Source organism: Lactuca saligna, chromosome 1 (assembly GCF_052625555.1).
Source record: "Lactuca saligna cultivar CGN05327 chromosome 1, ASM5262555v1, whole genome shotgun sequence".
NCBI lineage: Eukaryota > Viridiplantae > Streptophyta > Magnoliopsida > Asterales > Asteraceae > Lactuca > Lactuca saligna.
In genome coordinates this window covers 73,792,094-73,929,448 of record NC_136417.1, presented here as the reverse complement: position 1 = coordinate 73,929,448, position 137,355 = coordinate 73,792,094, and the positions used below count along the sequence as shown (strand labels likewise).

The following is a 137,355-nucleotide window of genomic DNA, read 5'->3' as shown; positions in this document are numbered from 1 at the left end:
TGAAGAGAAGTTTCAACAACTATGCAAATGCTCAACAATCACTCCATGCAACCAAACACCAGCCAAGCCAATTCTTCCATTTGTGAAAAATCAATGAATCCTGATGGCAATTCTTTTCATTTAAGAATTTTGTTGTCAAAGTCTATGAATCCTCTTCTAAACTTCAACTATATCACTTATTCGATTGGCATGCCTAATGGTCATCACATTTCAGTTTCATTCTTTGGTGATGTCAAATTACATGATTCTCTCATTTTACATGGAGTTCTATATGTTGAAGATTTGAAAGTATAATTTGATTTCAGTTTCCAAATTATCATCTCATTTGCAAACCTTCACTCTTTTCACTGATGACACATGTCTTTTGCAGGACCCTTCGCAAAAGCATAATCTTGCTTTTGGAATGATTGGCAAAAGAATAAATGATCTTTATGCCCTTGATCCTATTGAGTTTAGTAGTAATTTGTTATATAGTGTATTTGTATTCAAGTCTTTTAATGACTCTCATTCTTTTCTAACAAGTTCTAATCTCACTTCCAATGCCATTTTGTGGCATAATCGTTTTGGTCAAATACATTAGGTAATTTTACTTTTAGGATAAAATTATCATAATTAATAATCTGATTATTCCTACTTCTGAATCAAAATCAGTTAATCACACAATAATTTGATGATACTTGGAGATGGTTAGGTGATTTCGGTTTTAGAAATAGTTTTGCGAAACACCATCAAACGAATTATTGCAATAGGGCCCGGATCAGTAATTTGTCTATATGTGCATTTGTTGCTAGGATTTTACATTATTCTAATTAATTAGAATGATACATGAATCTAAGCAGCCTCGTTTTTTTTGCTTATTATTGCTAGTTTTTTAATTCAAGTTGAAAGTATGTTGCTATTAATCTAATGGTATTGTTTGATGTTTAATTAGGTTAAACCTTGGTCATTGTTAGTTGAAAGTAGATTGTTAGTAATGAATGATATGTGGCTTGATGTTTAATTATATGTAAACTTATTATTGTTACTTTGTATGTTATTGTTCACGAGGAGATGAAAAAAGACCTTAATTGTTGATGCTTTGACTTTGGAGTATAAAATTTGATTTACATTTAAGTTTGTCAAATCAGTTTATTTAAATTTCATTTTTTACAACAACCTGTAGATGTTAAAAAACAAACAGGCTGCAATCGTTTGGTCCACATCATCTGTTGCTGAGGGTTGTAGATATGGTCCACATACTTCAAGAATTTTTGCTTCGATTAAACAAATAGCACCTAATACACAAACGCTTAATGATCCGACCTAACACAAACCGAACTAAACAACCCCATATAAACCTATGCAAACTTTAACAAAAAAACCCTTACAATTGAACATAATCATAATAGACACTAAACTGATATAGCTTCAATACACACCAAGATTGCACATTTGCACCACATAGAATCTCCAAACTTATAAAAATACCCTATCCAATATATCTGTTCAAACCAAACCCTGTTAGACAATGAAAATCTTTCATTGATAGATTGTCCAAGATATGAGATTATTCGCTACAAAATAAGGACGCTCAAACCATTTTCCAAACCAATTTACTTTATTCATTGCAAGCATATTCAAAATTTATTTTCATGCAATGCATAAAAAAATATCGTCTTTTATTACTTTGTGTTTTTTTTTGGACTTGGTTTTGTTTTATTAACAATGATATTTAAACAATAATTCATTTATCCAAAAATAAATTACAAAAATCCTCCCTTAAGTTGAATACCTTTATGAATAATCCAACAATTTTAACTTTTTGTCTCCATTCCTAAAACAATTTTAATCGCGTTTTAATCCCTCCACTTCTGCAACTCCTACCACTGGTCCACTGTTTCACTCCTCGTTGACCACCGCAAGCCCCAGCGCCCTCCTCCTCCGTTGCTTTCCAACATGACTTCTCCACCATCGCCCTCCTTTGTTTTGCTACTAGGTTACTATCCTCTCCATCTGACTGTCGTTGTCCCAAAACAGTAAAACAAACATTCTTTATTAATTATTAACAAAAAACAAGTATCAGAGCTTTGATTTGTCATGGAAGAGACAATGCAATCGGTTTCCAGTGACATAGAGATAGAGGGCTTCGTACCAGAACTAGATGGGTTGACACCATAATCGCTTTCGGTTTGTTTCTTGTCTTCCCATCCAATTTCACAATCGGATTCTGAATTTCTTTTTAGCGATTAGGTTTTTGGTATGTTATGTTGCGATTCAAAAAAACTCAGAGTAAATATTTTATAATCGCTTTGGGTTTGTTTCTTCGCTCTTTCCCAATTGAATTTCACGATCCAAATCCCATAAGCTTCATAACAGGACCCTTACTTTTCATATCATTTTACTTATGAAATATTTATTCAGAGTTTTTTTGTATGTTGTTCAAACTTCAATCTTCTCCTTTCTTTGAGCTTTAATATCCATTGATGAGTTGTTAAAGAAAATATGAATGATATCAAGCACATCAGTTTTGATTGTTATAGGTACTAAACAAACTGAAACTATGTTTTAGGGATGATAATGCTAAAAATGAAACTAGTGCACCTTATCCATAAAAAGTGACATCCACACTCCCGATTTTTGTAGTTTTATACTTATTAAAGTACTTGATCGAAATCTGTGGACAGGAATAAAGATTCAAGCATTATCTTTTTACATATTCGGGTCTGAAAAAAATAGTTATTATAATTAGAAGAAAAGTCCACAATGTATGACTCTTTTGTTTACAAGAAAAGTCAGCAAAGATATGACTTTTATCAAAAGTAGTTGACTTTGGATTCCTATATATAAGCGACTACTTACTTAACGTGATTGTAGTCTCGTCTCAAGTTGCTCATCCCTTCCCATCACCCATAATGGTTGTTCTTTCTGAATATATCGAACTATCATCTTCTTCATCTTCTAAAGATCATAAATATGATGTATTCTTAAGTTTTCGGGGTGTTGATACTCGATATGGTTTCACTGATCATCTCCATAAGGCCCTCCTTGATGCCAATATCTCCACCTTTTTAGATGATGAAGAGATTGAAACCGGAGGAGATCTGAAACCGGAATTGGAGAGTGCAATTAAAGCATCTAGGGCTTCTATTATTGTGTTGTCCCAGAATTATGCTAATTCTTCATGGTGCCTTGATGAATTGGTGCTCATCCTTGAGCAACGAATGACATCCAACCAAATTGTTATCCCTATCTTCTATCATGTGGAGCCCACCCATATTAGAAAACAAGAAAGTACCTTTGGACTTTCAATGGCTGAACACAAAGTGAAGATGGAGGCAGAGATAAATGAAAATAAAAGAAGTCATTTGGCTCAAAAGATTGACGATGGATTAAAGCACTTACTGAAGTTTCTAATTTAAAAGGGGAGAATGCAAATGGCAGGTAACCACTTTCTTGCCTATATTTCCATACTCCAATTTTGTTTGATTAGCATAATGAAAAATCAATATTATCTTTTCTTTGTGTATTTCAATAAGCTTCTTTAGAATCATCAAAAAAACATAAACTAAATATGTTTAAGTTGGATAAAGAAGACGCCTAAATTTAGATCGAACTTTACAATAATGTGATCCAATTAATCCGTATACATAAGATTATACATCCTGATAACTTTTTGCAGTTATATTGGGCAAATTTTGGGATATAGCAACATACTTTTCCTGTTTTTACCAATATGGGGGATTTACTGGCAATGTACTTCAGTGTTTACCCACAGTAGCAATGTACTTACTATTTTCTACATTGTTTGCTCTGGTCTTATTATACATACAAATTATGACCTCATTCATTAGATGGTTACATGGTTAGAACTGAAAATATAATATACTTTTGATGCGAAAAAAATTAGTTAAACATAATAGCTTAATATAATATAATTTTTACGTGGGTCTTTGGGTAAATTGAATCTCTGAATCCGGTTTGTTAGTTTTGTAGTTCTTATTAAAATAATGTTTCAGGCCAGAGACTGAGTTCATTGAAGAAATTGTTAAAGACATCTACCGTAGATTATGTATATCCTCAAGGATTCCTTTGCAACAACTTTTTGGGATGGACACTTCCATCAAATTCGTCACTTCATGGTTGAAAGATGCATCCTTACATACGACATACGTTCTCACTATTTTAGGTATGGGTGGGATCGGGAAGACGTCTTTAGCCAAATATGTTTATGCGTTACATTCTCATGAATTCGACACAAGTAGCTTTATTGAAGATATCAGTAGGAGGTGTGGTGAAAAATTTAATGGATTGCTTGATTTACAAAAACAACTCTATGATGGCATTTCAAAGAAAAGTTCGATTCAAGTTCATGATGTTCCTATATACACCTTAAAGATAGAGAATGCAGTCGCTCGTAAAAAGGTTTTTTATAGTACTTGATGATATTGATAGTCTCGACCAGTTGGACGCATTACTTGGAAGCAAACCTTTTCATCCAGGAAGCAAAATCATAATAACAACCAAAGACGCTTGGGTAACAGAGAGTTGTGCACTATTCAAAACAGTTGGTAAGCCCATGCATGCAAAGCACTTGCTTGAAGGCTTATGTGAGAATGAATCACAAAATCTTTTGTGTTTTCATGCATTCATGTGCAACGATCCCAAGGTTGGTTATGAAGAGGTGTTAGAAAAGCTTGTGAAGTATTGTGAAGGACATCCGTTGGCTCTTGAAGTTTTGGGTAAGTTACTACATAATTGGGATGTAGCTTATTGGGAAGGGTGCATAGAAGGGCTAAAGAAAGAAATCAGTTCTCGTATAAGAAATGTATTGAGAATGAGCTTTGACTCTTTGCCATCCAAAAATGATCGGGATTTGTTTAAGCATATTGCATGTTTTTTTGTTGGGATGGATAGAGATATTACTGAAACAATATTAACGGCATGTCGTATGAACACAAGATCTGGGATCCCGAATCTCATTGATAGATGCCTTCTTAGTATCGGATGGAATAATGAATTCAAGATGCATCAGTTGCTTCAAGAGACAGGAAGATTCATAGTACATCAAGAATCGCCTGACAAGCCATGGAAGCGAAGTCGATTGTGGTGTCATGAGGAGTCATTCAAAGTGTTGAAACAAAAAAAGGTAAGAGGCCCTGTATGCATGTTTAAAGTATTTTTTATTTTTTAAAGTATTTTTAAGACGCCTTGTCTAGCATTTTAATTTTTCTTTTGACATTTTTTTTATCTTAGGATAAGGGAAATCTTCTAGGCCTTGCACTTGACATGAGAATGCTTGAGAAAGAGACGTTGCGTGCATCGTTTGTGCTGAAAACAGATGCATTGAGTAACATGGATAACTTGAGGCTACTCCAACTCAATTATCTGAATATCAGTGGGTCTTACGAGAATTTTCCAGAAGAACTGAGATGGTTGTGCATGCATGGGTTCCCTTTAAATTCTTTGCCTTTAGACTACCCGATGGAAAATCTGGTTGTTCTCGACATGTCATATAGCAATATTGAATCATTTGGCATTTATGATAGTAATCCACAAAGAGCCGAGAAGAGGCAAAAGGTAACTTATCAGCATCTATTATTTTTCAATGCCAAGTTGATAAATGTACTAATACTCTAACTTATTCCCATTTCAGCAGTTGACTGAATCATGCTTAAAAGACAAAAGGTTGCTTGGATCATTAAAGATTCTTAATTTAAGTTTTTGTGAAGAGCTTCGTAGTTTGGGAGGCTTTGAGGAACTCCCGGCACTTGAGAGGTTAATAGTTACAAATTGCATTGGTTTGCTTGAGGTTTGTGAATCAATCGAAGCATGTGTTGAACTCTTCCTCATTGATCTCAGCTACTGCAACAACCTTGAAAAACTTCCAAAAACGATAAATATGCTAAAGAAGGTTACAACACTATTGCTATAGGGTTGTAATCTCGGTGAATCTCAAATGGAGATTATGGATATGGATTCACGAGAAATAGTCAAGGCTAAATCCTCTTCCTCCTCCGTTGTGGAAGCTATACCAAGTGATTTGAAGTTCTTTGCGGTTTCTCTACCGAGCTCTTTAGTAAGGTTGTCACTTGCAAATAATAATTTTTCCACTGAATCCTTTCCCCTGGACTTCAGTTGGCTATTTATGTTGAAGGATTTAAATTTAGATGGCAATCCTATAGTTTCCCTTCCTAATTGTGTGAGAAGTCTTCCTAGACTTGAGATGCTTAGTATGAGTGAGTGCAAATTGTTAACATCAGTGGAGCATCCTCCATATACAATAAAAGAGTTGGACCTCGGTTTTAGCTCTAAAACTTTGCTAAGAAAAGTTGTTTTTGATTTAAAAATGTTACCACTCAAGTTGTCGATGCTTTCAGATCATTTAGCACTTTCGTCAATTGAAATTCAAGGCATGGTTAAAATCCAACCAATGGTTGGTGTTGAAGAAAAGGTATTATGTAGTTTGGGCTGGACTAATCTAGATTTCCTTAACATAATGCGTGTAGGAACTTATTTTCGGGGTAGAGGATCAGAGGAATCTGAAATCCAGGTTTGGATCTTGTTAGCTATGTGTGTGTGTGTGTGTGTGTGCTTTTGTATATATATTATAGTGACTAATTAAGGTGGTTGTGTTTTGCAGATGTATTATGAATTTGGAATATTCAGCACCATTTATGGGGGAAAAGAGATGCCGAATTGGATTAGTTGTAGAAGCAAGGGGCCATCACTGTCATTTACTATCCCATCATCTCCTAACAATCTTAGAGGATTGAACTTCTGCTACGTGTACACGTTTCCATTTCCATATGACCAGTTCATACTTTTGCCAATGATCACAATTAGTAATCTAACGAAGAACTGCACCTGGATATACAATCATTATGCTTACAGAGTCAATGTAGGTGAAGGGTGTGTGATATTGTTAAGCCACTGGATGTTTGGGATGAATGAAATGGAAGGTGGAGATCAGGTTACTATTACTACTGTAACAGAAGAAGTAGAACAACTTACAGAGGAGTGTGGGGTGAGTTTTGTGTTTGATGATGGAAATAAGGATGAAGAAGAAGAAGAAGATGTGTTGGGTTATTATAAGTCATGGAATCACATCATTGGTGGAGATCTCTCTTCTTTTCAAGCAACAACAGGAGAATACTACCTAAGCAGCAGGCGACATCTGTGGCATGGTGGCACTGGAATGGTTCCATTTTATCGTGATGTTGTAAAAAAAGACAGCCCCAGATATAAAGGTAAATATTATATATTCTTATTAGATAGTATTTTGTTGTCTCTTATGTATTACTTATTATCTAGTATAGTAGTATTTGTAACCAAGAACATTATACAACCAACATTGTTTACTAATATCAGACCTGGATTTTATTCAAGGAGGAATACTTTTCTCCTTACATAACAGCAATATCCACTACCAATATATATATGCTACGAATAGGTTGTCCATGAATTCGGTTGAACTGGATCTAGTACCAAAATGATCTGAACTATTAAATAGATTGATCATTAACCTAATTATTTTTAATATATTGATCATGACCAAAGTCTACCTGTTTATTATTAGTTTATTGAATTCCAAAAAAAAAAAGTTTCTTTTTGTAGGATATGAAAAATAAAATTCAAAGTTTATGTTCAACGAATCGACCGGACGGATCTGTCTAAATGGATCGATTGGTTGGTTCCCTTAATCAAGTTTTATGATATACCGAATCACATAAATATACCTGATCGGATCTAGAACAAGACCCAATACAACTGCTTTGTCTAAGTGGATTTATGTGAATAGTAGTTAATGTATTAATTCTTATCTGTTTTCATCAATCATCAGAAAAGAAAGGTTGCTTTAGAGCTTTATCCCAAAGATAGTCCGACATATGTGATCACACATGTGAGGTATACTTTTTCACACCTAGAACTTTCTATATACTTGGTCACACACTTTAATCATTAAAGTTGAAAACTCTTGATATTTGTTACAGGAACCTGCAAAAAGTTTGGAAGAGCCAAAAGGTGAACTTTAAAGCTAATTATACTTCAGTCTTTTTTCTTCTTCTATATTGCGTTAAGGCAACTCGCTGAAATATTTGTACTGCTTGTATGTAACATGTTTTGTTTTGATTATCTATATTTCAACAGCTGAATTGGTCATGGTCATGGTCATGGTCAAGAAACATATGGTTGCTTGGATCGTTGAAGATTTTAATCTCAACTGTTCTGAAGCTGATAATCATATTGTTGAAAAGGAGGTGTGGGATCACCACATCTATCCAACCCAGAAATAGATGGGATGATCAAGTTCCGAAAGAGGTATTGGTGGAGAATTATGGAGTTTGAAAAAAATCAAGAGGTGTAAGATGATGAAAAAATGGGAGAAGATGCCTTGAGTTAATTACAAATCATGGAAGTCACTAGTGGAGATGTCTCTGGTTTAAAGCTAATAATATAATAAAATGCTCCCTATACAGCGATTTCTTTTGGGAAGATAACATCTTCAATCTAAATGACAAAGATGCTCGCTATAAAGTTATATGCCTCTTTCGATAAATATTTTATATGATGCTTTTTGTACCCAACAGATATCATCACAACCAATTTGCAGTTTAAGAGTAACTAAACTGATATGCTAAAATCCCCATACACTGCATCCATAACTTGTTTTGATAGTGTTATTATGATAAATAATTCATGTTTTGATTATGTGAAATCATTGTCAAATATTTAGTTTTTTTTTCTCTCATGAGATGACCAAGTTCACTTTAGAGCATTATCTCATAGACTATCTGGTGTACCTGAAGGCCCCTAAGATATTTTTGTATCATTGAGATCATGTCCTTTTCTCATCACATAAATAAATAACAGCAAAACTTAATTGTTTCAAGCTTGTCTGCAAAATGTTTTCATCGATGGAATGAAATACAAAGAGTTACAATATTTCAGAACCACCTTGGGGCCAATTTAAAAGAATGTATCATATCCAAATTAGAAGAAATTGAAGCATTAGCACACTTAAGAAATCTTAGCTATCAATAATTAATGTGAGCGTAAGGGACAATATAAGTTCTGACAACTCCTAGCATTTCTGAGGAGGATGATTATGCTAGCGAGATATATGAATGAGACTGAGTTTTTAAAAAGAAAAAAGACATATAAAGGTATGCCCTTTTGATTGTTACTGTTCTTGTGTCTTCTACTTAAGATAAAAAGAGATTATCTGGAATTTGCATATTTGAGAATAAACTAATTTTCAGTCATAATTCATAAAAACATATGTTCGTCTCAAGTTGTCTCCAAAGTCAGGTTAAAATCATTATAGTAAATTAGTAGGAAGTACCATTGTGGCTCATCCGGCCTTTGGTCATCTCTACAGCTCTGTGATTCTAAGCAGTCTTGTTTTCAGTTGCTTTTTATGTTTTCTAATGGAAATGAAGGTGCCTTTTGTCTTCGTGTTTTGTTGACCTGAAAAGTTATTCGAAACATTTGTGTTTGAAATTTATCCAATAGTGGGTTGGATCTATTTTTACCAAGACATATTGATCTCTTTTGCCAAAAACACAGCATATTACACATGAGATGATACTGTGACATGTTTTTGTGCTAATAATCTCGTCTTATGCTTAAAATTTAAGGATAATGTCACTGATGCCCAACAAACTTTCTCGAAATGGTTAAATGGTCACTCATGTTTTTGTTTTTTTTTTGTTTTTGTTTTTGTTTTTTTGCTTTATAGGAGTATAAAGTTATGTCGACATGTTTATTTGTTCCTCTTAACTTGAAATAATCGGTTCTATGTGCCAAACAATCAATTGAAGATGATGTGGCTCACAATGTTATTTACAATAGTCAAAATTGAAGAACTCAAACTGTAGAAGGGGACACATAAACACACATCCACATATACACCGACTTACCCCAACCATGTTTCATGCTCCGATCATCACCAACTCTTTCCCAATGTTGTTATGCGAGAGCACAACCCCCTAACAAAGATCGGCTAGAGATCATGGTTGGAAACCGAAATCCCATCTTTTACAAGCTTGATTCAACATATGTAAACGCAAACTAAGACTTCCAAAAGTTGCTTATGAAAATTGTTCAAAATTCATTATCATAACCGAAGACATTGGTTGTTTTACAAATCTAATAACTCATTAAAAAAAAGTAAAAGGAGTGGGGGGCGGAGCAACAACAGTTCATTTGACGAAGGTTTTGATATGAGAATCGGCCCCGGAGCTATAGGAGGTCCTGACATTGCTTAAAAGCGGAAAAATGGATATGCGCTTCTTCATGAGCTACTATTCATTCCCGTCGGTGAAGATATGTTAGAACCGGATTATTGGGATAATTATGATGTGGATTTTCGTTTTGATGTCATGGGCATTTTGCTCCTTTTGATGATATTTAGATCTGTGAAATACTTTTGATATGTTCTATGCATTTGCCTTGTGTTTTGAAGTTATAAGAATGTCTTATATTGGTTTAAGAATGGAACAGAACTGAAAGATATGAGTTTGGGTTTGAAAGGAATTGAAAAAGGAATGAAAATGTTGTTTCCAGCCTCATCACAGTGCGGTGAGACGCTTACACGACGAGGTGAGAGAGGCTGTGATTTGGGACTTTCTTTGTCGTAAGTCGTAGGCAACGTACTTTGGCTATGCGGTGTAGTATATGGGTGGCACAACGTGGGGGGAAAAATAGGTTGCTATGAAGAATAGTCGCCACAACGTAGCAAAAGGAATACCATGGTATCATTTAACCCACTGTGGCGCGATGAGGTATTCGTTACGACGCGGTTTCGAGTAGTGATAAATTCCGAGTTAGAGCTCATTTGTTGAAAATTCCTCACCAAACCCTTGAGAGATGAGGTCCGAATCTCTTGAGTTCTAAAAGACATCAAAGGTCGACTTAACTTTATTTGGACTAGGAAAGTTCATCTCAAACTCTTATGGAAGTTGTTTTCTCCATTTTTAAGCTTTTTGTAGCTTTAATGGTAGATTTCGAGTTTGTGGTTATTATGCTAGATTTCATCATGATAACTTGGTATTAATGCTTGATTTAGTGTTTTAGAGCTTAACCATTGGTTTATATGAAGTTTTAATGGTTGTATTCCATGATTTAATTTAGGGTTTGAAACCCTAGGAATGGAGATGATGAAGAAGGTGTTTATATGTTATAATCTAATTAGGTTAAGTGTTTAGTTGTTTGATTGGAGTAGTTTGAAAAGCATTTTGACAAAAGATAGTCAAGTTAGGGGTTTTATCCAAAATATGTTTTTGTCTAAAATCACTTGTAATGTCTTAATGGATTAAGACATATGTAAGAGGCTTAATGTATGCGAATGTTATAGGTCGTATCAAGGAAGGATTTGGAACCTCTCAAGAGAAGCTTTCGAGAAGTTGGAAGTAGTTTTCTATTCCATAACAATAGGTGGGTTATACTTTCCCTTTAGAGTATAAATATGTGATATACAGCATGTGCAAGCATGTGAATGTATAGATGTAATTGTTGATTACATCATTGTTAGATTTCGTTATGATAAATAACTTGTGGTATGTTTTATTATGTGTATGCACATGCATGCAAAGAGTTAGAGTAAGGGATCCTTAGGAAAAATTATGACTAGAGTTTTGCATTGAAACAAAGATGATGATGACTGGTTGTTTATCACTTGGTATATGTGTAGATGCTTGGTTAGTTATGTGACAAGCCAGATAAGTTTTGTATGATTATGTTGCATTTATGTTATGTTATAACTCACCAGACTTATAGTCGGACAAATATTGTTTCCATGTGTTTATAGATTTTGGTAGCAAGACATAGAGTGTGAGGACTTAGTAGCAACAAAGACACAGGACTGGGCTTTTTTTTCAATGTTTATCCTTGTTTTCTTCACTTATGATTAAGATATGAATTGGTAAAACTAGTTGTTGTATTTGGGATTACTTTTAAAAGATTTTTTTTTAAACTATGGACTTTGGTATGATGCATGTAAACTCTGATATTTTCCCATAAATGTAATGGAAAATGTTTATGAAAATTATGGGTCATTACAATTGGTATAAGAGCCATCGTTTAAGCGAATTAGGTTGGCTTGTCCTTACCTAGCCTTAAACTATGCGAGAAAAAAGGAAGAATCAGAGTGTTTTAGTGTCTTTTCCTTGAATACTTTTATGAATTTTAATTGTTAAATAGAATAAATCAGCATATTCTTATTAAGTGGTTTAAGTGGTTTATGATTACAGAATGGTTCTACTAGAAACGGAGTAGATGCACAATGGGACAAAAATACTTCCATGCCTAGGGGGATCCCCTGCCAGTTACCGTGGAAGTTATTAAGAAGCTTCTTAATTGTAACATCTTGTTTCGAGAAATTTCTTATTTCGGGATCGTGGACAATAAATGGATCAAGTAAAGGACTTGGGCTTCAAGGGAATATGGTTTAGACCATATTGTGTGTTGATAATATTGATTATGAGATCCAAACCCTTGGTTGTGTTTTGGAGTCAAAGGGTAAAATTGGAAAAGTGATATTTCAGGCTACTTTCATGGAATAAGGATTTTAGTTCAGTATGTTTTAGCTAAAAAGTAATTAGATATGATTGTGAGTCTCTTCAATACCTTTTTGTACATATAAAGAACATCGAAAATGGAGTTGAAACGAAGAAGTTATGGCTGTTTAAAGTTGAAGGAAAAATTGGGAGCTTTTAGGTTACATTGGACGTAACTAAAAGCTACGCCGGGCGTAACGGGTTTTAATGAATTACGTTGGCCATAATTTAAGTTATGTTGGGCATAATCTAGGCAGATCAAAACCCTAAATCTTCGGTTTCGATCCCTATTTAAGGGCTCTAACTTTTGGGAAACCCTCTCATTACCAGCCTCCATCACCTAAGTGAGAAACCCTAGCCTCCTCTCACTTGTTTTTTTAGCCTTGGCATCATTTATGATCTTATTTCTCCATTGGAAGGTTGAATCTTGAATAGCAAGGTGGTGGCAAAGAGTATTGAAGAAGAGTTCAAGTATAGCTCCAGCAAGATTACATCATTCTTGGACCATTGTGAGTAAAAAGCTTCTAACTTACTTATTGGTTTCTTAGATCTAGTCATTTGTCACATTTGCCACTTTTTTGTCATTTTAGTGTATAAAGTTTGGATCTTGAAAGTGTGTGACTTTGTTATGGATAAAGTTGAGAACTTTATCCATCTAGACATCATACCGATTCAAATCTAAAGGTTGGAGACTTATAGTTAATGGATTAAGTTGAGAAAACGCATTTATGGTCCCTTTGAGACTTAAAGACTAGATCTTGGTTGTTTGGACCATCCTAATGGATAAAGTTGGAAACTTTATCCATTATGGAGCTAGTAGGAATTATATTTGAGCTTTGAGTAAAAGGTCTTAATGTATTAAGTGATTAAAATGAAGTGTTGGATCAAGAGGTGTATGTAGGGCATACTAAAGGTTACGCAACACGTAGCCTAGTTGGACCCCGTATTCCGAAATAAGACTTTATGCCATGCGTAGAGGTGGAGTATACAACACGTAGGTCAACGAAAATTGTCCTTGACTTTTTTACCCATTGACTTTTGGTCAACTGTTAGGGTTGGTCTCGGGAAGGTAAAATTGTATTTCGCTCTTAGAAGAGTTAGTCTTAGTCTAAGGACTGGTCGGGTGAACTTTGTACCTTGGTTTTAACTTATGGATTTTGTGCTGAATTGATAGTGTAAGGAGTTCGAGAGTCAGCCGGTCTAGCTTGTGTTTTCACTTTGATAGCCGATCAAGGTGAGTCTCTTCACTATATTCGTGGGTTGAAGGCACCAATACCGGCCGACTGGATTTTGTTTGTAGGATTAGGGATGTCAACGGGGCCAAACGGGAGCAGAAATAGCTACCCGCGACCCCACCCCCGAAATTAGTTATTGCCTCTCCCCGACCTCAAATACCCAGTTTACATAGCCACCGATCCCACCCCCGAATACCTTTATCACCCCCGATCCTGCCCTCGTTCCCCCGTTTTATAGGCTTAAAATTCATTTTTTTGCTAAATAAAATTGTTACATTTTGGGCTAAAAAACTATTTTTCATAACTTTAAAAAGCCTAAAATCTAGTTTTTAACAACTAAAAAAATTAAATATCCAACATTACAAAACGACAAATTCAACAAACTTACAAATATAAAATACGACAAAACCAACATTACAAAAAAAAAATACGACATATCCAAAAATATATGACCAATTCACTATCGTATCATCGTATGTTGTGAAGTGGAATGAAAATCAAGAACCCTTAAAATTAGATAATGCATTGTTTTAGTGATTGGAGGGATTGTAGTCCGTCCCTAAAGCTATCATTCCAGATACATTGTCTTCTTAGGCGCTTTTGGCATAAAGGTACCAACTTTATGACCTTAGGGACTCCATGCATGCATTAAGTGCATTTTATGGCTCCTTTTGTACATTTGAGTCCCCTCCAAGCATATTTGAGAGTAAAGTTGGAAACTTTACGTGTGCTTGCAACCTCTTAGGTTCAGATCTGCATTGAGGGGCTTCATTTTGGTGAATAAGTGCTTATTGGTTAAGTCATAACCTTTTGAGCTTAGGGTTTGGGTTCTTTATCCAGGAAGATGGTACTTAAGGGTAAAGTTGGAAACTTTACCCTTCTAGTCGATATTTTAGACCAGATCTGAGTGTTGGACCTTGTAATTTAATAAATGGTGGCTTAATGGACTAAGAGGTGTGTTTCCTAAAGAACTCAGCGAATTCATAGGTGAACTCGGTGAGCTGGATCGATTTTTCCCAATTCTGTTGAAAAGGAAGAACTCGACGAGTTGATTCGAAATATCACAATCCTAAGGTTTATGGAAAATCGGTGGGTTGAAGGATAGCTCGACGAGTTGAGTCAAATCCGAGCGATGAATTTGACTTTGACTTTGATGTTGAGTTTGACCTTGACTCAGACATTAAAAAAAATTGACCCTTATGGGTTTATGGGTATGAAATGGTATCAAGGGCTGTTCTGTTCAGGGGTTTGACTAGATCCGGTCGCGGAGCAGAGACATTTCATCTATTCACCCGACACTTGAGGTGAGTTCCCTCCTGGATTGAATGGGTCGAAGGCACCATTGTCGGCCCGTGTATATTGTATATGCTTGATTAGTAGCTAAGTGTAGGAAGGGACCGTATCTTAGCATTACTTGAGTATGGATATGAAATGGATTGTTAGGTTTGGTTATACTTCTTTTCTGTGTGATACTTGCATGTGTTTCTTAGTTAGTTGAGTGTGGGTGGGGTCCGTATCTCACTATTAGTTGAGTGTAGGCAAGGCCTATATCTCTTAGTTAGCTGAGTGTGGGCATGGCCCATATCTCACTGAGTGTGGACGGGGCCCGTACCTCATAGGATGGGGGCCGTTATCCAAGTGTGGGTGGGGCCCGTATCTGATAGGGCGGGGGCCGTTATCAAAGTGTGGGTGGGCCCGGTAACTCCTTGAGTGTGGGCGGGGTCCGTATCTCCTATTTGCATGATATGTCTGGTATGTGGTAGTTTGGGGGAAATTCACTAAGCTTCGTGCTTACAGTTTTCAGTTTTGGTTTCAGGTACTTCTGGTAGCAAAGGGAAGAGCTCGGGATGACTGCGTTGCACACACCATGATGTTTAGGCTATGATGTTTACTCTGATTGTATTGTTTTGGATGCTTGACTTATGTTTTGACAGGATGTTTTGATAACTACAATTTTTTTTAATAATTAAAAATGAAATTTTTGGCACCATATTTTGTGGATGTTACAAGTTGCTATCAGAGCCTTGGTTTGAGGGATACAGGTACACTCTTGGGTGTGTCTGAACTCAAACTGAGGACTTGGTATGAAATTTTTTTATAAAAAAACTATCTTTATAATAAGGATTTTAAAAGTGAAAAGGGTGTGGTGCATGCAGTCAGCCAAGCTCAAGTAAGTTCTCCCAAATTACCCATACATGTTATGTTGTGATATGAATTATAAATATGTGAAGTTCATGCCAGATTTGGGCTAAGGATCTAGGAAGGATGCCTTGTATGCCTACTGAATGAACTTATTGAACTGCATGCTAGTACTGATTAGTCAGTGATATGATGGCCTGATTAGGATATGCCTGCCTTGGTTACTCAATGCTTGAATATTGCTTGCTTTGTGCTTTTAGGAGTTCTAGTTATCTTTAACTAACTAGTACATGAATACACTAAGTTACATATTACGAGGACTAAATAATTTCAGAAGGTTAGGTTTAACCCTATTGCACAGCTCTTGTTTGAGTCCAACCGTTGTAGGGTAGGACCTCTCATTCCAAGAATGATTTGGTCTTAGTAATATGTAATGGTATCCGCGAGCTAGTTAGGGGGGAGCTAGCAGGGACTTCTTATGCAGCTGATGGCAGAGAGTGGGTTGGAGATTTCCCTAGGGTAAGCCTAGGATGAGACTAGTGTAGAGAGAAGTAGTAGAGAAAGGGACTTTGTGAAGTCAAGGAAATCCTTGAGGAAAGTACAAATAGATGTGGAAGGTAGTGGTACTACTGAAAGCAGAGGATTCGTACTTAAGTCAAGGAGAGCTGATATAAAACTAAGGAACTTGTAGTGTGTGCGATCCCTCGATATATGACGAGTATTTTGACAATTTTTATGGTGTATTTTCAGTATAGTAACGCTACGTGGTAGACCAGTTCGCAGTTCTAGTGTCGGTGAGGGATAAGGCTCGGGCTCTGGAGGTGAGCAGCTTCACGACCAGATGAGAGAGTTCATTTAATCTGAGCTCACGCGCAATATCATTTACCAGACCCCTGTGATCTCCGGTACAGTCAAGGAGGACATTTTGGAAATTCTTGATTAGAGGCTAGGCGCATTTCATACTGAGATGGCGACCATGATAGGGGCGTGCACGTTGACATTCCGAGAGTTCTGAGCCTGCGGAGCTCCAGACTATCTAGGGGCTAGGGACCCCATTGATAGCAGTAGGTGGTTGGCCGATGTCGCCAACCCCTTCCGTACTATTCATTGTCCCGAGGGGGACAAGGTTTGACTTGCTTCCTGTATCCTGAAGGGCAGGGCACGTTATTGGTGGGAGGAGATTAGGCATGCGGTTGGTGATGAGGCCTTTGATACTGTGACCTGGAGTGATTTCATGACTAGGTTTAGGGGTGAGTTTGCACCTGTGATTGAGGTGCAACAGCTTGTGCAGAGGATCTCCAGCAGATGACTGAGACGGTGACGGAGATCACCGCCATGTTTAGGAAGAGGGCCCTTCTCATTCCGCAGTATGTGGCAGACGAGGAGATGAAAAAGGCCCGGTACCATGAGATGCTGAGGAACGACATTCGCCAGTTTGGGAACTGATCCAGCTGCAAGATGCTGGAGGACATGATAGTGATGGCTCAGGATAGGGAGATTGATTTAGAGATGGAGAGGAAGGGGAAGCCAGATGCAGCGTCTAGTGTTGAGGGTTCGGGCAAGAGGCCCAAGGTGGATTCCCAAGGGAAGGGCCAGCAGGGGCGAGGCCAATGTAGCAAGTGTGATAGGATGCGTGAGGGAGCGTGCAGGGTGGGTGGTTTTGGATGCTTCAAGTTTGGTCAGACTGGTCATGTCACTAGGGATTGTACTGCTACCACAACCATCACCTCGGTATCTCATCTGATTTGCTTTCAGTGCAATCAGAGGGGCCATAAAAGGGCCCAATGTTTGATTTTGGCTACAGTGGGACAAGTGTCCACACCTGCTCTTGCGACCTTGAGGATTACAGACGACTGTCAGGACCGGGCCGACATGCCATTGGCAAAGAGCTGGGCCTTTCATCTAACAGCAGATGAGGCGCGTACAGTTCCCGATGTGGTGACGAGATCGTTCCTTATGAACGGTATATCTGCCATGGTATTATTTGATTCGAGGGCTACCCGTCCTTCGTATTGCTCGCGCTTAGCAAGTGATTTGGTGGAGCTCCAGGGGAGCTGGACTGTCATCTTAATGTAGAGATTGTGGATGATAGGGCTATTAGGGTTGCGATGGTTTACCGGGGATGTACGTTGCAGCTGTTCGATGAGCAGTACTCCATAAAATTGGTCCTTATTCCCCTGCGGGGGAATAAGGTTATCGTGGGCATGGACTGGTTGAGCCCCAATGGGGCAGTGATCAAATGCGAGTGGCAGCTAGTGCAGGTTTGGACCCCAAGTTGGGGAGGGTTGGTGATTTAGGGAGATAGACCGCAGTGTGGGGCGACTTTATGTTCAGCAGCGAGGGCTAGGCGCTATCTTTATCAAGGTTGCACAGCTTATGTTATGGATACCCGAGATAAGGTAAGGTGACCGTGCATGATGTACCAATTGTACGGGAGTATCCGGATGTGTTCCTAGGGGATTTTCCTGGGGTACCTCCCCAGAGGCAAGTAGAGTTCAGGATTGACATCGTTCCGGGTGCGGCTCCGATAGCCAGGGCACCGTATCGGTTTCCTCCTCCAGAGATGCACGAGTTTTCTATGTAGCTGCAGGAGCTGTTAGACAAGGGATTTATCAGGCCGAGCAGTTCGCCATGGGGAGCCCCGATTATGTTTGTGAAGAAGAAGGACAGATCGCATCAGATGTGTTTAGATTACCAGGAGTTGAAAAAGTTAACGATGAAGAACCGTTATCCCCTCCCAAGGATTGACGACCTATTTGACCAGCTTCAGGGTGCATCTTGGTTCTCCAAGATTGATCTGCGATCGGTTTATCACCAAATCCGAGCCAGGGACGACGATGTGCTGAAGACAGCCTTTCAAACTCGTTATGGTAATTACGAGTTCGTGTTGATGCCATTTGGGCTCACCAATGCTCCTGTCGTGTTCATGGATCTCATGAACCGCGTGTGCAGATCGATACTAGACCAGTCTATAATAGTCGTCATCGATGATATATTGGCTTATTCCATGACTCAGGAGCAGCATGAGGAGCACCTGAGAGAGGTGCTGGAGACATTTAGGAGGGAGAGACTTTTTGCAAATTTCTCAAAGTGCGAGTTCTAGTTGCGCAAGGTGTAGTTTCTAGGGCACCTTGTCAACCAGAAGGGTATTCTGGTCGATCCAGCCAATGTAGAAGTCGTGATGTAGTGGGAGGTTCTGAGGTTTCCATATGAGATTCGGAGTTTTCTTGGTTTGGCGGGTTATTATCGGAGATTCATCCAAGATTTCTCCAAGATTTTTGTTCGATTGACCCAACTAACCAAGAAGTCGGCGACATTCTGTTGGGGGCATGAGCAATAGTCACCCTTCGAGACTCTCAGACAGCCGTTGTGCGAGGTGCCGATTCTGAACTTTCCGGAGGGTATCGATGATTTCACGGTTTACTATGACACTTGGATCATAGGTATAGGTGCAATTCTGATGCAGCGGGGTCGTGTGATTGCGTACTCTTCGAGGCAGCTAAATCCTCATGAGGCAAATTATCTGACGCATGATCTGGAGTTGGGGACCGTTGTTTTCTCCCTCAAGATTTGGCGACACTACCTCTATGAGGCTCGTTGTACCATTTACATGGACCACAAGAGCTTGAGGTATCTGATGGACCAGTTAAATCTAAACAAGAGGCAGCGTCGTTTGTTGGATGTGGTGAAGGATTACGACTGTGAGATACTTAATCACCCAGGGAAGGCCAATGTGGTGGCCGATGCTCTCATCCGCAAGGCGGTCACGAATCTGATTAGGGATATATGCTTGAGGATGAGAGTGATTACTCTGTTGCTGGAATGGATTCGGGAGGCTCTGGTCGAGGGTATGAAGGAAGAGCGTTGGAAGTGTGAGCGAATTACAAGTCAGGTGGCTTCCTTCGAGTACGATAGTCGTGGATTGTTGACCCCACATCGTAGGGTCTGGGTTCCTTACTGGGGCAGTTTACGCCAGGTGCTAATGGAGGAGGCCCACAAATTTAGGTTCTCCATCCATCCCGGGGCGATAAATATGTATCGGGATCTTTGCCCTGATTATTGGTTTCCCTGCATGAAGAGGGATATAGCATGGTATGTGGAGTGGTTCTTGACTTGCAGGAAAGTCAAGGCCGAGCACCAGCGACCTCACGGAAAGATGCAGCTCTTGGAGATTCCCATGTGGAAATGGGAAGACATCACCATGGTTTCATCACAAAACTTCCCAAGACTGCACGTGGAGTGAATTCGATTTGGGTCATCGTGAATCGGTTGACCAAGAGTGTGCATTTCATCCCGATCCCGAAGAGTATATCGGCTGAGAAGCTAGCCGAGATCTATGTACGTGAGGTGGTGGCACGTCACAGAGTGTCAGTTTTGGTTGTGTCAGACCTAGATGTTCGCTTCACTTCCAGATTTTGGAAACGGTTTCATGATGAGATGGGCACTCGTCTCGTAACGCTCATTTCAGGTATCTAATCTTTTTCTGAATTTTAGGGTTCTAGACTAGAACTCAATGAGTTGGGGAGCTCTAACTCGTCGAGTAGAGATCATACTAGGATGCGGGATTTAGGACCTAGTCGACGAGTTGGAAGGCCCAACTCGACGAGTAGGCGTTGTGAAGGAAAATCCTAAATTTTAGGGTTTGCATCCTATATAATCTCCTTAAAGACCTTGAGGTTGGCCTTCCATCAGCCTATAAACCCTAAGAACGTCAGTGCTAAACCCTAATCTCCATTTTCTCTCATATTGTGAGCTAGAGTGACTTTTGGAGCTTAAGAAGAAGAGAATAGTGAGAAGAAGGAGGAGATCCAGCAAACAAAACCCTTACTCTTGAGCTTGACCATCTTGTGGACTATTTTAAGCATTCAAGATTAGATTTTTATCTTAGAATATGACTATATCTTGAGTTTACTCTTCATTTCCCATCATTCTTGTCGATTGCATGCGTGGGGTTCATAAAGTTTGCAACTTTATGAATCTCCAGGGCAAAATGGTCCCATGGTGAGCTAGATCTAGCTTTTGGTCAAGCAAGGATGCCATACATGGATTTTAGAGTATATTTTCCCTTTTTGGCCATTTTGACTTCAAGACATGCATTGGACATACATGTCCATAAAGCCTCCATATTTGAACATTTTGAGGAACAGAAACTCTTATGGAAAGGAGGGATTCTAGATCCCTAGAGTCTTGAACCATATGGCTAAGCTTTTGAGCTTTCCAACCTTTTCTAAGGGCTTTAGAGCATTCAGAATGGTTCTAGACGATAAAGTTGGAAAATTTATCCTTCTAGACACCTTTAGGTTTCAGATCTAAGCCCTAGAGTCCCTGCAATTGAAATATCATCGGAATAAGCAAACAAGGGGGGAAATCGACTGTCTTACGACTTGGTACATTGTCAACCAAGTTCCAAACGTGATTGTCATACATGGACTGTATCTTGCGGTCTATTGCCTATTTCCATTTAGCAGACTCGTGGCATGCCATGGCGTCCGTGTAGCTGTTAGGTTCATCCAAAATTAGAAGTGTATTATCACTAATAAGTGTATCACCTTCCGCAGTAATATGGAAACCATAGTAATGCTTAGGTGTATTCCTAACTCGCATGGAGCGCCTCAGAGGTACAGACCGTCAGTTGGATCAACAGGAGTTTCCTCCTTAGGTTGATTGCTAGGGTTTGAGGTTCCTTCGTCACTTGACTCTTGAATTTCTTCAGGGTCAATTTGCCTCCCAATGTCTCCTTGGCTTATGAACTCTCTCTCACAAAAGAGTCCTCTCCTTTCCACAAAGACCACATTATCACTGGGTCTCTAAAAGAGGTAACCAAAGGATTTATGCGGGTAGCTGATGAAAATACACCGCTCACTCCGAGGTTCGAGCTTATCGTAAGTCTCGCGCCTCACGAAAGCCTCGCAGCCCCAAATCTTGATGTGGTCCAATTGGGAACTTTCCCATGCCACATCTCGTGAACTAGATTAAGAATATGGGCGGCAGTCTTTAAGGCGTACCCCAAAATGAGATTGGTAGCAAAGCTCGACTCATCATGGAACGAACCATGTCCAACAAGGTTCGATTACGCCTCTCAGCCACACCATTAAGTTGTGGTGTTCTGGGAGGTGTCAATTGAGAGACAGTCCCACATTCCTTAAGATAGTCAAGGAACTCTGTACTAAGATACTCACCACCTCGATCGGATTGAAGCATCTTAATGTTCCTGCCCAGTTGAATCTCCACTTCCTGTTTAAACTCTTTGAAATTTTCAAAGGTTACTGAGTTATGCTTGATTAAGTAGACATGACCATATCTACTGTAATCATCATCAAAAGTCACATAGGAGCGGTTAGCATCCCTTGTGGCGGTTTAGAAGGGTTAACACACATTTGTGTAAATGATATCCAAAAAACCTTCACCCCTAGCACAGGTACCAGTGAAGGGTGACTTTGTTATTTTTCCAAGTAAACAAGATTCACAACTATCATCTGACTTTAACTCAAGTGACTCCAAGACTCCATCCTTTTGGAGTTGGCCTATGCGTTTCTTGCTAACATGTCCAAGACGACAATGCCATAATGATGCTTTATCCAAACTAGTGGAAGAATCAATACACAACACATTATATCCTAGGTTATCTACAACCGACACAGTTTCATATACACCATCAAAAGGTAATGCTTTAAAATAAAGAACATTATCATAAAAAGCATTAATACCACCAAATTCGTTATCAAATGAAAAAGTAAATCCTTGTTTGTAAAAACCGTGAAAGGAAATAATATTTCTCGCTATTTTAGACGAGTAACAACATTTATTCAAATCTAACACTAACCCACTAATTAGAAACAAAGAATAAACTCCAATCTTGGTGACAGGTGTAACTTTCCTATTCCCTATGATCAAGTTTATCTTCCCATGCTCCACATTCTCACTTCTTCTTAGTCCCTGCAAATCAGAACATATGTGAATACCACAACCTGTATCAAGGACCCAAGAATTAGAATATGGTGAGTTATTAGACAATATAGTGTAAATACTTGTATGGTTGGGTTTCACTTTCCCATCCTCAACATATTGCAAGTACTTTGGGCAGTTTCGCTTCCAGTGCGCCTTTTCATGGCAATGGAAGCATTCAACCTCTTTAAGGTTAGCAGAAGGAGTGACAGAACCACTTTTGGGTTTACTTGAAGAGGAGCCATCAAGAGACTTTCCCTTGGTGCCCTTCGAAGGGCTCTTCCTCTTCTTCCCTTTACCTTACCCGATAGCCAGAACAGGGGCGGTGGTAGGAGTAGAAGTAGTAACAACCGATTTACCTTTAACACCACTTTCGGTGGTCTTCAGAAGTCCTTGAATTTTGCTAAGTGTGACCTCCTCCTTATTCATATGATAGGTCATTCAGAATTGATCATAACAAGGAGGTAAGGAGTGCAATATGATGTCAATTCCCAACTCCTCAAGGGAAGTTCACATTCAACTTCATCAGGCAGTCCATAAACCTTTGCATTTTCTGCATGTGGCCCGTGATGGGTTCACCATCCTTCATTCGGGTTGTTATCATGGAGAAGATTATTTCATATTACTCTTGATGAGCACTCTGATGGTATCTTTCCATCAGATCCTGGTGCATCTTAAAAGGATAAAATTCCTCATAGGACTTTTGGAGCTCGGCTGTCATCGTGGTCAGCATGATACATGCCACTTTAGTGGCATCTCTCTCATGAGTCCTAAAGTCAGCGATCTCCTCTGGAGTAGCAGAAGACTCATCAAGTTCCTTCGGCTCCTTGTCGAGGACATATTCCTTGTCCTCATAGCGAGTGACCATCCTTATGTTCCTAATCCAATCATTAATCAAAGATGACTTTCCCACAAAGGTTCATGAGAGAGAAGGAGTCGGTAGGGTTTGAGCCAGAAGCAGCATTGTTGGAAGACATTTGAAAAGGAAGAAAGACAAGTTTAGATTAGATATTAAAATAGTCCTTAATAAGACACCCAAATATAATATTAAGGTTAGGACCCAACACAATATTTTATAACTTAGAAGAGGGATGTCATAATCCAAGCTATAAGGTATTTGAAGGTATGTGAATGATGATTCACTAATTTCCACCATGAAAAACAAAATGTATTATTAGGTTTTAATTGGTTTTTGAAACTCCTAGATTCTTTTGAGATTCATTGAACTTTTCAATGGCGTGTTTCAATCTCGATTGTGTCCTTCAAGTTTTGTGACTGGGATGTCGAGGATCACAAAACAATGTGTGAATAACCATGCAAATTTACTTGGTACTCTTAATGTTTATCAACTAATCGATGTGCTGGTTAACCATACGCGCTCCACCGATCTATGATAAACCTTAAACCACCCTTTTCCAACCTTTTTAAATCCAAGTTAATGTGTCGGTTAACCACACACGCTCCACTAACGACTTAAGCAAGGTTCAAAGTGTAATTTCATGGGTTAGCACCAAATTCACATTTTCCTAAAGTAACTAAGATTGGAAATTTATAAAACATTTAGTTACTTTATAATCATTATACTTGTAATGAGAATTAAAGCCATTGTCCTACCCGTTTGGCTAATGACCCTCCACCAGTCAAGGAAGCGGTGGGTGAGAGTGGACACCCATTAAGCTGCCATTTTATAGGCAACAACCTTATACCCCCCTTATAGACCGGCTTCATGAATGAGGCCTACTAACGGTAAAACGACTTGTTCTTATACATACATACATATATATATATATATATATATATATATATATATATATATATAATTAACTTATAATATTATAAAGTATAAGGGTTGAATTTTAACTTTTAAAATTCTAGGGGTTGGAACTAAAGTTTTCTAAAGTGACTTTACATGTTCCAAAACTTGAGGGAAATTTTTGTAACAATTCAAAACTTTTCAACTTCATAACTTATGAGTTAACAGTTTATTAAAATGAAGACTCTTCATTTTATGTAACCTATGTGTTCTTTAATGGACTTTAAAAGAAAGACTTTTGGTAATCCAAAACTTGACGACAAATTATGGATTCTATTAAAAACATTTAGATCAAGAATTAAACTAACAAACAATTTTGCAAATAATTCTTATGATCTACGAAACTCATAAGTGTATGAACATTCATATCAATAATTTCAAGAATCATATAAACACATATAAAACTTGAAACTTTGATAATAACCATTGTAAATGGATTAGCTTAATCATTACCACATCAAAAACAGGTTTTATAAGTCCAAAACAGTTTAGGGTAATGATTTTAGTCCATTTCCAGCAGCAAAACTCGAAAAATTGCACTCTGGGCCTCCTACTCATCGAGTGCATGAACCTACTCGACGAGTAGGATGAATATATGCATGGACTCGGTGAGTTCACTCTGCAGAATGCAGAAATTTCGACTTTCTTCAACAATTTGCATCAAGTATCAAGAAAATAAGAATAGGCTCTGATACCACTGAAGGGTTTTGAGCATTCTAACACTCCTAAAGTGTACATGCAACCCTATAAACCTTGGATCTATGTTTTACTAAGATACATGCAAATTTGATTTTTCCAAGGTTCTTAACCTAACTAGCATGGGGAGTTTGAAACATAAATACTAGTAGAAGAACTTACCTTTCTTGTTGCTTGGATTCCTTAAGAACTTTGTGAGCCTAGCACCCCAAATGTGATGCCTCAAGTGTTTCACACAACACCACAACTCTTGGAATAACTTTGAGAGAAGTACACAAACACTCAAAATTGGCTAGCCCTCTTGTTCTTCACTTAGTGCCGATTTTGGTAGTCCATGGGGTCTTTATATAGTGTGTCACAAGTAGGATTACACCATGTAAACCCTAATTGACATGGCTTTTCATTTCCTCCATGATGCATGGGTTTTAGCCTCCATGGAGCACCCTATGGATTTAGCCCAATCCAATAAACCATGGATCATTAGCCCACTATATAAGAATGGATGATTTACACAATCAACCCCATATATTTAATTAGTCTCTTTTTGATCACCAAATTAATTCTTGATCAATACTAATTAAATAATATTATTAATATATTTGAACTTATAATATATTAATAAACCATAAGTGTCCTTTTCTCATTTTGTCTATCCAAGTGTCATGATGCCATGCAACTGAAATGGACCATGCCAACCAGGTCAAGTACATACCATAAATAGTTATGAACTTAGACACCTAATCCAACAGTTTGAGCAGCTCACTTCCATATTGATCAATGTATTATCACTGACCGACGTGCTTTGCCTTTTGTAGTCAAATGAGAACCATAACACTCATAAGCATTTCCAATTCAACTGGAAGATGCACAGAAACAATAATTTATCAACTTAACACGATAGGTTATCAACCTCAGGTCGTGTGCTAGTGATAACTAAAAAGTTTATTCTTGATTGACTCCTGAAAATTTTCAAGATTAATAAGACTTCCACTAACTTCTTGACATATACGTTTTTCTATTAAGAAACATTCCTCAACAACCAAAAACAAATATTCAAAAGTTCACTACTAGAAAAACAGCATTTTACGACGCTCATTGCGCATCGTAAAACGCTCAGACGACGCGCAAATGCACGTCAAGGAAGGCCCTGTAATAACGAGAGACGACACACTTTTGCGCGTCGTCTAGAGACGACGCGCATTTACGATGCGCATTTATGACACGCAATGCGTATCATTAAAGCCGCTGTCAAGAAAGGTCATGTCATAAATGAAGATGACACACATTTTTGCGTATCGTAACTTTTATTTTTTTAAAAAAAAAAAAATTATTTATAGATTTACATAAATTTACTAATTTTCAAATTACATGACACATTTAATGTCTCATAATATAAAATAAAATCTCATACAAAAAAAAATAATAAATTGCATAAATTATAATATGTCATACAAACGATCATTCAAATGTTAAACAAAAATAATACATTTCTAACATGGGTTATGCATTCCTATAAAACTAACAACCCACGGTGACCTTAATGTAGATCGAGGTCGACTTGGATCATTGGTGACGATTGAACTGCAAGAAATATATAGATCAAATTGCTTAGCAAGTGATAAGTAAACAAATCCATTAGGATTTAATCAATTTTACTTACTTTGATCTTAAAACTTCGGGAACTAGAAGACCAAATTGCTTAACAAAATCAACAAAAGCCTTGTTGGTAGCGTACCCTGTACAGCTTATACGAATTGCTTCTAGAACCCCCTTCATGAAGAGTAAACAAAAGAAACTTCAAATATGATTTAGGAATCTTTATAAAAGTTCGAACATCATTATATGCAGTCTACTCACCCCACAACATAATTGATGAATGATGTTGACATTATCAAAGAGTAACATACCATTTCCTTTTGAAGATTCCCAGAGATCCCATCTCTCTAATATTAATGCCATCTCTCCAGCACCTGAGTCAAGGGGCATGTTGACTCTCCCCTGAAAATTAAAAAAAAATATCAAAATTTTTAATACTCTTCACTCTAAATAATGTTAAACTGTTACCTTGTTTGATCTTTTGGATCGATTGCTTTCATGGGTGTGTCCAACAGCATCTGATATAACCTCTTCACTGTATGAGAAGGTGAAGAAGTGTCCATGTCATCTGACATACCAGATGAAGCTCTTGATAAGTAAACTTTACCACTCATATCCAAAAAACTTCTCAGGTCCACAAATATTACCTGATATGAACTGACTGCTACTTTGAGGCTCGAAGGTTTGAATCTTCTGGTGCAAGTAGCTTAAACAATGCCAAAGCTTCCTCAAATTTTCCGGATGCTGTCAATTGTACAATCTGCATTTTGATACAAGATTTAGGCACTGATAAAATTACATAAATGGCCATTGCTCTTGTAAAATAATTATAGCATAAGGCTTCTGAATAAGACGAGGCTCATTACTAATGTGCTCAATAAGGCGTGGCTCTAAATTCCTTAACTTCTCTGGAAGTTCACCATCAGGACCACATAGTGCATCCATGTTGTAATCATAGTTAAAAAGAAAGTTAATATGATCAAAAGTTACAGAACCATGTTTGATTTAATTTTTTATTGAAAACAAAAGTTAATATGAACAATAAGGCGAGGCTCTATTATACGACATGAACCATTAGGGTTAGTTGAATAGCTTCCTTTAGGGACTCCCCATAACACAGGATTATAACTTCTTATTGAAAAAAAAAAAGAGTAAATTTTCAATTTTTAGAACAAATCAAATTTTAGAATCAAGAATTAAAGAGCATGAATTAGAATTACCCCCAGTTATATCCATCCTCATTTTGGATGACTGTGATGTACTCCTGTTGCTCAGGTGAATCTGGTGGCAGAGATTTAAGCATCTCCGTATCTAAACTTTTTCATTGCAATCCAAATCATAGAATCATACACTGTAAAATCTGAATAATAAGAAAGAAGGAAATGAAGAGTTTTTCTTACCTACAGACTTCCAAATTATGTGTGAGGCCAGCATCTGATAATTTTTTCAAATGAAGTACACCAGGCGAGTCCTTCAACACAATAACATATAAACTTTATAGCATTTTAAATGTTTAATAAAAAAGGATCACATATGTTTGAATTTTGAACATGGGTATGAATTAAAAAACCTACCTGAGAAGTGAAGGCAAGATAACCTCCTCGAATTTTTGGATCTACTGTAGAGTTGATAATGAAAGTAAGTTATACTTGAGCAGGTATGAAGGACAACGTGATATGTTGTACAATCAAACATTCAACCTGGATCAAGTTGCATTCGCTTCAGAAGGTATTAAAGATGCTCAGCAAACAGTATGTGTCACAATTATCAAGCATTTGCTACAAATGGGATCAAACAAAGAGCTGAAAGGATTGATGAAAACTGTGAAGATACAAGACATTGATGTTAGTATAATATTATGAATCTCTTTCTTTTGATACTTTGTAATTACAGACCATTTAATCTTGTTTTTATGTTTAGAATTTGCAAGATGAAATGATGGACATGATGGATATAAGCAGTGAGATACAAGAATCTCTTGGTAGAAGTTTAGTGTGCCAGATGATATTGATGAAGATGATATCATGGGTCGTAAGCACAAATTCATTATTATTATTTTTCTTTTTTAAAATGTTATCTTCACTTCATGGAAATGTTTCAGAACTTGATGCTTTGGAGGCAGACATGGGTCAAGAAACTGAAGGTGAAGGGGTACCTTCATATACTCAACCTGATAATGAGCCCGATCTAAATGAGGAACTTAATATGCCTTTAGCTCCAAGTGGACATGCAGTGCCAGTGAAACCATCAATCAGATGACCTCATTACAAGAATCTAGAGTAAAATCACAACAAATTTCAAGAATTTCAGATACCCAAATTGCTAAAATTAAGAACTCTTATGTTTCACATATGCAATCTAACATCAGAAATGAAAAACAAGAAGTGCATTTAAATACTTCAAGAACAAATAGAAGAGAAGAAAAACAGGAAAGAATAAATCAGATGACCTCATTACAAGAATCTAGATTGAAATCGCAACAAACTTCAAGAATTTCAGATACGCAAATTGCTAAAACTGTGAACTCTTCTATTTCTCATACATCTAACATCAGAAATGAAAAAAAAAAGAATTGGGTATATGATTTTTAACACTATTGATTCAAAAAAAGTTTTACCTAGTCGAGCAGCATGCTTAAGCATCATCTGTGCTAATATCCCTTTCTGCAAGGTTAGCTTCCGAATTTAACATCATTAATTAGTTAATTAATTAAAGGGTATTTTGGGAAAATCATAAAAAAAAAAAAGATAACCTTTTTTGGTTTTGTGTTACTAGGTTTTGCGTGATCCTAGCTGAATGAGTAGAGGTTCTGGTTTTAAATACTAGGAATAGGAATATCTTTTACAGGTTCTTGATCTTTGGGTAAAGGGGTTTTAGGAGGGCGGCCTTGTCTTTTTATAGGTGTGTCTTTTACAGGTTCAGTGAATGCAAGAACTGCATCTGGATCTGGTCCCACTTCAACTTCTTCACGATTGTCTATTTCTGCCCTTAGTTCTGCAGAATCCAGGGCACCATAACATAAGATCTGCAAAATGATTAGCTTCCTACCTGCAAAAAGGGTATAATAGTCCTTTTCCAAGACACTCACAAAATTATGGTCAACGGTGGGGATTTTAACCATACCAAGTTGTGGAGTATTAATGAGGACTTAGCTCTACAATATCAGCTTAGCTCTGCCGTATCAACTTCAGCGTCTTCTGCTTTCTTAATCAATGAGGACTTCAAATAGATAATCAAAGTCAACATCAATTATCAAAGATGTGGTCAACTATTAAACCAATAGATCAATTAAAACCCTAAACTAAATATGCCTCACGTTCAGGGAACTTTGGCATTTCTGCTAATATATCCATCAGGGCTGCACCTTTCCTACTTTGGTATTAAAATTCTTGGGATTTGACCATGATCAGAAAAGTCGATCTTGTTAAGCCTAACACAGCATAAAACTTGCTCGGGTAGTTCTTTAGGATGTTGTGCCTAAAAATTGAGAATCCAATCAAATACATATATTCAACTTATGAATCACAACACAAAATCCAATTTCATATTCAAAAACCAGAAACCCAATTTACCTGAATCGTTAAACCAATGCCAAGAATCCCATGTTTCAATCGTCCCTGGAATGCATCAAGTACTTTTCGTGAGATGTGGCTGAATCGATGTATATCTAGGTCAATTTTGAAGTAGTCATGTCCCTGCATAAAAAGAATATGCACAATTTCAATTTCGTAATTCCGAATTGAAGATTGAGATTTAAAGATTAAAACCCAAGATTTAGAAAGGAATTACGAACCCGATAGAATGTTTGTTGACGGCGTGAAAGAACCGGTTTATCGTTTATCCACATTTTGAGTGTCCAAAATATCACCGAACCCACCGTATTTAAAGATCTTAGCAGCTTCAACACGTTCTTCTTTTAATCCGCTCAGGAATCACGAATCCAGAGACACCGTGATTGTGGGGGCAACGATTGATAGATCCGCCGCTTGTTGGACGGTCCATTTTCCGGTCTCTTCCATGCCTGTTTTATCCAACACTTTGTCGACTAGATATTCGTCTCCCTTGTCGTCCTTGATTTCGAAGATGTCTGCGATGATTTCAATCAAGAAGCTTTGAAGATCCCCCTAGAATCCATTCCGAGAACACTTTGTGTAGTTCCTTGTTCAAGAGTTTCCCAATGGATTCAACATGTTGTATGCTTTGGAAATCAGCTACATGTCACCATAATCGATTCCGTTGTGGACCATTTTGACGAAATTGTCGGAACCGCCTTCGCCGATGTATGTGACACATGGACCACTGTCGGGTACGTGAGCGGCTACTTTGAGCACGATGTGGAGAAGTGAAGCGGTGGATGTTTGAGAATCAAGAGCGAAGAAAGAAAGAAAGCGGGTTTTCGACATGGACGAGCTAGGGTTTTCAGCCGGTGGAAACAAAGCGGGGTTTTTAATTTTTTGGATTTCATTTCCCCCCATGAGAGATGAAACGTGCGTTTCATTAAAATTTATAAAACGACATGTTTAGACGACGCACATTTTATTTAAGGTGCCCTCCGTGCTTTTTTTATTTTTATTAGACACTAATTTAAGGGCACGCAAAAATGTGTGCCCTCTATGCTTCATATATTGGAAAACTGACATCAATTTTTAGGGCACGCACAAATTCCCGTCCTCTATCAGCGCGTGTCATTGATTGCGCGTCGTGAAAGGCTGTTTTTCTAGTAGTGGTTAGTGTGGATTCTTGTCAAGAAAACACTTCATTGAATTGGTCTTAGTTCATCCTTTGTTTTTAACCAAAAACATTAAAACTACCAATTCCAAAGGTGCCACAGTAAGAAAATATTACTTCTCCATATTTAATGAGGTATTATAAACCTACTTAGTTTAGAATAAGCTTTAAGGTACGTTTTGTAGTTACTAGAGTATGACTCCAAAATTTGTTTGGAAATGAAGTATCACTCCTCTCTCGATTAAACAATTTCAACAATGTTTGATTCCTCTTCTTAGTCAAACAATTGCACTAAGATGTTCTTCGAGGATCAATTGAGAGATAGTTCCACGATCATTAAAATGATCATAAATCACGATACAAAAGTACTCTCCTATCCTTTCATATTGGAGAAACCTTTATCTTTCTGCCTAATATATTCTTCATATTCATTCCACTACTCTTTGAAACTTTTCAAAGTGCTGGAATTATGCTTAATTTTATAAACACAACCATATTTACTGAACCATCAGTAAATCATTAGGAATAGACTTATCGTCCTTTCTAGTGTATCTAAATAGTCCACACCAATGTGTACTAGATCATTTAGTCCTTCACTTGACTCACATAAACATGTGATCAAGGAATTAGTCATAATCTTCCAAAGATATAGATTCTCATACATCAGACAATTTGAATTGCATGACTCCAAGTTTCTATCCAACTGAAATTGGGTGATGACAATTCCTTTTCACTTGCTTGATTATGACATTTCCACAAACAAAATAATTAAGAATCAAATCCACTTTTAACATTGATCATAATATAAAAGTAACGACCAACTTTCATAAATGCCATTGTAAGGAAATATGAAATAAAGAATTCATTTTTATTAATAAGCAAAAAAAAAAATTTGTCCTTACAATGCAAATATATGAAAACTATGTTTCTATAAATTTCCTAAGCAATCTATTAATATATTATAACTCCTAAGAGCAGCTTCCAAAATTTGATCATCGAACCATGCGACCGAAATCCATCTCTCACGATCAGATTTAGCTCGCTCGTCTTAATCTTCCTTCCTTCTCTTAGATCCAACAAAAATTCACAATATGACTATCACATCATCTATTAAGAATCTATGAATAAGAACTTAATGGAGTTAGATAGTGGATATACATGAAATAGAGTCACACAACTTGACTTTATTATCTATAAAATCTTGCAGGTAGTCTGGGCAGCTTCGCATCCAATGCCCTTCAATAAGCAATAGAAACATATGGACCTTTCAGGAATAGCACATGGGACTATCTCAGAATTAGCCTTTCTCTTTACCATCTGATCAAACGATTTGACCTTGGCCGATCCCTTTCCATTGGGAAGAGAAACCTTTTTTGGACTAACAATATTGCCATTGTCAACGTCCATGGAAATTTTGGAGATAGATCCATTAAAAATTTTTGCTTGACTTGTGCTCTTAAGCATTTCTGCTTCAGCACCAATCAACATATATGTTACATCAATTAGGTTCATGTCGTGGTCCCTCATATAGTAGTCTTTGATGAACTGACTATATGATTCAGGAAGCGAAAGTAAAACAAAGTCAATGACCAGCTCCCTTGGGAAAACAACACCCAACATCCCCAATCTGTCAATGTACGATTTCCATCTTGAATTTTACATGCCAATAGGGCTTGGGTGACTTCGTATTTTTTAGCATGAAGAAGACATGACTTAGGGAGAGTCACTGGAGGAAGAGTTTGAGAAGCATGGTTTCTAGTTCCACTAATGCGTGAAGAAGGGAACATTCTTTCACGTTGATCAACATGTGGAAGATCATCTTCAGATAGAGAAGGAAAAACATTTTCAAAAGGACAAGGAAGATCATTTATGTCTGAACTCAACATCTTTGATGGGAGAAAAGAGAATTCAAGTTAGTTGATTTTAATCCTTAATTATTAACCCAAATTTTAAATTAAGGCTAGGATCCATATTTTCGATTTGAATTCTGAAGAGGGATGCCGTAATCAAATTCGAATCTATTTTAGGTAGGTAAGCATTTACCAGTTTCAATCTAATGAAACTCCTAGATCTTTGAGATTCATTGAACTATTCAATGGCATGTTTAATCTCGATTATGCTCTCACTTTGTGATTAAGATGTTGAGGATCACGAACGAGATGTGAATAACCATGCAAATTATCTTGGTACTCTTGATATCATTTATCATCTAATTAATGTGACGGTTAACCACACACACTCCACTAACGACCAATAAGGTACAATGTACAATTTCATTGATTAGCATCCAATTCATATTTTTCCTAAAGTAACCAAGAGTGGGATTTAGAAAATAGTTTAGTTACTTAATATCATTATACTTTTAATGAGATTATGTCCTATCAAACTCGTTCGACTAACGACCCTCCACCATACAAGAGAGCGGTGGGTAAGAATAGATACCCAATGGCGGTCATTTTATAGGCTGATTCCTTAAACTCCTCTTATAGTATGGCTTTGTGAATGAGGCGTACTAACAGTTTGAATGACTTTTCTTATACTAATAATATATTTTAAACTTTTAATTATATACATAGTATAAGGTGTATTTTAAACATCTTAAAATAATAGGGTTTAATCCATTAATAAATTAAACTTTTAATTTAATTAAACTTAAACCAATTTATGGATTTATTAATTATATTTTAATTAACCACTTATTTAAATTAATAAATAAATCCATAATGATGTACTTTAAACTTTTAAAAATACTAAGGTTTTAGATAATCTTTTAAATTTCGAAAATTAAAACATTTTAATTTAAATTTAAAAGAAATTGATTTAATAATTATCTATTAATTAAACCTTTAATTAATTTATTAAATCAAATAAAGATTAGCCAATTAAATTAATCAATTAATTTAACCTAATCCACTCTCCCAATTTCGAAATTATGGGAGGGATCTTACAAAATCTTGCAATTATCTTAATAAACAAGTAAGAAGATAATTACCAAAAATAAGAAATATGAAATCTCACCAAAACCCTAATTTCCAAAATTTGGCAAATCTTGCGGAGGAAGGAAAGGATTTCAAATCTTTGCCATATTTTGAAATCCTTGACGGTAAAGGAACCCTTAATTCGAAATTTGAGGGACAAGAGAAAGGATTAGAATCCTTTCCATACATTTCGAAATCTAGGGTTCAAGAACCCTAGAATTGAAAATTCTATGTCCCCAAAAGGGTTTAATTGCCATCAATCCTAATTTGATCAAGTTCAACTAATTGTATCAAATTCAATAGAAAACAAATCTTAAGCACTGATACCGCTAATGGATTTTGAGCAAAACAAACAATCATATGTGTGCATGCAACCTTAATTATCGCGATCTATTTTTTCTCTAATTGAACATACAAGTATCTGAACATCAATTGGGAAACCCTAGGATGCCTATATTATTTTCGAAAATAACATATATTGTTAGTAAACATACCTTTGATTATTATGTAGTAATAACAATCTTAATCCAAGCTTAAAAACCTTTGGTAGCAAGCGCCACAAGTATCGTGCCTCTAATGGCTCACAAACAAACCCTAGCAACTAAGGAAAACTATATATATATATATATATATATATATATATATATATATATATATATATATGGAGAGAGAGAGAGAGGGAGGGAAGGAACCAAGATTTCGTGCAAGACACTTAGAAAGAAGGCATGGATGAAATTCAACCCTAAGGAGAGTTTATATAGGTGTTAGAAAGATATTGGATAAGACAGATATCTCTAAGATATCCCTAATCCCTTCACTTCCTCCCTAATTTATCCAAGGCACCCTTAGAGCCCAAGGAAACCCTAGAGACACTCTAGATTTGGTTCCCCCCCCCCCCCCTCCCCCCTTTTCCCCTCTTTAGGAAGTTTCTATAGTTGCCCAATGTTCAACTATTGAACATTGTCACTTTAGTCCTTGCACTTTTAATTAATTCCTTCAATCCCAAAATTAATTCCAAATTATTTTCTAATTAAATATTAATTAAATAATATGATTTCTAATTAATATATTATTTTCATAATATATTAATAAATCATTTATTTCAATTTATTAATCAAATAATAAATTCATCATTCTCTCTCTTAAAGTTATCATATTCAATTGTTAGGTTTGAAGGCAATTCAAAAATACTAAAAAGTTAGTTGTTAGCTTATAAACTAGCTGATAAAAATGATGTTTGATAAAACTAATTGATAAGTTAGTTGAAATATATAAAATGATATTAAAATACATTTAAAAGTATATATTTCTATAATTAGTTATGGGTATATTTGATGATTTTTAAAAAAGCTATTAAATTTATTTGAAATATGTATAAAAAAAATATTGTACGAATAGAGAATCCTAATCGATGCACTTGATATTATGTTTTTGATGATTTTTTAACTTTTGATAATTATAGTTTAGAAAAATTAATTTGTCTTAACTATATTCCAATTTTAGTTTATATCATATGCTCTATTATGTAATTTTACTTATTTTAAATATTTTCATTTACTTGTGTAAAACACCCTTATAAAAATAAAAGACACTAATTGTTTTTTTTTTTTTTTTTTTTTTTTTTTTTGCTAAAAACAAGTCCAAACCCTTTACATCCTTTATATGAAAGCATCTCCGTAGTTTTTGATAGCTTGATACTATTTACGGGTGTCACTATTCGCACCTAAAATTCGAGTCAAAACCATTCCTTCGGTTACAAACCCAAATTGAAAGGACACTTATTATTATTTACATTATTGTTATTTGAATCGGATGATCGAGATCCTATCAAACAGTGAATTAATCAAACATTAAACAATTTTAGAACTTTGCCCCTTCTATTTAAAACGTAGTTTCAATTTATATTCTTTTGTATTTTAAAAACTTATTTTGAGTCCTTATTACTTTAGTTTAATATATATATATATATATATATATATATATATATATATATATATATATATATATATATATATATATATATATATATATATTAAACTAAAGTAATAAGGACTCAAAATAAGTTTTTAAAATACAAAAGAATATAAATTGAAACTACGTTTTAAATAGAAGGGGCAAAGTTCTAAAATTGTTTAATGTTTGATTAATTCACTGTTTGATAGGATCTTTTATATATATATATATATATATATATATATATATATATATATATATATATATATATATATATATATATATATATATACTATTTAAGTTTTCTTTTCTTTTTTCTTTAATTTTTATTTTTTCAAAAGTATTTTCCAAGACTACGTAACTATACTAGGCAAAACCGTTGAGTTTTAAATAAGTATACAAAATAACTTATTAAAAGGTTTTTATTCTTTTTATATATAAGCATATTTATAATAAAATAAAATATAACTATATATATATATATATATATATATATATATATATATATATATATATATATATATATATATATATATGATCAAACCAAAAGAAAATACAAAATAATATAATTATATTTATATTTATGGTCCTTTAACTTACCCTACATTTAAAATAAATATCCTATTTTTATTTTAGTGTTTTTCTAAATGAATATCACTACGATCAAATCAAATTTGTAGATGTCAACTTCATATAGTCATGGGCTACCATGTGTGACGTCTATGTCAGATTATAATGGGTCTAATCAGTTTGATTTAAACCAAAAACCAGACAGGCACAATACATTTTCGTTTCAACAACCTTCAACATTTTATTCAAATTCACTTATGAGTGAAATTCCAAATGAAGTTCATCCATACGTTACAAACATTGAAGATGTGGAGGGAGATGAAAATTGTGGATTTCGGACAATAGTTGTCTCCCTTGGGTATAGTCAAAATTATTGACATCAAATCCGCTCATAATTATACAACGAGTTATTAGAAAATCGGAGACGATATGCAATGATTTTTCAGGATGATATAAACAACGTACATCACTCGTTGAGTTTCACGTGATTGGGTTCTGCACAAAGTGAAGATTGGTTTATTATGTCGGATATTGAATTCCTCATTGCTAATAAGTATGGTGTAATCGTCTATTTTTTAGACAAACAAGGTTCGTCCACCTGTTTTCCGCTTTGGCATGGCCCGCAAGACATCTCATATCATAGATCTATTTTTATCGTCTTTGTTTATAATGATCATACGGGTGTTGTTATCGTCTTCGTTTATAATCGTCGACCTGTCAAATACGGGTGTTGTTATTGGCATCTAAATATTGGGTCAACACGACTATTCTAAAAGTCAATATAACCATTCTATTTGAAACCCAAATTGAAATGACATTTAAACAATATTATAATACTAAACTTTATTTTATATATTATTTGTATACATAATCTTTTATCACATTTTCTTTTTTCTTTTATATATATATATATATATATATATATATATATATATATATATATATATATATATAAATTATATCTTATTTAATTTTTTTTTTCTTTTGAGTTTAAAGAAATGAAATATGGTATTTTTTGTAATTAGTTTTAAATAAGTATATAAAAAATAACTTATTAAATAGTTTTAAGTCTTTTTTAGAACGGAAATATTAGTTTTTTTTTAGAACGGAAATATTAATTTTCTTTTTTTTAAAACAAAATATTAATATGATAAAAAGACTAACTTATCATTCTTTTTTTTATTTTCTTTTTTTTATTTATTATTATTATTATTATTATTATAATAAAACAATTTTATTTTTTCTTTATTTTAATAGACGATATTAATAGTAGTTTTTATGAAGTTGTTATTTCTTATATTTAAGATTATTTGTTTAAAAGGTAACAATAAAATCTCTTAAAGCTGAATAAAAAAAGTAAAGAATATAAACAAATGATGTAAACGGAAAACACATAAAATAACATTAAATAATTATATTTTATATTTAATAGTTATTCGGAGTTCTATTTTAATTTGTTTATTAGAGGAAAGGATAAAAAAAATTAAAAATAAAAATTGTATATTGTGACCGAACAAGACGTAAAAAAAATTAAATCGTATATTCGATTAAGATGTCAAAAATATTAAAAGATTTTTAAACTACACAAACAAATATGAATAAATAACAATATGATATATGTAATTTATATAATTAATTTAAAAAAAATAAAAAAACAATTTTATAAAAAATCTATACAAATAATAATAATAATAATAATAATAATAATAATAATAAATTGTTAAAAGAAAAAAGAAAAAGAAATAATAAGTTATTCTTTTATATGAAACAAAGGACTAAAACCGTAATATCTAGAAACTATAGGAATATAACATATTTATTTATAAATTTAGGAACTAAAACTATAAATCAAATCAAAACAGAAGGACCACTTCTGTAATTTACTTAAAAGAGAACATGAAAATAGTTTTGAAAAGGAGACATATAATAAGTAAATATCATTGGAGTGTAGGATTTATTTGCTTATATTATTTTAAGGGTATTGTTATTCCTACCCTATTTTGAATAATCCCAAGCCTTTAATCATTATTTTTTAGGTGGTATTGCAGCTTTTGAATAAATGTCACGGAAAAATCAATTTGCTTTTGTTAGAAAAACAAATCCTCAAGACAAGCTTCTCAAACTATGCGAACAGTTTTTTCTTTTTCTTTTTTTACATTTACATTAATAACCTCTCTATTTTTAAGAAATGACATTGTTTACCCTTATATTTATATTTATTAAATTTCTGCATATATGTTTATTTATTTTAACAAAAGAACGTCACACTTTTTTTATGATAAAATTACGTACACTTTAAAAATTGTACATAATTAATTTTTGGTGTTTTTTTAATAGGTCACTTAAACTTTAAAAATTGTACATAATTAATTTTTGGTGTTTTTTTAATAGATTACATAAACTTTAAAAATTGTACATAATTAATTTTTGATGTTTTTTAATAGATTACACAAACTTTAAAAATTGTACATCTTTAATTTTTGTTAATACATGTTTTTTAAATTTTAAAAATATTAAATTGTTTGTTTTTATTTTTTGTATATAGAGATGTTTAAATTATTTGGAATCAACGTATTTGCTCGAGATAAAGATATTTCTATTAAGAAATCGATATTCATTACGTTGGCACTTGTAAACGGTATTTCATTATATGTCGGTATTTTTGAAAGGAAATTATCCAATGCCTCCTACCACAGTATATTGGAATGTCTGTAAAAGTTTGTCTGCATCTATATGACAAACTATATATTTGCCGCGTTTTGATTTATACAATCAACTTAGGTCTCGTACTTCTCAAAATATTATTTTATATTTGAACTTTTTTTTATTATTTGTTACGTTGTGTCGGGTTTTATCTTTTTTTTTAAATGAATAAAAAGATTTACATATCTTTTATTTTAGTATTATTGTTTCGTGTTCTTATTTGTTATGTAAAAATATTATTTTATTATAGTTGTGTCGTGTTTTAACTTTTTTTTTAAATGAATAAAAATATTTATATATCTTTTATAAAAATAGTATTATAAATTGTCTATTTAATAAATAAAATAACTAATATCTTAGTAAATAGAAATTATGAATAATCAATTATAAATATGCTAGTAAAAGTATGTAATTATAACTTAATTATTAAAAATAATATTAATTAACTAGTAAGAGATATGTCATGATAACCTAATTATTAAAAAATAATCATTAAGGGTAGTGATAAGTATAAAAGGGGTAGGAATAAATGATGCCTATTTTAATTGAATTTACTATCAATGGTTTTGTGTAGGTTGTTTTGACTTTTTATTGGGTGTGTTTAAAATCCCCCACTATTTACTTAAATGGTCAAAATAAGTAAATATCATTGGAGTGTAGGATTTATTTGCTTATTTTTATTGACAACTCTCTCTCTCTCTCTCTCTCTCTCTCTCTATATATATATATATATATATATATATATATATATATATATATATATATATATATATATTGAGTGGTCAATATAATTTAAATGTTTGAACAACCAACACCTTTCTCTTTAAAACTATTACATTTTCTACCTTTGACTTACTTTGATTTATTTATTATTTATCTAAAATTTATACCCCACGGATCATCCTTGTGGTTTCAAAACTTTTAACAAATGGTCCTTTTTGTTAACTCCGTTAGCTTTTGGCCGTTAAGTGAAGGACATTTCGGTCATTTCACTACTACAGAGACCATTTATGAAGTTTTGCCTTATTTAAAAAAAAGAAAAATATATATAATTATTTAATATAAAGGGGGCCCACCCACTTCTCTCTCTCTCTCTCTCTCTCTCGTTTTCTTCTCCGTCTCACGAACATCACAACAAAATCAAATATCCACCCACTGCTATTTCCCTCTCATACGTATCTCACCGGCTAACCAAATTCAGGATTATATTGAATGATCAATGATAATCAAAAAGCATAAGGCTATCGCACCAGAGAAAAAAAACCGATTTTCGTGGTAAACAAGAAACAAATAACATGGGTAGGGATGTGTGTAACTATGTGTCTGCTGGTGTGTGTTTCATGTTTTCTTTCTTGAAGCAATTACCAACTAGTCCTCCTCTCTTGTGATACAACATCGATGCTAGATCCAACTCCAAAGAAAGAAGAAGACCAGATCCACCCTCCGCCTACAAGCTTGATGGAACCTAGATTAAAGCAATAAAACCCCAGGTGATACCCAAACGATACGCACCTGTTGTAAGGCGCGTCAACCTCCCTGATCCTAAATCAAGCCACCAAATTGAGAAAAAGTAAAGAAACCCATCCATAGATTGAAGCAACGGATGTTGATTGGAACACATAAAACAAACATCAAGTAAATATGAAGAGAAACATTGAAATCATGAACACCCATTTCAATATAATCACTTAAAATAAATAAAATGGTTATAAAAAGTCATTGTAAAGATTGGATGCTGGATATAAGAATAGAACAAAGAAATAGAATCCTGGTATTGCAGAGAAGATGAACACCTAAGTACATATTGGTTCCGATGAGCTCCAAATGTGTTTTCCGACATATGAACAACTAGTTCAGATCAAGATGGAAAAAATTAGATGCAGTCATTTGTAGTCCTCAGAAATCAAAAATCAGATGCAGACCTGCGGTTCCTTCTTCATCATCAATTTAGATGTGGAGTTTTGATTTTCTTCACAAACCACAAAAATTTGGAGTAACGATGGTTGATATTCCATCTGTGATTCTTGCTTAAGTCAATGAACTTTAGGAGGAACAATTGTTCATCTAGTTTTTTATTTCATTGCAGATTTTTATGGGTTTATTCAATTTTGTTGATTTCACATGTGTTTGTTGACATAATTTTTGGGGAAGAAGCCACTAAAGATGGTGAAGGAATGAAAGAATAAATGGACTTTTAGGGTGGAGAGAGAGAGAGACAGAGAGAGAGAGAGAGAGAGAGAGAGAGAGATGGGTGGGTGGGTGGGTGGGTCCCCTTTATATTAAATAATTATATATATTTTTCTTTTTTTTTAAATAAGGCAAAACTTCATAAATGGTCCCTGTAGTAGTGAAATGACCGAAAATGCCCTTCACTTAACGGCCAAAAGCTAATGGAGTTAACGAAAATGACCATTTGTTAAAAGTTTTGAAACCACAGGGACGATCCGTGAGGTTTTTTGAACTTAGGGATTAAACTTGATATTTTCGAAAACCACAGGGATCATTTTTGAAGTTTTGTCTTTATTTTATGTTTCTTTTTTCTTTTTCAAAATAGATTTAATTAAAGAAAATCAAAATTAAATAAAAATAGTAAATAAATCTTTTTTAATGCTTTTTTATTGGGTCATTCCAACCACAATATAAATTAATATCCATATTTTTTTTTAGGGAAAATGACTCTTAAGGGTAATTAACTTTTGCGTTTGTACTTATTTGGTCCCTTTCCTTTTTTTGTATTCAATATACCATCGAACTTGTTGTTTGTGTTCTCTATAACCCTTTTGACCGGCTTTTGACCTGCGATAGCCGGTCAAATGGTTATGGTGAACACAAACAACAAGTTCGATGATATATTGAGTACAAAAAAAGGAAAGAGACCAAATAAGAACAAACTCAATAGTTGATTACCCTCCTGAGTCACACGTCATCTCCTACTGATATTAATGACTTTATGAGATTCATTCTTGCTTCTATATCTTTAAAACATAACCCACGAAAGAACACTATTCATACATGTACAACTTTGTAATGCACTTGAATATTTATTAGGGGAATCTTGATTAAGCAGGCGCATTTCATGACTGTATTTACATTTCCAATCGAATGATTTATCATATCATGGATTCTAGACAAGTCTACAAACGAGTGAAATCACAAGTGCTTTGATTTTTGAGTTTACTTAGCTTTGAGATCGAATTCATGGAATGAGATACAACATCAATATGTACAATATCATGCTGCTTTTGCAGACACATCACCATAATATACCTTGAGGTAAACGTTTATGCTGATAAATATACCTCTCATACACAATCATATCCTTTTGAAGAGAGGTGTTGACAGCTAATGATATGGGCATATTTAGTTATAAAATTCATGCATTATCTTAATACTTTATGTTGTTTTTGTCTCATTTAATGAACAAAAGGTGCTTAATTAGCTTAAATATTTCATTTTCAGCAACAAAGACATGCTCGAAAGGAAAATGAAGCGGAATTGGCGATTGGACGCTTGGATCTTGGATTTTGAAGAAAGAAGGACGTTGCTGGACAGTTTGACCCCTCGTCAGTGTTTTGGCCATATCTCATAAACCATAACTCCGATTGACGAGATTCAAAATGTTCTGAAAACTAGACACAATTTCAGACGACTTTCGTGTTTTGAGAAAATGCTGATTCCAAACGTACTCGGCGAGTAGGGTCGATTACTCGGTGAGTTGTATCGAACTTTCGCGATTCTAGACGCGCTGACTTGCCGTACACGGGTTTTAAGTGACGGACTCGCCGAGTAGGTCACTGGACTCGCCGAGTAGCCTCTGTTTTGTGAAAATCTATATAAAGGGACTTTCAGATCAATACCCTAGCATGGAGAGAAACCCTAGGAGGCTGAGAAACGATTGGAAGTGCTGCTAGGTCGTGAGGAACTGAAGAATCAACCCTACATTCAATTGGGAAGAGAATCAAGACAATTTTGGTTTATTCTTAGTAACTTTTTGATTTGAATCATGTTTACATACTTTGATTTCGTTTTTGATTTTATGTTTACTGCAATCATGAGCTAAAAACTTATTCTTCTGTTAGGGTAGACAATTTTGTGAACATGGATTGATTATTTGAGTAGGATTAATTTTAATTGCTAATTATGTTTAGTTAAGCTTGTTAAAGAACCTTATGTGTTGACAATAACTATTCTTCTGTTAATAAATTAGTAATTAAGTTGTATGAACATCTCTTAGTTATTAATTTCATATGATTTATTGTGAACACATAGTTGTATGTCTAGGAATAACGAATGTGAAACTAGAATTAACTAGAAGATAGGTAAGTTAATGTGTGAGATTGTTTGATGAACATCAGCAATAGGTTAATTGAAGGGTCAATTTAATTAACCATTACAAGTCTTACTTAACCCGAATCAATAATCTAGGAAACCCGTTAATTTAGACAACTGGCCATTGCTTGAGTTAATTTGTTTTCTAAGAATTAGGAATAGCAAACATGAACCTAATTATCTTAATCGGTAGCCAATGAAGAATTAATCCGATACATTAAAATCATCCATGGGAACAAATGAGTCGTACCTAAACAGAAGTCCTCTTTACTATTGAATTTAGTTGGTAATTAATTGTTTTAGTTGCTAGTTAGTTAATTTGTGTGTTGGTTATTCTAATTAAGTTTCTAGTCTTGTAAAACTAGAGAAAACCCCCTTTTTGTTATTTGTTTTATTTAGATAATATTAGCATTTATTTTAATTGTTTACCGTTCCCTGTGTTCGATACCCTACTTGCTTGAACTATATTACTAATCGATAGGTACATTGCCTTTCGTGTGTTTATTTTGTGTCTAAGTTAGTAGGATTAAAACTAGTTGGTTTTACACACATCAGCTAACCACAATAAGCATAGCATAGACCATGTTTTAACGAAGTTACCCCTCTGAAACGCTCTTCATATAAGTTATAGCCAATAAAGGTTGCAGTCTTTGATAATTTTGCAACTTTAATTTCATTTAACTTTTCGGGGAAAATGACTCAGGAGGGTAACCAACTGTTGAGTTGTTCTCATTTGGTCACTTTCCTTTTTTTGTACTCAATATACCATCGAACTTGTTGTTTATGTTCACCATAACCCTTTGATCGGCTATCACAGGTCAAAAAAGCCGGTCAAAAGGGTTATGGTAAACACAAATAATAAGTTTAATGGTATATTGAATACAAAAAAAGGAAGGAGACTAAATGAGTACAAATGCAAAAGTTAATTACCCTCAAGAGTCATTTTCCCTTTTTTTTAACTTATTTTGAAACTCATATATTACATTGGTTTATTTAAAAAAAAAAAATATGAATGACTATATATTTGAGAAAATTTTAAATTTATAAGAAAAATGAGAAAAATATTGAGTTATTAAAATTCAAGTGTTTTTTTTCTCTTTTAGATTTCAACATATAATTTAAATAAATAAACAAAGAAAAGTAATGAGACTTTAATTTAAAATTTTAGAAATTAAAAGGTAAATCTGTTAATGAAATTGATATATATTTATTATTATATTTATTGTAGTTATTATATATAAATGTTATATAGAATTTAATAAGATAGAAAATTTATAAAATGTAATTTAAAATAACTATAAAATGACATGTGACAAAATAAATGAAAGTGTGAAATGTGGCAAAAGATCTATTTATTAGAGTAGATATAGGTAGATTGTCAAAAGAGTAACCTCTCAATTTTTTAGCTTTTTACAAATTTGTATTACATGTTTTTCGTTATAAAAGATTTATAAGATATATTATCATAAAGTATTTAAATTGTTAAATAAATTCAAAACATAATGATTATCACAAATTTATTATCTCAAAATATTTAATTTTATAAAAAGTAACAAATTTGAAGCAACTTTTGAACATAAAGATTAAATTTTATATTTATGATCAACTAATACAAATGTAACTAATAATTATTACATCTAAAATATAACAAGTCAGTTAAGAGGGTGTTTGAGATTTCATCTAAAAACTATTTTTTAACTTATTGACTTTTTGAAAAGTCAGTAAGTTAAAAAAAATGTTTGGATATTTAATAAAGACTTTTAAAACAACTTTTGGTTTAATATTTGAAAAAGGTTTTGAAGAAGATACAATTTGTGATGTTTTAGAATGACTTATGACTTATTAAAATAAAAAACAAGCAAAAGTCAATAAGTTAACCAAACACTTTTTAACTTATTTACTTTTGTCACTAAAAATCTAATCAAAACACTTTTTTAAAATCTCATTTTCCCAAATTAATAAGTCAATAAGTCCTTTTAGAAAAAAGTCATTTTTAACTTCAAAATGAAATCCCAAACACCCTCTAAAAAACCATAAATATATAAACCAAAAATATGAGGGCCCAAAATTGTCACATGAAAGTTTGATACCACTCTGATGTAAAGGAATAATATAGCTCCAAATTTGATGTTATAGTATTGGTTTACAACAAAATGATGTTGCGTTGGAGAGAAGTGGTGCAGAATATTGGATTTTTTGTTGGGTTGGAGATGCCCTATGTATACCCAAAAGCAAGTCTTTTTTGTATGTTTGTGAAACGTCAATAACTGAAACTCACAATACCTGTATGCGGAAAAAAATTCTAAAAAAGAAAGCATTGATGAACTAAAAAATTTCATTTACAATATGAAGCATTTTTTGTGGAAATTTTGGGCATAATTCGATAGAAAGGAGGCACATAATACAATTGAAACAGAGCAGTAACTTTCTATTGTACTATCCTCATAATCCTATATTTGAGGACTGCGGAGAGACAAATGGGACTCTGCACCAGTTTAGTATCCCTTACTAAATATCTTCTATTAGAATATTATACCTAGATAATTCACTTCCATTTTAATGATAATCTTGCAACCCTTTTCCTGTAAGCTCCAAGACTCCCGAATCCAAACTTCAGTTCACTAAAATGCATAAATGATGTCAGCATTCTCTTTCAATAAAAAAAATGATGTCAGCATTAGCCTCAGGGAATAAAATTTTGAAATCCAGAAGAACTTCTAACCATATTGAGCTTCACTTTAAAAAGCGGATCTCCTCAGCTTGTATAGATCTTCGTTTGGTACCAACTATACCAAACAGTAGCTCAGAATAGCAATGTTTTATGTATGTGTAGTAGAGTGCAAGCCAAAGACACTGCAGATGCAGAACACCCCACTTCTTTGTATGACTTCCAAGTCTTTCATTTTGATCTATAGGGTCACCAAAATCTGCTAAGCATTGTCAACCATATATAATTTTACATAGAAGGAAATTACACACACCACGAAGACAAACACCTCGAAAAAGAATGCCCCTGATTTAAATACACAAAACAAAAACATAACCGCAAAAATGTCCTCAGCAGCCTCAGGGAATAAGTCAACCATTCTATTGTAATTCATACTAACTGTAAATCATACCATTGATCATAGTATAACCTGGCATGGTGTTTGGATTCATGCAAAACCACATCAAGATTTTAGTTTAATGGAACTCTAGAAACATAATGAAATTTGCTGGCCCACTAGAGATATCATGTATTAAATTTATGGATCTGGTCTTATTTTACACTAAAATTATGACCTTATATATTAGATGCATATATGGTTAGAAGTGCAGATATGTCATAACTATGATGTGAAAAACATAACCAAACAGATTAGCTTAATATGATATAAATTTGCTTTAGATCTTTCGATAGAGTAAATCTCCAAATATGGTATTTTAGTTTTATTGTTTGTGGTTCTTATTAAACTCAAATTTCAGGCCAGAGATGGAGTTTATTGAAAAAATTGTCAAGGATGTCTACCGTAGATTACGTATATACTCAAGGATTCCTCTGCCACAACTTTTTGGGAGGGACGATTCCATTAATTCTGTCACCTCATGGTTGAAAGATGAATCCTCACACACAGCAGACGTTCTTACTATTTTGGGTATGGGTGGGATCGGGAAGACGTCTTTAGCCAAATTTGTCTATGTCTTACATTCCCATGAATTCGACAGAAGCAGCTTCATTGGAGATATCAGTAGGAGTTGTGAAAAATTCGACGGGTTGCTTGATTTACAAAAGAAACTATGTGATGACATTATAAAACCAAGTTCTTTTCAAGTTCGTGATGTTTCTCTATACACCTCAATGATAGAGAATGCATTGGCTAGTAAAAAGGTGTTTCTCGTTCTTGATGATATTGATAGCCTCGACCAGTTGAATGCATTAATTGGAAGTAAAGGTTTTCATGCAGGGAGCAAAATTCTCATAACAACAAAGAACGAATGGTTGATAAAGAGTTGCGCACTTTTCAAAACAGATGTTAAACCCAAGCATGCAAACCATTTGCTTAAAGGCTTGTATGAGACTGAATCACGACAACTCTTGTGCTTTCACGCATTCATGTCTAATGATCCCAAGGCTGGCTATGAAGAGGTGTTAGAGAAGCTTGTGAATTATTGTGAAGGGCATCCATTGGCTCTTAAACTTTTGGGCGAGTCTCTGCATAACCGTGACGTAGCTTATTGGGAGGGGCTCATAGAAACGCTAGAGAAAGAAAACGGTTCCCTATAAATAATGACTTAAGAATAAGCTTCGACTCTTTGCCATCCGAAAATGATAAGGACTTGTTTAAGCATATTGCTTGTTTTTTTGTTGGAACAGATAGAGATGTTACTGAAGCAATATTAAAGGCATGTAATATAAACACAAGTGTTGCATTCACGAATCTCATTGACAGATGTCTTCTTAGTATTGGAGGGAATAACGACTTAATGATGCATCAGTTGCTCCAAGAGATGGGAAAAACCATAGTACGTGAAGAATCACCAAACAAGCCATGGAAGCGAAGTCAATTATGGTGTCATGAAGAGTCATTCGAAGTGTTGAAACGAAAAAAAGTAAGAGGCCATGTATACTTGTTCAAAGGTTTTTTTTATATGTATAAATGGTGATGACATTTTTTAATTCATTTGCATTACCTTTCTTCTTAGGGTACAGAAAATGTTCTAGGCTTCACCCTTGACATGAGAATGCTTGAGAAAGATAAGTTATGTGGATCAATTGAATTCAAAACAGATGCACTGAGTAACATGGATAATATGATGCTACTACAACTCAATTATGTGAAAATAAAAGGGACTTATAAGAAGTTTCCAGAAAAACTTAGATGGTTGTGTATGCATGGGTTTCTTTTGGAATCTATACCTTCAAACTTACTGATGGATAATCTTGTTTCGCTGGACATGTCATATAGCAAGATTAAATCATTTGATGTTTGTTATCGGTTTTCACAACGACCTCATAATAGGCTCAAGGTAACTTATCTCCCTTTATTATTATTCCATGTTGAGTTGATGAATTTCATTATTGTTCTAACGTTTCTTTGTTTCAGAAGTTGTTTGGATCGTTGTCAAAAGACAAAAGCTTGCTTGAATCACTGAAGTTTCTTAATCTAAGTTTCTGTGATCGGCTCACGAAGCTGGGTGGCTTGGCTTTGACAGACTTCCTGCACTTGAGAGTTTAATAGTTCAAAGTTGCAGTGGTTTGCTTGAGGTTTCCGAATCAATTGGGCAATGTGTTGAACTTGTCCTTGTTGATCTGAGCTACTGCAACAAGCTTAAAAAACTTCCAAGAATCATAGGCATGTTAAAGAAGACTAAAACACTATTGCTAGATGGTTGTGATCTCGGTGAATCTCGAATGCTCAAAGCTAATAAAAAAGCCTCTTCTTCTACTGCTCTGGAAGCTATACCAAATGATTTAAAGTTCTTTAATATTTCTTTACCAAGCTCTTTAGTAAGTGTGTCACTTGCAAATAATAATTTGTCCACCAAATCCTTTCCCATGGACTTCAGTGAGCTATCAATGTTAAAGGAATATAATTATGTTTAGATGACAATCCTATAAAATCTCTACCCAACTGTGTGAGAAGTCTTCCTAGGCTTGAGATACTTACTATGAGAAACTGTAAAATGTTGACGTCAGTCGAGCATCCTCCACATACGCTAACGCAATTACTCCTCTCTGATGGCTCTTCACTACAAAAAGTTTTATTTGATCCAGGAATGGGCCCACTCAGATAACTCGTAGTACCATGGGAACCGGTAGTTTTAGGGGTGAGCATTTGGACCGGTGGACCGGACCGGCCCGGTGAACCGGACCGGACCGGACCGTTTTTTTGGACCCCCGGGCCGGTTCTCGGTTCTAGGAATCCATCCCGGTCCGGTCCGGTTTTTTTCCCGGTCCGGTCCGGTTTTTACCGGGTTTAGAACCGGTTGGACCCGGTTTAAAAAAATTTGTAATTTGTGAATTTTTTTAAACAACCATAACACATTCGTTTTAAGTTGGATTGACACGCGGTTTTTTCCAATGTTTAATTTACAATTTGTAGATGAATTTAGACTATAATTTTGTTGATTTTGGTATTATATTCAATGAGTTACAGTCTTTCAAAGTTGAGCTATCAAAGCTGAAAAATTTCAGCTTTTCAGCAACATTTTTAAAACTTTGTAATCTATGAAACTTTTTAAACAATCATAACTCATTCGTTTTAAGTCGGATTGACCTGCGCTTTTTTCCAACATTTAGTTTACAATTTGTAGATGAATTTAGACTATAATTTTGTTGATTTTGGTATTATATTCAGCGAGTTACAATCCTTCAAAGTTAAGTTATCAAGATTGAAATATTTCAACTTTTTAACTATTATTTTAGACTATAATTATGAATTTTATGTATCTTTGAAAGATAAATCATATGAAAGGGATCATGGTGAACTTGATTTATATGTTAGTTGTTTTTATTTGGAAAATTAATTTTGCAAGTTATAATATTCTAACATTAAGGTAGATTAGTTATGCATGAAACGGAAACGTAATCATTTTTACAAGTTATATCGTATCAAACCCAATAACATATTCATTTTAACGAGTTCTATCAAACCCAAAAACATATTCTAACCAGTTGTACTCTATGCATGAAACGGAAACGTAATCATTTTTACAAGTTATATCGTATCAAACCTAATAACATATTCGTTTTAATGAGTTCTATCAAACCCAAAAACATATTTTAACGACTTGTACTCTATGCAATTAAAGTTGTACCAGTCCAAACGGGTCCAAGAACCGGAAAACCCGGACCTGGACCCAGACCCGGACACGGACACGGACACGACTCATCCGGTCCGGTCCACGGTCCACAATATTATCCATAACCGGTCCGGTCCAAGAGCCAGTCCGGTCCGGTCCAGTTCGGTCCAAATGCTCACCCCTAGGTAGTTTCATCATTTGAAATTCAAGGCATGATCAAAATCCAACCAATGGAAGATGTAGAGGAGAATGTATTACACAGATTGGGCTGGAATAAGATGTTCATCCTAAAGAAAAAGGGCATGGGAATAGAGGAATTTCAGATTCAGGTTTTCTCTAGCTAACTATATATATTTGTGTGAATATAATTTATGCTCATGAATTAAGCTTTTGTTTTGTAGATGTATTATGAATTTGGAATATTCAGCACAATTTATTTGGGAAAAAAATGCCACATAGGATTATGCGTAGAAGCAAGGGGCCATCCATATCATTTACCATCCCCTCATCTCTTAACCACCTCAGAGGATTGAATGTCTGTTGTGTGTGGATGTGTGAACTTCTGAATTCTCGATCCCACTCTATTCATATTCCGGAGACTGTCATTATTAATATAACGAAGAATCATACCTAGATGTACCGTCATTGGGATAATAAAGTCATTGTACGTGAAGAGTGTGTAATATTTTTAAGCCATTGGATGTTTGGGATGAATAAGATGGAAGCTGGTGACCAGGTTACTATTACTATTCTAGATTGGCCAAATCATGTTACAAAGGAGTGTGGGGTGAGTTTTGTGTATGATGATGGAGATGAAGAAGATGTGTTGGGCTATTACAAGTCATGGAATCACATCATTGGTGGAGATCTCACAGGATTTCAAACAACAACAGGAGAATACACCCTAGAGAAATGGCGTATTTTGTTGCCTTTCCATGCATCTTTTACTAGACAATTTGGATCCCACATCTGCTATACAATACAGGTACATATCATTCAAACAATGATGTTTGTGGTGGATTTATAGATTTTATTGACCTCTATATCAAGAGTTTCTTTTATAAATTAAAAAATTATTTTGAAAATGTATCCAACCAGATGGACAATGGATTGACCCAAGTATTAATACGTCTAAATCGGTCGATTAATTTGTTGGGTCAATCGATCAAGTTTTCACACACACACACACACACACACACACACACACACACATATATATATATATATAGAGAGAGAGAGAGAGAGATTCATTTGAGACCATGTTAATTTTGTGAGACAGGTGGACGCGATCTTAGACACTCATCTTGAAGATAAAAAAAAATATAAAAAAATTTAAAAATGCAAAATAAAAGTAAAAAAATCTGAAAATTCTTTTTTTAAATATTATTTTTGTTATTTAATATATCCAAAATAATATATATATATATATATATATATATATATATATATATATATATATATATATATATATATATATATATATATATATTAGATCGAATCTAGATGAAGACACAACTCGTTGAGAGATGTAGCTACAACTACTTTATCGAAGAGCAAGTATGTGAATGATAATTAACCAAGTACTTTTTTTCATAATGAAGATCTAGTACCCTTTAGAGCTTTATCAAAAAGGAATTCAGACATGCTTGGTCACACCTGAGGTATCCTCTTTGACACCCAAACCTTTCTTTTTGTCACATGAATAAAAGGCACACACAACCAAATATGCTATCATTGAAATTTTTAATTGGTCTAGGATGTAAGAAAGCAAGAGTTATAATCTTGCAATGGATTCTTGGAGATCGCATCATTAAAACGTACGGGTATGCTCCACGGATATGTTAGAAGGATCATGGAAAATATGGAAGGAATTGTACCGAAAAGATTCAAAGGGAGGCTGGAACACAACACTAAAACCACACAGAGCCTCTGTTTGTGGTGTCTCAACACCCATTTATACTCTTTATGCTCATAGCTTGGAAGTCTTATCAATACCTTGTGTCTTTCTTGCCTGAATTACGTTTGTACATACTTAATATATCCATACTTTGAGGGGCTCACATTCATTGCATCCAAACGTTTGATTAATATTTCTGGAGCAGAAATTTATAAATATATACCTTCAAAGAATTCAAATTTATAAATGGTTGCATCACAATCAAATTTATGTCTGTAGCGGCCCCAAATGATGATGTACCTTGTTATTTTTGTTTTGAAGAATAGTTAATGATTAAAAAATTGTTACATTAATTCTTCTGTATTCAAATTACAACATCCATCTGCCCTCCTGGATCAGTGAGAACACTCTTAGAAGTGAACTTTTTTGTGAAAAGAGATCTCACAAAGTTCCTATGGTTTTCCCATGTTGACTAATATATAACGATGATGGTTGGTCTCCTTAGAGAATCACAACCATACCTAACTAGAGTAGACAATTAAACTGTTTTGATGGAAGAAAATTTTTGTTAGCGTGCCATTTATACAAACAGATTGTGCACATATTAATTTGTTTGTATATCAAACATTTCAATAGCCACTTGTGCAATTACACAAACAGATTGAGTATATATAAATATTCTACAGGACCCTTTGTATTGTGAGAGAAAAGAGAAACTGAGCACCATATGGTTTAACAAACAAATTTGCCATATAAGGTTATTAAGTTTACACTTAATTCAGAATGGAAGGAAAAAAGAAACAGAGCACCATATGGTTTAACAATGGCACTCAAGCAACTACTATGTATTTGTAATAAAAGACAGAGATTGAATTTGGAACCTCAAAAGAATTATTAAAAGGTACGTAAAATATGTACCTTATGCCAATATGTCCGAGTCAGGTTCTTGAAGTTGGGAAGTTAGAACCTTAAGAAGAAGGAATTACAAAGTATTAACAGACAGATGGCTCCTCTTCCTTATTACATTAATCACTTTGCAAATGAGGCCTCTTAATTTTTAAATGCATAAATTATCCTAAACCCTAAATGATGGATATTTTATCAATAGCTCCAATCAAATCCTACACCTGCAGCAACAATAATGCATCAAATCTATGACTACTAAGAACAGAGCTCAATTAAACAAACATATATACAAACCAGAATCATATGATAGTAGATGGCAATTGTCTTAACATTCTCTATTTCTTGTTATGGAACCAATTCAAGCCCATTCTTGTTATATAAAAAGAAATTTATAAGAATTTCATAGCATATTGGTTATTATGAAAAAGTTAAGGACATAAATCACAAATAACTCGGCCAGAAATTGGAGCAATCAAACACATGAATCGCAAATAATGGAACGTAGGAACTGAGACCGTTAAGGGAAGTAATATAAAAAAGGTTGTAATATTGCTAAGAACAGAAAGTGTATGTCGATTAATTTAATAATTTTTCTTTGATATATATATAAATGCCATATATAATATAAAGTGTATGTCGATTAGCCCCTTTAATTCTTTTATATTTGCGAGTCTGTTAAACTAAAACCACCTAGGTTAAAAGCCCAAGTAACATTGCACTTTAATTTAATTGTCATAATCGAATACACAGTGTTTGGAATTCAAGATTAATTATTAAACCTACCCACAAAGACACATATGGCATTACCCTTTTTCAATTAAATGATGAGTTCGACTTTTAAGAACAATTTCTTGCTTTTTGCTACTCGCTTTGAAGATCAATTTCTTGCTTTCACTACGACTATGCTAATTCATAAGGTAACTTTTCATTTTTATTACATTTAATTTTTCAAGTAATTTGTAATTGACAATATAATCAATTTGTAAGTAGCTACACTATATCTAAGTTCTAACTAATTATTTTAGTAAATGAGTGAATTAACTGATAACATTGGTGAAGTTTGTACTTGTACACAACACATTAGGTAACTCAGGTAACTCACAAAGGATGAAAGAGATTTTCTGCACTTATACAAAGTGCAATTTTCTAATATATGAAACTGCCATATATGGCTTACAAGAAGAAAGCAAAACAAATACTTGAAGAAACTAAAGCACTACCACATACATGACTTCTAAAAGTAAGGAACCATCCACTACCCAAAAAAACAAAGCCAAAGAACATAAAATAAAATAAAGTAAAGGAACACATGTGCATAGCATGTGACTTGAGATAGATAAGGTGTTGTACCTGAACACTCCCTCTCAAGACCTATCTCGATCATTCTCATTTGCTCACAGAATTGAGCCATCTTCATTCTTGATAAGCCTTTAGTACGTGAATGAATCTACACACGTCTTCACATATGGGAAATCAATTTCTCCTTTCAGCACCTTTTCGCGAATAAAATGATAATGAACCTCCACATGTTTTGTTCAAGCATGAAACGTTGGGTTCTTTGCAAGTTGAATTGATGATAGGTTGTTACAGAAGATTGGAATTTTGTAGTCTACCTTAATGGTTGAAATTCTTTAAGAGTTGGATCAACCACACGCTTTCTTCAGTTGCCATGGCTGCTGCTTGATACTCAGCCTCAGTTGTGGAAAGGGACACAGTCAGGTTGTCTTTTACTACTCTATGATAAAACACTAGATCTGTCACAACTAGCATTTTTGCTAGGAAATTCTACTCTCATGTAATCATTTGACTATTGTAAAACATATACCCTAAGTGAATATTATCCGGTGCTCATTTAAATGCACCTCTCATGTTCATCAAAGAGTCTGAAACCCTAAGAACCTTGGTTTAAGTCCATATTGGACTAGGACTTCCTTATTGGGTCTAATGGACCAATAAGCATTCAATTCAACTATTTTGGGCTTGGAAACCCTATTTGGATTCTAAATGGACCCAATTCACAAATCTATAACATTTTGGACCAATTGGGCCTATAATGATTCATTCTAACCCTAATGGGCCTTATTGGGCCATAACTAATCCAATTAACCTTAGCGAGCCATATATCCATTCTTTTATTCTATTTGGGTCGTGAACCATTTAATGAGCCCAATGGGCCGATAACCTTCCTATGGGCTTTATAATTTTGAGTGAAGACTAAGATTGATCCCAAACCAATTCACCTCCTCCTTCCAAATCCAATTCTCGGCCCATTTAAATAAAAAAAAAAGGAAATGGCTAATTAATCCACAGCATGACACATCACTTTTATTTAAAGGATAACCAAGCTTAATGCATCACATACATCTATGCAAGGTCCATATATCCATGAACACTCTTCTCACCCTCTCTCTTCTACTTACGGCCGAAGATACATTCACACACACTCCATTGCAAAAAATTGTCTCAAACATTCACAAGAACACTCTTTCCTTCCTCCCTAATTTTCGAGATCTTGAGCAACTTCAAGAAGGTTTCCACCACCAAAAATCCTCATTCTTGGTAAGTCTCTACATATCCAAGTTATATAACTTCATTCTCATGTTAGATTACTCCTTGTAAACAAGCTTTTTGGTGATCATACTCCTTAGAAATTTCTTAAACTCGAAATCCACATCAAGGTGTTGCTAGGAACAAAAACCTCTTCATCTCTTCTTCAAAACCGAAACATCAAAGAAAATGTGAGTTCATACCCCCCTTGTTTTCGGTTTTCATATGAATTTTGGGGGAGAATACAAGTAAGAATGTGTAGATCTATGTGTTATATGCATGTCTTGTGTGACATCTTAGTATATTTTATAAAAATGTGTTAGATCTAAACAAATCTCGACATTCTAAGTGACATGGAGTAAAGATCCATGAACTAAGACACTATATACACCATACTATTCATCCAAAAGTGATTACATGTTTAAGAATAAAAGTGAAAACAAAAACCTTGTTAAGGGTCAAAATTTTCAAGAAAACAAAAGATAAGGGTAAAAAACGACATTTATGTTTTTATAAGGATCAAAGAGGTCCTACTTGTATAAAAATGGATTTTTATGATAAACATACTTTAAAAAGGGCCAAAAATGCAAATTTAAGCTTAATGGGTCAAAACTTTCGGGCCTCACAGTTTTGGGCTCAATTTGCGAAAAAATGAAGTTTTGGGGTTAAAAATGTTATTTCGCCAAAGTATGAGTCATAAAAGTAAATAAACCAAATTTAGGGGTGAAAATAATATTTATTTTCAAATTGGACCAAAAATGTAAAATTTTCCAAAATTGGGCCGAAAGAGTAAATTTTTACAAACAAGGGGCTAAAAATGCGCTTTTCTACAAAACAGGGTTCTAAATGTGAAAATATAACTTTTTGGGCTAAAACCATGAATTTCTAGACATTTGGGACAAAATTACAAATTTTTATATATTATGGACTAAAGTGTCATTTTACAAAACTTTGGGCCTTAATTGAAAATTTTGAAACTTATCGATCAAGAACAACGTTTTCTCAAAAGAGGACATTTTATATTCAATTCAGTAAATTTAGAACTAAAACAAATAACAAAATAATAACAAATGGACGTAATACAACGATAAGAAATTTATTGGGCCTAACATTCACATTATGGGCCCTAAGGGCCCCTTTAAGTGTATGTTGAGCCCAATATTTTCCATGACATGTTTATTGGGCTCTACGACCCATTTACATGTTAATTTGGGTCTGAGTTATGGGTCACATGTTTGTTGGGCCTTTGTGGTCCATTTACATGCCTATTGGGCTCAAATTACCCACTTACATGTTATTGGGCCTTTGTGATCCATTTACATGCTAATTGGGCTTGGACAAAAATTCACATGCTTAGTAGATCGTAACTATATCTTTACATAATTATTGAACTTCATATACTATTATATGTACCTTTGGATTTGATAACATACAACATACACGTATACATTAAACACGGTATTAGAGGTTGAGATTCTAGTGAGACTTGACGGTTGGCACCTTTGAGCGTACAATCGTAGCCTATAGTTATAACCAGAGTTTCCTGGAAGGAGAGCGGGAGTTTGTGTATAGATCTATACGGGGTGACCCCCACGCCTTAGTTGTTTGCTAGAGCTAGACTAGGCCAGTCTAGGGCGACAAACCTTACCTATGTCAAAACCGGCGCCTGAAAACGCCAAGACGGGCGAATTAGTCATTATCAAGCATGGTTGTAACGGCTCACTTAGAGACTAACTTCATCAAGGATTTCGGTATATCTATACAAATCTAGACGATACTAAAAACATACATACATCGATACACGGTCTTGGAAATTTTATGATTACGATACTTTTATATGCAGAAAATATCGGATTTTCTAGGATAAATACATTTATACATCACCTTCCACTTACAACAGAAAATACAGGGTTTCTATCTGGATTACATTTTTGTTTATTTATACATTTCAAAAGCAGTAGACACACATGCATTAATACTTGATTTGACACATCATTTTCAAACCACATTACAGAAAATATCAGATTTTCTGGTGCTTTACGAACTATACAAAACTTTTCAATCAAACATTCTTATGAACTCACCAACATAATATATGTTGACGTTTTCAAAATAACTTGTATTCTCAGGGACCCGTTAGGCAGAAGAATCATCAAGAATATGGGATTTTGTTTTGTGTACTGTTAAAAATCATCAAGTGAATGTTTTGGTCATGTACTTAAAAGATTATACTTGAGGTGAACAATGGCAGTTGTATTAAATTATGCATGGTGATGATGATGTTCTGTTTCATTTATATTCATTGTAATGATAATTCAATTGTTAGTCACGCAATCCCCCGGAAGTTTCCGCCGTCTAGTTCGGCGGTGTGACAAGATCCTAACATAAAGACATATCCGGTTGTTGAGCGATGTTTATTCAGATCACCAGCATAATCAACATCACAAAATCTAGATAACTTACACACTGGCTGCCTCTTAAACATTATGCCATAGTTTATTGTTATCTTAATGTACCTGAGGACGACTTTACAAATGGCATCAAGGTGTGGTTTCCTTGGTGTCCGCATGAAACGACTTAATAGGCCCACCACAAAAGCAAAAGCAAGATCTGGTCTTATTAACATGAGATAAATAAGGCTTCCAACAATTTTCCTGTACATGGTAGTATCCTCCAACTTCCTTCCAAAATTAGAACATAATTTTACATTCGTGTCTACTTGACAAAAGGTTTGCAATCAAGCATACCAAACCAATTTAACAAATCAATAGAATACTTTGTTGGTGCAACATAATATCTCCTTTCTCATATCTCACTTCCAAACCAAGAAAATGTCTAAGTTTTCCAAGGTCTTTCATGAGAAATCGGGTACACAAGTTTTCTTTCATTTGAGTAATAACTTTTAACAAGGTCACCGGTGATGATCATCAGATCATCTACATACACTAGGACAATCGCTACTTTGTCTTCAAAGAACACGAAAAATGTTTCCAAACCACGCTCTCGGCGATTGCTTCAGCCCATACCATATAGAGCCTTCTTTAGCTTAAACACATAGTTGGAGTGTTTCGTGCTTTCAAACCTCATTGGCTGCTCCATATGAACGACATGGTCGAGATCTCCATACAGAAACACGTTGCTCACATCCATTTGCCAAAGCGTCGAACCCTTACTTGCACCCTTACTTGCAGCTAGGGCTAAGAGAACTCGAATTGTGGTCAATTTAACCACCGGACTGAACGTGTCCTCATAATCGAGCCCAAGTTTTTGTGAATACCACAGGATACTAAATGGGATTTGAACCTTTCAATCGACCCATCAGCTTTTCTTTTCACCTTGTATACCTATTTGCATGAAATGGGCTTCACCCCATTAGGTTTTGGAACTAACTCCCATGTCTGATTGTGATTTAAAGCTGACATTTCCTCTTCTATTGCTTGAACTCATTCTTGTTTTGTACTTGCCCGCTTAAAAGACTCAGGTTCACAAATGTTGGATTCAACAATAGCTGCGTTTGCATACCTAGAATTGGGTCTCCTGACCCTAGTCGACCTCTTGAGGTTTATTGGATCATCATTATCATTGTCATTAGGTTTTGGTGAGTGAAATACCATTTGCCATGGTTGAGACTCTTGAACTTTGGTTACCTATTCTTTAACGACAGTGTCACCTTCATCAATGTTCAAGTGACTTCTTGAAGATTCCAACCCTTCTTTAAATACATCAGAATAAGGAATAGTTTCATATTAGATGACCACCATGAAGATGTCTCATCAAATACCACGTTTCTCGACACAACAATTCTATTGTTGGGTTCATAACAATGCCACTCTTTTTTTCTTGATCATACCCAACAAAGATGTAAAGAACAACTTTCTTCTCCATTTTATGACCAAAATGGTTGGGTATAAAAACAAAGCGTTTAATCTCCAAAAGTTTCTCTTACGGAGATATAAACAAGATACAAAATCGTGGACGATGGTTGTGAATAAGAAGATAGCTAAAGAGAAGAGAGATCAGAGACGCATGAGATGAACAAGGGAGCAGTGGCACAAGTTTTTTTGTTTGTTTTTTTTTTTTTTTTAACAAAAGCAAGGGAACTTTTGTTGATGAAAATGGATTGTAACATTAATACCAGTTCGTGCAATAAGGGCGTAAGAGCTCCATTTCCTTCTATCTTTATCACTTTTATCTCTTTCCTCTATCTTCTGCTTCTCTCTCCTCTTTTTTTTTCTCTCTTCTTGAACTCCTTTCGTTTCTCCACCGGTGTTGATTCGTTGTTGCTTTCATAAGAAAAGATCAAAGGTGAAGACGATGGAGATGAAGAGATAGAATCTTAGGTATGCATTAGTTCACATGGTGAGAGCTCAAAACTCGGACCAATCGTGAGACCTAGAGGAGAGAGCGTAGAGGTAGAAGAAGACGGGGTATTTCAAAATTTTGGGGGATTTGGTTTCCACCATAGCAGGATTGTGACTATTAAAAATTTATAAATCGATATCTTTACACGACTCCCGTTTAATTTAAGTGCCTTCCGTATTTGTAATTTTTTTTGTTGCTAATTAATTTTAGGGCATGCACAACTGCTAATCCTTTATCCTTCAAATTTTGGAAAACGGACATTATTTTTAGGACATACAAAAAATATGTATCATAAATCAGTGCATATCATTATTAGTGTCATTAAATGGTTGTTTTCTAGTAGTGTAACCTGCATATGTTACATTTTTAATAATTTCGATTAATACTTTATTAAAATTAAGATGCCGTGGCATTTATAAAGATGACTTGACATTTTAGTTCTTAGAAGAACAAATTCAATCGATCTTGGTGGGAAATCGAATTGAATATGTTGTCTTCACCTTCTAGAAACATTGTGTTCTAACACTTTATGTACGTTTTCATACATATCCTTAAAAAATGTCACGTAAGCCGGCTAAGGGCTATAGTTGGTTAACGGACTAAAACAAGACGATTTTGAAAAGTTTATTACCTTCAAGTGAAAAAATAAACAGAGTAACTGAAAATGGATAAACATAACTGCTCATTGGTTATTTATAACATTTTCTCTAAATTTTAAGTGACATTACCTACGATATCCGGTTAAAAAAACCAAAATGAGATGATTTTGAAATGTTCATCATCGAAATAGACAAAAATAAATTTAATACTAAAAAACAAATGAAATAGTTTATTTGATTATTTCAAACATTTCCTCAAAATTCTAAGCATTAATTGAGAAAGAACTCTACACGCAATGGGACATTGTTAGTATGGTGTTATAATTTGTTAAAACTAAAAGTCATATGACGACGAGGTCTAACTACTCTCCCTCGAAAATTTCAAGCATTTAATCGTTGGAATGTGATATTGTTATTTTTTTTAAAATATGAAAAATCATACTTTTTATAATTTTAAAATTTTGCCTTCTATCCAAATATTTTATCTTTTTGACATTTTCATCTTAATTTAACATTTTTTTCACGATATCAATTCTCCCACTTTTGCAACTCATACCGTCGTTCTATGTGGCAGAAGCGGAGCCAGGCTCAAAGCAAAGGGGTATCCTAATTTTTTTTCCTGGGTATCACCGCAACAACTGAGCATGGGGCGGCTCGGGTTAGTTTTTCCTAAAACCGAACCCAAAACCAACAGCCTCAGTTTTGAAAATTTTAAACCAAACCGAACCCAATACCATTGATTTGGTTTTTCGGTTTTCAATTTGTACTTGGGTATCCCGGTTTGGTTTTGGTTTTAAACTCAAACCTTAATCGAATCGTTAGCTAACTTCAAGTATTGTTATATAAACATGAAGTTGAAGTATCTTTTGATACTTCAATCGATTTGGACTTAAAGTAGATATCAAATAAAGCATGAGGATAACAAGTTTATATAATATATGAAAATAACTAAGTTTACATGTGTTTGGCGATGTGGGATAGAATAGTTGGGAAAATAAAAGAATAGAATAGTTGGAAAAATAAAAGATATGTAAACAAATAATTTGTAAGGAGCAAGAATTGATCCTAAGACATTTATTTCATTAAGCCAACACCTTAACCAATAAACAAACTATTTGTTTGTGCTTATAAGTGAAGGGATGCGTATATATACACTAGATAAAACGATTTTTTTTTCTGAAAAATTTACACTACCGAAATTTTTTTGAGGGGTATCTCCTTGGATCCGCCCCTGCTCTGTGGCCCACACATTGACCACAAGACAACAGTCCACCGCTAACCGTATCGCTCTCCTACTGTTCCATTGCATTTCCCACTGAGAGCATAGGTTTTCCACCATCACCCTCCTCTATATTTTTCTCATTATCGGACTGTTGTTCTATTTTGAAAAGTATATTACCCAAAGATAAAAATAAAATAAGGTCAATGATTAAAAATGGAAAAATAAATAGTATTTTGATCATTTCAACATTTTCCCAAAGTCTATACATATTTTTTTTAACCGGCAAATACAAATATTATAATCTATTCCTAAACTAACACATCTAATTTCACCTATGTCCACCACAGGACTTGAACCCTCGATCTCAAAGAGGGAGGGCACCACCTGATATCGTTAGGCTAGAAGCCATTTGGTAAAGTTCTATACATCTATTGAGAAAAAAATCTAAACGCGTTAGAATTTTACATTGTTTGTGGGCGATATAATTTGTGAAAACTGAAAAGTCATATTGAAGACGAGGTCCAAGACTCTTCCTCGTAAATTCAAAGCATTTAATCGTTAGAATGTGATATTGTTTTTGTGGGACAGTGAGTTTTAGAATATGTGAAGAACAAAAAAAAGTAATTCACACTTTTAATAATTTAATATGTTTGCCTTTTATCCTGAAGTTTTAAAAATTTGCCATTTTCGTCCTAAATGAGCGTTAGCTCATGCTTTTAGTCCTCCCCCTTTTGCAACTCTTCGTCAATGTCATCCTCTGCTGCCCACACATTGACCACCGGACACCGTCCACCACTAACCCCATCGCCCTCCTCCTTCTCCATCGCCTTTTCCACTGAGTGTGCATTAGCTTTTCAACCATCGCCCTCATCTGTTTTTCTCATTATCCGACTGATGTAATTCCAAAACAATGAGGCAAGCATTCTTTATCGCAGAGGTCAGTATCGGAACTTTGATTTTTAATTCTAATAATGAGTTTCGATTAAGGATTTGTTTTTCTTGGTGGTCTTTATGCTTCAAGGTTTGGGTTTGATATTGTTATTTGGATCTAGGGTTTGGAAGGTGGCAGATATAGAAATACACTATAATTAGTGTTATGCACTTTCGTCTTTTGGGATTATATTTGAAGATATGGAAGTCTTAACTTATTTTATTCATGGGAATCGAGAAATCTCATAGCTTAACCGGTAGCAGCGGTTTCACTTTTCATATCATTTTGGTTAAGTAGAAGATTTCTAGAGAGTTCTTTTTATTGGTAGCAGCGGTTTCACCTTTATATCTGCGTCTGCGCCGCGCAGACAGAAGAGATCACGCAGATCTGCGGAGAAAAAACAAACGCCCTAGTGCGTTTGTTTTTCTAAAGTCCGCAGACATAAAAAGGTCCGCGCGAGGTCTTCACCACACAAACATTTCACCACACGGACATGGGCCAACCACTTCTAAAGTCTGCTATGTGTTTTAACCTTAAAAAAAAAAAAGACGCGTTCATTTTTTTCCGCCTCCATCTTCCAGACTTCCCACTGTCGACACCTCGCTCCATCTTCGATCTAGCACCGCTCGTCTACCATCGATCACCTCCGATCAGCACCAGCCAAGGCCGCCCTCCACTCCGATCGCTGCACTCTTCTCCGATCCCAGGCGTCCCGACGACCACCTGATACCGTTAGGCTAGAAGCCATTTGGTAAAGTTCTATACATCTATTGAGAAAAAAATCTAAACACGTTAGAATTTTACATTGTTTGTGGGCGATATAATTTGTGAAAACTGAAAAGTCATATTGAAGACGAGGTCCAAGACTCTTCCTCGTAAATTCCAAGCATTTAATCGTTAGAATGTGATATTGTTTTTGTGGGACAGTGAGTTTTAGAATCTGTGAAGAACAAAAAAAAGTAATTCACACTTTTAATAATTTAATATGTTTGCCTTTTATCCTGAAGTTTTAAAAATTTGCCATTTTCGTCCTAAATGAGCGTTAGCTCATGCTTTTAGTCCTCCCCCTTTTGCAACTCTTCGTCAATGTCATCCTCTGCTGCCCACACATTGACCACCGGACACCGTCCACCACTAACCCCATCGCCCTCCTCCTTCTCCATCGCCTTTTCCACTGAGTGTGCATTAGCTTTTCAACCATCGCCCTCATCTGTTTTTCTCATTATCCGACTGATGTAATTCCAAAACAATGAGGCAAGCATTCTTTATCGCAGAGGTCAGTATGGGAACTTTGATTTTTAATTCTAATAATGAGTTTCGATTAAGGATTTGTTTTTCTTGGTGGTCTTTATCATTTGGTTATTTTATTATGTTTCAAGGTTTGGGTTTGATATTGTTATTTGGATCTAGGGTTTGGAAGGTGGTAGATATAGAAATACACTATAATTAGTGTTATGCACTTTCGTCTTTTGGGATTATATTTGAAGATATGGAAGTCTTAACTTATTTTATTCATGGGAATCGAGAAATCTCATAGCTTAACCGGTAGCAGCGGTTTCACTTTTCATATCATTTTGGTTAAGTAGAAGATTTCTAGAGAGTTCTTTTTATTGGTAGCAGCGGTTTCACCTTTATATCTGCGTCTGCGCCGCGCAGACAGAAGAGATCACGCAGATCTGCGGAGAAAAAACAAACGCCCTAGTGCGTTTGTTTTTCTAAAGTCCGCAGACATAAAAAGGTCCGCGCGAGGTCTTCACCACACAAACATTTCACCACACAGACATGGGCCAACCACTTCTAAAGTCTGCTAAGTGTTTTAACCTTAAAAAAAAAGACGCGTTCATTTTTTTCCGCCTCCATCTTCCAGACTTCCCACTGTCGACACCTCGCTCCATCTTCGATCTAGCACCGCTCGTCTACCATCGATCACCTCCGATCAGCACCAGCCAAGGCCGCCCTCCACTCCGATCGCTGCACTCTTCTCCGATCCCAGGCGTCCCGACGACCACCAAACGAACAGGTTTGTAATCGTTTTTTTTTTCACTTCAAACATGAAATTGAGGATTAATGTTGTTGGAAAAACTCTCTAATACACTGAAAACAAAAGAAAGGCTTGCACCTCTTGTTTCTAATTTATAATAATAATAATAATAATAATAATAATAATAATAAGGCTTGTGAAATCAAATTTTGTTGGGTAAATATATTATGAAACCAGATTTTTTTTTTCTTGTTATATGGTTGTTGAAATTGTTTTGATTGTTGTTACGCTGCTTAGTATGATATTTGGTCTCAATTTTGATAAATTATGTATGGTTGAATTGATCTAAATGGAGCAGAAATTAGTTGATAATCACAGCACGCCAAGTGTTTGATTAAAGTCTTCAAATATGCTAGACTTTTTATTTCTAGTTATTTCAAAGTTATTTATTTCTAGTCATTTCAAGCACCTGTTGCAAGTTGCATTGGTTATACGATCAAGAACATCTAACTTGGTGTTATCTTTTTTCTTGGACTCAATGATCTCTCCCAAGGAATGCTAAGACTCTTAAATGCTACCAAAGATTCTTTTCTATTCATCTTTTGTGTTTAGTTTACATGTAAAACAGTCCCAATTTTTGGTGTTTTGAAAGTTGTAATCAATGTAATTGTAACAAAAGTGTGATTTTACTTCAATTTTAATCACCCTTTGATTGTTGATCAAACTTTATAAACTTTATCTTTAACATCATTAGCTTACAAATTTATATGAGGTTAAACATGATAGTTTTATGTTGTAAAAAAAATTTTAAAAAAATGTTGTTTTGGTTGTATGAATTATATTTCAATATTATAAAATTATTTAAATTTTAAAGTTTAAAAACTTTTTTAAGTTCAAAAAAATTGGTTTATTTAAACTTTATTTGATTTTAACAGCCTGCAGACGTATAAAAACAAACAGTCATCTTATTGCAGATTGCAGACGTTTGGTCCACCTCTTTTGCTGCAGAGGCTTGCAGATATGGTCCGCAGACTGCAGACATTTTGGCTTTAGAAAAACAAACAGCACCTTACTAAATGGATCAAAAGTTGGACTGTCCATTAAGTTAAACAACGTAGGGACTAAAGACGTGATCGAACATTGTTTTAGGGATGAAATATGCAGAAAATAAAAGTATTACCCCATGTTAATGAAAAGTGATAAACCCGGTGGACGATTATTGTAATTTAGCCTTTATTAAAATACTTGGTTGAGATCGATTAATGGACATTAAGGAAGATTCAAAACAATAATACAGTAACTTATTATATTTTCATATCCAAGGAATATGTAATATTTTCAATGCGAGAGCTATTAGCTTTTAGCTCTTAAAAAAAAGTTCAAATTTAAATACAAAACTTTGTTTGGGAATACAAGTTTGACGCTTTTACTGTAGAACAAAAAAGTTCTAATCCAAAATGCCTCATGAACTAGCTTATAGTTTTTATGTAATTTTACACCTTTAAAAACTTACAACTACTTTTTCCAAACATTTCTACACAAATAAAAGCTACAACGTTGACGTACCCCTTACCAACTAGTTTTGCCAAACATATCCTAAACTTCATAGATGCTCATGTCTATAGGTATGTTGAAATTGTAAAAGTCAAGAATTTGGACCCCAATTTTTTTAGGAAACTGTTTTTTCAGTTTCTTATAAATCTCTAGGAAAATTCGAAAAGATAATGCATGTTTATTTATCAATAGCCGTTGTTTCTTGGAGTTCCTCTATAAAAAAAAAAGACTACATACTTTCATTTTGATTGTAAATCTAGTCTCAAATTTGTCATACCTTCCCATCACTCATGATGGTTAGAAAAGGATCATCTTCTTCATCTACCAATGATCATAAATATGATGTGTTTTTAAGTTTTCGGGGTGCTGATACTCGTTATGGTTTCACACATGAACTCCATAAAGCCCTCCAGAATGTCAATATCTCTACCTTTTTTGATGATGAAGATATGGAAACGGGAGGAGACCTAAAGCCAGACTTGGAGAGTGCGATTAAATCATCTAGGGTTTCAATCGTCGTGCTGTCCAAGACTTATGCTAGTTCATCATGGTGTCTCAATGAATTGATACTGATCCTTGAGCAACGAATAACATCCAACCAAATTGTTATCCCAGTCTTTTACTATGTTGAGCCCACCCATGTCAGGAAGCAACAAGATACCTATGGAGATGCAATGGCTGTACACCAACAGAACATTGGGGCTGAGCCAGATGCAGAGAAAAGACGTCAGTTGGCTGAAAAGATGGATAGATGGATTAAAGCGCTTGAAGCAGTTGCAGATTTAAAAGGGGTGGACGTAAAGGGAAGGTAAACACTTTCTTAACTGCTTCAACTTTGTTTGATTAACCATAAAATTTGAATGCCGTATTTTCTGAATGCATGTTTCTTAAACTTCAGAAAAATACACATATTATCTAATATAGCTAAATTGGACCAATATCTTTCATCTAATTTTTATTTATATATGATATGATAAATTAATGCATTGGACTTTAAAATTGGATAAATTGCTAATTAATGTGAACCCAAGTGGCCAGTGGGCTGCTGCTACTCTTTTTGTTCCCACCTCTTGGTTTACTCGCCAGATTTCTAGAGATAGTCTACAACCCATGCCATTTTCAGCGCTAGAATGGTGCAAACAATAATTCATCTCCGACCTATTACACCATTTTTTACACAAAAAAATATATTCCTACTTTCCTAGTATAATTACCCTTTTAACTTACACAAATTGTCCAAAAAAAAAATAAATAAACACCCCTTCAATTTAATTATTAGCTTTTCGTCAATTTGTATGACATCCTTTTTGTTTCAATAGGTTTAGAAAACATATATTATCACAGAGTTTTTAAATTGTTAAATAAATTCAAAACACAATGATTAGCACAAAATATTTCATCACTAAGTATTTGATTTTACAAAAAATATTAAAACTTTCAAACAGTTTTGAAACATAAAAGTCAAATTTTATATTTATGATTAACTAATTTCAATATAATTTATAAGGGATATTACAACTTATAATTATTACATCTAAAGTATAACTAGTTAATTAAATAAACTATAAATGTATAAACCTATAACCCGAGGGATATAAATTGCCACTTGAAAGTTTGACGCTATTTGGGTGTAAGGGAGTAGTATAACACCAAATTTTGGTGTTATTATATTCGTTTACAACAACATGGTGTTGGGTTGGAGAGAAAGGGTGCAGAAAATGCTGCACCCTTTATTTTTTTGGTGTCAAAGTTTTTTATTTATTTATTTATTTATTTTTTGTGAAACCTTAATAACTAAAGCTTGTAGATACCGACACGTTGAGAGATACAATTTAAAAAAAAGGAAACATCGATGAATTAACACTTTCATTTAGAGAAAGAAGAAGTGGTTGGCAATTTTAGGCAAGATTTGATAAAAAAAAAAAAAAAGGCTCTCCCATGTGAATTTCTCTTATCCAATTCCCAGGACCGGTCCATTGATTTTCCATGCCCAGGGCAAGAAAATAATGCCCTCAAAATAATGCCCTCGACAAGACCACACAAGTCTATTTGCGTTGAATGAGTCTGTAGTGTTTAGGGTGAAGTTTATATATGTAAAAAGTTGATGCAGTTGTTTTAAATTTGTTAAATCTATACAAATGATACTCATTAACGAGTATTTGTAGTTGCTTTCGTTTTATTAAATTTATACAAGCAATACTATCTAGGTTTTGTTCTAATTGCTTTCATTTTATCAATATTATCCAACACCCCGGTTACCCAAAGTTCTAAATATATAGCAAAAAAGAACACCTCCTCAAAAAAGAGCTCCAAACAATAAACGAACTATCATTGGATTTTCAAAAGCTAGAAAACAAAGAATAACACATTAAAAATACTTTGTGACAGCACCACGCTTCAACTTTTCACTATGCTTTAAGGACTACCTGTAATGACTGGTCACAAACAACAAATCAACAGTAAAAAGACAACACAAAAGCCCATATCTAATACCCCACATGAAATGAAAACCACATGTATAAAAGAAATTACATAAAAAATTACACAAAAACTGTAAGAAATAAAAAGACCAAATTGAATTCAGAAACCAAACTCTAAAACAAACCACAAAATTCTGATTAAAGTCACATTATTAAAAATTAAACTCACCCAAACAATAGAACTGTCGAAGAGAAATCAGAAATCGAAATATCTAATACGTAACTCTTGAAACAAACCACAAAAATCAGATTAAAAGATGATTGATGGCAGTTTTCACGAGACATAAGAACTTACATTTGATTTGTTGAGAACGATTCTTTCAAGCTCTGCGATAAGACAGCCACACGACTTTAATCAATCAAATTTCGTTGAACTAACACAAGACTCCTCCAGTTACTGTGTGTGGCTTCATCATGCCATCCAATGTCTTTGAGACTTTGTACATTTTTTTACTGTAATCAGATGTAGAAGAAATAAAATAGATAACAAATAAAGCAGATTTCGAGATTAAACTTACTTAAATATGATTTCTGAAACAACAATATCTAGCACAAATAGATGAGAAATCTGGTTTGATTTCTGAAAAACTAAAACAACCACCAAGATACAATCACAACAAAATCACTAAATAGGAAATTAAGAATCGATTGACTAATATCGATTGATTGAAAGTGAAATTCGAGAGCTAATATCGATTCTACAAATCAAAAACCAAGATACAAGAAAGAGCTAATATCGATTGACTGAAAGAGTGAAAGTGGAAAATAAAAAACCAGTTCTTACTTTTAGTATCAAAGACGATTCTAGACATTGATTTCTCTATCGATAATAGCGCTAACGAGCAACGAGTTTCTAGGCACGACGTTTCATTTCTCTATGTTGGGAACTAATCGATTGATTGTTTCATGCCTCTTCTTCCCCTGATTTCTTTCTGGTTCGTTAATAGATAATATGTGGGTTAAGTTTATGGGAAATTCTTATATATATAATGGATATTGCTGGACTTATTTGATGCCCCAAAATTTCTGATGCCTTGGGCCTAAGCCCAAGTAGCCCATGTATTGGGCCGGCCCTGAGGCAATTCCTGTTTGTAAGTTAATAGCCTAACGTCTAATTAGTACACCAATAACAATAACAATATCCACTTAATGGGTTAAGATGAGGTTAGATGTAGGTAACTTAATTCTACTAGCGGTTAGGGAGACTACTTCCATTGATCGCCCCATCATAACAATAATACACGATTCCACACTAGATTATCTCCATCATATAAAACATCAACTCACAATCAAGAATAAGTCAATAAGCAAATAATAAGGTGTGAGGCCGTGCAGAAGACAAGGTGATGTAGATGAGGGGTGGGTAATTGGTCCCAAAAAAATACTAACAAAGAAAATTACAAACCACAACCGTCAATGAGGGAAAAATGGTCAATTGTTACAACTCTTACAGATTTCATTTTATGGTGTTAACCGGAGGGACCTTGAACATAATCAAATTGAGAAAAAGGACCGTTTATGGAAATAACTGTATTTGACTACCGAAACTAAAGAAATCGATAATCCACATGGACAATTTTTTCAGTTTAGTCTATTATAATTCTTACCGTTTCAATACCATACCATCGATTACTGTATCACAAGTATTTTAAATACTATGAAAAAACACTTCTACTTCTAGCAGTATAGTATAACCTGGCATGTTGTTTATAGAAATGCTTAGCCACATCAAGATTTTAGCTTGATGAAACTCTAGAAACATAATAAAATTTGGTTTCCCACTAAAGATATATATCTTATATTACATTCATGGCTCTGGTCTTATTATACATTAAAATTATGACCTTATATAGCAGGTGCATATGGTAAGAACTGCAAATATGATATAAGTTTGATGTGAAAAACTTAACTAAACATGATAGCTTTATAATATGATATAAATTTGATTTAGTTCTTTACATAGATTAAATCTATAAATATGGTATTTCAGTTTATTTGGATTGTTCTTTGCGGTTCTTATTAAACTCGTGTTTCAGGCCAGAGGCGGAGTTTATTAAAGAAATTGTCAAGGATATCTACAGTAGATTATGTATTTCCTCAAGGATTCCTGTGCCACAACTTTTTGGGATTGACGATTCCATTAATTCTCTGACTTCATGGTTGAATGATGAATCCTCGCATACAGCAGACATTTACACTATTTGGGGTATTGCTGGGATCGGGAAGACGTCTTTAGCCAAATACGTCTATTGGTTACACTCTCATGAATTCGACACAAGCAGCTTCATTGGAGATATTAGTAGGAGATGCAATAGTTTTAATGGTTTGCTTGATTTACAAAAACAACTTTTTGATGACATTTTTAAACCAAATTCAATTCAAGTTCACGAGGTTTCTCTATACATCCCAATGATAGAAAATGCATTAGCCAGTAAAAAGGTGTTTCTTGTTCTTGATGATATTGATAACCTCGACCAATTGAATGCATTACTTGGAAGCAAAGGTTTTCAAGCAGGGAGTAAAATCATCATAACAACAAAGAACAAATGGTTGACAAAGAGTTGTGAACTATTCAAAAGGTCTGTTAAACCCAAGAATACAAAGCACTTTCTTCAAGGCTTAAATACGAATGAATCACGACGACTTCTGTGTTTTCATGCATTCATGTCCAATGATCCCATGACAGGTTATGAAGAGGTGTTAGAAAAACTTGTGATGTATTGTGATGGACATCCATTGGCTCTTGAAATTTTGGGCAGGTCACTGCATAAAAGAGATGTAGCTTACTGGGAGGGCCACTTGGAAACATTAAAGAAGGAAAATGGTTCCCCTGTAAATAATATACTAAGAATAAGCTTCGACTCTTTGCTGTCCGAAAATGATAAGGACTTGTTTAAGCATATTGCTTGTTTTTTTGTTGGAGTGGATAAATATTTTACTGAAGCAATTTTAAAAGCATGTAATATAAATACAAGTTTTGGGTTCACAAATCTCTTTGACAGATGCCTTCTTAGCATTGAAGAGAATAACATATTGATGATGCATCAGTTGCTTCAAGAGATGGGAAGATACGTAGTACGTGAAGAATCACCAAACAAGCCATGGATGCGAAGTCGATTATGGTGTCATGAAGAGTCATTCGAAGTGTTGAAACAACAAAAGGTAAGAGGCCATGTATACTTGTTCAGAGTATTTTTGTATCGTCTATATATACATGGTGATGGCATTTTTTAATTCTTTTGCATTCCTTTTATTCTTAGGGTACCGAAAATGTTTTAGGCCTAGGCCTAGACATGAGATTGCTCAAGAAAGAGAAGTCATGTGGATCAATTGAGTTGAAAACGGATGCCTTGAGTAACATGGTTAATCTAATACTGCTACAACTTAATGATGTGCAAATGAAAGGGACTTACAAGAAATTTCCTGAAAAAATAAGATGGTTGTGTATACATGGGTTTCCTTTGAAGTCGATACCTTCAGACTTACCGATGGATAATCTAGTGGCTCTGGACTTGTCATATAGCAAGTTTGAGTCATTTGACATTTATTGTAGTAATCCAAAACGACCTCGGAAGAGGCAAAAGGTAACACATCTGTCTTTATTATTATTCCATGTTGAGTTGATCAAATTCAATACTATTCTAACTTATCTTCATGTCAGCAGTTGATTGGATCACATTCAAAAGAGATAAGGTTGCTAAGATCATTAAAATTTCTTAATTTAAGTTTCTGTGAAAAGCTTTGTAGTCTGGACTGTTTTGACGGGCTCCCTGCACTTGAGTGGTTAATAGTTACAAATTGCGTTGGTTTGTTGGAGATTTCTGAATCAATTCAGCAATGTGTTGAACTTGTCCATATTAATTTGAGCTACTGCATCAAGCTTGGAAAACTTCCAAGAACCATATGCATGTTAAAGAAGGTTAAAACATTATTGCTAGAGGGCTGTAGAATCGGTCCTCAAATCGAGGTTATGGACATGGATTCATTGGTAAACAAAATTGGTATAAACGCAGAAACATTTTTCTCCGCAATTATGAACTCCATACCAACAGATTCCAAGTTCTTTACGAATTTACCATTATCTTTAGTAAAATTGTGGCTTGGAAATAATAATTTGACCACAAAATCCTTTCCCATGGACTTCAGTTGCCTATCCGTGTTAAAAGAGTTATGTTTAGATGACAATCCTATCAGTTCCATGCCCAATTGTGTGAGAAGCCTTCCTAGACTTGAGCTACTTCATATGGCTGGCTGTAGCATGCTGACGTCAGTCGAGTATCCTCCACCTACACTAAGATATTTGAACCTCCTTTCTATTGATGGCTGGCTACAAAAAGTTGTATTTGATCCAGAAATGTCCCCACTTAGGTTGGGAATGCTTGGACAACAAATAGTAATTCCATGTGATATCCAAGGCATAGTCAAAATTGAACGAATGACAGCTGTTGAGGAAAAGTTATTAGACAGTTTGGGCTGGACTAATCCAGACTTTCCTTACGAGAAGTGCATGGAAACTTTTTTTGCAGATAAAAAACCAGAAGAATCTAAAAATAAGGTTTGTTCTAATTAACTATATATCTTCATTTGTGTGAATATAGTTATATGATTTTTGCTCATTTTATAACCTAGTGTGTGTGTATACATACATATATATATATATATATATATATATATATATATATATATATATATATATATATATATATATATATATATATATACATATATATATATATATATATATATGACAGATGTGTTATGAATTCGGAATATTCACCACGCATTATATGGGGAAAGAGCAACCGAATTGGATTACAAAACGAAGCAAGGGGCCATCAATATCATTTACCATCCCATCACCTCCTTTCAATCTCAGGGGATTGAATTTGTGCTTTGTAGAGATGCTGCAGGATCTGTTTTCTCCAGATGTGTCAGTGGTTTGTACTTCGCCAACGATTAAAATTAATAATACAACAAAGAACCTCACCTGGATATACACGACTTCTCTTAATGAATTCCAAGTAGATGGAGAGTGTCTTATATTGCTAAGCCATTGGATGTTCGGGATAAATGAGATGGAACCTGGTGATCATGTTACTATAACTGGAAAAGTGGACATTGGATCTAGGAAGGAGTGTGGGGTGAGTTTTGTGTATGATGATAAAAAAAAAGGATGAAGAAGAAGATGTTTTGGGTGATTACAAGTCATGGAATCATATCATTGGTGGAGATCTCTCCGGATTTCAGTTAACAACAGGAGAATATATCTTAGACTTTGGAGGATATGAGCGGGACGACATTGCAATTGACAATTCTTTATATGAATTTGTTGGAAATGGTGCAGTCTATAAAGGTAGATGTCGTTACTATTAAAATTACTTTTTCTTGTGCCTTGCGTACGTATTACTTTTTATCTATTTTTTATGCACCAAGAACATAGTGGAAAATTGGAAATGAGGCAACCCACAATACTATATATCCAACAACATCCATGAGTTATTTAAAAACCTAATTATTTTAAATAAATGGATCATTGATCCAAACAAAGACTTTTATTATTGGTTTTATCAATTTTTAAAATATAAGTTCATTTTTATCGAATATAGAAACTTAGAGTTCTCCTTTACTTTTTAAATGGATCGACCCTGGTGGATAATGAATAGACACTATGTTTTGATCTGCCTAAATAGGATGATTTGTTGACAAGTTTTTTAATATGTTGGATCACATAAATATATTGGATCGGATTAGATCAGGTTCAAAGTCATCATTGTGAGGCCTAGCTACTAGTGGATGTATGCGCATTATAATTAACATATTACTTTTTATCTCTTTTATCAGAAAAGCAAATGTGGTTTAGAGCTTTCCCCCAAAAGAAGTCCGACATAGATGGTCACACACTTGAGGTATATTTCTGTATATACCCAAACGTTTTTACAACTTGAATAAAAAGGCACACATGCACAACCAATTCAATATGTTATCAAACAAACTTCTTAAATATTGATTAGTGATGTAACAAAATAAAAGGAGTTATAACCTTGAAATATATGCTTGGAAATTGACAAAAAGAAAAAGAAAAAAACCAGCTAACATTAATTTTACCAATGATTTGAATCAAAGGAAATCCATGGGTAAAACCCATTACCATGGATTTGACCCCTGGGTAAAGTGGCTGCTTATCTGCTTTGTTGTTGTGTACTTGTTTAGAGTATCCACAATGGTGAGTTCAATGGGAGAGTTGAATGAGGTGGCAAGTCCATGTGTCATTCAATGGATGAAACTCAACCATTGTGAGATGCCACCTTGGCATAAGGCATTCAATGGATTTGGAGTTCAATGGTCATTGAACTCTTCAACGGGAAAAAGAAAAGTTTTAATCCTTAAATATTTACTATAAATTATATTTTGTAACATTCTATTAAACTTTGTAGAGTTCAATGCATTGCAGAGAAAACAATAATAGAGTTATATGAATTTAAGAATGATGATGTGGCAATCCATTAAACTCTATGGATTTCAATGCATTGTGGATGCCCTTATGATGTATAATTGGAGGCCATCATAGATGGGCTTAAAGGAAATTTGTCCCAAAATCTTGTCGATTGGGGGAAGATTCTCTGTACCTATCTGTATTTTTTTTGACCGGGGGTTTTAGAACCGAACACTTTCTCATATTTTGTACCTTATCTTCGAGGGGATTTCTTGATAAAGATTAATCAGTTTTTGCAAGTAGGTTTAACTTTTTAATAGATATAATATACATAATATCATTTCCTAAGTCAAAAAGATTAAATATACCATTATTTCTTTAACACTGGAGCAGGAACAAGACAATGGCTTTGTGAAAGAAGGGAAGAATACCATCGTTGGGGACAACAGCAGTGGTATCTCATTCAAATCTGATGATGAAGGTTCTATTGGCAAGGAAGAAAATAGTCATGGGTGCAAGGATAACTTACCTCCGTTCAATCTTAGTGTTCTTCAATATCTGGATTGTTTACTCGAAGGTATATCCTACTAATGGTGGAAATTCATGTACAAAGTAGTCAACTAGTCATGCTAGCTACTGAAAGTCATTATTACTCGATGGTAGTTCTACTATTTCTAATCTCTATTTTTTTTGTAGGTCCTGACGGAGAGCAACTGTTTTCTTTCCCCTTGAAAAAGATGAGGGATTTAGATAACATTCTCCAGCTTGGTTCTTCTGATGAACAAGATGATGCGGAGGTGGATTACATGAAGTCATCGTAGCCCAGCTCTTCAGGAACGAACTCAAAAGGGTAAAAAGAAGACTGCTAATGATGTGAGATAACCAGAATTTGAGATCTAGAAGCCGTCAGAGGTGCCAGTTTATGGATCTGGAGCAGATATTGGAATTTCCTTCTTATGTTGAGAAGGAACTGTGTATTGATAAAGGTAAAAGCTATTGATGTAACTGAGGGGACCTGTGAGCAACAACGCTCTTGGTATCTCAATAATACGAGGACAATTGAAGCCGAGCATTATGAGTTGGAGTTTGGAAAGTCAATTGGAGCACTCAGAAGCTCTAAGAGAAGAAGCTCACGTAATGAATTTTTCGTTGGAAGAGTCCAAATCTGAACTTGCGAGTAGACTAGAGGTGTTGGAGTCTGAAAAGAAGCAGTTGGAAGAAAAGATTGTCATGCTGGAGGCTGCTGATGCTGAACGAATGGAGCAGTTGAAAGTTGCCACAGAGGGCTTAACTATGTGCTGTGCCGATATTGAGTGGGTCTTAACTGTGTGTTGCATGATTTTCTTTTAATCTAGCTACGAGTCCTTTTGTCTTTCATCCAAGATTCAGGTTCTGTTTGGGTAGGTTGTTTGGTTAGATCCTCGGGGTGCTAGTTTGTTGGTGCCTCAGTGGGATGTTTTGGTTCAAGTCTCACATTGCTTCGTGAGTGGATTCCCAATTTTGTTGATGAAATGTTTCTAAAACTAGACCTGAAAATCACGAAGCGCGGAAGTGATACTTGATCAGTTATAGATTTATCAGTATTCTGCATGATAGCGAAAATCACACAATCAACATGCTAGATAAGAAAAATGTTGTGAATACTAGTGATAAAGAATGAAGGAAACTTGACTTAATTGGCAGGAGCACCTATGAGGAGGTATAACATCCTCCTCTTGAAAAATTATGATCAAAGGCCTTACAGAATGTGTAATTTTGACTTCAATATTGTAAAATAACTAAACTGAAGGTACTCGCACCACTACTGGAAAATTGGTAATAGAGTACACCCCCATCTAATACGGTTGTAAAAAAACCCGTATTATAAAGGAATAAATAAATATAATACACACAATTGCAGCATCTAATACGGTCAATGAGATGTACTAGAAACAAAATCAAATAACTAAAAAAATACGCCCCCATTTTGATTAAGTACGACTAATACATAAACATGATCAACTTCCTCTTTAGTTAGAAATCCAACTTTAATGCCTTTATCCTTGCTGCTACAACTTTGATCCTGTTTTCAACTATTAAAGTATTTGTCCCTAGAAAACCTCCTGTTGACTACCAAGGAGCTAGAGAAGCAAAACCAATCACAGAATTTGCACTCAAACAAGTGAAGACACTCCTTAAAGACAAATTAAGTGGAAAAACTACAATTACTGAATCAAGTGTACAGGTTTGTATGATGATATAAAACCATTATTCTCAAAGGAATGGAATTGATAGGGGAATGGAATGACTGATTCCATTCTTGTCATAGAAAAGAAAAGAGAGGTACATAACAGAAGCATATAGAGATGTGCATCAAAAAAGTGTACAGGTTTGTATGATGATATAAAAGTACAATTTTACCCTTGGGGTAATATATTTTTAATTTGACCATTTTGCCCCTTTATAGGCCATGAAAGCACAAATGGGAGATCTTGGACAGAGCTTAGGAATGACCCAAGGTTTGGGCAACCAGTTCAAGCAATAATCGAATTCCCATTTGGCCCTCATCCTTCAGAAAGCTGCAGTTTTGTAGACTAACTATGCCAAAAGGTCAATATTACCCCTCAATTTTTAATAATAATAATTGTAGCAGTTCTTGTTCAGTTTATTGATTCAGCCACTTGACTATTTTCTGTATTTTATCGTTTTTATTTTCTGTATTTTCATCCTTTTTTGTAAGAAGAATTGTGGGGTAACACAAGTGACTTTTTTTATTTTTATGTTTTATTATTTTAGGTTTGTTATCGGTTTATTTTAAAAAATTACCAAACATCAAAAACCAATAACCAGATGAGGTTCAAGTTTCAATAGATTACATGCAAAGTTTGGACCATAAAAATGGTCAAATGGAATGAACAGATTACATTCAAATGATTTTTCTTTAAAAATTTTTGTTTTATTTTCTGTATTAAACATAATGAAAGCTTGTTATAACCAAAGGTCATAAACAAAATAACTTTTCCAATTTAATTAGAATAAGAAATTTTAGATTATTATTGTAAAAAGGATGAATCTTTTGTAGTTTATATTTTACAGTGTACTCTATAGATTATTTTTAAATACAGTTAATGAACTTTTATTCCATGTCGAGTACAAGGGAAGAAAATACCATGAGGCAATTAAATTCAATAGGATATTTTTATGAGTAAAAATACTTGAAATAAAAAATTAAATAAGTTCATTTGATTAAGCCCCACAGCAGAATTCATTCTTTGAGACGCTTTCTCCCTTTGAGACGCTTTCGGCATATGACCAAACAAATTCATCGCCATTTTCGCTCTATTACTTAGAGTTGTTTATACGAAACCTTAGCCTTCGGTCGACGACGCCTCCACCTCTGGCCAACGACGCCTCCGCCTCCGGTTGACGACGCCTCCACCTCTGGTCTCCAGTCGACGAGACTGACGAAGTCTCCTACTCCGGCCTACAGCCGCTTCTGCCTCCTTCTTTCACGTTGTTTACAGGTACGCTCAGACTTTGGGTGTAGTTGATTTATTCGTTGATTAATGTTGTGTTTATGACAATGTCTTCTCTGTGTACGAAATATTACTTCATATTTCTGGTTGATAACCCTAGAAAGCATCATCGACTCTGTTTTGAACTTCATCTGCTGTTGCTCCAAAAAGAAAAAATTGTCCTCTCCAACTTCCTTCCTGATTTCAACATTAGCCCCATCTAATGTTCCTATAATCGGGCATCCATTGAGTGCAGATTTCATATTAAGAATATTTCAAAACCACTCAATGATCACACATCCTCCTCTATAACTATTCGATTTCACATTAATATCTAATCACATGCATCATTGACTATTTACTAAACTCGATTTCAATTATGCAGAAAGATAAAAGACCTCTCATTGAACCATTACCAATATCGACCCAAGCTGCTCCTATTCTTCTTCTTCATGACCAGGTAGTCACTCTAACTTACAATTTTGGAAAGGTATTGTTTTCATTTATAGTTAATTTCCCATAAAAAAAACTACATATATTAAAATATAATCTTTTAATTTGGACTTCAGGAAAAAGAGAAAGAAAACGTGAATGTTGAAGAAGCTAAAGAGCATAAGAAGAAAGCAAAGAAAAAGCAAGAGTATGAGGTGCATAATTTTCTTCTTTTGATTTCTTTGAAAGATATTATATATTAACATGCCTTAATAAGATAAAAAGTTACAATGAAAATATATGAAAGTTGGATGCTATTTTTAGCATTTAGCCCACAGAAATATACTGTATTTTTTACTATTTTTTGGTGGCAGAAAAATCTTCCTAGAAAGAAAAGAAGGAAACTGGAAGCATCTAAAGAGATGATGGGGGATGAAGCAGAAAATAGGGTATATGGCACAAACCTACGTCTCTCTCTCTCTCTCTCTCTCTCTCTCTCTCATTGTTATTATTTTCATAGCAATACAATTTTCATGATAATCATTTGGTTTCTTAATGTAGGTACAAAAGGAAAAGTTATACAAAACGATGCAAGAACCCATGATGCCAAAGAAACTGTTTAAGAGCCACAACATTCTGGAGTCGTTTCCTATTGTGTCTGAACCCGGGATCTTCAACGCTGTGAGTGTTGAAACCGTGATTAGCTCAGTGGCCATTATGGAGATATTGAAAAAAGAACAACTTGATATTAGTTGTATTCTCTGGTATCAAATGTAAGTACTTTAACATTTACGGTATTAATGTTTCATATTATTTTACCATTATAATATATATTGTGTTTTCAGAATGCTACATTCACTCATGCTTGTATCAAGAATGGATAACAAATGTGGTTTTATAAACCCACAATGTATCACGTCTACGAGATGTGAATACGATGATAGGGGTGAAACAGATCATGTCATCAATGATCTTGTTGATGTGATGAATTTTCATGAGGAAAAACAATTTTTTCTTGCACCATATTGGGAAAGGTATGATATTCTAAATGTCTTTACTGTTATGATATTTTTAATCAAAAGTTGTTTATGTTTAGTTTGTTTAATCTTTATTAGGAGACATTGGATGTTGATAGTGATTTATCCTCATCAATATAAAAGCTACATTTTGGATTCTGCCAGAGGGACAAAGACATTGAAAGACTACACAATAGTTGAACATGTGAATAAGTAAGAAATTTATTATTTTAGTATTTGAAATGATATATCTTTTTATAAATTTTAACAAATCATTGTTGTTTATTTTTGTTTTAGGGCTGTTACAAGGTTTAAAAAAACAAAAACCAACAAATCATGTTTGTGTCCAATGACTTGGATTTTCCCCAAGGTAATTAATCTTATTAACTAATATATATATATATATATATATATATATATATATATATATATATCCGAAAAGAAAACTCTCATATATATATATATATATATATATATATATATATATATATATATATATATATATATATATATTAGTTAATAAGATTAATTACCTTGGGGAAAATCCAAGTCATTGGACACAAACATGATTTGTTGGTTTTTGTTTTTTTAAACCTTGTAACAGCCCATATATATATATATATATATATATATATATATATATATATATATATATATATATATATATATATATATATATATATATATATATATATATATATATATATATATATATATATATATATATAATTGTTTTAGTGTAATCAACAATTGTCCGATTGGGAGTGTGGTTACTACGTTATGAACTGGATGAATGAGTTTGTACTTTTTCGACAACATGGATTTCCGAAAGTAAGTATATTGTTAGATATATTTTTTTTTTCATTTTTGTTTATTGTAATAAAGGCTCACCTTTGTTAAATAACAAATTTTTTATCTTAATTTGTTTGTAGAACATTTGGAAGGACAAAAAAACATTTTCTAGTGAGGAATTGGAGGAACGTGTTAAAACATGGATGAGAACTTTTGGTGATAAAGTGAAGCCTTTTTGTAAGGTACACAAATTGTATTTCATGTTGTATTTGCTCATATTTTTTATGTTCTGGAGAAGTTTTCACCCTTGCATTGCTATAGATGAAGTTGTTAATGGCCAAGGTCTTATAATTTGAGTTTTCTTCATTAAAAGTTATTTGAGATTTTGAATCCTAAGTTTTCTTGTTAATTTTTGTAGGCATACAATGAATCAACCACAAAGGGGAAAGAGAGGTTAGAGGTGACAAAGGGGAAAGAGAGGTTAGAGATGTGACATTAACAAAATTTTTTCTGTTTAATGAACTAAGTTCATTGTAATTTTTTTTTTCTATTTCTGAAAATGAAAACATGATCAGTGATGTCCCACTTCTTATGGTTGGAATGGAATCATATAGTAGGTTTGTATTTTGTAGAGATTGATCCATGGTAATCATATAGTAGCTTTGCAGAAATTGAAAAGTTTGTTTCAGTTGGAATGGTGATCCATGTGTTCCAGAGCATCCATGGACTGGAATTGACTGTTTAATAAGGCTGGAGTGGAATTGGAGTGGAATTGTCTGTTTAATAAGGCTCTGGAATGCAAAGGGGATGTGAGACATCAAGTACGGTTGTTTATTGGTGTATTAGATGTGTATATATGGCGTATTAGATGATTGTATGTGTAAAATAGATAGGATAATATAATACGGTCAAATAGCCGTACTCTATTATGCATGTAATCTAATACACCCGTCTACTAATACACCCTCTATGTACGTATTATATTCACAATTTCAACCGTACTCTATTAACCTTTTTCTAGTAGTGCACCTTGGTGAACTTCACCTGGTCATGCAACATTTTAGCCATTTCATATGCTTTAAAAGGAAACTACTTCTCGATAAATCATTGAAGATAAATAATAATATTATGCCCAAAAGTGCATTGCTTCAAACTTGTTTAACTGGATAGATTAGCAGTCATGAGACATTAAACAAAGTTGACAAGGAAAACTGCATGCATAACAAAGAACATAAGCAATCTAAATTTGAATCCAAATAATGCATGATTTCAAAATATTAAGCTTAACATCCACATTCAATAATCAAGCTCTCAATGAAGACTTTGGAATTTTGGATCCATGATTGAGGCTAAAGTTGACAGTCTTGTTTGACCTTTGGTGTTCTTTATGAACTTTATGTTGGATAAAATAGGGTTTATGTCGGAGATCTGGATATCCCTTGGATCGTATGAACACTTTCCAAATTGATATTTCTACCCTATGACTGGGTTGCAAGAAATTCGATTTAAGATAATTCAAGAGGACATTTATGATTCTTGGCATATAAATCGTAAGCCAAATTGTTCAAAGGATTCTATGTTTGTTTGATGAAAACGAGAGCTAATGATTTTTCGTATCTCTCATCTCAAAGAGAAGTGTCGTTTATATAAAAACGTGATTAGGGTTTCATTAGCACGACCGCAGCCAGCGGTGCCTCTGCCCCTTGTACCCCGCTAGGGGCGCTGGGCACTACCCCTTTGATTCGATCTTATACATGCGTGCACTCTGCACAAAACCATACATATATTAGATAGAAATTATGAAGCCTCTTAGCTCATATATTAGTTCCAATTACATAAAATGACATGGTGACACTAAAATCACCAACACATGGGTTGCTTTAACAGATGGGAGATTCATAGTAAGTCAAGAAGCACCTCAGAAGCCATGGAAGCGAAGTCGATTATGGTGTCATCAAAGTGTTGAAACATAAAATGTTAAGAAGCCTTGTATACTTGTTCAAATTATTTTGTACCGTCTATATTATACATGTATGTATACCAATTTTAAATTTGTTTGCATTTCTTTTCTTCTTAGGGTTCTGGAAATGTTCTAGGACTCACCCTTGACACAAGAATGCTTGGGAATGACAAGTTACGTGAAACATTTGAGTTGAAAGCAGATGCATCGAATAAGATGGATAAGATGATGCTATTGTAACTCACTTATGTGCAAATCAATGGGTCTTACAAGAACTTTCCAAGAAAATTAAGATGGTTGTGTATGCATGGGTTTCTTTTGAAGTTTATACCTTTCGACTTACCTGCGGAGAAACTAGTTGCTCTCAACCTGTCATATGTCATATAGCAATATTGAGGCATTATGCATTTGTTATAGTATTCCAGAACAATCTCAGAAGAGGAAAAATGTAACTTATCCACATTTATCTTTCTTCCATATTGAGTTGATGAAGTTGACTACTATTCTAACATATCTCCATTTCAGCAGTTGACCGGCTCATGCTCAAAAGACAAAAAGTTGCTTGGATCATTGAAGATTCTTAACTTAAGTTTCTGTTATCAGCTTCGTAGCTTGGTTGAGTTTGAAGAACTCCCCGCACTTGAAAGGTTGATAGCTAAAAATTGCATCAGTTTGGTTGACATTTTCTAAATCAATTGGGCAATGTGTTGAACTTTTCGTCATTGATTTAAGCGCCTGGTTAAGTTTGAGGAACTCCCCGCACTTGAAAGGTTGATAGCTAAAAATTGCATCAGTTTGGTTGACATTTTTGAATCAATTGGACAATGTGTTGAACTTGTGGTCATTGATTTAAGCTACTGCAACAAGCTTGGAAAACTTCCAAGAACTATAAGTGCGTTAAAGAAGGTTACAACACTATTGCTAGATGGTAGTAATACCGTTTCACCGAAATTGTACAAGGATAAGAAAAATCTCATAAGCACAAAAACCTCCACCTCTCTGGAGTCTATATGGTGTGATTCAGAGGCTTCAAGTGATTGGAAGTTAATTACCTTACCTAGTAGGGGTATACCACGTCATCTGAATTTCATTACACTTCAGTTTTTGAGGTGTTTAAGGTTGTCAGTTAATAATTTTAATGAATCCTTTTCCATTGACTTCGGTTGCCTACCCATGCTGGAATTGTGTATATATGAAAATATTATCGTTTGCTTGCCCAATTATGTGAGAAGTCTTCTTAGTCTTGAGATTCTTGATATGGAAAACTGTATAATGTTGGCACTAGTGGAGCATCCTAAGCATACACTAGGAGAGTTAAGCATCTATTATATATATGAGCCTTTGCTACAAGAGGTTGTATTTTATCCAGAAATGTACCCACCTATATTAATACAATCGTGGAATCCCTTAGGATCTTTGTCCAAGGCTTATGATACTTGCATAAACACAAAAACCTTTTCCTCCGCCATTATGGGGGATATACCACATGATTCAAAGTTCATTACACTCTATTTTTGGTGGTCTTTAGTAAGGTTGTCACTTGCAAAGAGTAAATTGTCCACCGAATCCTTTCCCATCGACTTAAGTTTCCTAACTATCCATGTTAAAGGAATTATGTTTAGATGAGAATCCTATCGTTTCACCGCCCAATTGCATGAGAAGCCTTCCTAGGCTTAAGTTGCTTAGTATAAGAAACTGTCAAATACAATTGAAGGCTATACCACATGATTTAAACATTACATTCTATTTTTTGTGGTTTTTAGTAAGGCTGCCACTTTCAAAGAGTAAATTGTCCACCGAATCCTTTCCCATCGACTTCAGTTGCCTATCCATGTTAAGGGAATTATGTTTATATGAGAATCCTATCGTTTCACTTCCCAATTGCATGAGAAGCCTTCCTAGGCGTGAGTCGCTTAGTATAAAAAACAGTGAAATAAAGTCAAAATTGTTAGGGACTTCTTCAGTTAAATTTGAAGGATTGGTTGAAATCCAACCAATGGAAGGTGTTGAGGATAAGATATTTCATAGTTTGGGTTGGACTAAGTTGGCCTTTCTTAAGGAAAGGCATGTGGAAACTTCTTTTTGGGTCTACAAGACCAGAGGAATCTGAAATCAAGGTTCGCTTTAGTTAACTCATCTATCCTGTTGAGATTATGTGTGTATTTCTTGTTATTATGGTGATTAATTAAGGTGGTTGTATTTGACAGATGTTTTATGAATTTGGAATATTCAGCACAATTTCTGGAAGAGAAGAAATGCTGATTTGGATTATGGATACAAGCAAGGGGCCATAAATAACATTTACCATCCCATCATCTCCTAATTAGCTCAAAGGATTGAATTTCTGCTGTGCACTGTATACCATTTCCAGATTGTGAGTTCCATCATCTGCCAGTGATCATAACTAGTTATATTACAAAGAACCAGACCTGGATGTACAAACATTGCATTGATGATATTGGTGTGGGTGAAGAATATGTCATATTTTTGAACCATTAGATGTTTGGGATGAATGAGATGGAAGGTGGTGGCTGTGTTGCTATTGATGTAGTAGAGAAACTTGGAGGTAATGAAGTTACAAACGAGTATGTGTGAGTTTTTTGTTTAATGATGGAAACACGGATGAAGAAGACACTTTGAGTGATGACAAGTCATGAAATCACATCATTGATGGAGATCTTACCGGGATTCAAACAACAGAATAATACATCCTAAACATTTTTGTGGATCATGGTATCATGAGCAGTGTTTTTAAAACCAGACCAGCCAATTCAACCGATTCAATCAGGAACCAGCAAGGTTACCGGTTTCTTAAGGGCTAAAAACCGCTTGTAAGCCGAACCGGTAAAAACCGGCGGTTTTCTTAAGAACCAGAAAAAACCGGAGTGGTTCAACCGGAAACAAAACCAGTTTTTTAAAAATTTGGCTTACTCACAACATAGAACAAGCCGGCTCAAAGGAGCCATCCTATTCACTGAGGTGTCAATTTGATTACCTATGCTGTGGAATACTCTTTTTATAAGCAAACACAGCCCTCTATTTCTATTAACCTATCGATGTGGGATGTATTTCATATTCAAACTTTATACTACCACTTCCTTTACAAGCAATTTGCACACATACTGTATTAAATATATTTGCATTATCTATTTTTTAGACAACTAACATACGTATTATGTATATTTAGATATTTAGACTTTTTATTTTTGGAATTACTACTTTTTTTTTCACCAATTTGAAACTGTCAATTTAATTACTACGTATTTTATATATGAACTTCATAATTATAATATAAATATATAAATCATACACATATATTTAATATACATATATAAAACACACACACACTATATATATATATATATATATATATATATATATATATATATATATATATATATATATATATATATATATATCCGGTTTTTCCGGTTTTTGGGACCGGTCCAACCGGTCGGACCAGTTGAACCATCGAACCAGTAAGATAGCCGGTTCGATGTCCGGTCCGGTTTTCAAAACCTTGATCATGAGTCCATTGGAGACATCACCAGCTATAGAGGTACATATCATTCTTTTATCAGTGTCCTATGTAATATTACTTTTTAATTATCTGGTATTTGTTTACCAAAGGTAAATATATAAAACTATTTTCAATATTTAAATGGATGATCTCCTTAACTGGGTCAATTTGTTGGATCAATAAATAATGTTTGTTTTATATGTTAAATCACATAAATATAATACATTACATCTAGATCGAAACTCAATTTATTGATAGACATAGCTAGCTACAAATATTTTACAAATAGAAAGGAATATGTTAATTATCATACACATACACGCGCTATTCATATCTTTTGACAACAAGACCTTTCTCTTTTCTTAATAGCAGGATTGTGTACTAAAAGTGAGAAAAAAATCCTTATTAACATCTTTTATAGTACAGTTTTGGCCTTTACATGCCTTCGCCATATTTTTGTCACATTTTCTCGTATGATTCTGTATACAATTTGAATTTGTTTATGTGCAGATGCATTGGAAGTGATTGGTCAAAGTGATTAGTCTTTCACACTTCATTTGAGACACATTAGGTTGGATGTGTTAGAGTGTTAAACGCATTTAGAGACCATGTTAAAAATATGTTCTTCACAATCAAACTAAGTTTGGAAAGTCAATGATTTTGTTAATGGTTAAATTTTCTAACTTTTTGAGGTTTGTACGAATGTAAGTTTTGCTTTGTTAATAGTTGAAGGTCTCATCTGGTTTATGGAAATTTGGAGGGACTCAACTGGACAAAAGGTTAAAGACACAGGACTGGGGCTCACTTCTTGGTTAACTGGACAAAAGGTTAAACACCAACGGAATCAATTACAGAATTAACGAGGTTTTAAGACCGCGCGTTGCGGCGGAATTTTAAGCAATATGTTTTTGTGACATAACCATAATCACGGATCTTTAGTTTATAAATTGGGGAAAAAGTTAAATCATAACTTAATCTTAAATGAAAAGCAACTGAAGGGATGATGCTTCCGGCTGTAATGTTTTTCTATTTCATCAACCTGTTTTCCTTTATTCATTAGCATTGTATACCGATAAAAAAATCTAACATTTCAGTATTTCACCATGTTTTTTACATGTTAATTGCAGTTAAACCATCCAAAATTCAATATACTTGCCAACGGCTAAAGCTTAAACCATCAAAATATTTATAGATTTAACATAATACTTTAAAGTAAATCATCAAAATACTTGACTTGAAGGAGCAAATGTTAATTAATGCATGAATCATTATTCACTTAAGTAATACAATTAATATATATTTTCATTAATGAAATAATGGTACCCAATTGTTCGGTTCTAGGCATCCAGCAGTTACGGATACGTCGTCTCGAAACCGGTCCCTAGCGGGTGCCCAACAGTTACCGATTCTAAAAAAATAAGAACCAAAACCGGTCACTGTCGGTTCCAACTTTTATGAACCGGCACAGTGATATCTGAACAGATTCAGTTCTAAAAGCAACAACCTGCTTCCAAATACTTCCTTAAATTTGTGGTGCACCCACCAGTGCAATTCACCTATCAAAGAAAGAGAACTAAAAAGATTCCACTTTTGGAGGGGACCAAAAACAATCACGAAGGCGATGCAAGATTGGTGGGACAACAGGGGCAATTTGGGAATTAGAATCATTCTCTATCATGGCAGTCTATATATTAGGCAGGGTATATCCTTATGGAAGAAGCAGAAAGAATTAGAAGTTTCATCTATCTAGGACAATTTGGGAATTAGGATCATTCTCTATCATGTCAGTCTATATATTAGGCAGGGTATATCCTTAGGGTAGAAGCAGAAAGAATTAGAAGTTTCTTCTATCTAGGGAAATTTGGGAATTAGGATCATTCTCTATCATGGCAGTCTATATATTAGGCAGGGTATATCCTTATGGTAGAAGCAGAAAGAATTAGAAGTTTCTTCTATCTAAGAGACCATAGCATCTCGAATAGCTATTTCTATCCTTCCTATTGTTCTTGTTCTTGTTATGAACTGAGTTTTAATACCAATCATTTGACTACCATTCAATTTCTTAATATTTGTACGTGAGTTCATAACAAATTGGTATCAGAGCAAGAGCAACCATCTGGGAGCATGGTTGGAGGAAAAGAAGGGGGAGGAACCCAGCTCAAGAGGGTGGAATCCTTGGAGGCAGAGTTAGGCCATTTGAACGACAGAATGGAGAATCAAGGACACCAGATCCAACAACAAGCTGATTCTATCGCTTCAATACAGACAAAGATGGACCAGAAGTTTGAAGAGGTGTTGAGGGCCCTCGGTAAAGGAAGGAAGTCAACAGAGGAAGAACTCTTCGACGAACCTGTGGTTTCAACGATGGAAACCCCGAAGGATAACAGTGGAGGCCCAAGACCGACGGGGAGCGGTGGTTTTGGTACAGGCGGAAGCAGCGACGGCGGGGCCCGGTCACAGGGAGGCGATCATGGCGATGGAACCAATTGGAGGTTTAGGAAACTGGATATGCCCTTGTTTGACGGTGAAAATCCGGACGGTTGGATCTTGAGGGATGAACGATACTTCAACTTTTACAAGCTATCAGAGGCTGATAAACTGGAGGCGGCGGTAGTAGCCCTCGAAGGTGACGCCCTCCTGTGGTTTCAGTGGGAACACAACCGTCGACCAATAATGCGATGGAAGGAGATGAAATCGCTACTCTTAAGGCAATTCCGACCGACGAATGCAGGTACGTTACACCAAAAATGGCTCACACTAACTCAGACCGGGCCGGTTTTAGAGTACCAACGGGCATTTATTGAACGACTCGCCCCGCTAAGCAACATACCCGATGGCATCATTGTGGGCCAATTCCTTAACGGGCTGAATGATGAAATTAGGTCAGAGGTCCAGATATTGAGTCCCATGTCCGTTGAAAACGCGATGACCCTGGCTATCAAGATCGAACAAAAATTACAATCTCAACTTAAACGCAAACCCCAACCCTCCCCTGTCACCCAGCGAACAAACACCATCAGAAGCATCTCAGGAACACCATTGATTACCCCCATCAAAACTACCTTCTACTCTTCCAAGGGCACAACGTTGCCTCCCATTCATACCACAATGAACCAATCAGTGAGAAATCGAGTATCAGGGGAAGTAAGAAGGTTGACGGATAAGGAATTACAACACAAGAAGGAGAGAGGGTTGTGTTACCGATGTGATGAAAATGGAATCCGGGGCATAAATGCAAAAAGGAGGAGTTGAGTGTGCTACTGATGCAAGAAGAAGAAGAACCCCAAACAGAGGAGCTCGTTACCCCTGTCCAGGAAACCACGATACTATCTGGAATTTGTTTGAATTCTGTCCTTCGAAAGGCAAGCCCAAAAACACTTAAACTCAGGGGCACTCTGGCAGACACGGATGTGGTGGTTCTTGTTGATCCAGGAGTCACGCATAACTTCATATCCTTAGTCGTAATAAAAAAAATGCACATACCAATCACACCCACCGCAGGGTTTGGGATGTCATTGGGAACAGGAAAGACAGTTTCCGGTCAAGGGAGGTGCCAAGGAATTCTGTTACAAGTGCAAGGATTGGGAATCAAGGAAGACTTCCTTCCGCTCACACTTGGAAGTTCTGATGTAATTCTGGGAATCTAGTGGTTAGAGAAATTGGGAGCAGTTACCACTAATTGGAAAACTCAACTAATGAAATTCCAAGTGAATGGTCAATGGGTAACCTTACGGGGGGACCCGTCCCTGGAACGAGCCATGATCTCTTTGAAGACCATGGTGAGAACTATTGGATCAGTGGGAGGGGGTATTTGGTCCATTATAACCACTTGGAGAAGTAAGCAACCTCACCAACTCTCCCAGCTTCTCTACCTTACCTAACCAAGGTGGTCCAAAGATTTGCAGGAGTGTTCAATTGGAAAGGTGGGCTTCCTCCTCTTAAGAGATATGCTCAAATCGGGGATCATCCAACCTTCACGAAGTCCTTTTTCTAGTCCAGCTCTATTAGTTAAAAAAAATGGGTCTTGGAGGTTTTGTGAAGATTATCGGAGTCTTAATAAGGTCACGGTTAAGGATAAGTTTCCGTTTCCTGTAATAGAAGAGTTGTTGGATGAGTTGCACGGGTCACGAATTTTCTCAAAACTTGATTTAAAGTCTGGCTACCACCAAATTCGGATGAAGGAAGAAGATGTTCCAAAGAAGACCTGAATGAAGAAATCAAGAATGACCAATTCATTCAACAAGTGAATTCTGACATAACGGAGGGTAATAAGGCGCACGTGGGATACTTAATCGTGAACAACAGGCTCTTGTATAAGGGCAGGTAGGTAATTCCTCATAACTCAAGGCTAATACCTACTCTACTCAAAGAATTTCATGATTCTGTGATTGGGGGACATGCTGGGGAACTGAGAAAAACGGTTCAGAAACACGTTCAAGGTTGTCAAGTTTGTCAAAGTCAGAAATCTTTAAACACGCATCCAGCCGGACTCCTTCAGCCTCTATCCATTCCAGAACATGTATGGGATGACATCTCTATGGATTTCATAGAAGGACTACCTAATTCGAAAGGGTACAATGCCATTTTACTGGTGTTAGACCGTCTCACAAAATATTCACATTTCATAGCAATGAAACACCCCTTCACAGCAGTCTCACTGGCAGCTACATTTGTCAAAGAAGTGGTAAGACTCCATGGGTTCCCAAGCACCGTAGTTTCCGACAGGGACAAGGTCTTCATGAGTTTGTTTTGGCGTGAGTTATTTAAGCTGCAGGGTACTAATTTACTCAGAAGCACCGCCTACCATCCCCAAACGGATGGCCAAACGGAGATAATCAACAAATCTATGGAGCTCTACTTACGTTGTTTCATACAAGGGAATCCTCGAACTTGGTCAAATTGGCACAACACAGCCTATCACACGTCCGGAAAGATCACACCTTTTAAGGCTTTATATGGTCAAGACCCACCACGGGTGCTTAAGTTACAAAGAGGGGAAACAGTTGTTTCTACTGTGGAGGAACAATTATTAGAACGAGATGCCATACTCGATGATCTCAAGGGACATCTGCTCCGAGCCCAACAAAGGATGAAGAGAGAGGCTGATAAAAACCGCAAGGAAGTTTCATTCAATGAGGGAGAATGGGTCTTTTTGAAACTGCAGCCTTATAGACAACAATCCGTGACCCATAGACCATTCCAAAAGCTGGCAGCTCGATACTACGAGCCTTTCATGATTATCAAGAAGGTGGGGTCAGTGGCCTACAAGCTCCAACTACCCAAGACCGCCAAGATTCACCCTGTGTTCCACGTTTCACTATTAAAAAAAAGCCATTGGGGACCAGGTAGCAAGGCCCACGCTACCAGCCCACTTGTCGGAGGAAATGGTTTTACAATGGGAACCAGAATCTGTTTTGGGGGTGAGAAGCCAAATAGAGAAGGAAGGACAAAGAATGGAGGTTTTGATCAAGTGGAAGGATGTACCACATTTCGAGTCCACCTGGGAAGACTTCAGAACTATCCAGCAAACATTTCCCGACTTTGACCTTGAGGACAATGTCAACCTTTGGGGAAGGAGTAATGTGGTGCACCCACCAGTGCAATTCACCTATCAAAGAAAGAGAACTAAAAAGATTCCACTTTTGGAGGGGACCAAAAACAATCACGAAAGCGATGCAGGATTGGTAGGACAGCAGGGCCAATTTGGGAATTAGGGTCATTCTCTATCATGGCAGTCTATATATTAGGCAGGGTATATCCTTATGGAAGAAGCAGAAAGAATTAGAAGTTTCTTCTATCTAGGAGACCATAGCATCTCGAACAGCTATTTATATCCTTCCTATTGTTCTTGTTCTTGTTATGAACTGAGTTTTAATACCAATCATTTGACTGCCACTCATTTTCTTAATCTTTTTACGTGAGTTCATAACAATATCACATAAATAACATTGCAATTTCATTTTCTGGAATTTAACTACCACATATTTGGTATTGTAAATCCATTAAATAACATTGAACTTTGTAAAACTATATTGCTATAGCTATAATTGGATATACTTTTAAGTTTTAACCCTTTAAAATCTATATATCATCAAGGAATTTATTGTTTACGTTCCTTTTATTAAATAATTTATTAGTGAAGCCAAGATGATAAGCATACCAACATATACATCAGGTGTAACAACAACTTCAACATCAACAATAATAGTAACGGGCTTGTAATCAAGTTCCAAATTATACATAGTTTTTCCCGGTCGATGCAATGTATTTTGGAAGAGCCTTGCACTGTATGGAGTTTGAGAACCTATTACCTATAATTATGCAAAAAAAAAATCAAACTATACATTTAACTTTTTTTTTCTCGATAGATGCAATGTATTTTGGAAGAAATGTTGCTAAATGCACAAGATAACAACATACTCTTAATTACTGTTTCATTACAAAATCCTAATGTTACTCACAATTATTTTTCATTAAAAATTGTATTATTATAATAAGTATTTTTTTTTTCAAATTTACATGCCCTAGTAAGCAAAAAAATTGAATGTGTGATGTTGTAGTTGAGTAGATTTATAAAAAAGATGAAGATAAAAGGTAAAGTTTTCATAGATATAAAGAATTGCACAAAACTTTATAAAAGAAATGAAATTAAACAAAGAGGTATGAGAAGTGATATGCGAGTTTTCAAAAAGGGACTCGGTATATTCAAGAAAAAAACTTGAAAACCTATTTAAGGAAAAATGAGTGCATAACTTACCAGGAGCATCTCATTTAGACATGGTTCTAAATAACGTAAAGCGTGACTTGACAGCATACCCGAGCCTCAAGCTTTGAGAGACATGACGAGGCCACGGCGTTTTTCAAGGCGTGACAAGGCGGCAAAATTTTATTTATTTGTATATATTTTTACCATCATCAAATAATATAAAAACCCATATATTAACAAAAAACCCCAATGTTTTCACATGTCAATATACATTTTATCTAACATATATATAGTCACCGATTGACAATTATACTAAGAGTTTACAAAAGTGTCAGTTTTCAAAACGTCGGTGAGCATTACAAAAGCATGTTACATCCTTAGATTAGTAACTGTCTCCATTTCTATCCACAAAACCTTCTTCATCAGAATTAAATTCAAAATCTTCTTCACATTCCACTTGTTCTTCATCCGACACAAAATCATCATCATGGACTTCTCTAGCCTCTTAGTTTGCATTATCAATTGCTTCTCCACTAACCTCCAAACCCTCACCATCTTCCATTTCATCATCGTCATCATTAATAGCAACAATCCACGATTGCGCCTTACTAGCATCAGGAGAACGCAATACATCTATATTTTGGTTATTATTTCTTTCCCATTTGTTGATGAGTTCGGAATTAAACTGAACAAATACAAGATTGTGTAATCATTGACTATCAAGCCTATTTCTTTTCTTTGTGTGTATATTAAGTAACAAATTATTACTTACCCCTTCAAAAGCACTTCAATTTCTTTCACAACCAGAGGAGCTAGTGGTTAATGAGAGGATCTTTATAGCCATCTTTTGCAAAGTCAGTGTTGAATTTCCATAAGTCATCCACCAAGTACCTAACAAATAAAAAGAAACATTAAGCTGTTTTTTTGTCTTGTTTTACAAGTATTTTCTGTGCAATTTTAGAAGTTTTATAACATACCTGGATCATAAGAACTGCTATTTTCAGAACACCCCTTTGCTGCCAATATTCTTCCAAAATCTCCTTTTTCCTTGTTCTTTGGGAGCTCCATATTTATCACCTGATCTTGCTTGTCAATGTCATCACGAAAAAACTTTTCAACACATAAAAATTGCATCCGAAACCATGACATTATCTTTTATGTTTTGATCTTTATATAAATAATAAGGATTTAATAGGTAAGCCGTCATGTGTAGTGGACTATCAAGCCGACCTTTTGCTCTTGTCTCAATAACTTCTATGATAGAACGGTAGTTAATCTCCACATTATTGAAAGCCATTTTTATATCTTCTTTGGCCTATTGAAGCTCTCCATACAAGAAGCCCATTGATGCCTTTCGATCTCCATCAGCTAGTCGAAGGAGTTTGACTAACAGGGAGAAAACCTTCAAGCATAAGTTTATCCCATTCCAAAAAGATCGGCTTATCACGATTGCATAAGCTCCTAATCCATTTTTTTCTAGACCATTTTGATTGTGTCCATTCATGACTAGTAAACATATGTTTTTAACTTTTCTTGCTTCTCCATCAAACTTTGCAACGTAAGAAATGTTGTAGCAAACCTAGTAACTCCCGGCCTCACAATGTCCTTACACTTTGTAAACTTCCGCATTAATGCCAACGTCCAATGATGTGCATAAATGAAAATAGTTAAATTTTTTGCCTTAGCAATCCATTCTTTGAATTTACCTTCTTTACCAATTGCTTCAAGCATAAGATCGATTGTGTAAGCAGCACAAGAAGTCCAAAACATGTTTGGCCTCTTCTCTATCAACAATTTGGCAGCCGCCAAATTATTGGCAGCATTGTCTGTCACAACCTGTATCACATTTTGTGCCCCAACATCTTCAATACACTTGTCAACATAATCAAATATGAACTGCCCTGTGTGTGAATCTGTGGAACATTCAATAGAAGAATGAAAAGTTGTTCCTTCTTTTGAGTTCACACAAAAATTCATTATGCTTCTTCGTTTTCGATCAGTCCAACCATCTATCATAACTGAACAACCATTACATGCCGACTCTTCTTCTTGTTTCTTGAGAAGACCTTTAGTTCTCTCAACTTCTTCCTTCAATAATGGCTCCCTAAGTAGATATTGACTTGGAGGACAATAACCTCGACCATATTGCCCAACTGCTTCAACAAACTTCTCAAAAGCATCGTTATCAATCGAATGAAAAGGAACACCTGATTCATACATCCATCGTGCACAGAACTGATGTACACTATGTGTCCGTTCTTTGGAAAGTGCATCTAAAAGATTTTGTTGACGCATATTGAGAAATGGACCTTCGGGGTTGATAGGATTTGTAAACTTGTCCAACGGACGCAAATTGCTTCGCCTTTTTTTCTTGGACCCTGCATAAAACTCATTATCTTCTACTTCAATTTCAACCTCTGCCCTCATTTCTTCTTCTCGTTTTCTTTTTGCTATCTTATCCTCTTTTGGGTTCTCAAGTAAAGCAACACACACAGCTTTATCTTCTTTGCTTGCATTCTTACATATGGCTACACCATTTCCTTTTAGTCCTGAAACATGGTACTTTAGCCTAGTGATTCCAGCTTTACATATAAATCCACAAAGCTTGCATTTGATTGCATCTTTATTTAGAGGATCACACAGTGTGCCACAATTCCATCCTGGATCATCCGAGTTTCTTTTCAAGGGTGCATTTGCATTAGAACTACCTTCTGTTGCACCATCCAAATTAGAATCTTGATCAACATTAGCCATTCTTGAATAAAATTATAATATATCCTGTTTGAAAAAAAAAGTTGAAAACAAATTAGTAGCTTAAAAACATGCTATATATAAGTTTCTAGATCAAAAGGGATGCAGAAAACAATGAGCTCATTGAAAAGTGAAAACAAAACCTCTAAGAGAAAATTAACCGCAACTTATACCAGTGAAAGAGAAAACAAAATCTCAAAAGGGATGCAGATTACTTCTTGATCCCCTGTTCAAATGGAGAATACTTATAACATATGAAACTAACCACTTCAAGTTTTGTATGATTGGAGAATGAGTTTTATGGTTGAAATCAACACACTAGAGAGATATAACATATAAAACTAGGAATTACCGATTTATAATTAAAAGTCTTAACATGTATGCAAGGGTTGTGAGATAAAAACATAGAACGTATAAAACCGAGGAAGGCATAGAAATGGTGGTGTAGATGAAGATTGAATGAATCATTGAATGTATAACATAATCCAACAGAAGCAAAAATTTTCTTAGGCTTAGTGGTTACCTCTCGATGCACGTAGGTGAAATTGAAGAACAAAAGCAGGTTGTAAATATTTCAATCAGTGAAGAACTATAGTCGATTACATTGAGTAAAGAACCGAAGCAGCGCAACAGGTGAAGATCAAGTGATGAGACCGGTTTTGTAAGTGAAAAACTGAAGAGAGTTCGATCGAGTGATGAGATCAGTGTAGAGAGTTCAATCGAGAGAGCATGGTGTTGAATTGTAAGTTGTATATTTTGGTTTTTACTGTCCCGATTTCCCCTTTTGATGTAATGGACTTGATTTTTACTTTTTTAGTTATTTAGTATTTACTTTAGCCCAGTATTTACTTTAGCCCAAAGTCAGCAAAGTCAACAGGCCGATAACGCGTTACGAAAAAAAAACGCGAAATGGCGCGCCTTACTACGTTATTTTTCCGCCAAGCTTTACAATGGCGCCTTGGTCGTTTTCGGGACGGCTACCCCCCGCCTCGGCGCCATGGCACACCTTGGCACCGCCATGGCGCGTTATTTAGAACCCTGCATTTAGATAATGAAGTCTCTACATTTCTTATGCTTCCTCGTAATTAGATCATGTCAACTGGTTGATTTTTTAAAGCACTCAATCAATGATCAAATTTATATTCAGATAGTGAAATATTACCATGAACCAGGGTAGAGGATTTAGAGAAAGTAAAACCAAAAAAGTTAAAACGATCTCCAACTTCAGTCTGGTCATATTATGCCCGGAAATATTTCTCAAACTCATCTCCAAGATCCTGAAACAATTAGTTTATTACATAAATAATCCATGAGAATATGATGAAACAAACTTTATTTGTACCTCAACAGAAAGGCCTTCACCCTCAACCATGGAAATCCCATCTCTGTTGACCATAAAGCGAATAACTTGGGAGGAGAAACCCAAAAATGTATTAAGATTGGGGAAAATGTTACCAACAATACCCAAGTTTACCGGAAAGATGCTTTTGAGATAGCAACATCAGTAATCAATATTCATAGTATCTTTCAAAAGCCATATTTGGAAACCATTTGGGGCATTTAATAATAGAGGTTATAATTGTACTTATTGAAAGATGAAGGACCTGTTTGTATATATTGAGAGTTAGTTAGTTTGACTCTCTTTCCTCTTGTATATAAACGATCTGTAATCTTTCATTTCAATTTGAGAAATTCATTTCATTCATTAAAAGTGTAATATTAAAATCGAACACATATTATTCAACATAGAAAATGGCAGTATAAGCAATATGAAATAATAGGATATAATAACATTTATCTCCGATTTAAAGACCCATGGTTTCCACCATATCTTTTGTGTGACCCTAAAATCAAAACTGACGATCAAGCCCTGTCCAAATAATATATGTAAACCATACTTAGAAAAGGAAAATGGAAAGTTGTAGAAGGGAATGAAGTAGTACCTGAAGCTACAAATCCCCAATATGAAAATACCCTTTTTTCAACATATTTCATAAATCCGTCTCGGAAATAAGTCATTTTCAATGTTGTATTCAGGCAACCTAAAAGTAACAAAAGATTATTCATGTTCATCCTTTTGCTGCTACACACAACACCTCTACAACAAAAAATTTAAAATAAAATAAAAAGAATAATAAGATAGAACAGGGGAAAGCTAGAGAACCTGCTTGAGTGCGTTTTTTGTCAAATGTTCTTCTTTCAGAGGTTGCAAAACATTTCAACTTCCACGAATCAAAATTAAATATTTCTCCTAAATAACAAATCGATTAACCAAAACTTTAGACAAACCCATATCGACATGTTGTAGTACGGTTCTTTGAAAATGAAATCGTGTTGGGTTTTTATAGAAATGAATTAGATGAAAAAGAAGGAGAAAGCATTGGGGGAAGAGGGCGGTGTGATTAGTTGATGGTTAATAAGAACTAAAATTCAATGAATATGTGAATAATGAACTAAAATGAGGAATTGTTACCTTTGGCTTGCTGTCTTGGGAGCTCTATTTCAACCACCGTCCTGTCAGCTGCTTCTTTTATGGCCGTTGAAGACCATGGACAGTTGCAAGGATGGCCTGCTGAAAGGCTCTTGATGTCGACTGAGAGAGAAGGGAGATGATTTTTTTCATCTCTTTACCCAAAACCCTAAGCGAGCATGTAGAGAGAGAAAGAGAGAGACCTTACTTATTAACCGGGAACTCCTTCATCATATGCTAGTGATTGGTAAGAATTTGTCATATTCACAAATATCTGAAGACCTTGGGCTTAGTTTCCCGCTCTGATGACTTCCGATGCCTGCATTCGCCAGACCGACGGGCGACGACGTTAATGGTGGTTGTGGGGTGACGATCAGGGTTCTTTGAATTAGAACAAACATATTTTTTTATGAAGCGTGTGAGGATTTTTGAAGGGATGGTGGGGAAGGGGAAGTACGGGAGAAAGCTGTCAAGCACAATGCAAAGAACTGGTGTAACAAAGTCTTCAAGCCACAGTGAAAAGCACCGGAGACAGGAACAAAGTCTTTGAAACTACAGTAAGAATCACTGTAGTTTGATTTGCTCTTATATACAGTGTTTTAACATTTTCACAAATGTTAATATTTACAATTACAATTACAATTACAATACAATGCCAGTTGCATTATTATCACAAAACTTCTCTTTCAGGGTTAAAATTGTCCAACCATGAATGAAAATTGATACCAAGTCCACATCCCACACCAACTCCAGTCATTACAATTTCCACCTCCAAGTGAAGAAAATAGATTTTGGCGTAAATAGCCCTAAGGGGTATAATCTCATTATAGGAACACATTACAATAACAAGATAAACAATCAGATCCTAAAACTATGGATCTAGTATTTACAACAACTCCATCTAAACATTCAAATATGAGACTTATCTATTATCCGTTTTACATTCCCCCTCAATCTTAACTGGAGCAAGGTTAAGATTGCTACACAAATGTTCCAGCATATTCCTTGTAGTTGGCTTTGTGAGACCATCTGTTAATTGATCATTAGATAATATAAAACGCACATCCAAAGCTCCCATTGTCACCTTTTCTCTAACAAAATGAAAATCAACCTCTATGTGTTTTGTCCTAGCATGAAACACCGGATTAGTTGTTAAATACGTGGCTCCCAAATTATCACACCACAAAACTGGTGCTCTTGTTTGAACAACTCCCAATTCCTTAAGTAGTGATTGTATCCAAGTTGCTTCAGCTTTACCATTTGCTAGTGCCTTGTACTCAGCTTCAGTACTAGAACGAGATACTATAGGTTGCTTTCTAGAACTCCAAGCAATCAGGTTAGGACCTAAAAATATAGCAAAACTACCAGTGGACCTCCTGTAATCTAAACAACATGGTCAATCTGCATCTAAACAACCTGCCCAATCTGCATCTGTGAAGACACTCAACAAGGTTGAGGATGACTTTCAAAAATTTAATCCCATAGTTGAAGTTCCTTTGATATATCTAAAAATTCGCTTGACAGCCTCCCAATGAGCATTAGTGGGTCTAGAGAGGTATTGGCACACTTTATTGACAGGAAACGAGATATCAGGTCGTGTGAGAGTAAGGTATTGTAATCCACCTACCATACTTTTGTATTTAAAAGTGTCCGCTTCATTTAGAGGTGTACCAACATCCAAAGCAAGCTTGTCTGTTACTAGCATGGGAGTTGAAACGCTTTTACAATTCAACATGTTTGCACGACGTAGAAGATCAGTGGCATATTTATGCTGATGAAGAGTAATTCCCCCTGAACTGTGAAGCACTTCAATTCCTAGAAAATAAGTGAGACGCCCAAATCTTTAATTGGAAATTCCAATGACAAGGCAGCAACAAGTTTATCAACAACTATAGAACAAGAACCGACAATAATAATATCATCTACATACACGAGCATGTATATAGTGACAGAACCTTCACGAAACAAGAAAAGAGAGGTGTCAGCTCGCGAGGAGGAAAAACCAAGGTAGTACAGTTTGTCACTTAAGCGAGAGAACCATGCTCGTGGAGATTGCTTCAAACCATAATCGCTTTGTGTAGTTTGCATACATGAGTAGGATGATATGAGTCCTCAAAACCAGGAGGTTGTTGCATGTACACATCTTCGGCTAAGAACCCATGTAAAAATGCATTATTGACATCAATTTGACGAAGATGCCAGCCACGAGACACAGCTAAAGCGAGGACCAATCTAATAGTGGCAGGTTTTACCACAGGGTTAAACGTATCATGATAATCTAGACCATATTGTTGTGTGAAACCACGAGCTACCAATCGTGCTTTGAGTTTGTCAATAGATCCATTCGGCAATTGTTTGACCTTGTAAATCCATTTGCACCCCACAATATTTGTACCAAGATGTCGGGGAACCAATGTCCACGTTTTATTTTGCTTAAGGGCATCAAATTCTTGTTGCATTGCTTGCTTCCACGCCGGATCAGTTAAGGCCACATGATGAGAAGTGGGTGCCTCAGAAAAGAAAGCACGTTTAGTTGAGTCATAACGTATTGTACCATCTGTAAACATTCGAGGAAATAACTTTCCCGCACGAAGTCTAGTGTGAGCTGCTGGAGGTGACACAGGACTATTAATTTGGATAGTCGGGCTTGACTGCTACGAATCAGATGAGGAAGCAACAGATGACGAATTTGTTGTAGGAGATGGCAACGGAGTGACAGTTGGCATATTGTCAGTTGGTGTTTCAGGTTCCGGAGAAACAGATTTTGATTTGGGTAGTTCTAATGTGATATGTTCAGGTGGAAGTGACTGTGATTTGTCATATGTGGTAGGCATGGGTACCGGAGGAAGCGATGACGACACATGTGCACGAGGTGGTACTGCAACTACATGAGAATCATTAGAATATAACAGTGATAAGTCATAGTTTCTCATATGATCATTAATAATTGTCAGTTCTTTCTGAGGATATGAGGCTGAGGTAGAGTGATTAGATGGTGATGATGAGCAATTACTATTAGCAAAAGGAAATTGAGACTCATCAAAGATAACATCGCGAGAGATATAGATACGACCCGTAGTTCTATCCAAGCACTTATACCCTTTATGAAGAGAACTATATCCCAGAAAGACACATTGCTTGGATCGAAAATTGAGTTTTTGAGTATTGTATTTCCTAAGATTCGGCCAGCAAGCACACCTAAACACTCGAAGAAAAGAATAGTCAGGTTTGATTTTAAGAAGACGTGTAATAGCTGTAAGATTGTTAAGATTTCTAGTGAGCATACAATTGATAAGATAACATGAAGTTAAGAAAACTTCATCCCAAAATCTAAGAAGAATTGAAGAGTGCACAAGAAGTGCTAATCCAGTCTCAACAATATGACAATGCTTGCGCTCCGCCACACCATTTTGAGATGAAGTATGTGGGCATGAGACACGATGGGCAATTCCAGATTTTTGAAAATATTTATGAAGTTTTTGGTATTCACCACCCCAATCAGACTGTATGCTTTTTATTTTGACATTTAATAGGCGTTCCACATGAGTTTGAAAAGTATAAAACACTTGCTCAACATCTTATTTATTTTTAATAAGATAGATCCAAGTAAAACGACTGTAATCATCCAAAAAACTGACATAATATCTAAAACCTCCACTAGACGTCTGAGTTGGTCCCCAAACATCAGTATGAACCAGCTCAAGAAGAGATGAAGTGACACAACCTGAACTATGATAAGGTAATTGGTGACTCTTAGCTCGTAGGCAAGCATCACAAACAAATGACTCTCTAGAAAAAGAACAACCTATTTTATTTGACTTCAAAATAGACTTGACTACTGTGGAATTTGGATGACCGAAACGCCTATGCCATTGAGATCTTGAGACTTTGACACTGGAAAAAGCTTGAGGATGACTACGACTGATCGGTACTGGATAGAGTCCCCCTTTACTTCTACCGAGGAGGATTGTTTTCTTCGTGGCAATGTCCTTGACAAAAAAAACATTAGGATAGAGTTCAATAAACACATTGTTATCTGTGACAAGTCTATGAGCAGATAAAACATTTTTGGTAATATGAGGCACATGAAGAACGTTCTTGAGAACAAGGGGTCTATCAATACCGGGAATTAATGAATGACCAATATGAGAAATAGACAGACCTGATCCATTTGCCACCTGAACTTGATCCTTTCCAGTGTATCTTTCTTGAGTTGTTAGCCGATCCAAATCATTAGTAACATGATCTGTCACTCCACAGTCCATAAACCAGCCACTATCAGGATGATAGCCTCATGTAGTCACACTATTTCCACTGCAAAAATCATCAGCCTGATAGGAGTGATTAAACCTGTTTCTGCAAGTTAAAGTTTTATGACCTTGTATTCCACAAACTTGACATCGTGGCCCACCATTGTTTCTTCCATGGCCGTGGCCACGTCCTCTACCGCCACTGCCTCTGTAGTTGCCTCTGTGATAGTTGTTGGATGCGTGATATCCTTCATTATTACTGCTGTTATTGCTGTTAAAATTTTGATGCGGTGAACTGGGTTCTGGGCGAGTCACACTGTTTGTTGATGAAGTGAACTCGACTGTATTTCCCATAGCTACAGATTAGGCTTCATGAGAAATCAAGTAGGAGTAGAACTCAGGCAATGTTACCTTTCGTTTGTCGCTCAGAACTGTAATAGCTGTGAAAATGTCACTGTGACCGGGTCCTAATCCGGCCAAAATGTACCCGATTACTTCCTCATCATTCATGGGTTGTCCAATATTTGCCATTGTATCGGCAAACCCTGTCATCTTCTGATAGTACTCAGCTATACTCATGTCTCCGTTCTTGGTAGTTGACAATTGTGTTCGTATCTGAATCGAGTTGCCCCGATGTTGGGCAGAAAACATAGTGTGAAGCCTGGTCCACAATTCATGAGCAATATTGCTATTTCAAATCAATTGAGGGAGAACCTCTTCAGTCATGGAGGATAGCAATCCTCCAATTACCGCCTGATCTTGAATCATCTAGGTTTGATACTCTGGATTGGGTGTTTTCTTAATCACAGATGGGGATTCTTTATCAGCAGGACTAATTTCACTGGATATTGTAGCCTCTGGTGCCGGTGTGGTCCCATCGAGGTGCCCAAAGAGTTGCACTCCTCGAAGAATGGGCACAGCAAGAAATTTGTACGTGTCAATTTGCACGATATGGTAGTGGCTATGGTGGAGGATTTGACTGGTGTAGTCATTGTAGAGATGCTCGTTGAAAGAAGAACAAGAAGCAGGAAGGGTTTTTTTTTAGGTTTAGGAGGGGATCTTGGCTCTGATACCAAGTGAAGAAAATAGATTTTGGCGTAAATAGCCCTGAGGGGTATAATCTCATTATATAGGAACACATTACAATAGCAAGATAAACAATCAGATCCTAAAACTATGGATCTAATATTTACAACAACTCTATCTAAACATTCAAATATGAGACTTATCTATTATCCGTTTTACACTCCATTCAATTAAAGAAACCATGACCACGTGCGCTATTGTCTCAAATTCTCTCCTTCAGGGGTAAAATTTTCCAATCAAGAGCTAAAATTAAATTTACATCCAAATTCTACACCGACTCTACTCAAAAGGGTGTCAAATTGAGGTGCCTTTCATTTTTCACACTAAAATCCATCAACATTCTCATTAAAAAAATTCCAACAACATCCATCTAAATGAACCACACCAAACTCACACCCTAATCCAAAGAAAACCAACCCAGATAACACCGTATGGAAGAGTAATGGTATCACAATAACTCAAATAAGTATTAAATGCACATATTCAAACTTATGGATAGAAGGAACTTACAGCGATAAGGTCATTGTGAACAACTAATTCATCATTCACACATTCATTTAACCCTAGCTGTATATATACATGAGTTGATACATTGTTTGGAGGTTATGTCTCGGGGTCGAAGCATGTGGAGCTTGAGCCTTTGTTATGATCTAATGATTTATGTATGTGTTTTTTCATTTGGAGTCTTTCACTCGGCTTTTTGTTCATGTCAATTCCATCATTACACCTTTTCCTACAATCTTTTGTATCAAAAGAAGAAGGAACTCAACCAATACCAACTTGTGACTCGTGAACACCTTTAACCCTTTTTCCCCTCACACTATGAGAGAAGCACTTTAAAACTGCCTCTTCGTGTATACAGCTTGTGCCATCTGAACAAATGAATGATTTCAACATAAATGCATTCGACGTATTTAATTAGAAGCAACTTAACTTAGTTGTTGTATATTGTGATGCTTTGAATGTCTAAGTCAGTCTAATGCATTAATTTCAAACTAATTTCCTGATGTGCATGATGACACAAAATGCCTCCTTCAAAGTGTGATGAGAAAAAGGCTCATGGTGTTAAAGAGTCATAAGTACTCTCTGAGTTCCTACTTTCTTCTCCTTCAAAGTGTGATGACATTGACTTGAATAAGAAGATGAGTCAAAGATCCGAATGACAATACACATGCCTAAATTATTAGAACATAACAAACCAAAGAAAAACCAAAAGGCCCAAACTCCAAAGGCTTCGACTCTAAACCACAAAACTCCAATTAAACCTTCACAACTTGGATTATCAATGAGAATTGTTTTAAATAATCTACACAAGTATATTAACCCAAACTAGTAAATTTGGAATTGGCTTTAATTGACTCCTTCCTTTCATGATACTTCAAGAAAACATCCATAGTAACCTGTTGTAACGCCTGTAGATCTGGACTAGTCAATATAGAGATAATAGGGGTCGAAAAACACTTTTCGACAAAAGATTATTTAGAATAAATAATCTTAACCAAGTTGTAGAATATTTCTCAAGGGTTCCGTACATATAAAGAGCGCTGAAATCCGAGTTATAACGAAGAAGTTATGATCCGTCAAAGTTTAGCGATAGAACCGGCACGACACCGTGAAGACATAAATAGTGAATTTATGATAGCGCGACTTTTAGCCTTAGTAATCTAAATGAAAGTCGTAGAATATATTAACCTGAGAACGTCCATAAAAAGAACGCCCAAATCTGATTTCGTATGAGGAAGTTATGATTTTTCGAAGTTTCGACTTAGCAGTGTACAATCCGAAGTTCAAATATTAGATTGAGCGGTTTTTAGCCGACACAACCTAAACGAGAATTGAAGATCTCGTTATTAGTAGCGTAACGATAAAAAGACAGACGAAGATGGACATCGGATGAAGAAGTTATGAGATTTTAACGGACCAATCCTGTCCCGGCCTGTTAAAAATATAACTTTAAAAATAAAGTCAAAATTAGCCGACGGAGTCTAAACGAAAGTTGTAAAGTACGTCTCCACCTACGTGTGGATATAAGTAACGTCAAAAACGGAGTTTGTATGAACAAGTTACAAATTATAATAGCATATTTACGTATTAAAATAATGTATAAATCATATATACGTACACATATATATACATATGTATATATCATTAGAAAGGTATCGACGATGCGGTCATTATGAGACTAATGTTGAGTTCTTTCGACATTAGTTTAGTACAAATAACGTTAAATCTATTTAAAATAGTATTATAAAGGGGTGTTTATTTGTTTATATAACTAAAAGGTCATTAAGTAATTATGGAGGGTGGTTTTTGAAAATTTAATTAGTATAAATAAGAGTGTTGGGCTCTCATATTTCTTGCACCATTCTCTTGATTTAAGAGTCCTTCTCTCCTTATCCCCCGAGCATTTCGGTCCCTCGTGATTCAACTTCTCTTTCTGTAGTTTTAGTATAGTAAGGTGAGCGCTGAAGCGCTGCGCGAATCTTTCTTAGAAAGATTCAGCGACGAAGTTCTGCCCCTGCAGAGCCCGACTCCTAGTTAAACTCCCCTTGTAAGTAAGTTATGCTTACCTTATTTTAAATATAGTTTACATTTAAAATTAGTATTGTTATTATAAATTTATAATAAATATTTGAGTTATTATTATGACTTATATAAGTGTCGTTATAATATCTTTTTAACTACTTGCGGTACGCGGAATCTGGTTTAAAGGGTTGCATAGGGTTGTTGGATTTCAGAAGTGCTATACGCCAAAATGGTCCTGCCCTCCGGTGTTTTATGTCTGCCCCTGTCTGTACATAGTGGTTGGAAAGTATTGTTTAAACGTTTATATAATAATAATAATAATAATAATAATAATAATAATAATAAGACTAATAATTAGTCACGGTAAATATTAGACTAAAATCTAGTGGTAATAATACTACGTTTCGTTGAAGGAAATTATTTTAAAGTAAACGAAGCGCTGTCTGAGTACCGTGTCACCACCTTCTCAGGTGAGTGCATAGTTACTTTCATCTTACACATAGATATGAAGTATTTTATATAAACTACGTGCTATGTGTGCACATTATCTGAATACTTGTTGTCTATGCTGGATGAACGTTTTTATACATGATTTAAACTGTATACGTATTTTATATATATACAAATATGTTGGGCATGACATGGGTAGATGAATGATGAAAGATAAAGATGTGAGTAAATATTGGCAGCTATAGACTTAGTGCCTAACGAATAACATCGGCAACTATGGACTTAGTGCCTATTGGACAAACACTGGTAGCTATGGACTTAGTACCTGTTAGAAATTGATAACTATGGACTTAGTACCTATTTGATAAACACTGGTAGCTATGGATTTAGTACCCGATGAATAAACTATAGCAGCTATGGAATTAGTGCTTTACGAACGAGCATTGACAGCTATGGATTTAGTGTCAGTCCTATAACCCTGGAAACAAGGGACTTCTGAATAAACGAATGCAGGATAGATGAATCTTAGGATAGATCCTTAAGAGTAAAGAAGATAATGGGGATGGGTAATTGGGTTGATTTTTTGATTGTTTAAACATAATAATTATATTATTGTGGGTTGAAAACCCTATGTACTCACCATGTTTCCCAACCTGACCCACTCAGTTTATTTATATCACAGGTGTTGATATGAAGTCACATTACACTGAGAGATTAAAGAGATGTAGATCACTAGTGTAAATAGATGTAAGTTCCGTTTATGCTTATGTTTCTGTATTGACGATGACATCCTAAACGTTTTAAAATGAATAAAATACGTTTCTTCGAAAATGTTTTGATAACGTATTTATCGTGTTTTTCTGGGAACAAATTCCACAACATTTTTATGAAAAGAAGTACTCTGATTTTTACAAAGCATAAACAAAATCGGTCTTTTCTGGCCGTAAAAATGGGGATGTCACACCTGTGAATAAAGTAAAAATGTGAAGTTAAGTAATAATTATGGCCAAAGTTTGACCAAATGACCATAATGTTACGAGGAGTTAGAGAAAGCCAACAATCCCTTACCTGATAGGTTACACAATTAGTGAAAACCTAATTAGAATCAATCCCATGAGGATTTAGATGTATATTACTAAAATTATATGCTACAAATCAGGAAATATATTGATCCGTTACTAAACAACTATTACTTTCCAATTTGCAATGCCCTTCAAGGTTAACTAACTATAGCATTAGCAAATTAATAGGGTTTCAAAACTAAAATGAGTTGATTTGCATTTCAAAACAAACCAAGTGGATCATCAGCTGGCTTCATTTAATAAACTTGCAGAGAGATAAGAAGAGTCGTACCTCGACAAAATTGGTCATCTGATGAGAGCAATGCCATAGCGGAAGAACAATGGTATCAAATCAACGAGGGAGATGAAGTATAGAACCAGCAAACTAATTGACTTGAAGTAATTACTTTGAATAAGAACTTTTTGACTGTCCTAAATGTCGAGCATGAAACAGGTTTCCATGGCAGAAGGCCTCTTTACTTCGAGATTCAACCTATGGGTGAAGTTTAAGGTGGGTAGTTCTTGAAATATCCATTGTAATGTTTTTACTTGAAAATTACATAGAAGTAGCGGGTAAACGAGCAACAAGTTGTGCCGCAACCCCCTTTTTGGATGGCAAAACTAATTCTTTTAAAAACAACATCTAGAGATCTTGGAGTCATAACATTACAATGCATGACCCGTTGGACTCTATTGAGTAGCTCCACAACTTCTGGCACAAGGAAACCGAAAGTTCTTGAAATGAAGACTCGAGGCACCAGCTTCGAATCTTTCGCCAGGGACAGTGACGGTTGTCGTACGACCTCCGACGACAGGGTGACACTCGAACATTAATGCAAATTTGTGATATAATTGGGGAGTATCGACGAAGGAAGTGAGCGACAGAGATGTAGACATCGGATGTGGTTTTGGTGTCGTTGACTAGAAGATGATAGGGTTGTTAGAGAGAAAATCAAGATTATTATGAGAGTAATAGTGAATATGTTCCTGCTAGCGGCTAGCCCATGGTCTGCAGATGAGAATAACAACATCTTCAAATGTGAGTTTTTTCATTTTTTTTCTTTTTTTCTTTATTGATCGAAGAATTTTTTCTTTTGTTATCAGTGACAAATAAATAAATTTAAATTAATTTGAAACTCTTATTGTAATTTCAAAATTATTTATGTGTATTTATTATTTTTTTAGTTACTACAACTTAATACCTTGTTCTCTTGTGTTTAATTTATCTAGAGAAAAGAAGAAAATTGATGGAAGTGAAAAAAAAAATCGTGTTTCCTAGTTTTGTTAAAGGAAACAGTAGAAAGAAATGGAATGAAATGGAAAGAAAACTTTCCTTTCAAATGAAAATATATATATATATATATATATATATATATATATATATAATTTTTTTTTCATTCTTTCCAACTCGGGAACACAAAATATGATTTTCTTTTCATTTCTCGAACGTGGTACTGCATATTGTTGTACTCCTCCTGTTAATGATGTTCAAAAAGCATATAGATAAACGACGTATTAAGCAAATTTCTTCAAATATAGATCGATACCCAATACGACATGAAATAGTTTATGAGAGTGACACCATGTCTATATCACAAATTATGATGTCTCGAACGTGCTTTAAAAAGTTATGGCATATGCTTGAAACATTTGGAGGACTAAAACGAAGTAGGAATATAGATATTGATGAACAAGTTGACATGTTTCTACATATTCTTGCTCATAATGTTAAGAATCGCATCATCATATGTAACACCTAGTTTCTAGAATGAGGTGTCTAATGTGAATGGGATGTCTTGACACGAATGGGTTGTCTTGATGCGAATGAGGTGACTTGATGCGAATGGGGTGTCCCGATGCGAATAGGGAGTTCTGATGCGAAACGCGGGTGGGTTTATTCCAGCGTCCCAAGTTGAAGATGAAATGTGAATCCATGAGGACTCGTCACGACGTGACAAGGGAATGGTCATGTCGTGGGGATGTTTGCAGCCCAAGCCAAGAATTTTAGGGTTTCTTCGTATTTAAGGACCTTACCTCTTGACATAGGGTATCCTTTTCAGCCTCTATTTCCCCATCTCGAAAATGTCACCTCCATGCATTATTGATAATTCATTTCATCAATTTTGAGCCTTGTTATTGGGATTCTGGTAGAGATTTGCGAGAGGGAAGTTCACAAGGAAGCAAGGGAACAATAAGCAAGTTGGGATCCAGCATTATCTTCAGTTTTCTGAGTTGTTGAAGGCATAAAGTTCATATGTTCACACCTTTTCTTCTAGATTCAAGTTTTAGGTCATATTTTAGTGGTTTTGTCTCTTCCTTGGATGTTCTTGGATTTTGAAGAACTCCAGAGCATGTGGTGGCTTTCCTATATTTTTGGAATTCTGATGATTAAGAAAAAGGACCATGCTTGGTGTATTTTGTGTTCATGTTCAAGTTATGGCCTCATTAAGGACTTAATGGACCTTGAATATCAGATCTAGCCTTAAAATGAAGTCCTAATGGATAAAGTTGGAAACTTTATCCATTGAGTCAGTATGGAAGAGTAGATATGGAAGTATGAGCTTTTATGAAACATCCCCAAAATATGATCCAAAAAATTTCATTTTTAACTTGATATTAAAACCGTAAAACATCCATAGTTATAAAGAAAATCATGTGTCTGGTGTCTCAAAACATCATATACAAAGCTACAACAATATCAAGTAAGAAAATATCAGAGTAATAGACATCCCATGTCAGAATGCGGTGTGTGCCATGCGATCATCCCGAGCCCTTCCCCTTGCTGGAAGAGGTACCTGAAACAAAACTGAAAACTATAAGCACGAAGCTTAGTGAGTTCCCCAATCTACCACATACCATACACATATAACATGCAACTATGAAATACGGGCCCCGCCCATACTCATGGAGATACATGCCCCACCCATACTCTGCTAACTGGGAGATATGGGCCCCGCCCATACTCTGATGGCTCTGAGATATGGGCCCCACCCATACTCAGCTACTTCGAGATATGGGCCCCGCCCACACTCGGCTGTTATGAGATACGGGCCCCGCCCACACTCAGCTACTGAACAAACATACAAGTATCACACAGACAACAAGTATAACAACTTCTATCAATCAGACATATATCCCTAATCAAACTAAACTACAAGATATGATCCCCGCCCACACTCGACTGCTAACATATCATACTACGGGCTGACCTTGGTGCCTTAAACCCGATTCTACTGAAAGGAAACTCACCTCATAAGGCTAACTGCTGAAACTCAAATGAGAAATCTCTGGTGTAACATCCCAAACTTCAAAAGTACGATTTAGGGGCTTATGTGTAATTTTAGGAGCCTACTCGGCGAGTAGGTATGCCTACTCGTCGAGTCAGAGCGGGTTTTGACCACGTGTTAAGTGACCAACTCGCTGAGTCGGCGAATGGACTCGATGAGTTGGTGCTGGGAAGAGAAAACCCTAATTTTAGGGTTTGCACCCTATTTAAAGGACCTTAAGTCCTTACCTCAGCCCCCTTATCACCCCTTGACGTCCAGAAGCAGCCCTAACTAATCCAAACCCCCATTTTGAGTGTGTGAAGGAGGGAAAGTGTGTTTTGAAGTATTTTCAAGAAGAAGGCTTGGAGTTTAAGAAGATTTGATCATAGAGGAGCTGGTGAATTCGATCTCTCTGTTCAATGGCATCAGTTTGAAGGTAAGAAGTTGTTACCTTGACCTTGTTCTTTCTAGATCTCTTCATGTTAAAGATTAGGGCTTTTATAGCATGGGTGATATTCATTTTTGGGTATGGGCTAGGATCTAAAGTTACAACTTTAGATCTAAGCTCATCTTGGACTTTAAAGTCATAAAGTGTCCAGCTTTAGCAAGCATGAACCCTCCATGTTGATATAAACCCCATTGTAAGCTTGAGATTGACATTCTACGCCTTTAGAGCGCTGCATGCATGTAAAGGTTGCAACTTTACGTGATAAATATGCCTTGGGAGCCTAAATCTGCAATATGGAGCCTTTTCATGACTTAAAAAGCATCTGTATGGTTAAAGGATTGAAGGGACTTGGCGAGTTGCAAGTTTGACTCGGCGAGTCATATGAAGATAGTCATGTACTCGACGAGTTGGATGAACAACTCGGCGATTCCGATGAAGACGACCTTGGGCTCGACGAGTCAGATGTATGACTCGGCGAGTCGGCTAGGGTTTTTCCCCTACCCTTTGATACACGTGAACTAGGCGAGTTGCGAAGAAACTCGAAAAGTCAACCAAGGATTTCACGACATCTCGAGTTCAGGAAGGACTCGACGAGTCGGTGAACTGCACTCGACGAGTCGAGTCAACATGGACTATTGAATTTGACTGTGGAGTTTGACTTTGACCAAGGGTTGACTAGTTGACTTCTAAGGGTATTTTGGTAAATTGAATATTGATAGCAAAGGACATTGGTGAATATAGGTGTGGGAGTTGGAGCTACTTTTGGAAGATTTTGACACTACCTTCCGAGCTACTTGCGAGGTGACTTATCCTCACTATACTCAAGGGTCTAAGGCACCAAGGACGACCCTTTGGATTGTTACGAGGTTATGTTATGCTAGTATGATCTGTTGGATCGGTATCCTAGAGGGTAGGATAATATTATATGATATGTTTGTATGATCTGTTAGATCGGCATCCTGGTAGACAGGATGGTGTTATGTGCTATGTGATATAATTCGTTAGATCAAGTATTGTCAATAGACTGTTATGTGATTATTTGTTATATGTGCACATGTTTGTTTGGCGGTTGAGGCTTATCTGCTTTGTCCGAAAGCCAATAGAATTGGGCATTCCAACCTGTTGGTTGTGGGCTATGAGTATTCCATCCTGAGGATGACTAGACTCATAGTATGTGAGCATTCCAACCTGTTGGTTGTGGTCCTGGGGTATTCCATCCCGAGGATGATTGTGATGGGTTTTATACATAGAAAACAATCCTATGTGTGCATGCAACCCTAATTTGAGGATCTATGCTTTTCACTATTAGATATACAAGCATTGAACACAAAAAACTCGAAAACCCTAGGAGGCACATGTAATTTTCGAAATTAACATATAATTAGGGTTAGGATACATACCTTGATTGTTATATTGTAATAACAATCAAATCCTTGAAGATCTTGAACTTTGGTAGCAAGCGCCACAAGTGTCGCGCCTCTAATGGCTCACAAACAAACCTAGCAACCAAGGATTACTATGGAGAGAGAAGGGAAGTGGAAAATTCGGCTCTAAGCCTCTCTTGGAGTGCCTTAGCCGAAATCCAACCCTATAGGGGTTTATATAGGTGATACGGAAGGTTCAAGATAAGGCAGGTGTATCTTAGATAACCCTAATCCCTTAACTTCCTCCCTAAGGCTTCTAAGGCACCCTTAGAGACCAAGGAAACCCTAGGACACTCTAGATTTCGTTCCCCACCTCTAAGGGAGGTTCTAGAATGCTTCAATGCTCAACTTTTGAACATTGTCACCTTTAGTCCCTACAGTTTCAATTAATTCCTTTAATCCTAAAATTAATTCCAAATTAATTTCTGATTAAATATTAATTAAACAATATGATTTCTAATTAATATATTATATCCATAATACATTAACAAATCATTTATCTTGATTTCAAATTAATTTATTAACCAAGTAATAAATTAATAAATCATTCTTCTCTCTCCAACCATTATCCTATTTCATTGCCAGGTTTGAAGGCAACCCAAAAGGACATTGCTACCATCAATTCAAGTACATACCAATTATAGTTATGGGCTTAGACACCTAATACAACAGTCTCCCACTTGGATAAGCCTAATAACTATAGCTGCAAGTATAACTTCAAACCAAAAGCCGTTGTCGAACTCTAATCTTATTAGTGACGTGTCCTTTAGATAAGGGATCATGTATTCCTCCATTCTAGATATCGTATAGACATGAGACATGGATTTTGATTATTCTCATTATGACGACCATGACTGATTGAACAAATCAAATCAGTCCTGGCTTGGCTAAGCACTTTAGGGTGTCATCACTAAATCATCGAAGGGCCCACATATATCACTTTTATCCCACTTTGGGTAAAAGGAATGGATAAATTTCAACTCAAATGCTCGCCTGTACTCACTCATCGAATCACACACAACAATAAGTTTTATAACACCAAGTTACTGGTGTGTTTACTTATCATCAATGTGCAACCGACCAGAAAATAACAACTCACACATCTCGGTTTCAAGAACATACAATATTATCGTCTCACTAATCACCCGTGATAAATCCATGAAGTGATTCAAGTGAGCTTGGGTTTAATCCAATACTCTAATCTTATCAAAGCACTCATGAACTCTGCAGCAAACTTGCACTATGCCTAAACACTTTAGATAATCTACAGACAGATTCATGACAGTCTTCCTTCATACCTACTTCCAACGTATGACCGACTGTGGAGGTTCGAATAACCCGGTTATTCCTGAAGTCAAAACATGCAAACAGAAACATAATGATAATACTTAATCATATATGACCCCAAACTTGTGAGTATAAATAAAACACCTTTATTTAATCACCATATTGATTACTCACTATTCATTGTTTAATGTTTCAGATACTCAGCTTTATACTTGAATTATAACCACAATTGTCCCATGCTCCAAGCATGCACACTTTGGTTTCCTATGGTCCATACTTTATGAAATAGATCAATTGAAAAACTTTTCCAATGAAACTCATTTTACAATCCCTAATCCTCATCATTAGTGTAAGAATACCAAATTCTTGCCATTTTTAGAATATGTCAGATTCTAACATTTTTTGCAATGATCCTTTCTTAATGTCACAACACAAAGTCACCAAGACTTGGCCAATGAAATTACAAAGTATTCTTTCAGAAATTGTTACAAAAAAATTCTTTAGATGTGATGTCTCTCACTCAAAGCATATTGCTTTGAACATCCATTTTGCATAAAATTTTCTAATCTAGATATAAATTCTTAATTTCCAACTCCCAATTATGGAAACATTTCCATATTTTCCATATGACAACTTATCCTAAATAGAATCTTATCTATAATGTCGATATGGTTCATCCAATACTATACTTCAAACTACTTACAAGCGACCAATCCTCAACGAACTTTGGATCGTCCTTTGATAGTTGTTTAATTATTTTAGTCAAAACCGATTCTAGTCCCTTTTCCCTCTTAACGCCCTAGGCATTTGGAAAATTTTAGAATGGTTATATATTATAGCATATACAATCGATCCTATAAAGACATGATACTTTATTAACCTTTTGCCATAATATTTTATGTGTCACGTTCTCACAATTCGAACTATGAAGAGGGATGCCATAATCATAAGCGAAATTTGATAACACACTATGTATCCTTTGACTATATTTATTAAAATTTCTCAATCTAAGATTTTTAATTTGAAACGAATTATAATATTATCTCCCTTAATTATAGCAAAACAACTTTTCAACCTTTGTGACTTTGCAAAGTGAATCTTTGTTTTCTATAATTAATATTGCTAACTTGCAATACTTGCCATAATAATCATACAAGCATAACGCTTATGCTCTCACTATCATGATGATTATTATCATATAAGCATAACACTTATGCTCCCACTAGCTTTGACATGTATTCAGAAAACAGCTGAACTTCCAAAAAATAATGCCTATTGAATTTCTGAAGTTCATATTTCTAATACCAGATGCTTCGATAAGCCTTTATCTAAGCTTCTTAAACTTATACACCTTTGCCTTAGATAGCTCGTATGTGTGTCTAAACAATTTAGAACTTATATCAATAAGTCCAAAATGTTAGACTAATTGTCAAATCTCACAATTCGAACTATGGAAAGGGATGTCGTAACCATAATCGAATTTGAGAATATAAGTTTCACAATTGCTATCTTCTTAAAATCTCTCTTAGTGAAAGAATTTCCTCACAGTCATTTTCATGAAGGAGGGAATCTTATGACACTTAGATTTTATGGTGTATGAGTTCCTATGCATGTGAATTTGCCAAAACCAAAGTTTGCGACAAATCCAATCTCATATGGACTGAACTTTCTTAATCCGTATTTCTTTCCTTACGGTAACACGAGTGCCTACCATGTCTTCCAAGTAGCTTAGCAACTTATCCTTTCATATCAATGTACTTTCCATCGATCAAGGTGCTTTGTCTTTATGCATTCAAATGAGAACTCATAGAACCAACATACATAATTAACTCAACTGGAATGTCACAGAAACAAAATAATGTCAACACGATAGGTGGTAAACCTCAAGTCGTGTGCTAGTGATGATCGATAAGGTTTATTCTTGATTTGTTCTTGAAACCTTTCCAAGACCATTAAAACTCTCACTGACCTCTTGACATATACGATTCTCTTGTCAGGAAACTTTCTTAGACAAAACAAATATTAAAGAGTTAGTGTAGTTCTTATCAAGACAAAACACTTCACATAATTGGTCCTAGTTGGTCTTTGTCTTATCCAAGGCAGGACAACTTACCAATTTCAAACGTGCAGGAATAATAAGACTTTTTCCAATTCCACATTTGTTGAGTGTTATAAACCTACTAAAGACGTGTCACTCAATTCACAATCTTGGAGTGTAACTCTAATACTTGATATTGGAATGAAGTATGATTGACTTCTTGATTTAACCATTTCCACAATTCTCGATTCCTCTTCTTCGACATACAAATGCACTAAGGCCCCGTTTGATAGTTGCTGACTGAGAAAGTGCTGACTAGGTAAGAAATCCTGACTGAGTAAGAAATCCTGTTGTTTGATTGTACATCTGACTGAATGTGCTAAGTGATGAAAAATGACCGTTTTACCCTTCTGTTATATATAGTGGTGTATTAAGTTGCTGAATAATTATAAAAACATACATATTGTCATACAAAATGTAAATTACACATAAATAAAAAATGTCATACAAAATGTAAATTAAACATAAATCATTTAATATCCAAATAAAAACATAATGAAATTTAAAATAACATAATAATTTAATGTAAAGTAGGTGAAAGTAGTCGATTTGCAATCTGATCACGCAAAGCACGCATATATTCAACGACTTCTGGACCCCATTCTATGCCTTGTATGTTTTCTCTATCAATTCCCCCACCTTGGACATCAGGAGTAACCATAGTGTCCTCCTCAAAATTTCTAAACAATTCATCTTTTATATTGTATTTCCTTATAAAATTATGGACCGCAACACAAGCAATGACTATGTCTTTTTGCACTGTAAAAGGATAAGGAGCCATTTGTTTTAAGATTGGGAATCTCGCCTTCAATACACCATAAGCACACTCAATAACATTTCTAAGTTGTGCATGAGCATAATTGAACCTTTCTTCTCTAGTTAAAGGTCTGCCTCTTCGAAAATCGGCTAACCAATACCTAGTATTGCGGTATGGAGCCATAAACCCACGAGTGTTTGTATATGCAGCATCACAAAGGTAATATTTATCTGCAAGCGAATGTGACATATTATATAATGACACATATTATATAAAGAAGATAGATAATAAAAATTATATAAAGATTACAAACCTGGTGGAGGAAATGGAAATCTAGAAGTCGAATTGAATGCAACTTCTTTCAAAACTCTTGAATCATGTGCTATACCCTCCCATCCAACCCAAACAAAGGTGAATATCATATCAAAATCACAAATTCCTACTTGAAAACATTCTCCTTTTCCTCTTCCTCTATAATGGGTTTGTTGATCAACGGGTACAACCGCATGTACAAGAGTTCCATCTAATGCACCTATTGCTCCGGAAAAAATATTTTTTAACCGTCTATGCCGTTCCGAGTTATGTCTTGTTGGATTAGGAGTTGTTGGTACTATAATTTCTTTTGCAAAACACATCATTGCTGTTAGGACCTCATGAAAACATTGATGAATCATTTGTGTGGAGTGATGAAATCTTCCCTTAACCATGCGAAAACGTACATTATGTCCTATAACATGTAAGAAGATAGCCATCTTCTCTTCAATGCTTGTTGTCATACTAGCTTGCAACCAATTTTTTTTCGGTAAAATGGTTGCATAATAGTGCAAATGCCTCTTGTGTAAGACGCATGATATCAAAACATTGTGTAGGGTCTCCGTACATCAAATCTTCCGTATACGCATACCCGCTTGAATCGTTTTCTCTAATTCTATGAATTCTGATTAGTCTGCGCCGGTTTGACCTCAACCAATAAAACACAAGTAGAAGAAAAGCCACAACTTCACCATCAGAAACCATACTTGACCTGTTACAAACAATTAGGTAACATGTTAAAGTAAAAAAAAAAATCATGCACCAAAGTCATATAACATAAAACTAGTAAATAACAAAAGTCATATTCAATATCCAATAACATATCATCTAAACTAACAAAAGTCATATAACATAAGATGCGAAAGTCATCAAACATAGGATCCAAAGTAACCAAAAAAACTAGAAAACATCATCCAAAAAAGTCATCAAACATAGGATCCAAAGTAAGCAAAAAACTAGTAACCAAACTTTTCTACCCGCACCGATCAAAGGTAACCATACTTCCTACCCGCACTCATCACCCACGACTCACAACTAGTATGCGAAAGTCGTAACCAAACTTTTCGAACATCATCACTTTCACCAAGTAGCAAAAGAGCGGTCTTGTGTCTTTCATCTTCTTCTCCCCATTCCATTTTGTTCAATTTCTCCATACACGCATCAACATCCTTATCCATTTCACTTTTTTCCATTCTTTCATTTTTTTCCACTAACGACCTTGCAAGCTTGACAATCTCCTCTTCAACTTCTAATGCCCTTGCATCTCTTTATTTCCCACCAACTCTTTTGTTTCCACCAACTTCTGTATTTTTTGAACGCCCCGAAGATTCTTCACTTGCACCTACATGTTGTGTTGAGGTTTCCATTGGAACATCTTCATTAAAATCATGGGCACTAATCTCTTCTAAAGGACGAGGGAGTGTAGAAGATGGCCCGCAACTTTGAAAGTCGGTTGAGGTCGACCCTTCAAATAGTTGGGTGCAAAGATCTGGAAACAGCAGGGGTCTACTTTTCAATGACAACACGTACTTGTTCAACTATTTGCAATTTTTATAATTATTAGTTTTTTTTATAAAAATAATCATAATAGTATTTGTTATAAAAATATTACCTTCCCCTCTTCCTTCCATTGTTCATCGGTCAGATTAAATTTATTTTTTATAGGATCATATATATTGCCGGTTTTGTTTTTCAGTTTCACCCAAGCAACATACTTTGATTTGTAGTAGTCAAAGTGGTTTCTCATTTGCTTTTGATCAACCTCTTTACCGTGTTCGTTATCAGTTTTTCGCGTATTGTCTTCCATGAACTAGCCTTAAGCCTAGAACCCTCACGACCATTAGTGTTTATTTCATGGATACATGCATCAAGAAAAGTTTTGTCCCCACTTTCGTTCCAAACCAACGTCCTAAAACATTAAAATAATTTTCTACCAATGAATCAACATCATAGCTTATAAACAAAAAAAATTCACAACATTGTCAACAAAGCCTATACACAAAAAAAGATTCACATCATTGCCAATATACACATGATTTCACAGCTTATACACAAGAAAAGATTTCAGATTTTGTTCCAAACCAACATTGCCATCATAAACAAAAAAAAAATCACAGCTTATAAACAAAAAAAGATTTCACAGCATGATTTCACAACTTATAAACAAAAAAAATCACTGCATTGCCATTTCACACATGATGTTTAAAAGATTTCACAGCCTATACACATGATGTTTAAAAGATTTCACAGCCTATACACACAAAAAAATACAACATGTTTATAAGACTTCATAGCTTATAAACAAAAAAATATCACAACATTGCCAATAGACACATGATTTCACAGCCTATATACAAGAAAGAATTTCAGATTTTGTTCCAAACCAACATTGTCATCATGACTTTAAGATTTCACAGCCTAATAACAAAAAAAATCACAATATTGCCAATACATGCATGATTTCACAGCTTACATAACCAATTTTCAGATTTCATAAATTAGAGCAAAGAATAATTCTAATTTCATAGCATCTAAACACATAATTTCAAATTTCATAACATTACAAGATGAATTTCTGATTGCATAACATTAGACCAAGAATAAATTTTGATTTCAAAACCAATTTCTGATTTCTGATTTCACAAATCATATACAAAGGAGAAGGAAAAATAATTTTCACAGGAAAAAACATAGGAAAAAATAATTAGTCTTGAATTTCCAATTATAAAGTTTCTCATTCATCACACAACCAAGTTGTATGATTCCAAGTTTCTGTCCAATTGAAACTTGGGCGATGAGAAAATCTCCTTATTTGGCAAATTCTTGACATTTCCACAAATAACATAATTAAGAATCAAATCCATTATTGCTAATAATAGAAACCTTCAAACATCAATTTTTTCATACACGCCATTGCAAGGATAAATAAATAAGATAGAATCAAATTTTATTTTATTGCGGAAAAATATGTCCTTACATTGCAATTCAATTGAAAAACTATGTTATTACATATTTCTTAGCAATCTATTCTAACTCCAAGTAGTAGCTCAAGAATCTAATCTCCAAGCAATGCGATCGAAATCCATATATTCACGATTAGATTCAGCTCACTTCTTCCCTTAAGCTTCCTCTCTTTTCTTCGATCCTACAAAACATCAAAATGTAATCTTATCACATCATGTATTAAGAATCTAGAATAGGAACTTAAAAGAGTTAGATAATGGATTTTACCTGAAGTAGAGCCATATGTCTTGACTCTCCCATCTCTTAAATCTCTCAGGTAAATAGGGCAGCTTCGTCTCCAATGCCCATTCTTTTTGCAATAAAAGCAAATGGACTTCTTTGGCTTAGCATATGGGACAATCTCAGCCTTTTCTGGACTTCCAATGTTGCCAATGTCCAATGAAGTTTGGGAGTTCTATTGACCATTCAAGTTTTCTTTACCAGTGCGCCAAATCATCGCTGATTCGGCCACAATTAGCAAATAGGTCAAATCCATGAGGGTCACGTCGTGCCCCATCATACAGTACTCTCTTACGAACTCACTATATGTGTCAGGAAGTGACTGAAGAACCTAGTCTACAGCCAACATCTTTGAGAAATCGACACCCAACATCCTCAACCTGTCAATGTGTGACTTCATCTTTAAGACGTATGTACACACAGGTTGTCCGTCTTCATGTTTCATTGCCATTAGGGCTTCAGTGAGCTTGAACTTTTCAAGCCTTCGTTCATGTGGGTTAGGGAGAAGAATAGGAGGAGGTGGAAGAAATGAAGCATGACTCTCATTTCCTTGATCGTATCGTGGAGCGTCATCTTCATTTGGAAAACTTGTTCCAAGGGATTTGGGAAGACCATTTTTAGATTTAGACATCTACAAAACGGGAGAAAATTCAAGTCAGTTGATAAGAATCCTTGATGTAACACCCAAATGAAACATCAAGGCTAGGATCCAACACAATACTCTACAACCTAGAAGAGGGATGCTGTAATCTAGTTGCAGAATATTTGAAGGTAGGTAAATGGCGATTTACCAATTTCCACCATGAAAAACGAAAAAGATATTTAAGTTTTAAATGTATTGAAAACTCCTAGATCCTTTGAGATTCATTGAAATTTTCAATGGCATATTTAATCTAGATTATCCCCTTCAAGTGTGCGACTGGGATGCCGAAGATCACAAACAAGGTGTGAATAACCATGCGAATCAACATGGTGCACTCAATGCTACTATCACCTAATCAATGTGCCGGTTAGCCACACACACTCCATTGATCTATGATAAACATTGAGCCACCCTTCGCTACCAATGTCAATCCCAAATTAGTGTGCCGGTTAACCACGCACGCTCCACTAACGTTTGACAAGGGTACGAAGTGTAATTCCATGGATTAGCATACAATTCACATTTTGCCTAAAGTAACTATGATTTGGGAATTCGTAAAAGCATTTAGTTAATTTGTTCTTCATTATACTTATAATGGAAGGTTGTGTCCTATCCTACCTATTCAGCTAACGACCCTTCACTAGTCAAGAGTGCGGTGGGTAAGAGTGGATACCCATTCAATCGCCATTTTATAGGCAATTTCCTTAAACACCCCTTATAGAACAACTTCATGAATGAGGCCTACTAACAGTAACACTGACTCTTTTACTCATACATATATATATATATATATATATATATATATATATATATATATATATATATATATATATATATATAATATTAGACTTTTAATGTTACATATATTATAAGGGTGTATTTTATACTTTTAAAATACTAGGGTTTTAATCATATTTAACTTTTTCAAAAATTAAAACTTTTTAATTTTAAACTCTTAAATATTAAAATATTGATTTAATAATTATCCAAAATTAAACAATTAATTTAAATTATTAAATCTTGTAGGATTATCTATTAAATTAAACAATTAATATAATCTAATCCCATATCCCCTAACATTTGAAAATTTATGGAATGGGATAATTCATAAGATATTTAATTATCTATTTAAGGAATCAATGATAATTACAAGATATGGCATTATCCAAATCCCTAAAATTTGGGAATACTATCTAGGGGACAAGGCAAATTTCGAAATTCTAGGGTTAGACAACCCTAAAATCGAAATCTTAGGGCCAAAGGAAAGGGTTTAGAAAACCCTACCAAAATTTCAAAATCTAGGGTTTAGAAACCCTAATTTCGAAAATCAAGCCTCCAGGGTTTATTAGCCATAAACCCTAATTGTCATATTCATAAATATGTATCAAATCTAATTGAAAACAAAAAACTAAGGCTCTGATAGGACTGATGGGTTTTATACATAACAAACAATCCTATGTGTGCATGCAACCCTAATTTGAGGATCTATGTTTTTCACTATTAGACATACAAGCATTGAACACAAAAAACTAGAAAACCCTAGGAAGCACATGTAATTTTCGAAATTAACATATAATTAGGGTTAGGATACATACCTTGATTGTTATATTGTAATAACAATCAAATCCTTGAAGATCTTGAACTTTGGTAGCAAGCGCCACAAGTGTCGCGCCTCTAATGACTCACAAACAAACCTAGCAACCAAGGATTACTATGGAGAGACCAAGGAAACCCTAGGACACTCTAGATTTCGTTCCCCACCTCTAAGGGAGGTTCTAGAATGCTTCAATGCTCAACTTTTAAATATTGTCACCTTTAGTCCCTACAGTTTCAATTAATTCCTTTAATCTTAAAATTAATTCCAAATTAATTTCTGATTAAATATTAATTAAACAATATGATTTCTAATGAATATATTATATCCATAATACATTAATAAATCATTTATCTTGATTTCAAATTAATTTATTAACCAAGTAATAAATTAATAAATCATTCTTCTCTCTCCAACAATTATCCTATTTCATTGCCAGGTTTGAAGGCAACCCAAAAGGACATTGCTACCATCAATTCAAGTACATACCAATTATAGTTATGGGCTTAGACACTTAATCCAACAGATTGGACCCATAGTATGTTGGCATTCCAACTGGACGGTTGAGGGCCTGGGGTATTCCAACCTGATGGTTGACTAGATCCATAGTATGTTGTTTATGATTATATGTGTATTGTTGTGGGTATGGGTATTTTGGGGGAACTCACTAAGCTCTCAGGCTTACAGTTTCAGTTTACTGTTTCAGGTACATCAGGGGACCACGGCAAGGCGAAGGCATGATCGTACAGCTCCTCATGTTTTATTTATGTTTCTGGGAAAACTCTGATATTATACATTTTGAAAACAAAGTTGTAATGATTTTTAATGGTTTGAAATGTTTTTAAAAGTTTTAAATAGGCTTAAATTTTTGGGTGTTACAAGTTGGTATCAGAGCCTTGGTTTGACTGAATTGGAGGAACACTCGCATGAATCTAGTCTCAAACTAAGGAAAATATTTTCAAAATGATTTAAGGGGTTTTCAAAATGAGAAAGGAGGATGCGAAGTGTACGATTAGTCGGAGCTAGTAAGTAGACCCCAAAAATACCATACGAGATATTTGATATTATGTGATATGTTAGAACAGCATGCTAGTAATAATATAGGAATCCTCAGGAATCGTATGATAGAATTGCCTTATCTTTGATGCCTTATCCTATGTAGAGTACCTCATTGGTTGTTTGTGACCCTTTCATGTGTGAACTAACTATTGGGTGAATATTCTAAGCCACATGCTACATGGATTAAATGTTCTTAAGGTAAGGGATTTGGCCCTGTTGCGCAGCTCTTGTCTGAGTCCAACCGGTGTGGGATTAAATTTTTTAGTCTAAAATTGTTTAAGCCGTACGGTATGTGATTGTATTCATGCAATAATTAATTGGCACCAAAGGAGGGTTGTGTGGCATTTGGTGGATGGGTGGGTAGTGAGAACCGAAAGGCTAGTTATGAGATATTTATCATTCCTCTAGAAGTGAGGATTTAATGGTCGCTATGTATATGTATATGGTAGGGTTTTGTGGTGATACTTGAGACAAATATGGGTAGGTATGGAAGGTAGTATGGGCCCGTACTATTGAAAGCACATGAACCATATGCGTGTCAAGGAAGTCACAACCCCTAGGGTGTGGTGGGAGTAGGTTCCCCGTTATGTATGAAAATTATCTGATATCTTTCTGGTAAATGTTCAGTATAGTGATGGCAAATCGATTTGAGGGGGGATCCGGATCAGGATCGGGAACAAGTGGCCAGGATAGACCAATGTTGACTGTCGATCAGATATGGGAGATGATTTCCGTGGAGGTTTCTCAAATTTTGCGTGAAGAATTATTCGGTGTCGTTCACCGGGTCACCGCCAGGGTGATCGCCAAGTTCGAGGAGCAAGTTGTAGCGTTGCAATCTGTGAGAGATGTTACTATCGGGATTACTACTGGGGGAGTGTCGGTGGTTGGGTCACAACTAAGAAAGAGGAGGAGGGATTGTTCAGCAAAGGACGAAGAGTTGGAGACAGCTAACTTAAGTACTGGAAATCAGGAGGATCACGAGGTGTGTGGCAAGTGTGGGGGAACCCACAGATTTTCTTGTCACAAATTCAGGTGCTACAAGTGCGGGAGAGAGGGCATGTGCAACAAGATTGCAAGAAGGATCATATATGCTTTCACTATCACCAGCCAGGTCATTTCAGGTCCAGCTATCCTGCGTTGAGGACGGAAGGAATTCAGATTCCAGCGATCATCGTTCCTCAGGAGGTCAAGGTCGAGCCGCAAGAAGTCTCTGGTATGTAACTGGAAAAAAACCCCATTCTATAATAACATTGTGGTCAAGTCATCCATGATCGGTGTTTATTCTGTCTTGGAATATTGTTGATTATGGATAAGTAGTAATTTCGGGTTAGTTGCCTATTCTGTCTGAACTATGTGTTGCGGAGTTTCATGAGTTGTTAGGCCATTGGAGGTGTTAGGAAGAATTTATTATCAAAGGATTGTAGGTGATTAGAGTTCAGGGATTCATTAGAGGATGGGAAGTAGAGTGGTTGATTAGAATTCTTTTTTTTTCATCTATGGCAAGGGCTGTGCCCTTTCAGTTTTTCAAGCTCAAAAGAGTGAGCAGGATTGTGACCCCAAGATCGGGTTGTATTCCAGCTCGGGGTCAGTTGGTTGCAGGGATTGGCGATATTAATTCAGTGCAGATGGATCAATGTGACATAAATATTTTGTGAGGTCCGGTTTACCTTGGATTTCTTGTATCAGGTGGTAAGGATTGATAGTGCGAACTATTGCAACTTTGGGATTATAAACTATGTCTTGGGAATATTTGCAGCCCGGTTTAGGGAAGAAGTTGCTTCAGCTATTGCAGTTTAGCTATGAACGTTTGAGCGATAAACATGTTTGGAACACCTTTGGAAACAGAGGGCATTAGGTGGGAGGTCTGCGGACAGGATCCCATAGAATGGTTATTCAGCATTGTCAGGATTCAGTGATTTTAGTAACCGTCATGGGTTGGCGGACCAAAGCACCAAGGGAAGTAGCTCGTCGTCAAGGTATTAGTTAGAGCATATATCTCATGGTCTTCAAGAGTTGAGTGTGAGGTCATCCAAGCATTAGCGACAGTCAGTCTCACTGGGATTCAGGAAGTGTTCATCTGGTTCTTAGAAGTGTGTGATCAACTGGGATTGGCTAGTAATGGAGCACTAACGAGAAGGAGTTAATTGTCATCGGGTAGATCGTTGGGAAGTGAGAAGGATTGAGAATCCTCCAATTTTCATGTATTATGAAGGCTTAGTCGAATCTAAGTGGGGGAGAATTACCCCGGGATGCAGAGCGGGAGAGGTTTTGAAACGAGGATAAGTTTCACAACCTAACGGGAAGAACGGAGGCCCTAGTGGCTGCTTGGTTTGAGGGTTGTGTTGGTTTAGGGTTCGGTAAAAACTTCCCAGCATTAGAAACACGTCTTGTTAAGTGCTTGCTAACAGAAGTTAGGGAACCAGGTTGGAGTTCTAGTCGGGAATTGAGTTCAGTTCGAGTATTCATACAAGGGTGTGCTCGACTCTGAAGGTTTTTGGATTAATAAATTGAGGGTTTTGTTAGCTGCCAGGGCTTGGAAGTGCATTCAGCATGGGAGTGCGGGTTATTTAGCGTATGAAGTAGACGCGCGGGTCAGGGAACAGACCATGAATTTCCGATAGGGTGGACGATTGACATTAGGCCTAGGGTTAGGTTGGGGTTAGAGTCCAGAGAAAGGATCAGGAGTTCGGAACCCCAAGTGGGTGAGAACAGTTTGCATGAGAGAGATCATCAGGATGGGTGTTATAGGGAGATGCTTAACAGGTTAGAGCGGTCCAGATAGACTGAAGGCCGGTGGGGCGTACCAGTCAGGCCGAAGGCTCGAGGAACAGTCCAGACGGGCTGAAGGCCCAGAGTGGTGGTCCAGACATGCTGAAGATTACGAGAGTGGTCCAGGTGGACTGAGGGTCTGGTGAGGCGGTCCAGTCATGTTGAAGACTCTGTATGTGTTTGTAGATCTATGTGTGGGTATTGAGTATGTTGCTATGCTATAGCAATCGGTAGGTTTGTCCCCAAGTATTGAACATGCTGATGGAGTATGCTAAAGAATTTACATGGGCCTTGTTAGTTACATGATCAGGTTTTGAGTATATATGTATTACGAGCTAGCAATTTGTTCTGCAAGTAGATAGTGTTGTTGGATTAATGTCTAAGTCCATAACTATAATTGGTAAGACTTGACCCGACCCGACATGGTCCGTTTGGGTTGCATGGCATCATGCATTTGGATAGACTATAATGAGAGAAATAAGACACTTATGGTTATTAATATATTATAAGTTCTAGTATATTAATAATAAGAATAATGAGATTATTTAATTAGTATTGATCAAGAATTAATCTAGGATTAATTAAGTGATCAAAAGAAGACTAATTAAATATATGGGTTGATTATGTAAATCATCCATACTTGTATAGTGGGCTAATGCTCCATGGATAATCAAGTTGGGCTAAAACCCATAGGATGGTCCATGGATGCTCCATGGTGTATTTGAACCCATGGATCCAAGGAAATGGAAAGTCATGACAATTAGGGTTTACCCTAATTGTAACACTATATAAAGATCACATTCTTGGGAAAAATTGGCCACTAGAGAGAGTAAGAAAGCGCTAGCCGATTTTCATGAAGTGTAGAATTCTCTCAAGTCATTCCATTTGTATTTGGTGTTGTGTGAACCATTTGAGGTGTCACACTTGGGGCACTAGGCACTCAAGCTTCATGAAGACTTTCTACATCAAAGAGGTATGTATTCTATCTTGTTACATTCATTGTTTTGTATGCTAGATTAGGATAATACCTTGGAAGTTCTTATTTGCATGTATAATAGAGAAAACATAAATCCAAGGTATTTAGGGTTGCATGTACACTTAGGAGTGTTAGAATGCTCAAAACCCTACAGTGGTATCAGAGACTGGTTTTGTTTTCTTGTTATACTTGCAAAACTGCTTAAAAAATCGAAATTGTTGCTGTCTGATCATCAGACTCGGCGAGTCCATCTGGAGACTCGGCGAGTCCATGCCTAAAAAGTGATCAAATCGATCCAACTCGCCGAGTTGGTTCATGCACTCGACGAGTTGGACCCCCAGACAGCATATTTTCGAGGTTTTTGGTTAGAAATGGACTAGGAACATTACCCTAAGCTGGTTTTGAACTTATAAACTTGTTTTTTGATGTGGTAATGTTCATGCTAATCCAATTTCAAAGATAATTGTCAATAGATTCATGTTTTGAATTAGTTTAGTGATTAGGCTAATTACATGAAAAAGTTTGATTTGAATTATCTTGTTCTTATGAGTTGCTTAGATTAATAGAAAAGTTAATTGATTATGTGTTTTCAATCCAAATTAATCTAAGAGTTGATTCTAAAATGTGTTTTTGTAACTTGTCCTCAAGTTATATGAAAAGTCACATTTAAGTTTCATAAAACTCATAAAAGTTGGCAATGGTTACAAAAGATGAAGAGTCTTGTTCTTATGTTATGGAGGTTCAATAGTCACTTCGTTAAGTAATAAAATATGTAACCATAATTAAATCCATAAGTTATAAAATAAAGAAAAGTTAATTCTTTTATTAGTTTAAAGTCTTCCATAACTTGTCCTCAAGTTATGGAACTTGAAGAGTTTTTGGATTAAAACTACTTTAAACACATAAGTTATGGAATTAATTAGTTTTGAATAGTTTCAAAACTAGCCCTCAAGTTTTGGAATTTGAAAAGTTTTCACTTATGAATACTTTAATTCCAAGTTAGCCCTTAGAATTTTAAAAGTTAAAATTCAACCCTTATACTTTATAATATTATAAGTTAATAATATATATGTATAAGAGTAAAGTCAGTCTTACCGCTAGTACGCCTCATTCACGAAGCCAGTGTATAAGGTGGGTATAAGGTTATTGCCTATAAAATGGCAACTTAATGGGTGTCCACTCTCACCCACCGCTTGCTTGACTGGTGGAGGGTCGTTAGCCGAACGGGTTTGACAGGACTATAATTCTCCCTTCCTTAAAAGTATTAATGATAAATACTAAGTAACTAAACTCTTAATAATTCCCAATCTTAGTTACTTAGGAAAAATGTGAATAAGGTGCTAATCCATGAAATTACACTTTGCACTTTGTTTAAGTCGGTTAGTGGAGCGTGTGTGGTTAACCGGCACACTAACTCGTATTTAACAAGGTAGGCAAAGGGCACCTTAATGTTTATCATAGTATCGATGGAGCGTGTGTGGTTAACCGGCACATCGATTGAGGGGTAAACACTTAAGGCTACCAAGTAATTTGCATGGTTACTTCACACCTTGTTTTGTGATCCTCGGCATCCCAGTCACAAAACCTGAAGGGCACACTCGAGATTGAAACATGCCATTGAACAGTTCAATGAATCTCAAAGATCTAGGAGTTTCAAAACCAATTAAAACATAATAATACATTTCGTTTATCTTGGTGGAAATTGGTGAATCGTCATTCACCTACCTTCAAATATTTTATAGCTTGGATTACAGCATACCTCTTCTAAGTTATAAACTAGTTTGTTGGGTCCTAGCCTTAATATTTCATATTGGGTGTCATATTAAGGACTTAAGATCAACTATCTTGAATATCTCCCAAAAAGATGTCTGGTTTAGACATTTATGATCTTCCCAAATCTCTTGAAACAAGCTTTCCTAAATGAAGATGATGTTCTTTGGAAATCATACTTCTTTCTCCTCCTCCAATTATTCTCCCTAACCCACAAGTTCTTGAAAAAGTTTAAGGTCACTCAAGCCCTATTGGCAAGGCAAGGTCTAGGTGTGATCACATCTTGGAGATGTAGTCACATATTGACAAGCCGAGAGAGTTGGGTGTCAAAGTCTTGAGAAAGTTGGTGGTTCAACTACTTTCTAAGTCACATAGTGAGTTCTTTTGGTACACCTATGAAACAGACTATGACAAGACCCTTAATGATCTTATCTATTTGCTAAGATCAACTTCCTAAAACTTTATGGACATTGACAATGATGACAGTGGATATCTAGTAAAGCTCTCTCTTCCCAGTGGAAAGGGATCGGCCATAGTCAACTCGGTTGACCAAATGGTAAAGAGAAAAGCTAAGTCTGTGATAGTCTCGTGTACCATTATCAAAGGGTCATTATGTTTATATTGCCAAAGGAAGGGGCATTGGTTGCGAAGCTGCCAAATTTACCTAAGGATGTTAAAGTCAATAAGTTTGACTCTACTTCAGGTAAAGTCCACAATCTAACTCTGTTAAGTTTCTATTATGAGATTCTTGATACATGATGTGACTGGGTCACATGGTGATGTTTTAAGAATCAAAGAAAAGTAAAGGAACTTAAAGAAAGAATATGCTGAGTCTGATCGCATAGTTGGATTTCTATCGCGTAGTTTGAAGATCGGATTCTTGAGCTACTTCTTAGGAGTTATGAGATATTGCTTAGGAATAGATAACAACAAGTTTTCATATGGATTGTAAGGATAAGTTTTTCCGCAAAATTTTAAAATAAAAGAATTTTTTTTGATTTTATTTATTTTAAAATATCCTTACAATGGCATTTAAGGAAAAATTGTTGCTTATATGATTCCATTAAGAGCAAGAGTGGAAATATGAAATTGATTCTTTCATTTGTGGTAATGTCTAAATTTACCAAATAAGGAAAGATTCTCGTCACCCAAGTTTCAATTGGACCAGGACTTGGAATCATGCAAGGTGTATAGCATGATGAATGAGAACTTTCAAGTATTGGAAAATTAAGACTAATTACTCGTTCACATGGATGTGTGAGTCAAGTAAAGGACTAAGGGATCGAGTACACATTCTTGTGCACTGGTCAAGTCGACCACAAAGGATCGCTAAGACTATTCGTCATAGTTTACTAAAGCTCAGTAAATATGATTATACTTACAAGCTCAAGTGTAACTCTGAGACATTGGAAAAAGGTTCCAATGTAAAGCAGAGCGAATAAGAAGAATCAAATTAGGCAGAAGGATAAAAGTTTCTCAAATCTGAAAAGATGGGAGAGTACTTTAGTATCAATTTTTGTGATCATCTTAATGATTAAGAAACCATAGCACAATTAGTTCTCTAAGGAAATCTTAGTGCATTCTTATGACTAAGAAGAGGGATCTTGAATTGTTGAAATGGTTAAATCAAGAAGATGAGTCATACTTCGTTCCAATACAAGTCTTAGAGTCATACTCCAAGATTGTAACTTGAGTGACATGTCTTAAAGAAGGTTTAAAACACTTTTCAAATGTAAGAGTAAAAGTTTTCTACTCTTGTACATTTGAAATTGGTAAGTTGTGATGTTTTGGATAAAACAAAGACCAACTTAGGCCAATTGTGTGAAGTGTTTGTCTTGATTAGAATCCACACTATCTCTTGGATGTTTGACAAGGGAGTCTTATAGGTCAAGAGGACAGTGGGAGTCTTAAAGGTCTTGAAAGTCTGAAGAACTAATCAAGAATAGAACCTGAAGTTCTTCACTAGCACACGACTTGAGGTTTATAACCTATCGTGTTGACATATTTTGTGCCCATTCCAGTTAAAGTTGGCTTTGCATATGAGTTCTTAGACTTCTCAATTTGTTGCACAACAACTTGGAAGCAATGGTAGGCCCTTGAGCTGCCAGGTGGCAAGAAATTAAGATTGAGTTCAGTCCATATGAGTTTGGATTTGTCATTATCCTTGTCTTGTGACTATGGTTTTGATAATTCACATGGATAAGAACACATACACCATTAAATCTAAGTGTCATAAGGTTTCTCTCCGATTCATGAAAATGATGGTGGGGAAACACTTCCACTAAGTAGATTTTAGCTAGATAGAAATTGTGATATTTGCATTCTCAAAGTCATTAGTGGAGCGTGTGTGGTTTATCGGCACACTAACCTGGACTTGTGAGAAGTGGAAAAAAGGTCTAACCATTATGATTACGGTATCCCTCTTCATAATTGTTTAGACACACAAGTGTGCTATCTAAGGGAAGGTGTATGATTTTGATAAAGTTTTATCAAAACAATCGAATATCAGAAATCTGAACTTTGGTAAGAAAGTCAGCTGATTTCTGAGTACATGTCAAAGCTAGTGGGAGCATAAGTGTTATGCTAATAATCATTATGTGAGTGGGAGCATGATAATTATGATAAGTATTGCAAGTTAGCAATGTTAATTATAGAAAACAAAAGGTTTCAATTGGGAAAAGGTTGTTTTGCTATAATTAAGGGAGAGGAAATTATACTTCATCTCAAATCTATAAGCTTAGATCGTGAGGTTTTAATCATTTAGTCAAGGATATATATATGAATTTCATGTTGGAACGGCTCAACATAAGGAAATTCTGTATATGGGTCCATTATTTGCGTTCTAAAATTCGATTTTGATTACGACATCCCTTTTCATAATCTGAATTATGAGAACTTGGCAAATTGAAATGGAAATGTTATAGCAAAAGACTGGTTTAGTCTTTATGTGAGACATCATGAATCGTGTCCCATAGGCTTCGGATATAGGATCGATTACATGTGCTATATTCATCCTTTCTAAAATTTTCCAAATGTCTGGGGCATTAAGAAGGGAAAAGGTTTAGAACTGGATATAACTAAAAGGATTAAACAATTGTCGAGGACAATCTAAGGTTTACCAAAGATTGGTTGCTCAAGGACAGTTGGAAGTATAGTGATAATTCTGGAAGGACCATATTGACATAGTCTGTAAGGAGGCAACTCTTGTTCAGAAGTGATAGTCAAAATGGAATCTGGAAATGTTTCAAAGTTAGAATTTTCAATCTGTGTAAGATTAAGGAAACTTAATGCAAGAAGGATTTTTCTAAGGAGATGATCTCCTTTGGAATACTTCGTAATGTTTGTGTCGAGTCCTTGTGACTTTGTGCATAATCATTACAAGAGGATCAATGCATATAAGTTTAGAATCTAACAGATTTCAGTAAATGGCATGAATTTTGAATTCTTGCATTTGCAGTAAGGATTTGGGAGTGTGAAAAGAGAATCATTGAAGTTATGTTCAATTGATCTAGTTCACAAAGTGAAGATCATAGACAAACATAGTATGCATACTTGGTGTATGGCATGACTAGTGTTCAGAAAACATAGTGTACATGCTTGGAGCATGGGAAAACTATTGTTTTAAATTCAAGAATAAAGTTGATAGCTGAAACAGTATACAATGAATAATGTGTAATCATATGGTGATAAATAAAAGGTGTTTTATTTATATTCATAAGTTCTGAGACCATATTGGATTCGATTATTATTGTGTTTCATTTTGCATGTTTTGACTTCCCGAATAAACTAGGTTATTCTTCCGGAATGACTAAGTTATTCAAACCATCCACAGTCGGTCATATGTTGGAAGTAGATATGAATTAAGACTGTCATGGGTTGGCTTGTAGAGGTCTAAGGTGTTGGACAAAGGGCTACAACACTCATGAGTGCTCATAAGTTCTAAGTATTGGATTCAACCCGCGCTCATTGGAATCACTTCATGGATTTTATCACGAGTGATCATGAGACGATAATATCTTATATTCTTCAAACCTAGAGATATGAGTTGTTACTATGAGTTGGTTGTACATTGATTGCACGAAAACGCATTTGGTAACTCGGTGCTATAAAACGTGTCTTTGTGTATGATTCAACAAGTAGTAGAACAAGCCATATGAGTCGAAGTTTATCCATTCCTTTTACCTTCGGGATAAAAGCAATATCTGTGGGCCCCCCGATGATTTGATGATGACAAATGGAAGTGCTCGGCCGGGCTAGGACTGATTTGATTTGTTCAATTAGTCAGTCGTCATAAATCGGAAATCGGGAAACAACAAATGGACAGAGAGAATGATTATAATCCATGTCTCAGTCCATATGATATCTAGAATGGAGGAATATATGATCCCTTATCTAATGGACGAGTCATTGACAAAGGTCAGAGTTTATCGACAAGGTCAGAGTTCGACAGAAGCTTTTGAGAGCTACGATTGCCAGTCGGTTCCTGAAGTCATATGCAATAATAGTTTTAGACTTATCCAAGTGGGAGACTGTTGGATTAATGTCTAAGTCCATAACTATAATTAGTAAGACTTGACCCGACCCGGCATGGTCCATTTGGGTTGCATGACATCATGCATTTGGATAGACTATAATGAGAGAAATAAGACACTTATGGTTATTAATATATTATAAGTTCTAGTATATTAATAATAAGAATAATGAGATTATTTAATTAGTATTGATCAAGAATTAATCTAGGATTAATTAAGTGATCAAAAGAAGACTAATTAAATATATGGGTTGATTATGTAAATCATCCAAACTTGTATAGTGGGCTAATGCTCCATGGATAATCAAGTTGGGCTAAAACCCATAGGATGGTCCATGGATGGTCCATGGTGTATTTGAACCCATGGATCCAAGGAAATGGAAAGTCATGACAATTAGGGTTTACCCTAATTGTAACACTATATAAAGATCACATTCTTGGGAAAAATTGGCCACTAGAGAGAGTAAGAAAGGGCTAGCCGATTTTCATGAAGTGTAGAATTCTCTCAAGTCATTCCATTTGTATTTGGTGTTGTGTGAACCATTTGAGGTGTCACACTTGGGGCACTAGGCACTCAAGCTTCATGAAGACTTTCTACATCAAAGAGGTATGTATTCTATCTTGTTACATTCATTGTTTTGTATGCTAGATTAGGATAATACCTTGGAAATTCTTATTTGCATGTATAATAGAGAAAACATAGATCCAAGGTATTTAGGGTTGCATGTACACTTAGGAGTGTTAGAATGCTCAAAACCCTACAAGTGTAGGGTGAGGTTCAACATTGTGACACTTGTTGGTGTTGTGAAGGACATTGATTAGGCCTTCTTGGGAAATAGCGGAGGTTAGTACCTCCATGATGGAGGGTTGGACATTCGTAGCGACGACATCGATGTCGATAGGTTATCGGGAGCATTCCAGTCATGAGCTGAGGGCTGGAGAGGGCATACCAAACTTATGTTGTGGGCTCATAGGTAATCAAGACCTATGTTGAGGACTGAGTAAGGTATTCTAGTCCAAAGATGTGGGCGGAGGGCTTATGTTGGTTATCTCTCTGGTAGGAGCGCGCTCGAATTGGATGTGTGGTGAGATTCGGGGGAGTTGCACTCGGTTGTGACGAATCAGAGGATTTTGGATGAGACGCAAGGATAGATCCTTGGATTCCAAGTATGGTTGTAGACATGGGTTATGTATGTAGTGGTATTCCAATCTAGGGTATTCCATCATGAGGATGACCAGAGCTTATGATTGATTGGACCTGATGTGTTTGGTATTCCAACCCGAGGGTTGATTGGGCCAAATAGGCGTGAGGATACGAGGCAATACCATCCTAGGGATGACTGCACCCGTCGTAGGCATACCTAGTATTCTAGCCCGAGGCTGATTGTGCAAGGTATGAGTGTTTATGTGATATAGCTGGTTGTTCATGGGAGTTGCCCAGAAGCTGAAGGATGCATCATCTTTTCAGCACGGAAAGGGACTAGATTCAGGAAGGGGACAGGATGAGTTTCCAATATTGCAAGTTACTCGGGTTATCGCCAGTTTTGGAAAGGGGAAGATAGATTAGTTATGTGAGAGAGCCCCATGAATTATAGTAGTGTCTAACTTTCGCAAGTCACGAAAGTTGACTTCTAAGGGTATTTTGGTAAATTGAATATTGATAGCAAAGGACATTGGTGAATATAGGTGTGGGAGTTGGAGCTACTTTTGGAAGATTTTGACACTACCTTCCGAGCTACTTGCGAGGTGACTTATCCTCACTATACTCAAGGGTCTAAGGCACCAAGGACGACCCTTTGGATTGTTATGAGGTTATGTTATGCTAGTATGATCTGTTGGATCGGTATCCTAGAGGGTAGGATAATATTATATGATATGTTTGTATGATCTGTTAGATCGGCATCCTGGTAGACAGGATGGTGTTATGTGCTATGTGATATAATCCGTTAGATCAAGTATTGTCAATAGACTGTTATGTGATTATTTGTTATATGTGCACATGTTTGTTTGGCGGTTGAGGCTTATATGCTTTGTCCGAAAGCCAATAGACTTGGGCATTCCAACTTGTTGGTTGTGGGCTATGAGTATTCCATCCCGAGGATGACTGGACTCATAGTATGTGAGCATTCCAACCTGTTGGTTGTGGTCCTGGGGTACTCCATCCCGAGGATGATTGGACCCATAGTATGTTAGCATTTCAACCAGACGGTTGAGGGCCTGGGGTATTCCAACCTGATGGTTGACTGGACCCACAGTATGTTGTTTATGATTATATGTGTATTGTTATGGGTATGTGTATTTTTGGGGAACTCACTAAGCTCTCAGGCTTACAGTTTTAGTTTATTGTTTTTGGTACATCAGGGGATCGCGGCAAGGCGAAGGCGTGATCGTACAACTCATCATGTTTTATTTATGTTTCTGGGAAAACTCTGATACCATACATTTTGAAAACAAAGTTGTGATGATTTTTAATGGTTTGAAATGTTTTTAAAAGTTTTAAACTGGCTTAAAATTTTGGTTGTTACATCTGGCTACTGCTCCGGCGACTCCCTGGCTATCAACTACATAAAACATCTAATCAGAATTTGGAAATCCTTCCCAGGGTAGAATTACTACTTTACCCCTGGTTAAAGTCAACATACAATCAAGGTCAACTCCCAGTCAACCCAGTTCGTCGAGTCCCTCCTTGGACTCGCCGAGTTCTAAGCTATTCAGTCCCGTGATAAGCTAAGTCAACTCGTCGAGTCC

The 137,355-nt window shown here is 35.5% G+C and overlaps 6 protein-coding genes and 2 long non-coding RNA genes across 18 annotated transcripts; 5 read left to right on the top strand and 3 right to left on the bottom strand.

Annotated features, from left to right (window-relative positions):
- Positions 1-4,381: 4,381 nt before the first annotated feature.
- Positions 4,382-5,203, top strand: LOC145008463 (disease resistance protein RUN1-like). The gene is made up of 2 exons (XM_078967072.1): positions 4,382-5,125; positions 5,183-5,203. Exons 1-2 carry the CDS (start codon positions 4,382-4,384, stop codon positions 5,201-5,203), a joined length of 765 nt encoding a protein of 254 aa, XP_078823198.1.
- A 33-nt stretch (positions 5,204-5,236) lies between these two features.
- LOC145040040 (uncharacterized) lies at positions 5,237-8,629 on the top strand. 4 transcript variants are annotated; one of them, XR_013679850.1, is made up of 6 exons: positions 5,237-5,556; positions 5,636-6,529; positions 6,620-7,226; positions 7,820-7,884; positions 7,971-8,001; positions 8,128-8,629. XR_013679850.1 is itself a non-coding variant. In XM_078988039.1 (5 exons), exons 2-4 carry the CDS (start codon positions 5,936-5,938, stop codon positions 7,855-7,857), a joined length of 1,239 nt encoding a protein of 412 aa, XP_078844165.1. In that variant the 5' UTR covers positions 5,237-5,556; positions 5,633-5,935; the 3' UTR covers positions 7,858-7,884; positions 7,971-8,016. The 4 variants fall into 4 exon arrangements, 1 of the variants encoding a protein (XP_078844165.1); XR_013679849.1 differs by having other exon boundaries at positions 5,633-6,529; XM_078988039.1 differs by lacking the exon at positions 8,128-8,629 and having other exon boundaries at positions 5,633-6,529; positions 7,971-8,016.
- A 39,064-nt stretch (positions 8,630-47,693) lies between these two features.
- Positions 47,694-48,865, top strand: LOC145008454 (disease resistance protein RUN1-like). Its single transcript, XM_078967064.1, has 2 exons — positions 47,694-48,474; positions 48,576-48,865. Exons 1-2 carry the CDS (start codon positions 47,694-47,696, stop codon positions 48,863-48,865), a joined length of 1,071 nt encoding a protein of 356 aa, XP_078823190.1.
- A 45-nt stretch (positions 48,866-48,910) lies between these two features.
- Positions 48,911-53,201, top strand: LOC144999575 (uncharacterized). 2 transcript variants are annotated; one of them, XR_013660914.1, is made up of 5 exons: positions 48,911-49,228; positions 49,306-50,017; positions 51,190-51,333; positions 51,406-51,989; positions 52,606-53,201. It is a non-coding gene; the product is annotated as an uncharacterized LOC144999575 (long non-coding RNA). The 2 variants fall into 2 exon arrangements; XR_013660912.1 differs by having other exon boundaries at positions 51,190-51,989.
- A 14,002-nt stretch (positions 53,202-67,203) lies between these two features.
- Positions 67,204-74,665, top strand: LOC145040031 (disease resistance protein RUN1-like). The gene is made up of 5 exons (XM_078988030.1): positions 67,204-67,811; positions 71,520-72,645; positions 72,744-73,067; positions 73,148-74,038; positions 74,235-74,665. The coding sequence occupies exons 1-5, from the start codon at positions 67,294-67,296 to the stop codon at positions 74,658-74,660; spliced, it is 3,285 nt and encodes a 1,094-aa protein (XP_078844156.1). The 5' UTR covers positions 67,204-67,293; the 3' UTR covers positions 74,661-74,665.
- LOC144999564 (uncharacterized) lies at positions 69,321-70,424 on the bottom strand. Its single transcript, XR_013660911.1, has 3 exons — positions 70,268-70,424; positions 69,779-69,936; positions 69,321-69,438 (listed from the first exon to the last, which is right to left on the bottom strand). It is a non-coding gene; the product is annotated as an uncharacterized LOC144999564 (long non-coding RNA).
- Positions 74,666-94,050: 19,385 nt separating the features above from the next.
- LOC145039998 (uncharacterized) lies at positions 94,051-99,578 on the bottom strand. 7 transcript variants are annotated; one of them, XM_078987997.1, is made up of 10 exons: positions 99,266-99,578; positions 99,061-99,180; positions 98,752-98,838; positions 98,531-98,629; positions 97,930-98,457; positions 97,750-97,864; positions 97,111-97,625; positions 94,814-96,614; positions 94,609-94,727; positions 94,051-94,521 (listed from the first exon to the last, which is right to left on the bottom strand). In XM_078987997.1, exon 8 carries the CDS (start codon positions 96,588-96,590, stop codon positions 95,343-95,345), a length of 1,248 nt encoding a protein of 415 aa, XP_078844123.1. In that variant the 5' UTR covers positions 96,591-96,614; positions 97,111-97,625; positions 97,750-97,864; positions 97,930-98,457; positions 98,531-98,629; positions 98,752-98,838; positions 99,061-99,180; positions 99,266-99,578; the 3' UTR covers positions 94,051-94,521; positions 94,609-94,727; positions 94,814-95,342. The 7 variants fall into 7 exon arrangements, with proteins under 7 accessions (XP_078844123.1, XP_078844118.1, XP_078844144.1 ...); XM_078987992.1 differs by having other exon boundaries at positions 97,111-97,864; positions 99,261-99,578; XM_078988018.1 differs by having other exon boundaries at positions 94,051-94,469; positions 97,111-97,864.
- A 17,895-nt stretch (positions 99,579-117,473) lies between these two features.
- Positions 117,474-118,348, bottom strand: LOC145008429 (uncharacterized). Its single transcript, XM_078967054.1, has 2 exons — positions 118,024-118,348; positions 117,474-117,940 (listed from the first exon to the last, which is right to left on the bottom strand). Exons 1-2 carry the CDS (start codon positions 118,346-118,348, stop codon positions 117,474-117,476), a joined length of 792 nt encoding a protein of 263 aa, XP_078823180.1.
- Positions 118,349-137,355: the final 19,007 nt, after the last annotated feature.

Coding starts and splice junctions, on each gene's coding strand:
- LOC145008454 (XM_078967064.1), top strand. CDS start 47,694: ATGGAGTTTATTGAAAAAATTGTCAAGGATGTCTACCGTAGATTACGT. Junction 48,475..48,575: donor AACGCTAGAGAAAGAAAACG/GTTCCCTATAAA, acceptor TTGTTGGAACAG/ATAGAGATGTTACTGAAGCA.
- LOC145039998 (XM_078987992.1), bottom strand. CDS start 96,590: ATGGCTAATGTTGATCAAGATTCTAATTTGGATGGTGCAACAGAAGGT.
- LOC145008463 (XM_078967072.1), top strand. CDS start 4,382: ATGCAGTCGCTCGTAAAAAGGTTTTTTATAGTACTTGATGATATTGAT. Junction 5,126..5,182: donor AAGTGTTGAAACAAAAAAAG/GTAAGAGGCCCT, acceptor AGTATTTTTAAG/ACGCCTTGTCTAGCATTTTA.
- LOC145040031 (XM_078988030.1), top strand. CDS start 67,294: ATGATGGTTAGAAAAGGATCATCTTCTTCATCTACCAATGATCATAAA. Junction 72,646..72,743: donor AAGTGTTGAAACAACAAAAG/GTAAGAGGCCAT, acceptor TTTTATTCTTAG/GGTACCGAAAATGTTTTAGG. Junction 73,068..73,147: donor GACCTCGGAAGAGGCAAAAG/GTAACACATCTG, acceptor TCATGTCAGCAG/TTGATTGGATCACATTCAAA.
- LOC145040040 (XM_078988039.1), top strand. CDS start 5,936: ATGGAGATTATGGATATGGATTCACGAGAAATAGTCAAGGCTAAATCC. Junction 6,530..6,619: donor CAGAGGAATCTGAAATCCAG/GTTTGGATCTTG, acceptor TGTGTTTTGCAG/ATGTATTATGAATTTGGAAT. Junction 7,227..7,819: donor AGACAGCCCCAGATATAAAG/GTAAATATTATA, acceptor ATCAATCATCAG/AAAAGAAAGGTTGCTTTAGA.
- LOC145008429 (XM_078967054.1), bottom strand. CDS start 118,348: ATGATGTGTTTTGCAAAAGAAATTATAGTACCAACAACTCCTAATCCA. Junction 117,941..118,023: donor ATTTCCATTTCCTCCACCAG/GTTTGTAATCTT, acceptor ATTCGCTTGCAG/ATAAATATTACCTTTGTGAT.